We start from the raw sequence: 144,179 nt of genomic DNA, 5'->3' as shown, positions 1-144,179 counted from the left end.
TGAACCACAATGTGTTCACGGATTAGTGGAAATCTAAGTCGTCACTTTAAATAGGTGCATAAATATAACTGAAGGAAGTGTTGAGTCGCTAAGTTGTGTCGGACCCTGGTTCTGTTTTAATTTTGCATTGCCTTGGTACTGTCTTTAAAACATCATTTTCTTTGTAGGTTCAGTTCATTAAATACAATTTTAACTAAATCACATGAGAGGTATCTTATGAAATTTTATTATTAAGTAAAAGAACATATTTAGAAAGATATTGGCATTCTTAATTCTACTGGCCTCTGAGCGAGGCAGGGCCAGAACCAGTCTTTCTAATACTTATGGATCTCCACTGAGGGATTTTCATGTCTTAGCAGGACGTTCCACCTGTGAAACAGGGCAGGCTGAGTTATCAGAGCCATGGGTCAGCCTCAGATCTGAGATGAGACACAGGACATGACAAGGCAGATCAGCTGTTCTCAGGAATCTCAGATGTGACCATAGACATGGTCAGACAGACCAGCAGTAATGCCTCCTGGGTCAGAGCCCCGGGAGAGCGTCTGCTTTTCCAGTGAGGGCCCCAGCAGCTTCTCTGCTCACTGTGCATAAAATCAATCCCACAGCAGCTGAGCACAGACACTCCTCAGCCAGAAATCGTTTCCCTCATCTCAGGACCAGGGTTTCTCCTCCCACCCGATTCTTCACTTGATGTGCACACAGATCGGAGTGTGAGCACTCAGGATAAATCAGCTACTAGAGGGGTTCATGGATCCCCTGGGAAACAAAGGGAACCTGGAGAGGAGCAGAGGGATAACGAACTTGGGTCACACATAGACCCAGAGACCTGAGGCTTCTTGGGAAGGAAGGGGTTAGAGAGGTTCAAGGAGGGGCCAAGGAAGTGAGTGTCCAGTTCAGGAAGATCGGAAACACGTCCATGACCTTCTGACATGGTCATGACCATGCAGGTCAACAGTGCAGGTTTGTAGAGAGAGAGGCTCATGATTGGGGGAGTCATGAATGAGGTGAGCTGGAGCGGAGACTCTGAGCAAAGAGATGAGGAGCAGCGGGAGCAGGCTGAGGAGAGCTGGAGGGGTGCACGGGGTGGGCTCTGGGGGCTCCTCCCCTCCTCTCTTTGTGGGAAGAGGGTGGGGACTGACGACCACCTGACCCCTTCACCCTCCACTTCTGGGTGCTCGGCCCCGGGTGCAGCTTCACTCCCAGCAGGAGGCCTGGGGGCCGCGGCTCTGAGTCTGTCCCCTGAGAGGAAGCACCTGCCGCCACGTCCAACTCAGGCCGCTGAGCCCAGGAGCAGGGCCAGCTCAGGGGACCATGTGGGTGTGGTGAGGCTTTGCCAGTTCTGAGCAGGTGCACAGCGCCCCCTGGTGGCGGATGTGGGGAACGTTCACGGCGGTGAGAGTAGGAGCAAGGTGCTGCTCAGCGGCTTGGTTCTCAATCCTGTCTGACTCTTGTGACCCCGTGGACTGTAGCCCACCAGGCTCCTCTGTCCATGGATTCTCAGGCGTGAACACTGGAGTGGGTAGCCGTTTCTTGCTCCAGAAGGTCTTCCCAACCTGGGGACAGAGCCCACATCTCTTATGTCCCTTGCATGGGCAGGCGGATTCTTTACCACTAATGACACCTGGGAGCCTTATGAAGAAGTAGAGGCTGCCTTTTTTCCTGTCACCAAACACTCTGTCAGTGAACAAATAAATGAATTAAATAATAAGTTTTACATGTCTTTGATAACATACAGAGAATTCTCTTTTATTTCCATGTATTTTATTTTCAAATGATTCTGACTACTTTTTCTCATGATTCTTTTTTTTTTTTCGTTCATTTATCTCCTTTTCCTTAGGACCCAAGAGTGTTTGTATTTGCTCATCAAATAGATTTGAAGACTTATCCCTAAAAATATCTGTCACCTGATTTCCTCATCTGAGGCATCTCAGCATTAATGTCTATGCAATCTCACTTCCCTTCAATAATTAATTTCCTGGTTCTTGATAGAAGTGACGATTTTTACTGGATCCTGGACTGTGTGGAAATTGCTTGTAGAAAGTCTGGGTTCCATTTCCTTTTCCTTTAACAGGAGATGCTTCTGTGGCGGAAGCTCAGGGATGTGCATTCACTGCCCAGTGACCCAGCAAGGGCAGCACTGACCCCCCTGCTCCGTGCTGCCGACTCCGACCTGGGAGCCGGGGGCAACTGCAGTCAGCAGCTCCGTCATCCATGGGTGTATGACCACCCCTTGTGTGCCGCTGCCCTAGCGAGGGGAGTTGAGCTGAGGGGGCAGCGGAGCTGCAGTCAGGGCACACTCAGTCTGCTGGGTTCCGTGGTCTCAGGGACTCCAGGAAGGGAGGGGCAAACACCTTGCCCTGGGAGCCCCATGGCTGTGGGGGAAGCAGGTTTTTGTCTCCTTCTCTCTGGCCTGAAGCACTGTGCAAACTTTCAAGCCGTCAGCCCATGAGAAACAGTAATAATCAGTGTCGTCCTCAGCATGAACTGAGCTGGTCAGAGAGGCTGAGTTGCCAGACTTGGAGCCAGAGACTCGATCTGGGACCCCTGGGGGTCGTTTGCTAATTTCATAGGTCAGGAGTCTGGGGGCCTTTCCTGGGAGCTGTTGGTACCAGCTCACATAATAACCCCCAATGTTGTTGCTGCTTCCAGTACAAGAGATGGTGACCCTCTGACCCAAAGTCCTGAACACGGAGGGCAGCTGAGTCAGCACAGCCTGGGCCCAGGATCCTGGAAGGGGGACAGACAGAGATGGTGACTCTGGGGTCCAGACACGAGAGCAGGGAGCAAGGCCTGTGAGGCTTCCCAGGGCCCTTCCCCTGTCCCTGCATCCAGTCACCTGTGCAGAGAGTGACCAGGGTGAGGAGCAGAGGGGACCAGGCCATGGTGGACACGGTCAGGGCGTCCTGCCGTCTGTGGCCCCACAGCTGAGCAGAGCGTCCCCACACCGCTCCTTCCCCTCTTCATACCCTGAAAGGGGGAGGGCCATTCATTCAAATGACTCCCACCCACTCGTCCCTGGGCCCTGGGTCAGGCCCCTGTGCCTGAGGGTGGCCAGTGGGTTCACTGGGGCGGGGCAATGTGTGGCCCTGGGGTGGAAGGTCACAGCTGGGAGCCGTGAGCAGAGGCCACCAGGCAGCGCCAGGGTCCCAGCTCCCATCCCCCTAACCACCCTCGGAACGGCCCCCGAGCGCCCCCTGCTGTCCAGGCCCAGACACACATCCTGTGACCCGGTGACCAGAGCCCTCAGGGAAGCCCCTGACCTGCTCTGTGCTCTGTCTCCTTCTTGCCTTCAGGCCAGGAGCCCGTTCTGTGTCCCCTGTGACCTCAGGGCCGTCTGTGGGCTCCCCTCCGACCCTCAGGGTCAGTCTGTTCACAGCGCGCTTGGCAGCTCAGGGGTCAGGACTGAGGGGGCGTCTGGGACACATATTCCTTTAATTCAAGCTCAGGTCAGGACAGTGACGATCCCGTGGAAGCAGCCTCCTGACCGTGCAGGACGGGGGTGCTTTCTCCTTCCTTAGAAATGAAGCAGTGCCTTACACACGCACACACACACACAGATTGCTTCGAGGTCCTTTCCCTGTGGATAATAAGCATTTCGTTTTTATACTCCGTGACCCCACTGTACTAGTTCCTGGTCTCCTCTTTCCCAAGTTAAATAAAACATCTGCCACGTGTTCACTCCCCATAGGCTTGGAAAGCAGAAGCCACCTTTCTGAGGGAGGCTAACTCTGCTCCCAACTCCCAGGACACGGAATGAAGGTAACTGTGGTGGCACCACCTGTGTCCAGGTGCCCGGATCAGCATCACCCCTGTCCTCCTCTCTTTCATCCAAGGATAGGAGCCCCCAGTCGTCAAGGAAGCTGAGTGACCGCCTCTGGAGCCAAAGGACCAATCGCGGCTCCTGAGGGCTGGAGACCCGCAGGCATCGTGGTCCGGGGTCTCTGCCTGGGACCTGTTGGTTCCCGGACACCTCACACCGCCAGCTCTGCCACTCTTTCCAGGACTAGAGGACCTGAGCACTGAGCTGGACAATGGGCCCGGCTGAGACACTGCAGACTGCGCTCAGGACTCTGTGCTCAGCGGGGAGGGGGCAGGTGGCACGTCACTGCTACAGAGCCTGACTCTGAGCAGGCAGAGTGACCCTTGTGTGGTGTCAGGAACCACCGTCCTTCCTTCTGACCTCTAAGGGCTCTGCCCCGTCCCAGCTGCTCACACCCCTCCAAGTTCTCAAGGGAAACAGGTATAAGGAAGCAACACTGTAAATAACGCAGGGCCTGCACATCCTGGCTACTCACTGTTTTCCTGGAAGAAAATATTTCACTCTTGCTCAAATTTTCTTTTATCTTTCTTGCTGAATGTTTATTGTTATCATACAAATACAGTCAAATCTTAAGTTTTTTTTTTATTTCTGGGACCAAAGTAACACATTTTTGAACTACTTTTAAATTTACATAATTTTAAAATTATATACTATTTTTAATAATTGTGGACTTGATCATTTCCCTATTCATTCTCATTAATTTTCAGCATAATTTCATATTTATGACTCATTGGAAAACACCTTTTGCTAGGAAAGATTGAGGGCAGGAGGAGAAGGCGATGACAGAGGTTGAGATGGTTGGGTGGCCTCATGGACCCAGTGGACTTGAACTTGGGCAAACTCCAGGATGGTGAGGGACAGGGAAGCCTGGTGTGCTGCAGTCCATGGAGTCAGACACGACTTAGCAACTGAACAACAAATTGCTTTACAATGTGACGTTGTGCTACTTTTAATGACTTATCTCAGTGACACTCAGGGTTTTGAACGACAGATGAGGAGTAACTGTTCACTGTGCCTTTAATTTCTCTTGCATGTTCGTCTTTTCAGGGCACAGCCTTCTGATCTTCCTCAGATTTATCTTTAAGTGTTTTCTATTGATTGTATCATACAAGTTAGTGGTTTTATTTTCAGAAAGTGGAGGGTCATTACCTCCAGTAATGATAATACAATGATAATGAAAATACAATTAATTTCTGCTTATTGGCTTTTATGTCACAAAATCCCAAGTGAAACACTCACAGAAGCCTGTCTTATTGAGCCCTTGACCCTGAGCTGGGCCTGGCCTGAAACCACCTCTTCTGGGCTCAGCCAATGTCTTCATCGAAAAGTTTTTATCTCTGAACAAGCAATGTTTGCCCAAGAAAACCTGCATTGGATAAGAGTACTTAGCAATCTAAAAGCTAAACTGAAGCAAAAGATACATTATTATCAAATCTGCTGGTTTATGGAAAATCGGTTGCTTGTCTAACATCTGACAGTTGGAAGTCACCCCCTGAACTAGACTTCATCCAAGCCACGAGCAGGGGTGAGTGGAGGAGGTTTCTGTCTCACTTCCTCACTGGTCTGGAGCTCCGTGTAAGCGTTAGTGTCGCCATGCCACACAGCACAGTAGTAGTCGGCCTCGTCCTCGGGCTGCAGCCCAGAGATGAGCAGGAGCCCTGCATTGGTCGAGGCATCTTTGGATCCAGAGAAGCGGCTGGGGACCCCGGAGCCCTGGTGTTTATCCGAGTCTGATTTGAACCTCAGGAGGTACCGGAGAGGGTTCCCTGCCTTCTGCTGATACCAGTATATGCTATAGTTGCTAACATTGTAGCCACTGCTCAGGGTGCAGGAGAGTCTGGCTGATGCTCCCAGAGACGCAGAGACGGTGACCGGCTGAGTCAACACAGGCTGGGAGAGGGAACCTGCAGACACAATACAGGGGAGATGGGGCAGGAGCTGCAGGAAAGGTTCCCAGAGTCTGCACCCCAGGGGCTGATGAGGCTGGGACTGAGCCCTGGTGCCTGGGGCCTGTGCCTACCTGTGTAGTGAGAGAGGAACATGAGCAGGAGAGGAGTCCAGGCCATGGTGCTCACAGCTTCCTGATCCCCATAGTGGGGCTGGGCTGCCCCAGGTCTTCTTTTCTCGCCCAGCCTCTGCCAGAGGAGGGGCTGCCATGCAAATAGGGGTCCACCCAGGATCCGCCCAGCCCATCTCTCAGCCCTGATGCTGGAGCTCAGCTCACAGCCCAGACTCAGGGGGTGGAGGGGAGGTCCCTCTTGGGAGACCCTGGAGGAAGCACCTGCTGAGACCACATGACAGGGGACTCTGCAGCCAGAGACGACACACTGCTGAGTGCCCCCAGGAGTGCACGCGCCGCCCCCAGCCCAGCTCCAGGAGTCAGTGATGCTCCCTGAGCAGCTGTGGATGGACCCCAGGGCAGTCCCACAGCGCCGCCTGCTGTGCACATGTGAAAAATAAAAACAAAAAGCAAAAATAACCTCTAGAATTAAGGAGGTAAAATGCAAACTTTTCTAGGAAGGTGCATCGGTGGCTAGTAGAGAAAACAAGCAAGAAGATTAATTTCCTTGGAAAAATATGGAAATCTTACTATTGAATTAGCCCACAAAAAGACATAACATGCATTTCCTCACCTGAAATATGTAACAAACTTGAGCCACTACATTGTTCTAATCGATTTGCATTGTATGCATGTCTTTTTAAAAACATTGAAAAAGGATGCAATATTTCCTAGTTTTTTGAGAATTAGTTAAAACATTTGTACATATACCCGAAAAATTTATGAGGAAATATTACAAGCCACTAACATTAAGTATTGATCAAAATGTTCTAATCAGAAAGTTAACAAAAATTTCAAAATTTAAGAACTTGATACTGATACTGAATGTTATTTTTCCTATCTACAAGTTGTATTTTATATTAAGACATATTAAAAATACATTTAGAACCAAGAATAAAATCCATGTAAAAATAGAAACACCTAGACACAATTGTAGTACTGCTGGTACATACTCATTTACATACGTGTAATTTCGTGCAGGAGGACTTAATGTCTCCATTAATTGGGAAAAATTAAGGGACAAAAATAATGCTAATCAATGTAAAGTAAAATTATGGTTTTGTGTTCAGATTAGATGTTCTTGTAACTTAGCTATTTAATAAAATTCATAAGATTATTTTCTTTTCTCAACATGTGTTTGTGAGAATCATCTCATATCAAACAAAATGTTCATACTAAATCCTTTTCCTATTATTCTAATGCATGGATGATTATGTAGTGGAAAATAGGAAAATAGGTGACGAGAGGAACTGGTAAAGGACAGAACCATCAGCACCACCCTTGAAGGAGGGTGAGAAGCTGACAGGAAGCATGGATGCCCCATGCCTTGTGCCCAGATGCCAAGAGCGCAAGTCAGGGCAAAGGCCTCCAAACCCACATCCCGTCACTTTCCCTAAAGGACAGTCTAGGTTCAGGAGTGAGGACATGAAGGGAGGGGTCCAGGTGGTGGAGGAGGGCCCCCAGGACCCTGCTCTTGAGACGAAGTTGTTGACATGGAGAAAGTCCCTCCCCTGGGTCTCTTATCCTCTGTCCAGGTATCACTGCAGGTCAAGTTTACTGACATTTTTGTTGTGTAATTTCCCATCCATCCTAGCCTGGACCTCAGGTCTAGGCACTGCCCCCCCCGGATAGAGAAGCGGAAGTAAGAGGCAAGACTGTTGCTCACAGCTGAGAGCGCTCATGTCCCCTGGGGCCCAGGTGCAGGAAGGTCACTCTCCAGGGAGCACCCTGCTTCCCATGTGGGCAAAGGCCAGTGGAGGAGGTTCCCAGGCTGCCTGGCCAGGACCCTGGAGCCCTGGGTGAGCCTGAGAGGCTGTCACAGGAAAGGCGGGAGCAGCATCCTGGGCCTCAGCTCAGCCCAGTGATGGCCAAGGAGCCTGAACTCCAGACTTGAAGCCAGGGAACCAAGCAGGGACCCCCCTGCGTCCACTACTAGCCTCAGAGAGAAGGAGAGCTGCTGGGACCAGGACACATAATGGATGCTCTGATGTGTCCAGAGTCAGACAGAACTGTACTGTGTTCCTCTGGTTCTGACCCAACCCATCATGGACTCTGACCCCAGGGCACCTGGCCCTGGCACTGGGGATTTCTGCTCAAGTTGAGAAAATCAGACAATGTATTGCTGCAAAGGAAAGCTGAAGAAGGGGTGAATTAAGAAAGATGTGAACAGATTTTTCTGGACCAAGTTCCATGGTGTGACTGAGCACAGTCTTAGGCCAAACATCAAATGAAGCGGCTGCCTTTGCAGAAGATGTTTCCGCCCCCAGAGCCCCGACTCTGAGAGGACAGAAGGTTTTTGTCTCACTTCTCTCCTGACCTGGAGCACTGTGGGACCAGTAAGACTGAGGTCAGCAGACGCACAGTAATAATCAGCCTCGTCCTCAGCCTGGAGCGAAGCGATGGTCAGGGTGCCTGTGTTGCCAGACTTGGTGCCAGAGAATCGGTCAGGGACCCCCGAGGGTCGTTTGTTACTATTATAGATCAGGGTTTTGGCGGCCAATCCTGGGATCAGTTGGTACCAGCTCACATGATTGCCACGCGAAACGTAGCTGCTGCTTCCGGTGCAGGTGATGGTCACCCTCTGGCCCAGGGACCCGGACACGGAGGGCGGCTGAGTCAGCACAGCCTGGGCCCCGGATCCTGGAAGGGGGAGAGACAGAGATGGTGACTTGGGGGTCCAGACACGAGAGCAGGGAGGAGGGCCTGTGAGTCTTCCCAGGGCCCTTCCCCTGTCCCCCCATCCAGTCACCTGTGCAGAGAGCGACCAGGGTGACGAGCAGAGGGGACCAGGCCATGGTGGACATGGTAAGGGCGTCCTGCTGTCTGTGGCCCCACAGCTGAGCAGAGCGTCCCCACACCGCTCCTTCCCCTCTTCATACCCTGAGAGGGGGCGGGGCCTTTCATGCAAATGACCCCGCAGCTCTCTGACTCCGCCCACCTCTCTGCCCCCACACCTTAGCTCTCTGACCCCCCAGCTCTCTGACCCCTCCCTGGGCCCCGGGTCAGGTCCCTGTGCCTGAGGGGGGCAGGGTGGACTGGGGCGCGGCTCTTGGGGCCCAGGGGTGGGAGGTGCCATCCAGGAGCCCTGAGCCGTGGTTGCCTGGCAGTGTCAGGGCCTGGGCCCAGCTCTCACCACACTAACCACCTCAGGAATGGCCCTCGAGCGTCCCCTGCTGTCCAGGCCCAGACACGCTTCCTGTGACCTGGTGACCAGAGCCCTCAGGGGACAGCTCCTGACCTGCTCTGTGCACTGTCCCCGCCTCAGAGCTCGTTCAGGGGCCTCCTCTGTATCCGCTGTGACCTCAGGGACCCCTGTGTGCTCCCCTCAGGCCCCTAAGACTGAGTCTGTCCATGGCTCCCTGGGCTCCTCAGGGTCAGGACTGAGAGGGCTTCTGGGGCACAAGTTCCTCTCGCATCGGGATCAGGTCAGGGCAGTGCTGGCCCCAGAGAGGCCCATCCCCTTCTGGGCAGGATAGCCGATCCCTCCTCTGTGTGTCCCCTCCCTGGTGGCCAGAGCCCTGCTTCCTCTGTGTGTCTCCTCAGCCGTGAGGAGGAGGGGCCTCTTCTCTGTTGAGGTGGGAAGGTGTAGGGGGAGAGGCCTGGGGTGGGACCCTTGATTCCTAAACGCCTGGATCTTTACTGTGTGCATAACTTCCCACACTCTGGACCCCATGCCCATGTCCTGTCTTATGAAGTGACCCCTCCTGGACGTCTCTCCTGCAGGCACAGGGCACAGGCTGCAGGGAGCAGGCCTGATGGTGCTCCTGGCCATTTTTATTGAGACTCTGAAGGGCTCTGAGCAGTGTGTGTTCCCAGGGAGCCTGATATGTGGTGGCTGTTAGGACGAATTGTTCCAAGCAGTGGGTTCGAGAAGATACAGTTCGGGGAAAGTTTGGTTGGAGAAGAGGCCCTACTGTAGCTTGCCCCACACTGAATGTGTGTGTTACACTGTAGGTGTGTGACTGTGAGATACCTAAAAAAAATTTATGTATTCATTATCTGGGTGCTGTCTTAGTTGTGGCTTGTGGGATGTAGTTCCCCGACCAGGGATGAAACCAGGCTGACTGCACGGGGAACACGGAGTCTTAGCCACTGGACCACCTGGGAATTCCCTGAGACGGTAAATGTATGAAAATATGTTAATGGATTAGGGAAAATTTTAAGGTCATTACTTTAAATACATGCATGAGTTTAATTGAAGGACAATCTATGTTTATTTCAATTTTTCATTGATAAGAGTTACATATCTGAAATATAATTATCTTTGTAAAGTTTTCTATTAAGAGAATATTAAATAAATGACACAAGACAGATCTTTTGAAATTTTTTATTAAGAAGTAAAACTTGAGTTTTACACAGATATTTGTATTATTAATTTTTTGGAGTCTGAGTGAAACAGAGCAGGAACCAGCCTCTTTCTGCCACTTATAGCATATCCACTGGGGGATTTTTATTTCTGATTAGGAAGATGTGAAGACCTATAAGACCTTTTAGAACTAACACCCAAAAAAGATATCCTTTTCATTATAGAGGACTGGAATGCAAAAGTGTGAAGTCAAGAAACACCTGGAGTAACAGGCAAATTTAGCCTTGGAGTACAGAATGAAGCAGGGCAAAGGCTCATAGAGTTTTGCCAAGAGAACACACTGGTCATAGCAAACACCCTCTTCCAACAACACAAGAGAAGACTCTACACATGGACATCACCAGATGGTCAACACCGAAATCAGATTGATTATATTCTTTGAGCCAAAGATGGAGAAGCTCTATACACTCAGCAAAAACAAGACCGGGAGCTGACAGTGGTTCAGACCATGAACTCCTTATTGCCAAATTTAGACTTAAATTGAAGAAAGTAGGGAAAACCACTAGACCATTCAGGTATGACCTAAATCAAATCCCTTATGATTATAGAGTGGAAGTGAGAAATAGATTTAAGGAACTAGATCTGATAGACAGAGTGCCTGATGAACTATGGACAGAGGCTCATGATATTATACAGGAGACAGGGATCAAGACCATCCCCAAGAAAAGGAAATGCAAAAAAGCAAAATGGCTGCCTGAGGAGGCCTTACAAATAACTGTGAAAAGAAGAGAAGCCAAAAGAAAAGGAGAAAAGGAAAGATATCTCCATTTGAATACAGAGTTCCAAAGAATAGCAAGGAGACCTAAGAAAACCTTCCTCAGTGATCAATGCAAAGAAATAGAGGAAAATAATAGAATGGGAAAGACCAGATCTCTTCAAGAAAATTAGAGATACCAAAGGAACATTTCATGCAAAGATGGTTTCAATAAAAGACAGAAATGGTATGGACCTAACAGAAGCAGAAGATATTAAGAAGAGGCAAGAATACACAGAAGAACTATACAAAAAATATCTTCACATCCCAGATAATCACGATGGTGTGATCACTTACCCAGAGCCAGACATCCTTGAATGTGAAGTCAAGTGGGCCTTAGGAAGCATCACTACGAACAAAGCTAGTGGAGGTGATGGAATTCCAGTTGCGCTATTTCAAATCCTAAAAGATGATTCTGTGAAAGTGCTGCACTCGGTATGCCAGCAAATTTGGAAAACTCAGCAGTGGCCACAGGACTGGAAAAGGTCAGTTTTCATTCCAATCCCAAAGAAAGGCAATGCCAAAGAATGCTCAAACTACCACACAATTGCACTCATCTCACACGCCAGTAAAGTAATGCTCAAAATTCTCCAAGCCAGGCTTCAGCAATATGTGAACCATGAACTTCCTGACGTTCAAGCTGGTTTTAGAAAAGGCAGAGGAACCAGAGATCAAATTGCCAACATCCACTGGATCATTGAAAAAGCAAGAGACTTCCAGAAAAACATCTTATTTCTGCTTTATTGACTATGCCAAAGCCTTTGACTGTGTGGCTCACAATAAATTGTGGAAAATTCTGAAAGAGATGGGAATACCAGACCACCTAACCTGCCTCTTGAGAAACCTATATGCAGGTCAGGAAGCAACAGTTAGAACTGGACATGGAACAACAGACTGGTTCCAAATAGGGAAATGAGTACATCAAGGCTGCATATTGTCACCCTGCTTATTTAACTTATATGCAGAATACATCATGAGAAATGCTGGGCTGGAGGAAGCACAAGCTGGAATCAAGATTGCCAGGAGAAATATCAATAACCTGAGATATGCAGATGACACCACCCTTATGGCAGAAAGTGAAGAGGAACTAAAAAGCCTCTGATGAAAGTGAAAGAGGAGAGTGAAAAAGTTGGCTTAAAGTTCAACATTCAGAAAACTAAGCTCATGGCATCTGGTCCCATCACTTCATGGCAAGTAGATGGGGAAACAATGACAGACTTTATGTTTTCGGGTTCCAAAATCACTACAGATGGTGACTGCAGCCATGAAATTAATAGAGGCTTACTCTTTGGAAGGAAAGTTATGACCAACCTAGATAGCATATTCAAAAGCAGAGACATTACTTTGCCAACAAAGGTCCATTTAGTCAAGGCTATAGTTTTTCTGGTAGTCATTTATGAATGTCAGTGTTGGACTATAAAGAAAGCTGAGCACCAAAGAATTGATGCTTTTGAGCTGTGGTGTTGGAGGAGACTTTCGAAAATCCCTTGGACTGTAAGGAGATCCAACCAGTCCATCCTAAAGGAGATCAGTCTTGAGTGTTCATTGGAAGGACTGATGCTGAAGCTGAAACTCCAATCCTCTGGCCACCTGATGCAAAGAACTGACTCATTTGGAAAAGACCCTGATGCTGGGAAAGATTGAAGGTGGGAGGAGAAGGGGAGGATAGAGGATGAGATGGTTGGATGGCATCACCAACTCAATGAACACGAGTTTGAGTAAACTCCAGGAATTGGTGATGGACAGGGAGGCCTGGTGTGCGGCAGTCCATGGGGTCGCAAAGAGTCGGGCACAACTGAGCGACTGGACTGAACTGAACCGAGGACAGTGTGTGTCACAACACGGCAGTCTGAGCGGTCAGAGCCGTGGGTGGGTCTCAGATCTGAGATGAGGGGCAGTACATGACAGGAGACTCAGAAGTGACCACAAGAGGTTAACCAGAGCGAGAGCGGAACAGCAGTGATGGGCATGGCAGGGAGGACACAGGGGCGCAGTGCCTGTTCAGCCTTGTGCAGTGCGAAGCACCTGGTAAATACCAGTGTTTCGGGGACAGTAGCAGTTATAATCAGCCTCATCCTGAGTCTGCAGCCCAGAGATGAGCAGGAGCCCTGTGTTGGCTGAGGCAGCCTTGGATCCAGAGAAGTGACTGGGGACCCCAGAGCCCTGGGGCTTATCCGAGTCTGACTTGAACATCAGGAGGTACCAGGGAGGGCTCCCTGCCTTCTGCTGGAAACAGGACATTTGGTAGCCACCAACACGGTACCCACTGCTCAGGGTGCAGGTGAGTCTGGCTGATGCTCCTGGATATGCAGAGGGGGATGCCGGCTGAGTCAGCACAGGCTGGGAGAGGGAACCCGCAGATACAGACACAGGGGATACGGGGCAAGAGCTGCAGGAAAGGTTCCCAGAGTCTGCGCCCCAGGGGCTGATGAGGCTGGGAACTGAGCCCTGCCCGGGGCCGTCCCTACCTAAGCAGTGAGAGAGAAACACAAGAGGAGAGGAGTGCAGGCCATGGTGCTCACAGGACCCTGGTCCCCACAGTGGGGCTGGGCTGCCCCAGGCCTCCTTTTCTCCCCCTGACTCTGCCAGAGGAGGGGCGCCATGCAAATAGGGGTCCACCCAGGGCCCGCCCAGCCCATCTCTCAGCCCTAATGCTGGAGCTCAGCTCACAGCCCAGACTCAGAGGGTGGAGGGGAGTTCCCTCTTGGGAGCCCCTGGAGGAAGCACCTGCCAAGACCACACAGGTCCCTGCTCACGGGTCTCTGCACTCAGACAGGACACACTGCTGGGTCCCCCCAGGAGCACAGGCTCTGCCCCCAGCCCAGCTCCTGGAGGGAGTAATGCTCCCTGAGCAGCTGTGCAGGGACCCCAGGGCAGTCCCACAGCGCCCCCTGCTGGTAACATGTGGGGAAATTTTGCAGAAAAAGGGAATGAAGTTCAGTTTTCTAAGAAGGTACATTTGTTGCAGTACAGAAAATAAGTAAAGAGTGAAGATGCTTAGAAGAAACAGACTATTTTGTCATGAAATTACTCCACAAAAAGACATAATGTATCCTTATTTAGAATAAATATCTAGCAAACTTTAGGAGTTATAGGCTTCCCATACATTGGATTTGTCTTTGTTTAAGCATTGAAAAATATGTAAAATTTGTGGTTCTCTGAGAAAGCAGTTAAAGTGTTTTACATACAACCTATAAATAAAGTACATAAGAGAGGAATTTATAGGACTTCCCTTGTTTTCCTGTGTTTAAGGATCTGCCTGTCGATGGAGGGGACATGGTTTCAGTGCCAGAAGCAGGAAGCTCCCACATTCTGCAGAGCAACTCAGCAGGAAAGCCGAGCTGCTGAAGCTCCATCCCCCGGAGCTGATGCCCTGCAGCAAGAGAATCCACCCCAGTGAGAAGCCAGTGCACTGCAGTGAAGAGCGGCCGCGCCGCCCACAACCAGAGCCCAGGAGCAGTGAAGACCCCGCACAGCCATCAATCAACCAATCAATAAAGTGTAAAAAACAACCTGACAACCAAACCAGTAGAAGGGGACATTGCAGACCACGGTCGTTAAACATCGATCCAAGTCCTCTCGACAAAATGAAACATTAGAAAAGTAGAAAAATCCTAATATCAGGTTAAGACATTGACAGTGTTACCAAATGTTATTTTTTTGAATATAAGTTATATTTTATATTAAGACTCTCAAACATAGATTTACAGAGCAATCCAGTTCACATGCTCCCAGCCGCCCCCGACCCCTTCGGGCTCTTCTCGTGTCTCTGGGGCCTGGGCGTTGCCAAGACCAACCTGGGGGCATCCTCCTCGTCCAAGGTGACTGAGGCCGCCCCAGGGAGCAACCTGGGGGGAACCTGGTGAGCCTGGTGCTTGGTGGGCAGTGGGACCACGAAGCCAAGGGGAAGGTGCTGGGTCTGCTGGTGAGGACACCAGCACGCTGTGCCACCGCCAGGGAGGAAGTAATGCTGCCTGAACAGCTGCAGATTCTGTGGAGGGTGACTTTCGTCTTTTACCCAGTGGAATCATCACCCAGTGGAACAACTCAGGCTCCCAGTGGAGCCTGAATGTTACTGCATTCATTGGAAATGATGTGGTGATTCATCTAGCTGGATTGTGTGAGAAAGCAGAAAAAAATGTTCAAAAAGGGAAAGGTCTGGAAGGCTGGACAAAGGCTTCTCATACGGGACAGAGCTCATATTGTGCTTGATTTTCATCAAACAGCTGATGGTATCCAGGAACAACAGAGAGGAGAACAAGCAAGAAAAAATTTGGGTACCACAAAAAGGGCATTTGCCCTGTTTGTTCTTCCCCAAAGGACCAGAGTGGACTTTAGGATATGCCATCTTATTTCCGACTTTGATGGCTTTTCTGAGAGGTTCCAAGTTCTGGCTAACCACTACAAATCTATAAACCCCACTTCGGAAATAGACATTGAAGACGAATTCCAAAAATTCAAGGGTTATATACAAAGGATGAAACCAACTGCTAGATATATGGAGTTTATTTCCTCTTTCGAGCTTTCAAAGAAAGACCATCAAAGAAAATCTTGGTAGAAGGTGCAAATGCAGCACTGCTAGATATTCATTTTGAAAGTTATCCTTTCAAACCTCTTTGAACTGTACAGTTGGAGGTGTCTGTACTGGCTTGGGTATGCCCCCTTAAATGTTGGAGAAGTGTATGGAGTTGTGAAAGCTTATACAACTAGAGTTGGGATTGGTCCCTTTCCTACAGAGCAAGACAATGCAATTGGAGAATTATTACAAATAAGGGATAGAGAGTTTGGTGTAATTATAGGAAGGAAAAGAACATGTGTCTGGTTGGACATTGTTTTGATTAAATATGCTCATATGATTAATGGATTTACTGCATTGGTACTTAAAACTTTTGATATTTTGGACAAATTTAAGGAAATCAGAGTTGAAGTTGCATACAAGTTAGATGGTGAGGTTATAACTCATTTCCCAGTAAACCAAGAACTCTTAAATAAATGGACTTAAATGTAAGACAAGGACATTTAAGGAACATTTAAGGACTTTTAAGGAACTACCTATTAATGCCCATAATTGTTTGATTTATTGAAGATGAAGTTCAAATTCCAGTTAAATAGATTTGCTTAGATAAATCCAGAGTCTATGATTCAACTCTTTTAAGGATTTCCAGTGATACAAGAAGCATTCCTGGAGCGGTGGGGAAAGGACTTTCTTAAATATTTCATTTATGATCTACGAATTCTGAGAATAAAGACACTGAAATGAGGTTTAGGCCCAACAGTTGCTTCCAGTCTTTCAAGATGGATGACTGGTATGGAGATAACACTCTGGCAATTTGTCAATTTCCATAGCTGGCATGAATGCCAAATCATTTGTTGCTCCTCCTGCTCATGGTGCCATATTTTCTTTTAATTTTAATAATAATATAATCAATGTTGTTTGAAATCTAAAATAGAATTACTTTCAAAAATGAAGTTTTCCTTCATTATTGTTGTGTGTTCATAGGTTTTATCTCTATTGAAAAGTAAGAATAATTAATGCAGTTTTGCACAAATATTTTTACATTCTGATCATTCAATTCTGTCACTGTAATCTTTGCTGTTCAAAAAATGAGGAGAGGAATCCTGTAAATGTTTGTAGTGATATAAATTCTGTTTAAGTTTTGAACTGTTCATTTTCCTTTGAGACCGCTGCAAATTTGAGCTTTGGTGGTAGGCATGCATTATACTCAAGGGTCCTTTAATTTGTACAAAACACAAAACGTGTTTCTCTCTTTGAATTATTTAACACATTGAACATTTAATTAAATGTTAAAAGGAAAAAACTGTCCCCTAGAATAACTATTGCAATGATAAAAAAAAAAAAAAACTTAGTCATTAAAAGACTTGTTGTGATAAATAAATAAATATAACACCAATAATAGCAAAAACTACATCATATTGAAACACCTAGACATCTTAGTAACATCCTAGTACACGCTGAGCACGCACACCTAACTCCACACAGGTCACCCTACAGAGCCTCTGCCCACAGCTCTGTCTCCTCCTCTGCCCAGATGCTCCCAGGATCCACCCTCTCCTAGAGACACCTTCTGATTCTCAGCTTCCAGCAGCCCCTCCCCGACACAGACTCGGCTAAGACCTCACATGGACCAGGAGGTGGGAACCAAATCTGAACTATTGGGTACAGACCAGGAGTTCTGGGGGATGGGCCTCACGGGGATGAGGGTCCCCATCACGGAGGAAAGTTTCAGAGAGCCCTGAGTGGTTTCCCCACTGGTTGGCCCACCACCCATTCTGAGACTCAGCATTTTGGCCCGTGCTGGCCATGGGCACCTCCTCTAACCTCTGGGATATCCTAGCCCCGATTCAGAACGGCCCACTGTACAGCTGAGGGGCATTTCTAGGTCCACCCTGGGCACAGGGATATGCTTACATTGGGACTCTTGTCTCCTTGGAAACTGACCTTATTCCAAAATGTGCATCTCTGTTAGCTGTGGCCCCACAGTCAGACCTGCCTGCAGTGCAAATCCTACATGTATGTGAAAGGAGAGTGAAAGAGAGCAGAACACTCGAGTGGTGACATGGGGTACTCTGTGAGCCATACGCTCAGGGTGAGGACAGGAGCTCAGGATTCAGGGTCACCTGCCATTGGTCTGAATTCCCCTGTGAGCAGCACGGCTGCCATCCCAGCTGAGCACAAACAGTCAGCCACATCCTCAGGCTGGAGCCCAGGGATGGTCAGGGGTCCTCACGGACCTGGAACCGGAGACCTTCTCTGAGATGATAAAGACTGCTTGTGACTCCTGTGGGTCAGGAATCTGGGGACCTGGCCAGGGTATGGCTGCAGCCAAGATGCAGAAAATAACAGAAACTAGGACATACTGAGGCAAAATCTAAGAGAAAATAAAAAAGAGTTTCTGAAGTAAAAATGTACAGAAAAAATTTAGTTTATGTGATAAAATCGGAGAGAGGTTCAGATGTAAAATCTCGAAGAAACTACAGGGTTCTGAGGAAAAACTCTGAAAGTAAGAGGATATGAGTTAAAATCTGTCAGTAAGAAACAGGGTCTGAGGAAAAATCTAACAGAAACTAGAGGGTACTGAGGTTAAATCTGAAAGAAATTAGGGTGTTCAGAGGTAAAATCTGACAGAAAGTAGGGGGTTAAGAGGAAAAATCTAACCCAAAACTAGGGGCTAGAGATAAAATTTGAGAAACTAGGGGGTTCAGGGGTATAATCTGAGAAACTACATAAAATTGACAGAAACTAGGGCATTCCAAGGTAAAATCTGACAGAAACAAGGGGGTTCTGAGGTAAAAACTCATAGAAACTAGGGGGTTCTGAGGTAAAATTTGACAGAAACGAAGGGATTCTGAGGTAATATCTGACTGAAACTAGGGACTACTGAGGTGAAATGTGACAGAAACTAGGGGCTTCTGAGGTGAAATCTGACAAAACCTAGGGTGTTCAGAGGTAAAATCTGACAGAAACTAGGGGATTCTGAGGAAAACTGATAGAATCTAGGGGGTTCTGAGGTGAAATCTGAGAAACAAGAAGGTTCTGAGGTAAAATCTGACAGATACTAGAGGATTCTGAATTAAAATCTGACAGAAAATCAGGAGATCTGAGGTAAAATCTTACAGAAACTCAGGGGAGTCCGAGGAAAAATTGGACAGAAACTAGAGGATTCTGAGGTAAAAATCTGAGTAACAAGAGGGCTCTCAGGTAAAATCTGACAGAAACTAAAGGGTTCTAAGTGAAATCTAACAGAAACCAGGGAGATCTGAGGTAAGATCTGACAGAAACTAGGGGATTGGAGGTGAAATCTGACAGAAATTAGGGATTACTGAGATCAAATCTGACAGAAACTAGGGGTTTCTGAGGTAGAACCTGAGAGAAACTAGGATTTCCTGAGGTGATAACTGACAGAAGCTATGAGCTTCTGAGGTGAAATCTGACAGAAGCCAGGGGGTTCTAAATTAAAATCTAACAGAAACTAGGGGGTTCTGTGGTAAAATCTGACAGAAACTAGGCAGTTCTGAGGGGAAATTTGACAGAAACTAGGGGATTCTGAGGTAAAATTTAACAGAAACTATAGTCATCTGAGGTTAAAATCTGGCAGAAGCTAGGGGGTTCTGTGATAAAATCTGACATAAACTAGGCGCTTCTGACATAAAATCTGACGTAAACTAGAGGCTTCTGATGTAAAATCTGACATAAACTAGGGCCTTCTGACGTAAAAATCTGACAAAAACTAGGAGGTTCTGACATAAAATCTGACAGAACCTAAGGGTTCTGAATAAAATCTAACAGAAACTAGGGGATTCTGAAGTGAGATTGACAGAAACTATGGTCTTCTGAGGTAAAAGCAGACAGAAAGTGGGATTCTGTTGTAAAGTCTGACAGAAATTAGGGTGTTTATGGTAAAATCTGACAGAAACTAGGGAGTTATGAGGTAAAATCTGACAGAATCTAAGAGGTTCTGTGGTAAAATCTGACAGAAAATAGGCATATCTGAGGTAAAATATGACAGAAACTACAGGGTTCTAGATGATATATGACAGAAGCTATGGAGCTCTGAGGTAAAATCAGACAGATCTAGGGGCTTCTGAGGTGAAATCTGATAGAGACTACAGGCTTCTGCGGTAAAATCTGACAGAAACCAGGGGGTACTGAGGTAAAATGTGACAGAAGCTAGAGGGTTCTGAGGTGAAATCTGACAGAAACTAGGTGGTTCTGACATAAAATCTTAAAGAAACTAGGGGCTTCTGAGGTAAAATCTGATAGAAACTATGATATTCTGAGGTGAAATCTGACAATCTATGGGGCTGTTAGGTAAAGTCTGACAGAAACTAGGGGTTTCTCAGATAAATTGTGACAGAAACTGGCAGGTTGTGAGATAAAATCTGAAAGACTTGGTGGTTCTTAATTAAAGTCCAATCGAAATAAGGAGATGGTCTGATATAAATCTGACAGACAAAAGTGATTCTGAGGTAAAAATTTACGGAAACAAGGAGTTTCTAGGTAAAATCTGACAGAAAGTAGGCAGTTCTGAAGTAAAATCTGACAGAAACGAGGGGGTCTGAGGTAATATCTGACAGAAACTGGGAAGTTCTGATTGAAAAACTAACAGAAAGAAGGAGGTTCTCAGCTAAAATCTTAGAGGACATACAGAGTCTTCCTGTGATCCGAAATGGCACAGGCCTATCAGGAAGCCACACGGCTGAGGACAGAGACTTCATGCCCCTCCCTTTGTGTGTAAAGTAAATTCATCATAGCAAGTGCTCTATCTGAACTATAAATGATCCCAGTGTTATTGAGTTGAAGCCCACTCTGCTCGTCAACTGACGGGCCAATGAATTGGAGGAGATGTTTTATGGCAAGGAATACGACTTGGAATGCTCGCTCATTGAGAAGATGACATGTGAATGTCTCAAAATAACCAACTCCTCAAGGTCAGAATGCCAGGTTCTTTTATATAACAAGAGGACAACATGGTGAGGAACTACAGTCAAAAGGCAGAATAGAGAGGGATAGGCTGTGAGGAAGCAAAGTAAATAGGGCCACCAGTCTTTAAAACATCTCGATGAAGGGCCAACCTTTGGAAGGACTGTGTTAATCTCTTCCTTTCACAGGTGAGCAAGGTCAGATTATCTCTCCGTGACCATAATAAAGGCACTGTAGTTTAACGATCAGTCAAAGGGGTAGGGTCTTCCAACTGTCACTTTTCAGTCAATAAATCATATCTGACTCTTTGTCCCCCAACAACTGCAGCACACCAGGCTTCCCTGTCCATCGCCAACTCACGGAGCTTGCTCAAACTCACGTCCTTCGAGTTGGTGAGGCCAACCAACCATCTCATCCTCTGTCACCCCCTTCTCCTGCCCTCAATCTTTCCCAGCATCAGGGTCTTTTTCAATGAGTTGGCTCTTTGCATCAGGTGGCCAAAGTATTGGAGACTCAGCTTCAGCATCAGTCCTTCCAATGAATATTCAGGATTGATTTTCTTTAGGATTGACTGGTTTGATTTCCCCCAAGGGACTCTCAAGGGTCTTCTCCAACACCACAGTTCAAAAGTATTAATTCTTTGGCCCTCAGCCTTCTTTATGGCCCAAATCTCACATGAGTACATGACTACTGGAAGAAACATAGCTTTGATTATAAGAAACTTTGTCAGCAAAGTGATGTCTCTGCTTTTTAATATGTTGTCTAGGTTGGTTATAGCTTTTCTTCCAAGGAGCAAGCTTCTTTTAATTTCCTGGCTGCAGTCACTGTCCACAGTGATTTTGGAGCTCAAGAAAATAAAATCTGCCACTGTTTTCACCTTTACCCCATCTGATTGCATGAAGTGATGGAACCAGATGCCATGATCTTGGTTTTCTGAATGTTGAGCTTTAAGCCAGGAAAAAGGCTCTTTTCAAATGAGTCAGCTCTTTGCATCACGTGGCCCAAGTATTGGAGTTTCAGCTTCAACATCAGTCCTTCCAATGAACACCCAGGACTGATCTCCTTTAGGATGGACTGGTTGGATCTCCTTGCAGTCCAAGGGACTCTCAAGAGTCTTCTCCAACACCACAGTTCAAAAGCATCAATTCTTCGGCACTCAGCTTTCTTTATAGTCCAACTCTCACATCCATACATGACTACTGGAAAAACCATAGCCTTGACTAGACCGACCTTTGTTGACAAAGTAATATCTCTGCTTTTTAATATGCTGTCTAGGTTGTTATAACTTTACTTCCAAGGAGTAAGCCTCTTTTAATTTCATGGCTGCAGTCACCATCTGCAGTGATTTTGGAGCCCCCCAAAATAAAGTCTGACACTGTTTCCACTGTTTCCCTATCTATTTGCCATGAAGTGATGGGACCGGATGCCATGATCTTAGTTTTCTGAATGTTGAGCTTTAAGCCAACTTTTTCACTCTCCTCTTTCACTTTCATCAAGAGGCTTTTTAGTTCCTCTTCATTTTCTGCAATAAGGGTGGTGTCATCTGCATATCTCAGGTTATTGATATTTCTCCTGGCAATCTTGATTCCAGCTTGTGCTTCCTCCAGCCCAGTGTTTCTCATGAGGTACTCTGCATATAAGTTAAATATGCAGGGTGACAATATGCAGCCTTGACATACTCCTTTTCCTATTTGGAACCAGACTGTTGTTCCATGTCCAGTTCTAACTGTTGCTTCCTGACCTGCATATCGGTTTCTCAAGAGGCAGGTCAGGTGGTCTGGTATTCCCATCTCTTTCAGAATTTTCCACAGTTTATTGTGAGCCACACAGTCAAAGGCTTTGGCATAGTCAATAAAGCAGAAGTAGATGTTTTTCTGGAACTCTCTTGCTTTTTTGATGATCCAGCAAATGTTGGCAATTTGATCTCTGGTTCCTCTGCCTTTTCTAAAACCAGCTTGGGAAAGATTATATAGAAGAGGATCTGACTCAAATCTGAAGCTACAGGACAGCCAGACCAAGGAGCTCATGGTGGTGATAAGGAGGAATCGCAGGTGGAGAAAAGTCACACATCAGTGAGAACACAGTTTGCCCAAATCCCCTGGAGCAAGCTGAGTGGTTTGTCAGCCGTCTGGCACACCTGCAGTCTCAGGAACGGACGTCACACAGCACCCCCTGCTGGCCATCGGGGCTGCCCCCTCTGGCCGCTGTGATAACAGGACACGGAGCAGCGTTCTTTTTGTACTGCCATTTTTTCCTAATGTCACTGTCTCAGATTGCGTGAGTAGAGGCCTCAGAAGATCCACAGCTGGAACGCTGATGCTTTCACATCTGAAGTTTTATTTCGATAGAAGCATATTATTTTTTAACTGTCAATCTCTGTCAACTGTACCCCTACAGCTCCAACCTTGCCTGCTGTCTCCAGACACTGCACACGTATGTGAAAGGTCAGTTAAAGGGTACAACAGAAACACATGGGAAATTACCCTGTATGCATGTTTTTTTAAAAGACTTATATGGACCATTTTTAAAATTTTCATTGAATTTGTTACAACATTGCTCCTTTTATGTTTTTTAGGGGGTGGGTGGTTGGCACGGGGCATGTGGGGGTCCTAGCCTCCTCACCAGGGATCGAACCCATACTCCCTGAATTGGAAGGCAAAGTCCCAACCACTGGACCACAAGGGGAGTCCCCAGCCTGTGTGCATGTTCAGGGGCACAGGGAAGTTGGGCCAAAGAAGCCTCAAGCAATCTGATGCCTAGGTTTGGATCTGTAGGCTGTCAGGTGGTCTTCATGGCAGAGAGAAAGATCCCTGGAGTGAGCTGTCAGGCCAAGGGCAGGAAGAAGGCGACTGATGATCTTGGTGAATGGCCACTCAAGGTTAGAGAGGTGGACCCTCTGAGCACGTGACTCCAGCATCTCCCACTGGAACAGAAAAGAAAAATCTGGAAATAAGTCTATCCCCTTAGTTAAACCTTGTATTCCTTTTTACCAATTTTTACTCTGTGTAGTTGTATATAACTTTAAGTTGCTGCAAATATATTCACAACGATAAGTATACACTTACCAATTGTGTAGGTCCAGTCACTTTTACTCATTATTTTCAATGCTCCTGAATAACACACACTCTTGTCAGTAGGAACTCACCTCTTGTCTTTTCATGGGCCAGTTAAACAGTGCTCTGTGAGTTTCCCCAGGTGACTGGTGAGGCTTGGGGAGCTCAGGGTTTGTGTCTCAATTCCCCCCTGGCCTGAAGCACTGTGTGAGCTCAGACTGCTGTTCCAGGCTTAGCAGGATTAACCAGCCTCCTCCTCCTCAGTTTGGAGCCCAGAGATGGTCAGGGAGGCCACCTGCCTGACCTGGAGCCAGAGAAGCAGGCTGAGACCCCTATTATGTTCTAGTATACTGGACTTCTCTGGTGGTCCAGTGGTTAAGAATCTGCTTGCCAATAGAGGGACATTCAACCCCTGATGCAGGAAGACTCCACATGCCGCAAAGCAATTAACCCCATGAACCACAACTACTGAGCCTGCTCACCGAAGAAACTGTGCTCCCCAACACAGGAAGCCATTGCGATAAGAAGCCCGGGCAGCACAGCTAGAGAGTAGCCCTTGCTCTCCACAACTAGAGAAAACCCAGGCGCAGCCACGAAGATCCAGCACAGCCAGAAATAACTAACTAAATAAATTAAAATTTTTTAATATATGCATAAAAATTATCACTTTCACTTTCATAGCCACTTTCCTAGTGGCTCAGATGGTAAAGAATCCACCTGCAATGTGGAGACCTGGGTTCAATCCCTGGGTTGGGAAGATACCCTGGAGAAAAGAACGGCTACCCACTCCAGTATTTTTGCTTGGAGAATTCCATGGACAGTACTGTCCATGGGGTCACCACAGACTACATATTATAAATTGTATATCATATATAATATGATATGGTATAATGTAAATTATATATTGTATTATATATATAATACTATACAATAATGATGCCCTTGGGGATCCAAAGAAATAAAATTCTGCACCACCGAAGACCACAGAACCAAGCTATTTATTTTAGATCAATACATCTCAAGAAAAATTGAGTATGGCTCCCAGTCTTCTGCTGAATAATTCATAGATCATCACCTATGACTGATGTCCCTCCTCATGGGGACACAGTTGCAAAGTCCCCAGTGGGGAGCAAAAGTCTCCTGCCCTCAGGCTTGGGGTTTGTCCAGCTGGGAGCAGCTAAAAGCAGAGTATACACGATTAGTTCCACAGCACCCCCTGCTGGTTCAAGTTGAACTCCCTCTATCCACAGAGCTGGTAATCCTGGGACCTCTCTTGTTAAGGATGTTACTGATGCTGAAGCTCCAAAACTTTGGCCACCTAATGCTAAGAGCCACCTTCAGACCCTGATGCTGAGAAAGATTGTAGGCCAAAGGAGAAGAGGACAGCATAGGATGAGATGGTTGGGTGGCATCACCAACTTAATGGACATAAATCTGAGCAAACTCCAGGAGATAGTGAAGGACAGGGGAGCCTGCCACGCTGCAGTCCATGGGGTAGCAAACAGTCAGATACGACTTAGCAACTGAACAGCAATAATGAGACATTGCAGCTCACATCATTTTCATGACTCCAACAGATCAAGCAATGTCCTGGCCTTAATGTTACAACAATAAATACATGACTCTTTATATGACTTTACATGACTCTGTTTGGTCTCCCAAAGGAGGAAGAACTTGTTCTAGTTCTAACAAGTTAGCAGAAAGAATGTTTTAAGGAGAGGAAATAGAAAGCATAAAGCCTCTGCTGCAGTTAAGGTCAAGGGACACCCAGGAGGTGGCAGAAGTCTGCGTTGTGTGCCATTTGCTGATGGTGGTAAGGGGGGGAAAGCCTAGGCAGATAAAGAAAGGAACAAGAGAGGCCTGTATGGGGGGAGGGAGGGGTGCTTTATGTGACAGGTAGCAGACAGAGGCATTGTGACTGCGGCAGTGAGGTGAGGACGCAGGGGGTGGAGGGAACCATTCCCAAGGACCAACCTAGACCCCTACATGCAAATGCAGGGCTTTTAATCGTTTGATTTGTTTATTTACTTTTGGCTGTGCTGGTCTTCATCATTGCACGGGCTTTTCTCTAGTTGCAGAGAGAGGGGGCTACTCTCTAGTTGCTGTGCACGGGCTTCCCACTGTGGTGGCTGCTCTTGTGGAGCACGGCCTCTCGGGTGGCCAGGCTTCAGTAGCTGCAGTGAGTGGGCTCAGTAGTTGCAGCTCCCAGGCTTTAGAGCACAGGCTTCGTAGTTGTAGCGCACGGGCTCAGTTGCTCCTCAGCACGTGGGATTTTCCCGGACCAAGGATCGTACCCATGTTTTCTGCACTGGCAGGAGGATTCTTTACCACCAGCCCACCAGGGAAGCCCCAAACAAACACAACTGTCAAGCCAACTCTTCTATATAGATCTCCCAGAGAAGGCAGGAGAACTCGCTTCTCTTCTAGGGTAATAAAGTAACAAAGTTCCTTTATTAATTTTTCAGACTGGTCAATGTTCAGGAACTGTAGACTCACAGGTCTCTGAGGTATCCTGGTTTCCAGACTCCTCCTCCTCCCTCCCCCTGGGCCTGAGATGAGAGAATGTGAGTGCACGGCTGCAGGAACTAGAGAGGCTGAAGCCAAACAGCTTCGAGAAGCAAGGGCTTCAGAAGGCCAGGATGTGGCACCTTGAGCCTCCATCCTGCGCACAGGATGAGGTAGGAGCCCAGAAGGCAAAAACTCCAGGCCTATAGGTGGAAGACAACGTGATGCCCAAGAGAAATTCCTTACTCAGAAAGAAAAATGATCCAAAGGAGACCTGCTGCTTGGTGGGTTTATTTATTTGGTGAAGGAAAGTTATAAACATGAGCTTTCCAAATCCTTTCCCGCATGCTGTATGAAGGTTTTAGACAGGTGCACCGGTCTCTAAAAAGCGACATTTTCTTACCTTACTCTAAGGTCAAAGTTTATTTTTTTCCTAGTGAGATCCATCTTTTATGCTCAAAGTTTAGTTAACTTGCAACTTCTATGGTGGCCCAGTGGTTAAGGGTCCATCCCGCTAGCAGGGGGCATGGGTTTGATTCCTGGTCTGGAAACTAAGATTCCACATGCTTCAAGACAAAAAAAAAAACCCAAAAAACTATTTTTAAATAAATAAATAAAGTGATTTATTAAAGTGTGCAGTTTGATGAGCTTTTTTTTTTTTTTTTTTTTAATATTTAGTTAACTTAGCTGTACTCCTATTTTCCTGTATGGGGGGCCCATTTGATTTCCCTCTTGGTTCCTACTGAGGCTTTTATTTCATCTGTGTTACTTCTTGACCTGCGTTTAAATGGTCAGAAATGCTGACAGATGTTGCAAAGGAAAGGACGGATACTTTACCCAGGATAGGGTTTCTGGGAGGGTGTGGGGGGTGATAGTAATGACCTGATGAGATGCCTCAGTCTACAGAACTCCACTATAATCATGAAATGGCCAGCAAAATGGTGGCCTAAGATATTGCAAGATTTCATTCCCCAACAGAAACATCAAAACAAACAAAGCAGAATGCTGTCTGAGCTCTGGAAAACAGTGAAAAGTTGACGGCAATCAAGCAAATGTTCCATCAAGAAAAAGTCATCTTTAAAATGGTACGGGGTTCATGAGGTGACATCAGCAAGACGATGGAACAGAAGCTCTCCAGCTAGTCTTCCCCCTCAGCAACAGAAATTCGGTATGGCTCCATGGGCAAACGTGCTTTTGGGAATCGTGTGACTCCCTGATGGAGTCCAGGACCAGGGAGGGGCACTTTTAGAAGGTGAGCCCACGCCAAGGTCATTGACTCACTGACTGGGGTCCCAGGTACAGACCTGAAAACAGATGCAGGAAAAGCATTTGACACCTTTTAATGATTAAAAACTCTCAACAAAACAGGTGCTGAAGGAAATTACCTCAACCCAACGAAGGCCATGTCTGACAAGCCCATAGCTAACATACTCAGTGGTGAAAAGCAGAAAGCTTTCCTTCTAAGATCAGGAATCAGACAAGGGTGCCCACTCTCACCACTCCTAGTCAACATAGTACTGGAAGTACTAACCAGAGCAATTAGGCAAGAAATCCTAAGAACTCCACACACACACACACACAAAAGTTATTCAAACTAATAAACAAATTCAGTAAAGTTGTGGGATATAAAATCAACACACAAAAATCAGTTGCATTTTTAAACACCAACAATTAACTACCTGAAAAATAGATAAATGAAATAATCTCATTTACAATAGCAGCAAAAAGAATAAAATAGTAATAAATTTAACCAAGGAAGTGAAAGATCTGTATACTGAAAACTATAAAACCTTGATGAAAATAACTGAAGAAGATATAAATAAATGGGAAGATATCCCACATTCATGGACTGGAAGAATTAATATTGTCAAAATCTCATACTACCAAAGCAATCTAGAGATTCAATGAAATCCCCATTAAAATATCAGTGATATTTGTTCACAGAAATAGGAAAAAATATCCTGCCACAAAAGTTTTCAAATAGATAAAGAAATCTTGAGAAAGAAGAACAAAACTGGAGGCATGACGCTCTGGGATTTCAAACTAAATTACAAATGTATAGTAATCAAAATAGTATAACATTGGGATGAAAAGAGATACATTGGCCAATGGACCAGAATCAACAGCCCATAAATAGACCCCAGAAGATGGTCAATTAGTCTTTGACAAGGATGCCAAGAACACAATGAAAAAGGATAGTCTCTTCAATAAGTGATCCTGGGAAACTGCATACCATATGCCAAAGAATTAAACTGGATCCCTATCTTTCAACACTGAAAATAAATAACTTGAAATGGATTAAAGATTTAAATATAAGACCTGAAACTATAAGTTTCTAGAAGAAAATATAGAGGGAAATCTCCTTGACCTTGGTGTTAGTAATAACTTTCCTGGATATGACATCAAAAACTCAGGCAAGAAAAGAGAAAAATAAATGTAAATGGGACTACATTAAACTAAAAGTTTTCTGCACAGCAAAGAGATCAATCGACAAATGAAAAGGCAACCTACAGAATGGAGAAAATATTTGCAAACCATATATCTGGTAAGGGGTTAATATCTACAGTATGCAAACATTCATCAACTCAAAAGCCAAACTAGGGACTTCCCTGGTGGTTCAGTGGTTAAGAATCTGCCCTGCAATGGAGATGCAGGTTTGATCCCTGGTCAGGGAACTCAGATCCCACGTGCAGTGGAGCGACTGTGCCCTTGCACTCTTGAGCCTGTGTGCCACAGCTAGAGAGCCCATGCACCACACTGAAACATCCAGCATGGCGAAGATCCTGAGTGCTGCAACCAAGATCCAGTGCAGCCAGATAAATATTTGTAAATGCTTTAAAAGAAAAAAAAGCAAAACCAAATAACCTGATTTTCAAATAGCCAAGGACTTGAATAGAATTTTTTCCAGAGAAGACATCAGATCAGATCAGTCGCTCAGTCGTGTCCGACTCTTTGCAACCCCATGAATCGCAGCACGCCAGTCCTCCCTGCCCATCATCAACTCCCGGAGTTCACTCACTCACGTCCATCGAGTCAGTGATGCCATCCAGCCATCTCATCCTCTGTCGTCCCCTTCTCCTCCTGCCCCCAATCCCTCCCAGCATCAGAGTCTTTTCCAATGAGTTAACTCTTTGCATGAGGTGGCCAAAGTGCTGGAGTTTCAGCTTCAGCATCATTCCCTCCAAAGAAATCCCAGGGCTGATCTCCTTCAGAATGGACTGGTTGGACCTCCTTGCAGTCCAAGGGACTCTCAAGAGTCTTCTCCAACACCACAGTTCAAAAGCATCAAATCTTCGGTGCTCAGCCTTCTTCACAGTCCAACTCTCACATCCATACATGACCACAGGAAAAACCATAGCCTTGACTAGACGGACCTTTGTTGGCAAAGTAATGTCTCTGCTTTTGAATATGCTATCTAGGTTGGTCATAACTTTCCTTCCAAGGAGTAAGCATCTTTTAATTTCATGGCTGCAGTCACCATCTGCAGTGATTTTGGAGCCCCCCAAAATAAAGTCTGACACTGTTTCCACTGTTTCCCCAACTATTTCCCATGAAGTGGTGGGACCGGATGCCATGATCTTCGTTTTCTGAATGTTGAGCTTTAAGCCAACTTTTTCACTCTCCACTTTCACTTTCATCAAGAGGCTTTTGAGTTCCTCTTCACTTTCTGCTATAAGGGTGGTGTCATCTGCATATCTGAGGTTATCGATATTTCTCCCGGCAATCTTGATTCGTTTGTGTTTCTTCCAGTCCAGTGTTTCTCATGATGTACTCTGCATATAAGTTAAATAAACAGGGTGACAATATACAGCCTTGACGAACTCCTTTTCCTACTTGGAACCAGTCTGTTGTTCCATGTCCAATTCTAACTGCTGCTTCCTGACCTGCATACAAATTTCTCAAGAGGCAGAAGACATACCAATTACCAAAAAAAGTATATGAAAAGGTGTTCAACATCACTAATTATTTGGTAAATGCAAATAAGCACCAAAATGAGATATCACCTCATTCTTGTTAGTATGACTATTAAATCAAAAAGGCTATCCATTGACAGATGAGTGGATAAGAAGTGGTGGTACATATACACGATGGAATATTACTCAGCCATAAAAAGGAACACATTTGAGTCAGTTCTAAACAGGTGGATGAACCTAGAACCTATTATACAGAGTAAAGTCAGTCAGAAAGAGAAAGATAAATATCATATTCTAATGCCTATATACGGAATCTAGAAAAATGGCACTGAAGAATTTACTTACAGGGAAGCAATGGAGAAACACACATAGAGAATAAACTTGTGGTCATGGGGAGAGAGGAGGAGAGGGTGAGATGTATGGAGAGAGTAACATGGAAACTTACATTACCATATGTAAAATAAATAGCCAATGGGAATTTGCTGTATGGCTCAGGAAACTCAGACAGGGGGCTCTGTGTTAACCTAGAGGGGTGGGATGGGGAGGGGATGGGAGGGAGGTTCAGGAGGGAAGGGATACATGTTTATCTATGGCTGATTCATGTTGAGGTTTGACAGAAAACAACAAAATTCTGTAAAGCAATTATCCTTCAATAAAAAATTAATTAATTTAAAAAATCAAAAAAGATTAGAACTTACAAGTTCTGGCAAATATCTGGAGAAAAGGGAACCCCTGTGTACCATTGCTGGAGAAGGCAATGGCACCCCACTCCAGTACTTTTGCCTGGAAAATCCCATGGATGGAGGAGCCTGGTAGGGCAGTCCCTACAAGTCCATGGGGTCGCTAAGAGTCGGACACGACTGAGCGACTTCACTTTCACTTTTCACTTTCATGCATTGGAGAAGGAAATGGCAACCCACTCCAGTGTTCTTGCCTGGAGAATCCCAGGGACGGGGGAGCCTCATGGGCTGCCGTCTATGGGGTCTCACAGAGTCGGACACGACTGAAGTGACAGCAGATGCACCATTGCTGCTGTTGTTTAGTCGCTAAGTCATGTCCAACTCTCTTGTGACCCCAGACTGTAGCCTGCCAGGTGCCTCTGTCCATGGATTTCCTAGGCAAGAATATTGGAGTGGGTTGCCATTTCCTCCTCCAGAGGATCTTCCTAACCCAGGGATCAAACCCATGTTTCCTGCTTTGACAGGCAGATTCTTTACCACTGAGCCACTAGGGAAGCCCTTGTACACCATTGGTAGGGGATAAACTGATATAGTCATTAGGGCAAACAGTATGGAGGTTCCTCAAAAAGTTAAAAATAGAGCTATCGTATGATCAAGCAATCCCACATCTTTATATGAGTCCTGAGAATCATTATCACATACTTTTAGGTTGATATGCCCATTGTCAAAACCTCTGTCCCAACCCACTCCACACCCCTGCCCCGACCCCTCTGAATGCAGTGCTGGTAGAGCACTTCCCCTTCTTGTATGGGCTGCCTCAGTCCTGATGTGTAATACAAAGCCTAACTCAAATTACCTGTTCCAGAGAAACATAGAGGAAACTAGGAAACACAAAATAACTTCACTTTCAAGGGATAAAATTTCTTGGCTGGGAATCTTATCTGCTCTACAAGGATTCCTCACCCCTTGTCCTCCTGATTCTTTTCTAGACCCTTCCCCTCTTTCTTAGCCCTCTCTTTGTCCCCTTCATCTCTCCCTAATCCTCACCCAGACTATTCAAATCTTTTTTTTTTTTTAAGGATTTTAAATGAGATATTTATTCAGCATACCTCCTAGAGTAGAACCAAAGCTTTAGAATCAAAACACCTTGCCAGATACCATCTTTCCACATAATGAACAACCCTCTCTCCACCTCCAATTTTCACCCCGTTTCTCATCTCTCACCCCTCCTTCCCACACTCCACCCAGTCCAACATGCCTGCTGGAGGGCCAGGGTCTCAGAGCTTCAGAGGAAAGGTCCTCCTGCCCAGGAGATGGCTCTGATAGTGCTCTCCACTTGCCCGAGGCTGATCATTAACCTAGAGCACATATAAGAAAAGGGCTGTCCCTGGGATGGGGAAAGCAGTGCCTGCAACCATGGCCAGCACGCTGAGCCCCAGCGCTGTGACTGAGACCCCCAGCCCTCCTGAGACATCAGAGCGTATACAAAATGCTGCTGACATCTCCGTCATTGTCATCTATTTCGTGTTGGTGATGGCCGTTGGACTGTGGGTATGTAGGAGCTTAGTGGGATGTTCAGAGTGGACTCCAGGCTTGAGGCTGGGGGAAACGACTGAGGGAGGGAGAAGTCTCATGTGACAAAGCAGAGAGGACGTTCAATCAGCTGCCGCAGACTTCATTGTCCCTCCCTAAGCAGTCATTTTCTCACGTGTGAGTCAGCAACGCTTCCACTGATTTACTTTATCCTTCTAACAAGCCCGTCGTGTGAACAGGGCCAAGAGCGGGACTGCAGACCTATCCTATTTGGCATTTCCAGCACCTGACATCATGAATAAAGATGTTGTGTTATTATCTCATTGATTTTATTTTCCTTTGCTCACTTTCTATCAATAACTTAGTTGATTTGGATGCTTAAGTCATTTGCGTTCATTCTCTCTTTTAAGCAATGAGCTGGAGGCTGCAAATTTCCTTCCAAGCACAGCTTTAAGGATAGATACCTCACATTGTATTCATCAATGAAAATAAACAGAGGAATTAGGACAGAAGTTGAGAAATATGACTTCTTAAAGTGCCTTGGTTTCTATGAAAGTGTGGTTTTGAAGTCCTTGAAAAATTGGTGCTGGATCACAGTTTTGAGGATAATGTTTCTTTTTAGGAGTGCTGGAAAAGAAGGTCATGTCTGTCAGCAGCCTAGCCAGAGATTCAGGGGCACCTCAGGGGCTCTTTCTGTGGCTTGACCAACCGGGGTACCGTTGGAGGCTTCTTTCTGGCTGGTCGAGATGTGACCTGGTGGCCGGTGAGTGAGTCAAAGCTTCCTGGCGATAAATTTCCAGTGTGTATGTTTAAGGACAAGCCAAGAAAACATGTAGAGTGCTGATCATGTCTGAGGTGCATTGCCTGCCTGCTTTCTGGTGTCTCTTTTCCTAAACCCTTGGCCTCAGAGCTCAGCCCTGTCGTTCTAATAAATAAGAATACATCACATATTATGAGAGAAGGTATAGTGTGGCATTTGGAAAGAGCTGGTTTAGCTCTGATTCATATTTTTTAAATTTATTTTTAATTGGAGGATAACTGTTTGCAATATTGTATTAGTTTCTCCGTATGGCAATGTGAATCATCCGTAAGTATACATAAGCTCCCTCCCTCTGGAACCCCCCTCCCAGAGCACCAGGCTGAGCTCCCTGTGCGATCCAGCAGGTTCCCACTAGCAATCTATCTTACACATGGGAATGTATGTATGTCAATGCTGCTCTCTCAATTTTTAAAAAACCATTCAGGGACTTTCCTGGTGGCCCAGTGGTTGAGAACCCACCTTCCAATGCAGGGGACGTAGGTTTGATCCTAGTTGGGGAACTAAGATCCCACATGCCAAAGGATAACTAAGCCCGAGTGCCACAACTAGAGAAGCCCACAAGCCACGACTACTGAGCCCACTCTAGAGCCCATGCCCCGAAACAAGGGAAGCCTGTGCACCAAAATTAAAAGACCCAGCACAGCCAAAAAATGATTCAAAAATACAAAAACAATCTTATATACCAACCGTGCAAAAACTGGTGACTGGCTAAATTCAGGCCCCAAGCTATAAGCTTGCTGACTCCTGCCATATGGAAAAGTAATGGAAACACTGCAACATTTACCTGCTTTCAGGAAGTCTAATTTGGGACTTTTAACTCTGACCCTAGTCTCTTCCCTTGGATTCCAGATGGGTGCCTCTCTCTTCGCCAGTAACATCGGCAGTGGCCACTTTGTGGGGCTGGCAGGGACCGGAGCGGCTTCAGGAATTGCCATTGCAGCATTTGAATGGAACGTAAGTGACATCACAGGCTTCTTCCTTTAAATCAAAACTCTAGTGTGTTTGTCTGGGCTACCCACTCCAGTGTTCTTGGGCTTCCCTTGTGGCTCAGCTGGTAAATAATCCATGTGCAATGCAGATCTGGGTTCGATCTCTGGGTTGGGAAGATCCCCTGGAGAAGGGCAAGGCTGCCCACCCCAGTATTCTTGGGCTTCCCTGTGGCTCAGCTGGTAAAGAATCCACCTGCAATGCAGGAGATCTGAGTTCGATCCCTGGGTTGGGAAGATCCCCTGGAGAAGGGAAAGGCTACCCACTCCAGTATTTTGGCCTGGAGAATTCCATGGACTCTACAGTCCATGGTGTTGCAAAGAGTTGGACACGGCTGAGCGACTTTCACTTGCACTTTTCTTTTCTGCATAGGACAAACCCCTCTTTGGTTTGACTTCTATTTCTCCTTCTTCTTGAACCTCAGGGCCTTCCCTGTGGGCCCATTTTGCCTAGGCCATACCCTACCTCTGAGATTTCACTAAAGCCATTATTCCCACCAGGGAAGTCATCTCTATATCATTTAACCCCACTTTTACTTGACCTCCTTGATCATTTTAGCTCTCATTTCTATCTCTCCCCCTGCCCCGAGCTGTATTATACATTCAGTTTGAATTAGAAGCAAGAAATTTTAAAATGTACAGATAATGACCCCTTCTTTGAAAAGCTTACATCCCAGTGGGAGAGACAGATAAACATTCGCTACAGTGTAGAAAGTACAAGGAGAGAAGCATGCATGGAGCGTTGAGAGATCTCAACAGAAGGAAACGGAAAGGACATGGCTGGATGCAGAAGGGGCGTCCATCCTAGATGGTGGTGGAACCAGGCCCATGTCCAGGGAACTTCCTGAGGCTGATGCCAGGCAGAGGAGTAGAAACTGGCCAAGGAAGTGACAACATCGTAAAGAGTAACTGATTTGGAGGAGTAGATAGAATCTCTAAGACTTGGTGACTGAGTTCCTAATTGCTCTACTGCCATCTCACCAGTGCAAGCTGTGTCTTCTAAATTAGACTCTAAGGTCTTTAAGGACAAGCGACCATCTCCTCTCGTGTCCCTCACACCACCCCATCATTCAGCATTTGACTGGGCACATGCTATAAACATTTCTTGAGTTGACTGGGTGTTTTCAGTTCTATTCTCTTATCCTTTCTAGTGTTTGCTTGTGCATGTATATGCCTATCAGTCAGAGGGAGATGCTTATGTGGAAGAAAGTTGGATCATTGTAAGATGATCCTGGATCATTTTACATTGAAACTATTTACATTTAAAACTATCCTGGATAGACTCAGCCAGGGACCTTGCATCGTCACAAGTAACCGTGCCCCGCCCCTATTGAAGATTTTGCCCCTATAATTACTTTAGTAGTGTCAGAGACTCAGAATGGACCCAGCCTCCACGTGTGCCTTATGGTCTGGGTTTTGCTTTGATGGTGCCATGGAGTCGAGAAAGGAGCCAGCCTCCAGAATCGTGGACAAAATGCCCTATGGCCCCAGGGAGTGTGATTATCAGCTTGCTGAGAGCCTGGCTCTTAGCCTGTGACCTTGGATTTCTTTCATCTCTGTGAGGTTCAGTTTACCCCTCCATAAAACAGGAGAATAACTGTGCTTATCGCAGCTGCCTAACCTGGTGCTGTGAGAACAGCGTGAGTGATAGAAGTGAAGACTTTTTCATAAACGTTAATATCATGTAAGATTATACTATTATCATCATTATATTTGGCAAGGCTTGGGGGGCACTGGGAATATTCTTCTGCCTCTAAATTTCTCATTGGTTTGTCACTCTATATGATTCCTGACATTCAAGAATAATTCCTGGGGACTTCCCTGGTGGCTTAGTGGTTAAGAATCCACCTTCCTTTATAGGGGATAAGGGTTCGATCCATGGTGGGGGAACTAAGATCCCACAAGCTGCAGGGCAACAAGCCCATTCGCCACACAGAAAGATTCCATGTGCTGCAAGGAAGACTCGACACAGCTAAATAAATTTTTTCTTAAGAATAATTCCTTTTGGTAAAGATTGTATGACCTTCTAGTTGTCCAGCTGGGCTCAGATCTCTAACTGTCCATTTTTCACCACATATCTTTGCCACATCCTAAGCCCCAGGAAATGGTGATCTCTGGATCATGGAAGCAGAAGAAATGGACCCACAGCTGTCTTGGGATCATAACTGTTTGAGCGGGACAGGATCGAAGCAAACGTTTTATTTTCAGACTTGGAGGTTGTGAAGCGAAAAGGCCCACGAGCCAAACCTCTCTAACTTCCACTCTGTCCTTGGTTTCTTGTAGGCCTTGCTGCTGTTGCTCGTTCTAGGGTGGTTCTTTGTCCCCATTTACATCAAGGCAGGGGTGAGTATCCACAGGTGTTCTCCGGTACACATGTCAGGCATTCATTTATTCCCTCATTTTTTTCTGCTCAGCTATGAAACCTGAGTAACATTATTCATCCCAGAATTTCTGAGTTTATGTTTACATAAGATCACTAACTACTGGACTTCCCTGGCGGTCCAGTGGTAAGGAATCTGCCTGCCAGTGCAGGAAACATGGGTTTGATCCCTGGTCCAGGAAGATCCCACACGTCACTGGACAACTCAGCCCGCGTGTCACACTGCTGAGCCCACGTGCTGCCCACAAAACTACTGAAACCAGCTCCTAGAGCCAGTGCTCTGAGACAGGAAAAAGCCACTGCAATGAGAAGTCCACTCACCGCCAACAAGGAGCAGGCCCCACTCTCTGCAACTAGAGAAAGCCCGCAGGCAGCAACAAATACCTAGCACAGCCAAAAAATAATGCAAATCATAAAAGAATTTTTAAAAATTAAAAAGACCACAAAGTGCTGCAGGATTGCTCTTAAAAATGGCTGCAGTCGGCTATCCTCTTGCTGATCACTGTTGCGGGGATTCCATTTTTCTGACATGCTTGCCAATACATTTTCCTTTATTCTAATTTTTGTTATTCTGATGTTTGGAAGGTAGCTTTTTTTTTTAATGAGGGGTAGGAAGTACCATGCTCTGGTGGCTCCCCTTCAAATTGGGTGTTGCCAACCAACTGGGGCACTGCTGTGCCTCTTGGAGCCTAACTGCCATACTCATTCCTTCTGCAGCTGAGGGGTGCTGTGTCCTGGGCTAATTCCTGGGATGGGGCTCCAGGGGGCCAAGCTTTACTGTCTACTGCCTCTGCACGTCACTGTATAGCCCTTTGCTCATCCTGAGTCCCTTCCCATTCTAGGCTGAGCAAGCTGTGCTCTCTTTGGTGCAAGGATCCACAGCACATAACATGCATGTGTTCTTAGACATGGCTTACCATCCTTGAGGTGGTTCTGCACAGTTTCTGAGCCCCAGGAGTTCCCCTTCTTGCTTTTGCTAATATTATATAAATGTTTAAGATTCTTTTATATTGGAGGAGATGAAACCATGCGCTTGGTCTGCTATGAAGAAACCAGAAAAATGAACCCTTTAAACTGATCACATAGCAGACCTAGTATTTCGATAATGATAACCTCAGCTTTTTCTCTACATAGGATTTAATGTAACTCTTCTTTTCAATAAAGATAATCACGTGACTGTACATACAGAAGTATATTTGCAGTTTACTCAATTATCTATTTATCACGTAACCGTAATTGCAGTCCATCAGTTATGCTGTTTTTGCTAGACTGCAACATTATCAGTGAAAATAATGAATATTACCTCTCGAGCATCACCATTCATTTGGTGTTGTGGTGGGTATTTTACACCTACTTCCATATTAAAGCCCCACATTACAGGTGAGAAAACAGAGGTTCAGAGAGACTGCCATTTGCCAAAGGTCACAATCCGGGAACAGATCTCAGGAATGCTTGAGTCCAAAGCCCATGTTCATTCCGGACTCACAGTTTCCCAAGGGGCTGTGCCTTCTCACTCACGTCTCCCCACTTTGGGGGGTGTTACCCACCCTGAGGGTGACTGCCACACACCGTTACCTGTCCACAGAGGCTTAATCCATGTCAGATCATCTGAGTGTGTGGGACCCTGAGGATGAACCCCTGCTGGTGTCTGTCTCTGCAGGTGACGACCATGCCGGAATACCTGAGGAAGCGGTTCGGTGGGAAGCGGCTCCAGGTCTACCTCTCCATCCTCTCCCTGTTCATCTGTGTGGCTCTGAGAATCTCAGTGAGTTCAGTGCCCTCCTGGCGTTTTAGCTTCATGAGGGACAAGAGTGCCAAGGTCAGAGAACTTCATGGGTCAAGCCATATACGGATGTTTTAAAACTACCTGGGGTCTCTCTGAACATGTTAATCGCTCGGTTGTGTCTGAGTCTTTGTGACCCCATGGACCATAGCCCAGCAGGCTCCTCTGTCCATGGAATTCTCCAGGCAAGAATTCTCGAGTGGGTAGCAATTTCCTTCTCCAGGGGATCTTCCCAACCCAAGGATCAAACCCAGGTCTCCTGCACTGCAAGGCAGATTCTTTACAATCTGAGCCACCAGGGGGTCTCTCTACCAAGAGTTTATGCCAAAAAAGAAAAAGGAGCTTCAGAAACCCTGCATTCATAGAGTGAAAGAATTCTGAGTCACAAGAGCCTCCAGAGTATAAACCCATCCTTTCATTAAGACTATGAAAAAAATAATGGATGTACAGAAAGAGAGAAAGTCTCATTCAAGTAGCACAACAATTCAGTAGCAGAAGCTAAGGACTCTCTAGCTCCCACCTCCCCCTGCACAATAACCTTTTCATTCTCATTGTCAAGGCCACTCCAGGTTTACATTTTCCTTTTCAGCTTGACTATCTAACATGAAGACCAGAAGGGAAAGTGTTTTGTGTTATTATACTGACTTTGCTTAAATGTACCCTATTTTATCTGAGATTGCCTGTACGAAACGAATATCACAAACAAGTGTTAAAAGAATTCTAAAGTTTTTTTTTAAGTTAAGTCTCTTGGAGATAATTATTAAGGAAAGAAGAAATTTGAAGATTCAGCAGTACATGTAGAAACCAAAGAAAAATCTCATGTATCAGTGGCTAGGGACATAATCTCCTGCAAGTTTATAGTCCAGGCAGTTCACTAGAGCAGAAGTTCACTCTGCTTAATGATCCTCTGTTGAGCCAAATCATGATTGGAAGTAAACCAGCTGCTTAGATTAGATGGCCCGAGCCTTCCTAATGCAACGCGAGCATTTCCCAGTACTTATTATAAATTGCTGAGCTCCATGTTAGGGCAACAAGATTCCTGTTCACTAGCAGTTCACCACGTCGTTAAGGGTATAAGAATTTTACATGTGAAATAGCCCTTTATGACATTATATGCAAATATAGTAAACTAAGAGCTGGACTAGAGTGTGTGGATAAGTACAGGAAATATGCTTCAGGCCAGGAAAGAGGATGGCAGTCAATGCTGGGTGGAATTGGAGGTCATCCTCATTGGTGAGGGCTGGGAGCACTTAAGTCCCAGGACAGGAAGGTGAGGAGAGCCCAAGGGAGGTGGAGGAGCCTGCAGGTGTCCGGGGCTTCATGCTTACATGCTCCTCTGGTGGGAGCTGGTGATCTCCATTCTCCTCTGGCTCTGACATCTAGAGCTTTATGATGCTAGAGTATGAACAAGGTGCTGGAGCAGAATGACAAGTACCAAAGGGAGCCCCCAAGGGAGGCAGCCTCCTGAGGTGGTTGGTTCCTGCTGGTGTGGAGTGGGTGGAAGGCTGGGGAGCTGAATGGAGCAGCACAGAGGCCCAGAGCGTGTGTGTGACTGTTCACGGTCTGGCAGGTCAACTGGAAAGATTCTGTAGCAGGAGTCCATTCTTAAGTGGTATCAATAATCCTAGACATGACATTTTGTGTACATTTTATTATCATACAATGATAACAGCTTCTGTCCTGGTTACTTATTAAACAGATCAACAACTTCCACAGCCTTCCCCTGCCCCAAGTATTAAAAAGATCATATGTTCACTGGTTCTCAACCTCCAGTAATGTGTAGGGTCCAAGAGTGCTCAGTCGTGTCCGACTCTTAGCGACCCCACGGACTGTAGCCCACCAGGCCCCTCTGTCCATGGGATTGTCCAGGCAAGAATATTGGAGTGGATGGCGATGCCCTTCCCCAGGGGACCTTCCCAGCCCCGGGACAGAACTGGCATCTCTTAGGTCTCCTGCATTGGCAGGCAGATTCTTTCCTTCTAGCACTACCTGGTAAGCCCCAAAGGATGGTATGGTCTCACTAGGGTTGTTGGTAGGCGGCAAGCAGAGAGAAAAGACAGGCTTTTCCTGACTGGGAATCGAACCTGGGCCGAGGCTGGGAGAGTGCTGAATCCTAACCACTAGGCCACCAGGGAGCGTCAAACATTAGTGGGAAGACATCAGTGAAGAGCTGAGCGACGCACTGCGTGTTTCCATTCCACCCTGACTGTTCTCTCTCTAGTCAGACATATTTTCTGGAGCCATATTCATCACCCTGGCCTTGGGATTGGACCTGTACCTGGCGATCTTCATCCTCTTGGCTCTCACTGCTATTTACACAATCACTGGTGAGCCCACGCTACCTCTTGCTGACCTCACTCCAAGCTGCCGTTAGCATCGTCACTGCCGTGTAAGGATACCCTTTTATTTCCATTGTGAGGTTCACGCACGGGTGGAGAAACATAACTAGAGCAAAGAAAACAGTATGAGGTGTGAGCACCTGGTGACGTGGTAAACGGGATGGGAAAATGGTGACCTGGCTCGGCTACGCGTCTGGTACGCAGATCGGCGTTTGGAATCCAGCGTAACATACACATGGGAAGTCTGGATGAAATAGTGGCAACACCGAGGCAGGGTCCGAGTGCATCCATGCCAGGGCACGGGGTGGGACTATGAGCCGCAGAATCAGGGAAGGAAAACTGGAGCAGTGGGCTGGCGGTGGGAGGAAAGGTGTGGTGAATAGCTCAAGCAGGCCTTCATGAGCCAGATACACCAGTGTTCTCCCTCATGCACACTAACATGAAAATCAAACCACACCAGCTCAATTGGAAAAATAAAGAAAAAGTATAGCTGGGACAATAAAGACAGTCCTGAAGCCATTTTTATACATCAAGTGCATGTCTCAGAATAAGTGACAGATAAGGGCATAAATCTCCTATTTTCAGTATCCATCTTGTTTCCCTCCCATAAAGGGAGTATCTCATTAACTGAGAGTCTGTGAGCCCAGAGCTCAAAGGGAAGTTTTTGTTGTTCGAACAACACTGCAGCGAAACACAGCTCATCAAATGTATCTGGTTCTCCACTAATGAAACAATAATGCATTCCAACAGGAGACTGAAAATGGCCTTGCCCAGTTTTTTGAGAGCGAGTGTAATTGTGCTAAATGGAGCAAACTGAGGGATCAGTGAGGGAAAATCTATGCTATTAAAACTTTGCCTTTATTTCTATTTAATATTCAAAAATTCACACAAAGGTGGAACTCCACTCTAATTCATAGAAACCGAGTCAAGGCAAGGCAAGGCGGACAAGAGGACCAAGGAGAGGCATAACTACCAAGGCGACAAAGATGCCCAGAGGGGCTTGTAGTCCATCCAGGAGCATTTGATATGTTTCTGCTGAGTTATTTCTAGAGTTTGGGTAGAGGAGAACACAGAGGTGACAGCAGATAGATGAGGGCGCATGAGTAAAATGTCCTGATTCCTTTCTTTCTCTTCACAGGGGGCTTGGCCTCAGTTATTTACACAGACACCCTCCAAACGGCCATCATGCTGATAGGTTCTTTTATTCTCATGGGGTTCGGTAAGTGATAAAGATGTGAGCAATGCCCTGCGGTTAGAAATCCTGGGACTTGCGTCTGTTCAGTCTGACTGCTCTTGACCGCTGCCTCCCTTCTATGTGGTCACATTTTCCAATCATGCGTATAATTCTGCGAACTTCTTTCTTTCGCGTATTCCTTACACAGAAAGGAGTGTCTGCGAACTTCTTTCTTACTGTACTATCTCAGCATGAAGAAGTAAGGGAGAACTTTGCCTCCTTTGGGGCTCCCTGCTAGCTCAGACGGTAAAGAGTCTGCCTGCAGTGCGGGAGACCTGGGCTCGATCCCTGGGTGGGGAAGATCCCCTGGAGAAGGAAATGGCAACCCACTCCAATATTCTTACCTGGAGAATCCCATGGACGGAGGAGCCTGGCAGGTTGTGGTCCATGGGGTCGCAAAGAGTCGGACACGACTGAGTGACTTCAATTTCACTTTTCACTTTTACCTCCTTTGAAAAACTATTGCTTAGATAAATTATTTTGTTTAACCTTAATATTCTTGTGTTCAGAATGGACAAAATTAGTACCATTGAGTTGACACTTTATGAAAATATTGGTGCATTGGATCCAATGCACAGTAACCTTTCATTTACATAAAATCCTCATTAAATGAAGGATTAAATATTAGGAAAAATTTAGGTACTGAATATTAACTTCATTATGACTGATGGAAATTATTAAAGTATATTCCTTACTCTATTATTATATAAGTAACAAATATAGTTTGTATTTTCCTTTATGACTCTCACTTATCAGTACCATTAGTTATTCATTCTTTTAAGTCGTGCCAGATCACTATTGATGAATCTGATTTACAGCTTGCTAATTTTTGGCTTCTTTTATTATAGTTTTTGCTTTTGTTTGCCTAGAAAATCCATGCATAAAGTGAAAAAGGATATAGGGTGAAAACAAATCCTTTTCATCCCTCCCTTGTCCGGCAGTCACCCTGCTCCAACACCTACTCAGGCTGCACTGAATGCAACATTCCTGAACACGCAGGCACCTAATCAGAGCCCAAGATACGAGGCAGACACTGATCGAACTACAGAGACAACAAATTCGTAATGATGACTGAGGATTTCGTCAGAACATGGTTGCCATTAACCGCATGCGGCCATTTAAATTTAAGCTAATTAAAAATTCAGTTCCTCACTTGCTTAGCCATATTTCAAGCACTCAATACATGGCAGTGTCCTGCACTTAGCTGCCCAGTCATGTCCAAGTCTCTATGACCCCATGGACTGTAGCCCACCAAGCTCCTCTGTCCGTGGGATTTTTCAGGCAAAAGTACTGGAGTGGGTTGCCATTTTGGTCCTCCAGGGGATCTTCCCGACCCAGGGATGCACCCACATCTCCCGTGTCTCCTGCATTGCAGATTCTTTACCCACTGAGCCATTAGGGAAGCCCCAATATATGGCCAGTAGTGACCCCATTGGACAGCACAGATATGTAACAGTTCCATCATTGTAGGAAGTTCTATTGCACAACGCTACTCCTGAAGCAACTGCTACTACCAACTCCTTGTGAACTTGCTACTTAGCCAGAATTTCTGTTTTTCTCGTTCACGCTCCTTTGGTTTCTGGCCTCAGTGGTGTATGCCCTGGCATCAGCTTCTCTAAGACTCACTTATCCTATCCTATGGGTAGATTCTCACCTCCCTAGGTCCTCCATGTATTTTTGCTACAAACCGTATTTCCCTTATCAGAACAATTTCCTTGTATTGTCTGCATCTTCCCTTAGGTTGAATTCATTTTGCACACAATCCCACCACAGTATTTGGTACACACAAACGTGTTAGTGCTAAATTAAATAATGAATAAAAAAGTAAACTGTCAGACTCAACTGGACAACTGTAATATCTACCACTCTAAAATTTACTCTGATGAATTTTGTGTCATCTGAACCTTTATAAGTTGTCCCAAATGTCTGGGCTCATCCTTCTAAGGTTTCCATCCATTGTGGTTCTTTCCTACACCTGACTAGCTTTTCCAGACCCTCCCAGTGGGGTAAGTTTCCCTATTTCCCCTCACCACACATAATCTGATTGGAGGTGTTTGAGTACCTCCACGACAAAGGAGTGATTATTAACTCTTTCGATGTCTAAGATTTGACAGAAATTTCATTTTATCCAATTCCTTTTCAGCTTTTGCCGAAGTCGGAGGCTACGAGAATTTTACAGAGAAGTACATGAATGCCATCCCAACCATAGTGGAGGGAGACAACCTGACAATCAAATCCAAGTGTTACACCCCTCAGGGAGACTCCTTCCATATTTTTCGAGATGCTGTCACTGGGGATATTCCATGGCCAGGAACAATATTCGGAATGACTGTTGTAGCTGCATGGTATTGGTGTACAGATCAGGTAAAGTGTGTGTGTGTGTGTGTGTGTGTGTGTGTGTGTGTCTGTGTGTGTGTGTGTGTGTGTGAGAGAGAGAGAGATACATGAATATGTTTATGTTGTTCTTTTTCTACTCATAGAAAAACATCTAGTTTCTATTTCATACACACACATCATTTAAAGAGCCAAACACTTCTATTAATACGATGCTTATTATGAAAAATGAAAAGAAAATGGACCCTTTCCCAGTGGCTCAGATGGTAAGGAGTCTGCCTGCAAAGGAGGAGACCTGGGTTCGATCCCTAGGTCAGAAAGAACCCCTGGAGAAGGGCATGACAACCCACTCCAGTATCCTTGCTTGGAGAATTCCATGGACAGAGAAGTCTGGCAGGCTACAGTCCATGGGTTCACAAAGAATCAGACATGACTGAGTGACTAATACTGTTATGAAAAATAGCTCTCTGGTGTCCAACTTTCTACCTATTTCTCATCTCCCAAAGGCAAACAATTTCAGCTTCCTCAGTTAAATATTTTGGTATGTATTTTTATTCTCTAAATCCTGTACTCACTGTATAGTTTGTGAACGACTGGCATGGATATTACCTTAGAGTTTATTAGACATGAATGCTCTTACATGCTACCCACACCCATTGAATCAGAATTTTCTCATAAACCTGATTCCCGGGAGATTCAAATAAATCCTTGTATTGCGCCCTCTTAGTTTTCCAGTTTTAGAGTTTTCTATTGGCTTCCCATAAAGAGAGATGAGAGTTTAGCTTTTTCAGTTTTCCACTCTCAATCCCCTACAGGCACACCTCCTGTTCATTCATCTTCCTAATAGATCCAGTTCACAGTTTTGGCGAGATGTGCATTCAATGCAGCAACTTTTGTGACTACATAAATGTAACTCACAACCAAGCTACATAATATTCTCTGATTGACTTTTCTTTAGCTTTTTCTTTTCCCTAAAATGAATAACTCTAAATACTTTTGTTTTTAATTTTCTTGGTGATTATTACTCATTCAATAACAAACCCTCAGCAAATTGCCTGAATCTCCTCTCATTTCTTGCAAGCACATCAAGTATTCTATGAGCTCCTTCTTTTCTCTTAGAGCCTTTCATCTCTCACCAACTCTTGGGTTGTCCACTGTACCTGGAGCTCATCCTAACTCGGAACTCCCTTCACTACTATATTTGACATCCCCTTTGCTTCATTCTTGGCTTGTATTTCCTATCTCCAATATTCTACATCATCATCTTTGTTTAATCCTGCTTTTTGAGGCAATGAATTATCCAGTTAGTTGCTGATAAAGAAGGGAGATACATTTGCTGTGAATTTGCATGTTTCAAAATGTCTTCACTCCAACTCTTAGTAAATTGATCTCTGGCTCTGTGCACATTTGTAGGTTGGAAATAATCTTCCCAGAGTCATAGATTCATTGTATTTTGACTTCCACCATCACAGGTGAGAAGCCTGAAGTTATTCTTGATCTTTTGGGTGAGACTCTGCTGGGAAAAAATTGAAGGCAGAAGTAGAAGAGGGTGATAGAGTATGAGATGGTTGGATGGCATCACTGATTCAAGGGACATGAACTTGGGCAAACTCCTGGAGTTAGTGAGGGACAGGGAGGCCTGGTGTGCTGCAGTCCACGGGGTCACAAAGAGTCAGACATGACTGAGTGACTGAACAACTGCTTTTTCTCTCTGGAAACTTGCCTTTCCTTTGGCCTCAACATTTTGAAATTTCACCACAATGTACTATTGTGTGTGGGTCTATTTTTATCCATTATGACAGGCCGCTGTGAACTTCTGTGATCAGGTAACTGATGTCTTGACTGATTTGGGGAGATTCTTTCTTTGCTGCCTTCCATTTTGTTTCCTCGTATCTGGAACTCTACTTTTGGGTGTTGGTCTTCCTCAGCTGGTTCGCTAATGTTTTTACTTCTCTCCGTCATCCGTCCCTTGGTCTTTTGCTCTACTTAATACGAGACTTTCTTAATTTTATCCTCCAGTTTTTCTGCCTTTGTATTTAAAGCTTCTAAGATCTTATTTTTTTGTTTTCTGGGTGCTCCTTTTTATAGCAAATGAGTTTGTTTTTATTTTGGTGGGGTTTTTTTTTTTTTTTTGAAGTTTTCTTCTTCCTAAATAGTCTCTGTCAACTTAAACCTACAATTTCACAATTTTAACTCACTTTAAATCAATGGCCATACATAATGTCAGTGTCAGTTCTCTTTTTCTCTATATAGTAAACTGATTTCCTCAACATATCTATCAAAGAATGCATCCTTACACCACTGATTTGTGGGACCATCTTTATTACTTATATTTGGCTCTGACTGACTTACTTCCTATAAGTGACCTCACATCCTTCTTAGATGTAGGGGCTGAACCTGCTTGTCTGCTGACAGGGCTCTCTCCTCACCTTTAATTTGTGTTGCCCCTCCAACCATCAGCTTCCAGGCCTTTGTCCAAAAATATCGCCTGCTCCCTCAGCACTAAATAACACTGTCCCTAACAGATCTGTCTCCCCAAAGACAGTTAAGCAGAAAAAGACATCTTTGTTTCACAACATTCCTTGAGAAGAAAAAGTGACATCAAAATGTTATTATGGTTAGAAGTTATGCTTTGCTACGAAATTTATTAGTCAAGAAATTGCACAACTTAAGTAGGAATTACGAAATTATATACATTCGTTTTCCCAGGACCATCATATTTGATTCATAACTCAGTGTGGTCTGAAGAAATCTAGAGATGAATATCTCAGAATTCTATTCTGATGGCTGCCTGACTCTGAGGTTTCCAGTTCAGTGAGCTCGCTTTCCCTTCGGGATAATTGCCTAACAATAGTTGAGAGAAACCAATGAGTATGAGACTTATTTAGTCACATACTTAGTAGAATATCAAAGACTTCCCAGGTGACACAGTGGTAAACAGTCTGCCTTTCAATGCAGGAGACAGGTTCCATCCCTAGGTCAGGAAGATCCCCTGGAGTAGGAAATGGCAAGCTGCTCCAGGATTCTTGCCTGGAAAATTCCACCTGGTGGGCTACGGTCCATGAGGTCACGAAGAGTCAGACATGACTGAGGGGCTGAGAGCGTGCACACACACACACATCAAAGGCACAACTTGTGGCAAAAGTCAATAGTGACAGCTTTGTACCTGGAAAAGCACATGGCCCTTGTTGCAGTTTAGCCTGGGAGTTGTAAACATGTTTAATAGTAGTGATAGGTACTGATTTAAATGTAACGAGTCTTACAAACATACCAAGTATTCAGGATGCCCTACAAGAGATAACCCTATTTAGAGATGAAAAAACTGAGACTCACAGAAGTCAAATATTCATGTAAGAGGAGCAAGGATTCAAGTTCCAATTTTACTCTGAAGCCCATTATTTTGCACTACCATGACTCTCTTTTTCACTATAACATTAATTCTGAAGAGAGGCACTCCCCTTCATTGAAGTCACCCTCCGGTTTTCTCGTGACTACGTCATGTTTCCCTGGCAGGTCATTGTGCAGCGCTGCCTGTCAGGCAAGGACATGTCCCACGTGAAGGCCGCCTGCATCATGTGTGGGTACCTGAAGCTGCTGCCCATGTTCCTCATGGTGATGCCAGGGATGATCAGCCGCATCCTGTTCACAGGTGAGTCTTGAATCCATAGATCCTTTTTTTTTTTTTTTATTACACGTGAATTCTGAGTAGTGGTTTCAAGATAGATAAAAACTTCGATAAACTAGAAAACCCATTACATACGTCAGTAAAAGCAGAATCCCAAGTGGCGAGAACAGCCTGTGCAGAGGCTTAGAAGCAGGAAATGTTGGCACACTTGACATTCTGTTCTCTTATTTCTTTTGTACTGTACGCCTGTCTCCTTGCAGACATTTGAGCTTGCGAGCCTGTTTTCATGAGTGGCTTGGATTTAAGCTAGTCTAGAAGATAATGCAGGAGGATGAGATAAACTGGAAAATGTGAGCTGAGTGAGCTGTGATGGTTGAGTCCAAGACATCTTTGACTGAGAAAGTCTTCAAGATTCACTGTCACTTCTTGGTCCTTCCAAGATGGTTGGAGACTGGACTGGGCTTTGGAATTGGGTTGTATGGGTACTTTAACTTTTGAGCCAGCTGAAAGTAGATGCTAATGTTAAAAATCTTCCTTAAAAAGTCAACTCTTCCTTTATTACGAAGGGTACAGGAAATACATTCAGCTAAGCAAGGCGTCTGGTTCTAGTGGGGCAATCCATCAGATAACACTGAATCCACATCGTATTTTCTCAACTGGGCATCAGTTTATTTAGCTAAAATCTTGTTACAAAGAAAATCAACTTTTTCCCCCCAAAATGATCCATTTTATTGTAAATATCTCCTTATAGGTATTGCTTGTGCTTCAATTCCCACTCTCCTTTATTTTTTTGTCTTAAATTTTTTTTTAATGATGTTTATTTCAAGACTACTGTTTCCTTGGGGGTGTGGTGTCATGTTAAAATGATTCCCCTACACAGCAAGTTAGAATGTTTCTTTGTTCTTCTTGCTGCAACATTATAGTGCTGTTGAAAATATCCAACAAGTAAAGAATGGTCGAAGAAATTACTATATCCCTCTTCATAGAAAATTGCACACAAGGGGCTGAAGACTATCTCAAAAGTCAGGAAAACGCTGAAGTTATTATGTTAAATGTAAAAAGCAGATTACAAAATATTACCTCAACAATTACCATAGCAATGCAAATATATGTGTATATATATATATATACATATATATATGTATATATATCTCTAATCCTTTCCTTGGTGGAAAAGGATTAGAGAAGACTATTGAAAAAAACGAAAGAAGTTAAAGTGCTAAGGTATTAGCATTCAGGGTGGGTTTTGTTCTGTTTTGTTTTACTTTACAATATTGTATTGGTTTTGCCATACATCAACATGCATCCACCACAGGTGTACACGTGTTCCCCATCCTGAACCCCCCTCCCACCTCCCTCCCCATACCATCCCTCTGGGTCATCCCAGTGCACCAGCCCCAGGCTTCCTGTATCCTGCATCGAACCTGGACTGGCGATTCGTTTCTTATATGATATTATACATGTTTTAATGCCATTCTCCCAAATCATCCCCCCCCTCTCCCACAGAGTCCAAAAGACTGTTCTATACATCTGGATCTCTTTTGCTGTCTCACATACAGAGTTGTCATTACCATCTTTCTAAATTCCATATATATGCGTTAGTATACTGTATTGGTGTTTTTCTTTCTGGCTTACTTCACTCTGTATAACAGGCTCCAGTTTCACCCACCTCATTAGAACTGATTCAAATGTATTCTTTTCAATGGCTGAGTAATACTCCATTGTGTATATGTACCACAGCTTTCTTATCCATTTGTCTGCTGATGGACATCTAAGTTGCTTCCATGTCCTGGCTATTATAAACAGTGCTGCGATGAATATTGGAGTACACGTGTCTCTTTCAATTCTGGTTTCCTCGGCATGTATGGCCAGCAGTGGGATTGCTGGGTTGTATGGCAGTTATATTTCCAGTTTTTTAAGGAATCTCCACACTGTTCTCCATAGTGGCTGTACTAGTTTGCATTCCCACCAACAGTGTAAGAGGGTTCCCTTTTCTCCACACCCTCTCCAGCATTTATTGCTTGTAGACTTTTGGATCGCAGCCATCCTGACTGGCGTGAAATGATACCTCATAGTGGCTTTGATTTGCATTTCTCTGATAATGAGTGATGTTGAGCATCTTTTCATGTGTTTGTTAGCCATCTGTATGTCTTCTTTGGAGAAATGTCTATTTAGTTCTTTGGCCCACTTTTTGATTGGGTCGTTTATTTTTCTGGAATTGAGCTGCAGGAGTTGCTTGTATATTTTTGAGATTAGTTGTTTGTCAGTTGCTTCCTTTGCTATTATTTTCTCCCATTCTGAAGGCTGTCTTTTCACCTTGCTTATAGTTTCTTTTGTTGTGCAGAAGCTTTTAATTTTAATTAGATCCCATTTTTTAATTTTTGCTTTTATTTCCAATATTCTGGGAGGTGGGTCATAGAGGATCCTGCTGTGATGTATGTCGGAGAGTGTTTTGTCTATGTTCTCCTCAAGGAGTTTTATAGTTTCTGGTCTTATGTTTAGATCTTTAATCCATTTTGAGTTTATTTTTGTGTATGGTGTTAGAAAGTGTTCTAGTTTCATTCTTTTACAAGTGGTTGACCAGATTTCCCAGCACCACTTGTTAAAGAGATTGTCTTTTCTCCATTGTATATTCTTACCTCCTTTGTCAAAGAAAAGGTGTCCATAGGTGCATGGGTTTATCTCTGGGCTTTCTGTTTTGTTCCATTGATCTATGGGTGGGTTTTTTTTTAATCAAGTTTTGCTGTCTGTTGTCATTGTTTAAGGGAAAAAAAAAGATATTGTGCAAATGCCACGGTGAAGTAAGATATCATCCCACACGGGGCAGGCACTCCAACAACCAGCACAGGTGATGCTTCTTCTTAGACACAGGTGGTAAAAGACCGGGCTAAGTGGTCAGACAAGGCTAACTTCCCGGGTGATGTGGTGGGGGTGGGGTGCTGGGGTGGGAGTAGGGGTGAGGTTGGCTTTCTCTCTGGAGTTCTGTGCTCCTCAGAGCAGTTGCACTCTCGCAGCTTTGTTGGAGGATGGAGCAGCTCCCTCTGTTTGCTGTACTGCTCGCACCCAGCCACATCCCCAAGAAGAGCCCTGCCCCTTAGGTCAGTGCACAGGGAAGCTATAGGCATGAGACACTTAGGAGGTCATATTCTGGGCAAAAAGGGAGCAGGTTCAGAGTGTGGAGTTCAAAGTTGAATCTCTAATTTCCATGCATGGAAATTCGTCTCTATGTCCAATGGTTGTAGATCTTACCTGTTTGACCCCACTCACTGAACCCACTTTTCTGAATCCGCCCCCCGCTCAGAGAAGGTGGCCTGTGTTGTACCTTCGGAATGTGTGAAGCACTGTGGAGTTAAAGTTGGCTGCTCCAACTATGCTTACCCAATGCTGGTGATGGAACTGATGCCCAATGGTAAGAAAACATCCATGCTCAGATGACTGGATGGAGAAAATGTGACGCTCAGTAGAGATAGATGGATGGATGAATGAGAGAGAGAGAGAGAGAGAGAGAGAGAGAGAGAGCTGTTGATAAGTGAACAGTATTCAGCTGTAGGGCTTCCCCAACAGATCAATGGTAAAGAATCTGCCTGCAGTGCGGACGCCACAAGTTTCCCTGGGTTGGGAAGATCCCATGAAGGAGGAAATGGCAACCCACTCCAGTTCTTTCCTGGAGAATCCCGTAGACAGAGGAGCCTGGCAGACTACAGTCCATAGGGTCACAAAGACTCAGACACCTCTGAGCAATTGAGCATGCATACATGCTGCTGCTGCTGCTGCTAAGTCGTTTCAGTCGTGTCCGACTCCGTGCGACCCCACAGACGGCAGCCCACCAGGCTCCCCCATCCCTGGGATTCTCCAGGCGAGAACACTGGAGTGGGTTGCCATTTCCTTCTGCATTCAGCCTTAAAAAAAAGAAGGAAATCCTGCCACTTGCAACAACATAGATGAAGCTGGAGGACATTATGCTGAGTGAAACAAGTCAAGCACCTGAAGACAAATACTGCATGACATCACTTATATGTGGAATCTAAAGAAATCAAACTCCAAGAAGCAGAGAGTAGAGGGTGATCATCAGCGGCTAGGGTGGAGAGGGGCAGTCATGGGAAGATGTTGATCACAAAGGGTATAAACTTTCTGTTATAAGATGAATAAGTTCTAGAGACCTAATGTATATATATTAACTATATATATATACACACACATATATGTATATATATTAACTATAGTTAATAATAATATATTACTAATACTTAAAACTAAGAGAATAGATCTCAAGTATAATCATCACAAAACCAGAATATGGTAACCATGTGACTGATGGATATGTTAATTAGCCTGACTGTGGTAACCATGTCACATCAAGTTGTACACCTTAATACTACAATTGATATCTATCAATCATACCTTGATAAATCTTTGTGCTGGGACTGCCTCAGAGGCCAGGTCTGTAGATGGGCCATAAGAAAGGGTTATGGCATAATCCTTAATCATTCTTACTTCCATTAATTCCGTTGTTTTCATCGAACCTCTCTTGAACACCTTCCATAGGCTACCAGCCCTGTTCTTGGCCTGGGGAATACAGAAATTAACCAGATATAATTCTTATTAGAAGAATTCTTACTCCTCTGAATTCAAAACTATCAAGGCAATCAGGGGCATTTAAAAGATTGATTTATCAATAAAAGAGTTTCATAGCAATAAACTTAGAAGTTCAGAGGACTAGAGGTTAAATATTCATTCTGCTTTCTTTACAGCAGTGGTACCCAAATAATATACCTCAATCTATTTAATTTGCAACTGTTTATTGAGTGCCTACTATGTGCCAGACACTGCCTGGTGCTCAGAAAACATCAGTGAAGTAGGCACAAAATCCCCTATTAAAATTCACATTCCAGTTTGGTGAGATAAAAAACAAACCACACATTATGTGAAATAAGAAAGTTATTAGGATACTGGATGGTGAGCAGGGTAAGGGGCTCAGTAGTGAGCAGGCGATCCTGTGCCTTAGGTTCATTGAAGGTTGGCTGACACTTTTGCGACCTTTCTCCTCCCCGACCCACATGAGCATTGTCAAGAGGAAGGGAGCAGGACCCGCAGGTGACCCCATCCACCCTCTTTCACACTTTGGGAAGCCTACATGGCATTACTAATAAGCAGAGGGAACTGAAGGGTAAAGTTGCCACAATTTTTCAAAACTCTGCTTTGCCCACCAAAGATGTCTTCAAGAGAACCTCCCACCAGGCTTTTCCCTCTCCGGTTCCCTAACCTTCAGGAAGCCAAGAATTCCTCCCCAAAGAAAGGTGGCAGAACCCGGTTTCCTGCCTTTCAAATGGTCTCTAAGTTTATATATACAACCAAAATTATATGCTGGACTATTATCAAGGCACCAGGAAACGTGCAGGAAGTGCCATATGATAATCCATGTCGACAGGCACACCAGTCAGTGACTATTCCAGGTTTGGCAAGGTCCTCGTAGACCATGGTGTCCAGCTCCTAACCAGTGGCTGCGCCCTCTCCCGGCCCCAGGACTGCGAGGCCTGATGATGTCGGTCATGCTGGCCTCTCTCATGAGCTCCCTGACGTCCATCTTCAACAGCGCCAGTGCCCTCTTCACCATCGATCTGTACACCAAGATCCGGAAGAGAGCATCTGAGAAAGAGCTCCTCATAGCTGGACGGTGAGACACTCCTGGTTTCTGTCTAAAATTTCTCTGCCAAAAAAGCAGACATAGGGACTTCCCTGGTGGTCTAGTGGCTAAGACTTTGCACTCCCGATGCAGGGGGCCTGGGTTCGATCCCTGGTTGGGAAACTAAGACTGGGTACAACCAAATAAATAAGTATTTTTAAAAAGAAAGAAAGAAAAAGGCAGATAAATGAGCTAGAACCTCCTCAACTTTGGGTTCAGGAAACTAACCATAGCATTCTAGAGTAGGAGGAAGAGACCTTTATGCTTAGTCGCTAAGCTGTGTCCGACTCCTTTGAAACCCCATGGACTGTAGCCCTCCAGGCTCCTCCATCCATGGGATTTCCCTGGCAAGAATACTGGAGTGGGTTGCCATTTCCTACTCCAGATGATCTTCTGACCCAGGGATCTAACCCTTGTCTGCTGTGTCTCCTGCATTGGCAGACAGATTTGGAAGAGACGTTAGAGGACATTTAATTCAACTTCATCTTTCTAGCTACAAAACTGGGGGCCACATTTTAAGTGAAATAGTTGCTTTGTCCAGACTTTCAAATGCCTCTGTTTCTTATTTCTTCCTCTCCTCACACCATCTCCCAACCACATCATCATGATACTCCTTCCATGCTTTCCTGGGGGTGCACATGTCCCACTTACTCTGATAGACTAAATGCACTGTCTCTAGAAGCTTCCATGTGTATTAAACCATCCACACACTGCTACAGAGGAGTTTATCAACTACATTATTAAGAAATGAGGTGTTAAGAGAAACTGCCCACCTGTCTAAACAGTCATGCGTTATTGAATACAGTTACAGTTGCTTTAGTAAATTAAGCGCCTAGAGGCGAAAATTCCAAGGGCTCACTTGTCCAGATCTTGACTCTGGACAAAGGACAGGAAGAAAAATAAGACACCTGTGCTTTTGTGGTGGGGACAGTGTCGGACTAGAATTCAGCAGGTCCCGAGAGGCAGCGATCACACTAAGAGGTATGTAGTCTTAGGCATCATTCTACATTAAGTCCCAATGATCAATTAATGAGCTTTTCTTTTTATCTCTCTTATTAAATGTCTACTACATCTCAGAATACAAATATGAAAAAAGGATATATATATGACAAGCAGTTTCCTGCTTTGTGGGATTTATGCCCTTGTGAGAAAGGCAAACAATAAATGTACTTTATACCTGGCTTCCCAGGTGGCTCAGTGGTAAAGAATCCACCTGCCAATGAAGGAGACACAAGGGACACGAGTTCGACCCCTGGGTCGGGAAGATCCTCTGGAGGAGGAAATGGAAACCACTCCAGTATTCTTGCCTGGGAAGCCTCATGGACAGAGGAGCCTGATGGGCTACAGTTCTTGAGGATGCAAAGAGTCAGACATGACTGAGCGTGTGTGTGCACACACACACACACTCACACACATTGTATACCTGATAACAAAAAATGTTAGATAGACAAGCAAAACAGGATTAAAGACTGGTGGCTACTGAAGACGGGTGCTCAGGGAGTCCTCCCTTGAGGGCGTAACGTTTGAGCACAACCCTGAAGGAAGTAGAGGAGTGAGTCCCATGGCTCAGTGTGGACAGAACAGTCAGTGCTGCGTGCTTTCAAGAGTCATGTGTCATGCGTGTGAGGACCACAGGGGTGAGGCTGGCACATGAGGAGCAGCTGGGAGGGAGATAGGAAGCACAGTCAGAGAGGTAAAGGGAGGTAAGGGCACACAGGGCCGTTTAAGCCGTAACAAGACTTTGGATTTCATTCCACGTATGTTAGAAATCAGTCAAAGATAAGAGCAAGGGAGGTGTGTGGTTTGCTTTCCAATGAAGATGACAACTAGGATAGCGGGTGTTATCTGCTGAATTTATACTGTGTTCTAGGCGCCGTGCTCAGACTTGCCATGGTTTATCACATTTACTTATTGCAAAGTTGCAGAGGTTTTGTAAAGATTAAATGAGACGCTTGTGCCTCAGTCTCCTGCCCAGACGCTTGCCCCTCTCGTCTCTCAATCTTCAGGTCTCTATTCCAGGTGAGCACAGAGCAGTGATAACCTTTTACAGAAAGTCCAGTAAACTTCTCAATCTTCAGGTCTCTATTCCAGGTGAGCACAGGGCGGTGATAACCTTTTACAGAAAGTCCAGTAAACTGCTCTTATTTGTTTACTTATACAACAAGCATAACTGGAGTTTAGAAGAGTGAATCACCCATGATCCCCGGACCCCAGGAGCCTCTAGTAGGTTTTTACTGTTTATCAATATTTTAGCCGACTTTTTCTACCTGTCAAAGTACTCAAGTAGCAAAACGCACAAATCAGCATTTCCGGCCACTTCAGTCCGCATATCTGTTTTAATTCCCACCTATACAAACCGACTTAGTTTCTCTCAAGCTAGGATAAAAGACCACCATGGGAGTCTGCTTTCTTTATCTGCAAATAATTGCTTCTTAATAGAAATAGTGTGCTGTCGTTTCAACTGACATATCGCATAAACTGCAGTACAGATTAATCAATTGCTGACATTTGAGTATTTAATCTCATTGTTGAAGATATTATGACTAATTATAGATAAGCAATTGCTTTATTAGAATTTTACTAACAGACAATCACTAGGCACAGTGTGGCTCCATGTGAGGTCAAGGAGCTTGATTTTATTTGGAAAATCAATGAATGGCCTCAGAATGAATTAAAACATAATGCAAGCACCAATAAGGCTTTTGTTTAATATTGAAATCATCCTATTTTCTTCCCAGGTTATTTATCATTCTCTTAATTGCCATCAGCATTGTGTGGGTCCCTCTAGTACAGGTTGCTCAAAATGGACAACTGTTCCATTACATAGAATCTATTTCTAGCTACCTCGGGCCTCCAATTGCAGCTGTCTTCCTGCTTGCCATCTTCTGTAAAAGAGTCAACGAACAGGTAAGTGAAGATCGGGAAACTTCTCCCCTGCTGGAGTGAGAAAAAGGTATTTCATTCACTGGTAGAAAAATGCGTTCTTCCCACCCTATTTATACAATTCAAGGCCCCTCTCAATTTCAACTGTGGTCAGCTACAATTCCTAATTCTAACTAGAGTGTATAGAAGCATGGTGCACACTCAGAGTACAGTCTTTATATTTCTTACAAAATAGTATCTACATCCTCGTCACAGAGCTGAGGAACACAAGGTCTGGAGTAAGACCACCAGGGTCCAGTCCTGGCTCTACCACTGAGTATCACTGTGATCTTAATCAGACCATTTGACTCTGTAAAATTAAGACAATCACAGTGCCTACCTTAAAAGACTGATGTAAGAAAATTTAAAAGATGTTTAAAACATGAAGTACTTGGAAAAAAATCTACTACATTCATAAATATTTTTAAAATGTTTATGTTATGATGTATGTAATTGATTATTAGGGGCCTTGAACATTTAATTGCTTTTTTGTTCCCAGGTATTAGCCTTATTATAATAATTTTCAGATGAGGAACAGATGCAGAGAGATTAATATGTAGGTTCTTTCCATATGTTACTTAATGTTAGTAAGTGGGATCTTGAGATACAGACTAAGGTCTTCCTCCATCTTAAGCTCACAGTCTTAATCCGTATGTAATACTGTTTTTCCTGAATATAACATCTTGATCGGGCTTCTCTAGTGGCTCAGTGGAAAAGAATCCACCTGCAATGCAGGAGATGTGGGTTCGATCTCTGGATTGGAAAGATCCCCTGGAGAAGAAAATGGCAATCCACCCCAGTATTCTTGCTTGAGAAATCCCATGCACAGAGGAGCCTGGCGAGCTATAGTCCATGGGGTTGCAAAAGGGTCAGACACAACTTAGCAACTAAACAACAAATTGTTGATCAGGGGAACAGGGATACATGTTTCTACTCCCACCAACTTCACAGATAAAATAAATGCTTTTAATTGTCAAAAGTTTAATAAAGTTGTCAAACTATCTAATATCAATTCTTTAAATTGTATAACCTAAGGCATGAAAGAGATGGGAATACCAGACCACCTGACCTGCCTCTTGAGAAACCTCTATGCAGGTCAGGAAGCAACAGTTAGAACTGGACATGGAACAACAGACTGGTTCCAAATAGGAAAAGGAGTACATCAAGGCTGCATATTGTCACCCTGCTTATTTAACTTCTATGCAGAGTACATCATGAGCAACACTGGACTGGAAGAAACACAAACTGGAATCAAGATTGCCTGGAGAAATATCAATAACCTCAGATATGCAGATGACACCACCCTTATTGCAGAAAGTGAAGAGGAATTCAAAAGCCTCTTGATGAAAGTGAAAGTGGAGAGTGAAAAAGTTGGCTTAAAGCTCAACATTCAGAAAATGAAGATCATGGCATCCAGTCCCATCACTTCATGGGAAATAGATGGGGAAACAGTGGAAACAGGGTCAGACTTTATTTTGGGGGGCTCCAAAATCACTGCAGATGGTGGCTGCAGCCATGAAATTAAAAGACACTTACTCCTTGGAAGGAAAGTTATGACCAACCTAGATAGCATATTCAAAAGCAGAGACAGTACTTTGCCAACAAAGGTCCATCTAGTCAAGGCTATGGTTTTTCCAGTGGTCATGTATGGATGTGAGAGTTGGACTGTGAAGAAGGCTGATCGCCAAAGAATTGATGCTTTTGAACTGTGGTGTTGGAGAAGACTCTTGTGAGTCCCTTGGACTGCAAGGAGATCCAACCAGTCCATTCTGAAGGAGATCAGCCCTGGGATTTCTTTGGAGGGAATGATGCTGAAGCTGAAACTCCAGTACTTTGGCCACCTCATGCGAAGAGTTGACTCATTGGAAAAGACTCTGATGCTGGGAGGGATTGGGGGCAGGAGGAGAAGGGGACGACAGAGGACGAGATGGCTGGATGGCATCACTGACTCGATGGACGTGGGTCTGGGTGAACTCCGGGAGTTGATGATGGACAGGGAGGCCTGGTGTGCTGCGATTCACGGGGTCGAAAAGAGTCGGACACGACTGAGCGACTGAACTGAACTGAAGGCATAGTTATGTTTATTCACCAAAATGTCACAAGTTTTAACATATATATATATTTATAAAGTCAAACACAAAGAAAACTTGAGTTTTTGTCAGGGTAGGCAGTAGTGTCCTGGAATTGGAGAACCAACAGTGGAATGATCTTTCAGAACCACAGAGAGCAACAGCCCACTGGGAATGCAGGTATTTTCATTTTCCCCCTTCTTTGACGACCTTGTGGTCAAGGTGAGCCATTTGTTGGTCCTTAGTGGAGAAAACAGGATGATAATTATGACTTTCTTGAATGAGTGTGTTGTCTTTTCTAAATACACAGATTTTACTCTTGTTTCTTTCTCAGGGAGCCTTCTGGGGTCTGATTGTTGGATTTGTGATTGGCCTCATCCGTATGATCGCAGAGTTTGTCTATGGAACGGGGAGTTGTTTGGCCGCCAGTAACTGCCCCCAAGTCATCTGTGGCGTGCACTATCTGTACTTTGCCCTCATTCTCTTTTTTGTTTCCATACTGATCACCCTGGGAATTTCCCTGTTAACAAAACCCATTCCTGATGTACATGTGAGTAATGAGTAATAGATATGCTCATTTTCAAAGGATTCTTTGCCTTTTAAAGCTTCAACTCGTGTGTGAGTCCCATACAGTGGGACCTGGAAATAAGGGTTTTAAACATATTACTGATGATTTTTTAATAACTACCAGAAAACAGAAATATTATTAAAACCATAAATAACTTTTTTTTCTTTTTTTTAATTTTATTTTTAAACTTTACATAATTGTATTAGTTTTGCCAAATATCAAAATGAATCCGCCACAGGTATACATGTGTTCCCCATCCTGAACCCTCCTCCCTCCTCCCTCCCCATACCATCCCTCTGGGTCGTCCCAGTGCACTAGCCCCAAGCATCCAGTATCGTGCATCGAACCTGGACTGGCATCTCATTTCATACATGATATTATACATGTTTCAATGCCATTCTCCCAAATCTTCCCACCCTCTCCCTCTCCCTCTCCCATAGAGTCCGTAAGACTGTTATATACATCAGTGTCTCTTTTGCTGTCTTGTACACAGGGTTATTGTTACCATCTTTCTAAATTCCATATATATGCGTTAGTATACTGTATTGGTGTTTTTCCTTCTGGCTTACTTCACTCTGTATAATGCAGAAATAATTTTAAATGATAAATGTTTTTGTGGGTGAGAGTGGTGGAAGATCTCTTCTTTGTGGTCTGTAGTTTCCCAGGCTGTTTGATTTTTTTGCGCTGTACAATAAACCAATGTATCATTGCATTATTGTAAACACTTGCTATCACTAATATGTTTGTCTCTGGTCTCTGGTTAGCTGTATCGCCTGTGCTGGGCTCTTCGAAATAGTACAGAGGAACGAATTGATTTAGACACAGAAGAGGAAAGGCACGAAGAAGCCCATGATGGTGTTGACAGTGGTAATACCTGGTTTACATTTGGTTTTCGTATATAAACTCTATGTAACTGTCTTTGTTTCTTCTTTTTTTTTTTTAATGCCATGAAATTCAGCTTTGGAAAAAGCTCTTAAGTTTATGGCAAACTTAGACTTTAAAATCTTACCTTCCCAACAACCAAGACAGTTTGCTACATGTGAAGTCCATCCCTACATCCACTTGTCCGTCAGCCTGTCTGTCCATCCATCCACCATCTATCCTTGTGTGCCAGGGATTTCTGTAACACTCAGCAGCTATAATCTCCCTTTACAATCACCTGTACTCCATTGACAGGACTTGTATTTCCCGTGTTCTGTGATCATTTATTTCTTCATTTCAGATAATCCTGAGGAAACTCGTGGATGTCTCAGGAAGGCTTACGACTTGTTCTGCGGTTTGCAGAGGAAAGGCCCCAAACTGAGCGAAGAGGAGGAAGAAGCCCGGAAGAAGAAGCTGACAGACACGTCTGAGAAGCCCTTATGGAGGACAGTAGTGAACATCAATGCCATCATCCTCCTGGCAGTGGCAGTCTTTGTCCATGGCTACTTTGCCTGAACTCTGAGCTACTAGAGTATTTATTGAGCAAAGGATAAGTTTATTGATTTTTCACTTGTGTAACTTTTTTGTGTTGCAAAGGCAGATAAGCATTTTATCGCATGAGATGACCATACACCTGGATTTTAGCTTCTGTTGTTCCTTTGTGTCAATAAAGAGAAAGAAAGAGTTGATAAGTTGAAAGTCAGTGAGTTGACTCAAGGTGTACATAAACTGGAAGCGCTGGGTCTCAATTTTTTTATAGCTCAACAGCAGATTGCCTAACTTACATTCACTTTCTGCAATTTCCAGAGGTTTCCACATAGAAGGAATGCCTCTCCCAAGTCTGCCTCACGTAATAACCTCTTCATCTGTCAAAGTGAACTTCTCTTGTCTTCCCTGCATTGCTCTCAAGGATTTCAAAAATAGAAATATTTCCTAATAGTTAAGAGGAGATGAGTTGAAAATACCAGTTGTAAATATATTTGTGAATTTATTATTAGCTTATATCTCAAATAAAGCCACCCCCTACTAAATGTTAGCATATCAAGCCATTGATTTTTAGACTTCTTTTTTATTTTAATTTGGCCATGCCCTGTGGCTATAGGATCTTAGTTCCTCAACCAGGGATTAAACTTGAGCCCTGGCTGTGAAAGCGCTGAGTCCCAGCCACTGAACCGCCAGAGAATTTGCATGATTTTTAGACTACTTTTTAAAATAGTTTGACTCTATTTTTATCGATTTTTAGGCTACTTTTTAAAAATAGTTCACATAATTCATCTATTTAAAGTGTACAATTAAGTTTATTTTAGAATAGTCAGAGTTGTGCAATAATTACCAAATCTAATTTTCTATATTAACATTAATTCTTTATTTGCTTTGTTACCGGACTATGTCTTTCTCTGTATTTGTTTTATTTTGACATTGTGTGTTGTTCTGTGACTGACTTTTCTTTTTTTTTTTTTTTTTTTTTTTTTTTTTTTTTTTTCTTCCAATTTTATTTTATTTTTAAACTTTACATAATTGTATTAGTTTTGCCAAATATCAAAATGAATCCTCCACAGGTATACATGCGCTCCCCATCCCGAACCCTCCTCCCTCCTCCCTCCCCATACCATCCCTCTGGGCCGTCCCAGTGCACCAGCCCCAAGCATCCAGCATCATGCATCGAACCTGGACTGGCAACTCGTTTCCTACATGATATTTTATATGTTTCATTGCCATTCTCCCAAATCTTCCCACCCTCTCCCTCTCCCACAGAGTCCATAAGACTGTTCTATACATCAGTGTCTCTTTAGCTGTGTGACTGACTTTTCAATATAAAATTTATCTTGGAGCCCTTCACCTATTAGTACATATAGGTACCCCTCATTCTTTTTAGTAGCACATTATTCCATAAAATCATTTGCCATAATCTGACCATTTTTGTACTGAGAAACATTCACATTTGTTTCAATTACTTGGTATTATCTACAGTCTTTGACTAATATGTGCATGCTAAGTCACTTCAGTTGTGTTCAACTCTTTGTGACTGTAGCCTCCCAGGCTCCTTTGTCCATGGGAATTTTCAGGCAGGAATATTGCAGCGGGTTGGCATTTCCTCCTCCGACGGTCTTCCCCCTGGTAACCATAGGATTGTATCTACATCTGTTTCTGTTTTGTAAATAAGTTCGTTTGTACCATTGTTTAAGATTCCACGTATGAGCAACATCACATGGTATTTGTTTCTTTCTGGCTTACTTCACTCAATTCGACAATCTCTAGGTCCATCCAAGTCAGTGCAAATGGCATTATTTTGTTTTTATTGGTGAGTAATATTCCACTGTATACATGCACCACACCTTCTTTATCCTTTCATCCATTATGGATATTTAGGTTGTCTCTTGTCCTGGCTACTGTAAATAGTGCTGCAATGAGCAGTGGGTTGCGTGTATCTTTTCAAATTATGGTTTTCTCTGGAGTGGGATGCCCTGGAGTGGGATTGCTGGATCATATGGTAGCTCTAGTTTTGGATTTTTGAGGAACCTTCATACTGTTCTCCATACACGCTATACCAGTTGACATTTCCATCAACAGTGTAGATAGTTTCCTTTTTCTCCACACCCTCTCCAGTATTTATTGTTTGCAGATTTTTGATGATGGCCATTCTGACTGGTGTGAGGTGATACCTTCACTGTAGTTTTGATTTGCATTTCCCTAATAATTAGTGATGTTGAGCTACTTTTCCTGTACTTTTGGCCACCTGAATGCCTCCTTTGGAGAAATATCTATTTAGATCTTCCACCCATTTTTTGATCAGCTTGTTTGATATTGAGCTGCATGAGCTGTTTGTATATTTTATTCGTTGTTAAATGGTGCACAAGTCCGTTTGTTTAGTGACTTTCCCAGACTATTGTAGCAATGCCCATATTCTTTATTGATGTGGCCACGGAAGTCTTGGTTCCTTAGCTTCTGTTCAGTTGTTTTGATAGATATTTCCTTGAATTCCAGGAGTTCTCCCAATTTTCCAGACTGACTGTTCTGAGGTCCTTCTTCAGCTCCTAACTAGGCTCGTACTGGATCTGACCAAGATGAAAGCTGAGGGTCTTCTCAGGCCTTTTCTAAGCATGTGTCTTACCCTGGTCTTTCTAAATATGGCTTTCTAAATTCCCCAGTATGTATAGTTGCTTTTGGATGTCTTAATTTCCCAATGACATTTCCCCAAGATTTTGCGTTAAGCAGTCTATGCTATACTTTCTATTTTTAGGCCATGCTGCATGGCACGTGTGATCTTAGTTCCCAGACCAGGGATGGAACCCACGGCCCTTGCCTTGGAAGCACGGAGTCTTAACCACTGGACCACCAGGGAACTCCCTGTTGTATGTTTTGAAATAACAGGCCTCTGCGGCTGTTTCGGAGAAGGCAATGGCACCCCACTCCAGTATTCTTGCCTGGAGAATGCCAGGGACGGGGGAGCCTGGTGGGCTGCCGTCTATTGGGTCGCACAGAGTCAGACACGATTGAAGCGACTTAGCAGCAGCAGCAGCGGCTGGTTCGTTTGGCTTGCAGAGTTTTCAAGCCTTCTCTCTCTTGAGTCCAGTTAGGTGAAACAGAGCGCCACCTAGTGTCAGTCCGTCAGGTAGCCACCCAGGGAGGAAAGAACAGGCTTACACAGAAATGTGTGAACATGGTCTGCTCTGCCCTCTCTGGACCTAGGCAAGTGGTTCCACACTGGGAGCATGGGCTGCCCCTCTTCTGAGACTGGTGCCGCTTAATGACAGGTGCTGCTCTAAGACTGCCACCACAGAGAGAGAGGGTGAGGGAAAGGAGTAAGAGTACCACAGAGCCTTCCAACCATTCTGTAGTGACTTTTTCTTGCTTCCATGTTTGTTTGCTATCAACTTTTATAAACCACTTTCCAGAATTCTCACAAAACTGGTTCTGACGGTTTCTGTTCAATTTTCAATGTTTTTATTGGAGGATGAGAGCATGGAGTGGCCTCCTCCACCATACTGCAGATATCACCATTTTTTTTTTTTTAATGTTTATTTATTTATTTTTGGCTGTGCTGAGTCTTCGTTGTTGTGGGGGCTTTTCTCTAGTTGCACCAAGCGGGTGCTACTCTCTAATGGGCTTCTCATTGCGGTGGCTTCTCTTGTCATGGCGCACAAGTTCTGGGACGCCCGCGATTCAGAAATTGCGGCCTGTGGGCTCAATTGTTTCAGCTCCCCGGCCCTGGAGCCCGGGCTCAGTAGTTGTGGCTTAGTTGATCTGCGGCTTGTGCTTGTGGGATCTTCCCAGATCAGGGATCGAACCCATTTTTCCTGCTTTGGCAGGCAGATTCTTTACCACTGAGCCACCAGGGAAGCCCTAGACATCACCATTTTTAAAGCATTTATTTTCTAAACTTTATTACCTGGGGGTGGGGGGGACAGGGTGCCACACCAAATAGCACATGGGATCTTAGTTCCCACAACCCCTGCAGTCATAGTCTGAGGCACTGGGGAATTAGACTTAACCAAATGAATGAGTGGGAGAAGAGAACACAATTAAGCCTACAGCACAGGTAAAGTCAGTTCTGCATCTTATGGATTTCCAAGTCATAGTTTCCTGTGGAAACAATAATCTGAAGTGGATGTCATGCAGCAAAAGGAACTAGAATTACAAACTGAACACACAGAGCCTGAGGGTGAGAAAGGCAGGTGGGGCAGGGCCTTTGGATGGCAGAGTCACAGAGGTTTTCAACAAAGAGCGAAAGAAAAAGCATCGGGGGCTCCCAGGACACCAGCACCTTGACTCCTGGACTATCAGAAGATACAAGCCAAGCATCAGAATTCTAATTTGAATTTTTCCAATCTGAAATATCTAATGTTTAGTTTGGCCTTTGAGTGTGATTTGGGAATGCAGGTCCACACAAGGACCAGCTTCTCTCAAGCTGGGTGTGCCCTAGAACCAGACCGCATCACTACCTGTGTCCTAGGAGTCTTGGAAGAGCCCTCATAGAAGAGCAGAAGCTAATGTGACAGAAAAAAACTGGCTGAGGTACGGATGCAACGTGAAGCTCAGGGACTGAATAACACTCACCAGAACCCTCCAGAGCCAGTCAGACAATCCTGCCCCGTTAACCTCACGCACATCACCTTAATTCCATCCCCACCAAACCGTCAAGGCAATAGCATCTCATTCAAAACCTTGGTTCACCGAAATCCAATTTGGAGGTTAGAAGGAGTATTCTTGGGACTGGGTTGGGGGTGATGTTAAAAAACAATCTCTCTCCTCCAGCTAAGCACACGTGTGTTTTTCTTCCAAGGTTTGCTTTTGTGAAGCACAACACGCTGTAGCAGATACTTCAGGAAATGGTGATTTCAGTTCTAGTGAAAAGTGAGAGCTCTAATGAGTTTCAAAGGTAGAATTTGATTAACAGTAGCACTGACATATACACACAGCCACGTGTAACATAGCTAGCTGGCGGAAAGCTGCCGTATGGCTCAGGGAGCTCAGTTCAGCTCCCTGTGAAGACCTAGCAGGTGGGATGGGTAGAGTGGGAGAGAAGCTCAAGAGGGAGGGGATATATGTATGCCCATGGCTGAGTCACACTGTTGTACAGCAGAAACTAACACAGCATTGTAAAGCAATTATACTCTGATTTTTTAAATAATTTTTTTAAGGTAGAAATTTTTCCATGTAAACACCAATGCCTGACTCAGTTGTACAGAAGTAAGAAATGCCACCAGGTCTGTCAAAGGCCCCAGGAGCAACATCATTCTGCACAGAAGGAGCTTTGTCTTCTCATTTTGACAGATTCCTTTTAAAATGGTCCTCCATATGTTCAGTTCAGTTCAGCCACTCAGTCGTGTCTGACTCTTTGCACCTCCATGGACTGCAGCATGCCAGGCCTCCCTGTCCATCACCAACTCCTGGAGCTTACTCAAACTGATGTCCATTGAGTTGGTGATGCCATCCAACCATCTCATCCTCTGTTGTCCCCTTCTCCTCCCACCTTCAATCTTTCCCAGCATCAGGGTCTTTTCAAATGAGTCAGGTCTTTGCATCAGGTGGCCAAAGTAACGGAGTTTCAGCTTCAGCATCAGTCCTTATGTAAAGAAGCTCCATACGTAAAGAAGCCTTTTTCCTGACAGGGCATGGTTTTTCAGTTCTATAAACTAACATTAATGAGCAATCACTCTGCCCCACAGCACGTGCCTTCCATCTGAGGAAAGAAACATCTCTTTCCTGCATCCCTGCCATCATTCTAGTACAATTTATCACTTACTGGGCCCTGGTTACCCAAGTGGTTCTCATGGAACACTGTGCGTTGAAAGTAGAGTTACTCACCTCGTCTTTACTAGAGGTTTTGAAGTTGAAATCCTCTCCAAACTTTGCTACATGTAGTTAACTTGTTCAAGTTGCTAGGTTCTATTCTCAACTTTCCTGGCTTCTGCTTCCCAATCCATATCTTGTGCCAACTAATTCTCACCACAGACATGGTCAGTATTTGTCTAGAATGGCTAGAAAACAGGAACTCAAGATGTTATGGCTTTTCAATGTTTTTATTTTTTTTACCAAAGTAATAAACTTTAATGAAAAGGACTACATGCAGTTTAATATAACATCTGTTGGCATTCTTCATGTGTGTAAGAAAGATGCCAGCCTCTTTTCACTCATCCACTTTTCAAAGTGACCTCGTCACACCTAGAGGAGGTAGGTATATGCTGTAAGCACCAAGGTCTTCATTTTTTCAAAGAGAAAAATACACAGTTGAGAAAAAAATAATTTACCACAATATACACAGTGAATCATTGGCAAGGCCAGAAACAGAATCTAGGACCATCTAGATACTTAATGCCTGCTCCACCCACCAGCTTTCAGTCATCATTCTTTATCCTCTCTGAGCTCAAAAATATCACAAACTCCCCACAAAGCTGAGTACTCTGAGTAATACTAGCCATGCGAAATTCTCCGCTTTTCCCTCTTCTCTGCCTGGCTTAAGGGGAATATGAGGGCACATCAAATATTTTCTTTTCCTTTCATAAGAACAAGCCATTCTTTACCTGTTGAACCATTTTTACACCCCAGGAACTACTCTCAGCTGCTCCACAGAACCTCAGATCCCACCTATTTGCTAAGCTAGCCTCAAATCAGTCAGTAAAAACATCATGACTTCCACAGGATTATATTACAAAATGATTCAGATTTCACAGGTGGAACCAAAAGGATTAATCAAATTTAAATTTAATTTTTAAAATTTCTCCTTAGGAAAGAGATACAAAGAAAATAAAAATGTTGAACACTTCCACCTGGAACAGAGACTGCCCGCTCTAACCTCATTCAATGGATGATCACCAATCAAGACACGTAAGGAAAAAGAGCTGTGGCCACCTGAACTCATAGGGAGGAGGACTTGGGCTAAAAGCATCAGTGTTTCAGGACAGTGCGGCTGCTCTGAGATGACAAGTGCCCCCAGAGGCATGTTTGCTCATTATGTGACACAGAATCAGTGACTAAGCCCCCACAGAATCAGTTACATCAGCACCACGAGGAAGTGGAGCCTCTGGAAAATGCACCCCGATTCATTATAGTCACCAGAGAGAGTACTCTGTGCAGCCATAAGGTTAACCAAAAAGAAAAATGAAGTCATTCAGTTGTGTCCAACTCTGCGACCTCATGGACTGTAGCCCGCCAGGCTCCTCCGTCCACGGGATTCTCCAGGCAAGAATACTGGAGTGGGTTGCCATTTCCTTCTCCAGGGGATCTTCCCGACCCAGGGATCAAACCTAGGTGTCCTTCATTGCAGGCAGACTCTTTATCATCTAAGCCACCAGGGACGCCCAAAAAGAAAACAAGCATTTATTAACAAATACACATGTCATCCATTCAGCCCACAAACATTACTGAGTGGCTAAGATAGTCCAGGCACAGGAAATGCCAAAATAAATGGAATCTCAAACACAAGGAACTGACAATGAACACTTTCAAGAAAGCCAGAAAATCCTCTTGACTCAAGATTATCTGCTTTCCACCCTGGCTTGAGGCTGGTGCCTGGATCCCTCTCATTGGCACTGGTTCTACCATGTCCAGGCCTCTCCTTCAAAGAGCAAACACCCAGGACACAGACGTCATCAAGCTCCCATCCTCAGCTTCAATATGTCCATCAATTTATCAGGTTGATTTTTCTTGTGCCAGGAAAACTTGACAAGGATTTCATGAGGTAGGGTGATGCTTTCTTTCAAAAAAAATGAGGGGGGAGGTTAGATAGAGAAAGTGGTAGTAACCAGGGGGCCACAACTCTTTAAGCAGTGTTTAAGGATCACAGACAATGTTAGCATGCTGAATCTACCTGAGAAAAATTTGCATCAGACACCACGGGGCTTCTGTATCTTAGTCTGCCTTTTCCTAGACACTGGACTGAGTGGGATTTCCTTCTGCAGCTCAGATATGTACAGGTGACTGTACCACACTGGCCTTGAATATATAAGTTAACAGTGAATCAGTGATTTTTCTTCAGCTAGCCTGTAATTACAAATGTACACATTTATCGACAGGGCAGAGTTTACAACTGGCTGGTATCCCTTCAACACCACTGAATGGGGCCAAAGAGGGACACAGTGAAGACTCCAGCCTCCACAAGCGCAGCCTCAGCAGAGAGCAGGACTCAGGCAAAGTAGGCGTGGCAGAAGACAGCCACGGCCAGCAGAATGATGCCATTGATGTTCACTACCATCCGCCACAAACGATTCTCCGAGGTGTCTGTCATCTTCAGCTTCATGGCTGCCTCCTCTTCCTTCGTCATTTTGGGGGCTTTCTGCTGGTCCAGGCCACAGAACAGGTCATAGGCCCGCCTGAAGCATCCTTTTTTCTCCTCAGAAGCTTCTGTGTCTGGGGAAAGGAATAAAAGGACTATTGGATACAGAGGCAGGAGGCACTAGAAAAGATTTCCAGAGGAGCTATCAGGCCATGACACACCTGCCACTTTGCACACAACTCCCAGTTTTCTTGTTTGCAGGAATAAAAATGGTACAGATTAAGGTTTGAATAAATGTAATTAATTATAAGATGATGTTAATAGTTGGATTCTACATAATGTACTCTGGTGGTATATTTTACCTCTGTTGGGCCCAAAGGAAATACATTTTGATTTCAGACACTCAGAATCAAACAAGAAATAATAGCTTATGAGAGAGAAATGTTAACCATTGACTGGGGGACTGTGACATGTGAAGAATGTGGAAAACCCACCTCTCAACCAGAGAAACCCGTATCTGTTTGCTACATCACTGAAAGCAATGAGTTTGGCATGACTTAAGGGTGTACTGACTGCACCTGGAAATCCCAAGGCTTCACAACAGATCCGGTCATGTGGCAAGGATTGGTCTGTTCAGTCCCTGATCCAGGGCAGCAAGTGAGCAACACTTCCAGGGCTTAAGATCTGATGCTGCTGAGTCAAACCACTCAACTGACCTTGCCACTAAAAGTGGATGCCCACCAAGGGAACTAATTCTGTCTTCTGAGCCCAGGTGTGGCATTAAAGGTGAGCAGACCTGGGTTAGAATCCCAGGTTTGTGACTCAATAGATATGAAATCAAGCCCACTGTGTTTTCAGCACCATGGTCAGAGACCACTGCCCTCCCTTCTCCAGCCCAGTACCAGTAAGCCACACATGACCTTGTGTTCCCACACCTCTGCACAGCACGCATCACCACGACCATCCTCCCATGTAGGGAGGAAAAGCTCCAACACAGAAACTGAGGAAAACATTGCTCCATGATCAGGATAAGTCTCTAAGCATTGACTAAGCATTATCTTAGAGCTCTGAAGAACTGATGCTTTCAATGGTGGTGCCAGAGATGACTCTTAGAGTTCCTTGGACAGCAAGGAGATCAAACCAGTCAACCCTAAACAAAATCAACCCTGAATATTCATTGGAAGGACTGGTGCTGAAGCTGAAACTCCAATACTTTGGTCACCTGGTATGAAGAGTTGATTTATTGGAAAGACCCTGCTGCTGGAGGAGATTGAAGGCAAAAAGAGAAGAGGGTGGCAGACGATGAAATGATTGGATGGCATCACCAACTCAATGGACAGGAGTTTGAGCAAAATCCAGGAGAGAGTGAGGGCAGGGAAGCCTTGTGGGCTGCAGTCCACAGGGTCGCAAAGAATCAGAAACAACTTAGTGACTGAACAACAAACAACAAGCATTATCTTGGTGGACTTGCAGGGAAATCTGATATTTTAAACACGGTATGGTAAGCCAGCAAGACACAAGACCCTAAGAGCCTCTATCTCATCCCCCTGATATCACTAGAACTGACCATAGCTGGTTCCAACTGCTTTCAGTTTATAGGCTAGTGTCTTCCCTTATCCCTAGACAAGCCCCAAACCAAGTCAGAGTGGTGAATAGCTCACCTGTGCTTACTCACTGAGCACTGTAAACCAAAAAGGGAGGAGCTAGGACGACTGTGCATCCCCCTCCTCCCCTTGACAAGGCCTTGAGTAAACTGCCCAAAACCCATTTATCCGTCTCACCCCATACCCCACTCCTCACTCCCCTCCAGAAGAGAGATCTGAGCTTTGAAGGCACTTGGTGAAGGCTTCAGTAAGGTGGTCTTGTGGTTAGAGGAGTAGCTTGGGAATGGGCTCTGAGCCGCAAATCACCTATTTCTAAGGCATCCTCCCGGGCATCTTGAACGTCCTCGTCTTCTGCATCCAGGTCAATACGCTCCTCTTTGCTGTTACGCAGGCTCCAGCACAGACGGTAGAGCTGTGGAGAAAGCAGAACAGGTTACCAGGAAGATCCAAGCAGTGTCCTGGGCCAAGAAGTTGGGAGAACAAAGAGATGTGTGTCGAGAAAGGAAAAGGAATGTGGCTCTCAACTCTATCAACACAGATAACAGTTCCCATCCACAGCACTATCTCTGAATATGTTGGGAACATGGATATAAATCATACACATGCACATACCATCCCCTAGGATATGGGCATATTCAGAGGCTAAGAGACTGTCATGAGCATAGAAATGTTTTGAATGAATGATCTCTTGTTACATATGATAAATGAATTTGTTCCCTTTAGCACTCATGCTAGGAAACAAGGCCAGGCACCCATTTATCCAGACCAGCAGTGTAAGTAAGATCAGATTTTTATACCATATTAATTGTAGACTCATGAGCCAGTTAGAATAGGAAGAGCTGGAGGTATACTTTCTATTGACATGAAACCAGAAACTACTTTATTTCAAGAAGCATGGAACTAAATGTATTTGAGGCTACAATACTTTCAAAAACTGAGGCATCAACAAGCAATTAATACAACATAAAGAGGGTCTGTGACAGATTTGGCCAATAACTGTGACAGCAGTTCTGCTGCTATAAAAGCAATCTTTGTTTGACATTAAGGTTGGTCACAGTTTTGAAAATTTGGCCATGAGGTTAAAGGTCTGTTAGGGATTCCTGTTTTTGTGTATGCATGAGAAAGGGCCTAGCAAAACCCTTTCTCTTTCTCTTCAGACAAATGTGATCTCGGGTTAACTCTCTAGCTCTGTTCCCTGGAAACCTGAAAAGGGTGGAATGCTAGCTGTGCTGGGTTACCAGACTTCACTGCTTATGGTAAAAAGTGCCCCATAATTGGTCATCTTCATCTGCATTGGGAGGGCTGCAAACATTCCCTAAACCAAGGGCGACATCTAGAGCCAAAGAAGAGAACTTGTCATCTGTGAAGTTGTGAATCAATTAGACTTTGATACTGTTTGAAATTTCTTAAATTCCATGGGCAACTGTTTGGAGGCTTCATTGGGGGAAAAAAAAATAAAGGGTATATCATGCTTCAGATTTCCCTCAGCGTGGTGATTTTTACACCTAGGTATGTCCCTTGCCGGGACCTTTGGAAGCTATGACCTAGAGACTATTATAAGAAATATGCATTCCTATCTGGGACAGAAGCATCCAAGCTGGGGTAACCTTGGGTCAGCCCATGTGATTTCATTGCCGTGCACCTGAGCCGTCACTCGGGCAGCAGGATCCAGAGGCCAGTCCCTTGGGCTGAAACACGGCCTGCTGAAGACACCCTTGACACTGCTCTGCTGGCAAACCGTGTTTCCTGTCCTGTCCTTCTGTGCACGCTCAGTTGCTAAGTCATGTCTGACTCTCTGCAACACCATGGGCTGTAGCCCATCAAATTCCTCTGTCCATAAAATCTCCCAGGCAAGAATACTGGAGTGGGTTGCTATTTCCTCCTCTGGGGCATCTTCCCGACACAGGGGTCGAACCCAGGTCTCCTGCATTGCAGGTGGATTCTTTACCACTGAGCCACCTGGGAAGCCCTTGTGTCCTTTTGCATGACACCAAAGACAAGGACAGCCTATTTTAGTCATGAGAGTAAGAGACCTCTAACTGAGCCAAAGCAATCAAGTTGAGTGCTGCAGCATGAACATGAAACCAGGGCAGGACAGCCTCCTACACGGATACTCACATGCACATCTGCAATGGGCTTGGTGAAGAGGGAGACAGCCAGGATGACGATGATAGTAATGACAAAGAGGATGATGGCAAAGTACAAGTAGTGCACACCACAGATAATCGTGGGACAGTTGCTGGGCTCCATGCAGCTCCCGGTTCCATAGGCAAACTCGGTAATCATACGGGACACCCCGATCAAAAATCCTATGATCAATCCCCAAAAGGCTCCCTGTGAAAGAAAAGCCTGGTTAATGAACACTGTATTTGGGAAACAGCTGTGCATTCACTGGGGGACAGAGACAAAAGAATAACAGTGAGAGAAATACAAGCTCCAGGCCATCTGAGACAGGAACACTGTGGTTCAGAACATGCCTAGGAATGTTACATCAGGCCTTCAGTGGCTCTGTTCACCACCTTTTAGTAACTCGACTTGGTATTTACATGTGCTTAGTTGCTCAGTCATGTCCAACCAACTCTTTTGCGACCCCATGGACCTGCCAGGCTCCTCTGTCCATGGGCTTTTCCAGGAAAGAGTACTGGATTGGGTTGCCATTTCCTCCTCCAGGAGAACTTCCCAATGGAGGGATTGGACCCATGTCTCCTACACCTTCTGCACTGGCAGGTGTATTCTTTACCACTGATCTACCTGGGAAGCCCTTGGTTAGAACACCACCCAAGTTCTCAGTGCCAAAAAAATCCCTTTAACTTTAAAAATGCTTTGAATTTCTCTACCTGCAGCTACCATTACCATCAGATTCCAGATTTAGGTACATTCAGTTATAACACAATTACTTGAGAGCTAATCTGTATTCCTTGAAGACTTGGGAAAGAAATTGGGTCTCTTAGAGGAAGAGGAGAAAGGAACTTTTCCATCAGCCCCTTTCATAGATCCAAAGTCCCCTCACCCTTATCCCTATCTGGCTGGAGTATCACTTCTTGGTCCTTCACTGGGCCCTGAGAAGTGCTGGCTGGAAAACCTAGCCCCCTGCAGAACCCAGGAGGTAGCCTGTGCTAGCACTTCCTATGGAGCTGTTTGCCCAGAAGCTACAAGCTTCCCAGAAAGTGCCACACAGTCAGAATCACCCAGAGTAGATGGAAAACACACAGCATTACTTGGGACTTAATTTAGAACCTGCAGCAAGGAGGAGGAAAGTCCCAAGGTCCCTGGAGGATTTTCCATATAAACCTTCTCCAGCGCCTTCATTCCTGCTCAAGATCTCTGGGAGTAGAATTCCTCCCAGAGAATATACAAATCCAGATGGGAATCTCTGTTCCCGAATGACTTTTCTAGACATTTGTGATACCTACCGGCTCATTGACTCTCTTGCAGAAAATAGCAAGCAGGAAGACTGCTGCGATGGGTGGTCCCAAGTAACTGGTGATGGACTGGATGTAGTCGAAGAGCTGTCCACTCTGTGCTGACTGCACGATGGGCACCCAGGCGATGCTGACACCAATCAGCACCAGCATGAACAACCTGAAATCAAGCCCCACAGCAGGGTGTCAACAAGTGGCTCCACTGGAATAGTTACAGATGGATAGAGAAACTACCTGCAATACAGCAGACTCAGGCTCAATCCCTAGATCAGGAAGATCCCCTGGAGAATGAAATGGCAAATACACTCCAGTATTCTTGCCTGGGAAATCCCACGTACAGAGGAACCTGGAGGGCTACATGCCATGGGGTCACAAAGAGTCAGATGTGACTGAGCGACTGAACAACAGCACCAGTAAAGATAGATAGAAAGGTTTATATGACCAGAGCAGAGAAAAGTAATTAGCAAATTCATTGAGACTCTCTTCTTCTGTATTCTGCTCCTTCAGGAGCTTCCCTTGTGCCTCAGACAGTAAAGAATCCACCTGCACTGTGGGAAACATGGGTTTGATCCCTGGGTGGGGAAGATCCCCTGGAGGAGGGCATGGCAACTCACTCCAGTATTCTTGCTTGGAGAATCCCCATGGACAGAGGAGCCTGGTGGGCTACAGTCCATGGGGTCGCAAAGAGTCAGACAAGCACATAGCACTGCTCCTTCAGTGCCTATAAGTAAAATGCACTTGATTTTCGATAGTAAAGTAGACCCACTAACCACCAGGAAAGAATCCATTTTGAGAGGCAGTGGAGTTTAGGAACAAAGGTGTGGACTTTGGAGGCAGTCTCCTTTTTTTTTTTTTTAGCCATGCCTCATGACTTATGGGATCTCAGTTTCCCAACCAGGGATTGAACTTGCACCCTTGGCAGTGAGAACACGGAATCCTAACCACAGGACCACCTGGGAATTCTCTGGAAGTTAAAGTGAAGTCAATCAGTTGTGTCCGACTCTTTGCAACCCTATGAACTGTAGCCCACCATGCTCCTCCATCCATGGGATTTTCCAGGCAAGAATACTGGAGTGGATTGCCATTTTCTTCTCCAGGGGATCTTCCCAACCCAGGGATTGAACTCAGGTCTCCCACACTGCAGGAAGGCTCTTTACTATCTTAACCACCAGGGAATCCCTAGCTTTCCTCCTTTTGAGTTTTACTTCAAGTCCTGAAAAGATGGGATGCGTGCTCAGTTTTATATGACTCTTCGCAACCCCATAGACTGTAGCCTTCCAGGTTCCTCTGCCCTTGAGATTTCCCAGGGAAGAATACTAGAGTGGGTTGCCATTTCCTCCTTCAGTGGATCTTCCTGACCCGGAGATCAGACCTGAGTGTCCTGGAATTTCTGCATTGGTAGAGAGATTCTTTACCACTGAATCACCTGGGAAAGATGGAAGGGTTCCTTTTAATCTCGATTTAATTAGAAAGAAGGCAGTGGTTCTCTTATCTCTTGAATTTAAGGCAGAAGAGTCTTAAGCTAACCTTCACAAAGTAGTGTTCTTGCTCACATATTTCTCCCTCTAAAGTACCCCTCCCGTTGCCTCCCATTTACTCAGATCCTATCCACCATTTAGACATAGATTGTGGTCTCCCTCCCCCAGGAGTCTTGCTCAGCTACTGACTAGTACAGTCATCTCTCCCTTCTCTGAGCCTGAGATTGCTCTTACAGGCACCACAGCACAGTATAGAATTGTTTCTTGTAACTGTAAGCTTATTGAAGACAGGGACAAACCCCAGAGCAGCAACCATTGGATGCACAAAAAGTGTGAGCCCCAGCACAATCTCAGGGCCAAGAGATCCAGCCCTGAGTAAAGCAATAAAACGATTTTCTTTCTGTGTTGCATCTTGAGTCTTATACGTAGCAGAGAATGCCAGTAAACATCTTTCAGAGGAAAACCCTGTCAGGGAGCCATGCTGCTTCCTGTGAAGCAGAGGGCAGACTCTGGCCCAGTCTGGCCTCCCCTGGGTGCCAGGTGTCTCATCGCCTGCAAGGGGCCCGTCATGTTCCTTTCCTTCCTTTGCCCCAATCTTGCTCATGAGATTTAGGAGGCGGCAGCACTCCCTGGGAAACTTTCCCTGGACAGACATCCCAGGGACTTCTTCACCTGCCCTGAGGAGGTTGGCCTGCCTTTGCCCCCCAGAGAGACACAGCAGAGCTTCTGCTGGTCCTCTATCAGAGCCTCTGCTCCATGGATAATCGAGATAACGGGCACATCTGGCCCACAGATCCATACTTACTGTGTCCATTAGCCCACTTAACAATAACAAGTGTGCACAGAGTACGGTGTTTTAGACTGTGCAAAGCATATTCACAAGCATAGCATCACCTGACCCTCACAACAGTCCTGTAAAATGCTACAGCAAAGGGTCAAGGCATTGGAGGCACCTGGGCCTAAAAGACGTCCAGAGAGGAGAGTTGCAGTGTGCAGGCCTGAGGAAGACAGTGTGGGATGGTATACAGTGCCTAGACAAGGACTCGGTTGGCCGTGGGTTCCAGTCCTAGCTCTGCTGCTGTCCAAACTTCCTTATTTAGGCATGACAAGCCTCATTTTGTTCACCGATGAACTGAGGTTAGATTAATGATCCCCGATGTTGTTTCGTGCTCCAGATTAAATGATCTCTGATGTCATTTCACGTTCCAGAGGGACACTGTTTCAGTGATCTTGGATTTAAAGTTAAATGCCACTGAGAGCAATATAACTTGCCACAGTGGTTACTCTCATTCTACCCAGCATCTCCCAGTCTTCCCCATCTTGAGGGAACCTCTCTGGTCATTCAAGTGTTCGTGGGGCTTGACAGGGGCAGCTGTACTCACCGTCCTGCGATCATGAGCTCTTTCTCAGAGGCTTTCTTCCGGATCTTGGTGTAGATGTCCATGGTGAAGAGGGTGCTGGCACTGTTGAAGATGGAGGTCAGCGAGCTCATGAGCGAGGCCAGCATGACCGACAGCATCAGGCCTCGCAGTCCTGGGAGAAAAGGAGGCTCTAAGTGGTACATGCAGCATTTCAGCTCTTCTGTGCTTGAAAGGTGTGACAACTCAAGGTTCTTTGCCTTCTGACACCATGCCATATTATTTGATTTATCTCTCCAGAGAGATCAGATGTTTTAAGGAATGGACTGTGTCTTTAAATTATATTGGAAGTCCACAGCAGTCAACAGAGCTAGGGACAAAGTATACATGCAGTAAATGCTTTCCAGCTGGATTGCCGGTGGTAGTGGGAGTGATGGTAGCGTGTGTGTGTGTGTGTGTGTGTGTGTGTGTGTGTTTCCATCTGAGCTTTTATAAGGTCTCTCATCTGAGAGATTAATGATAATGGGGAAATATTTAAACTAGGATTCAAAAGATGAGGTTTCAAAAAAGTGAAAAGACAGCCATAGAATGGGAGAAAATATTTTCATATATCTGATAACCGTTTTGGAAAACTATTCTATCATCCTCTAGGTATTGTATGTGTAGATAATTTTATAGTTTTGTTTTAATCTACAGCCTAACAAGAAGAAAAATAAAGGTTGCCTATCCTGATCACTTTGTCATTTGTTGGGAGGGTTTTTTAATGGTTCCTCTTGAGAGTCTATCATGTAGACTACAGACTACAGGAGCTATGAAGATCATCCAACTCTCTTATTTTTCAGTCATAGAATAAAATGTTAATAAATAACAATTTATTTAATTAATAACAAAATAAAATTGTTAACATTTCAAGGAATTAGTCTGTAGGGCTTCAAGCCTTAGTTCTGCCCTTTGCTCAGAGTAATTCACCAGTTAATTGCTAAGCTGGGATATAGCTCTCTCCTTGCTGTATCACCTCTTATCAAGCTCACATTCATTTATTCACTCAACAAATATTTGTCGAACGTAATTTTACAGCAGTCCAGGAAACAGATAATGGCATATCAGAGTAGCATGATGGAGACAACAAGAGGAGGTAGATGAATATAAGGAGATAACATAGGAGATAACATTGACACACTTTGGTGAGGGATTGGTGGGGTAATATTTACCAGCTAAGTGAAGAAGACTGAATCCGCAAATGAGATTTAAAAGGAGTAGCTGGAAAGGATGAGGAGAAAACAGGAGAGGATAGTATTATAGAATCCAAGAGGAGGGGATAACTCAAGAAAGAGGAGTGATCAATAATGCTGAATGCTACTGAGGAACATATGGAAAATATCTATTTGATCTAGCATAGGGAGGTCACTGGGGAATCTGGTGTTTACAGAAGCCAGATTCCAGCCAAAAAGACTGGCAATAGTTTGTGCAGACACAATATTTTGTCTTGCATGCCACGCAGCTTTCTATCATGCACAATTCACTCCGGTGTAGTGTTCAGAGCTACCTCACTCAGGATCTGCAGGTCTAAGAAAACAGCATAAACACCCCAACAGAGGCAAGAATCCCAGCCAGAACTCTAAAAGAGCCATGATTCTTGCTAACTGCAACCTTAATTAATAAGCAGCCCAGCTCAGTGGAATTGTTAACTATTACTCCTATTTTTATAGAAGTTGAATACAAACGATTTGCCCAAGGTCATATATCAACTCTGTGGTTAAAAAAAAAAATTCCTCAGTTCTCACCTTCAGCAGAGTTAACCATGCCAGACACTGAGTTACTGCATGACCTTAGAAAATCACTTTCTCTAGGCCTCAATTTTCCCAACTGTAAAATGAACAGGTTTGACTAGATGATCTTCATGTTTCCTTTCAGTAAAAAAAAATGTTGTTTATTCTAAATTTTCCTGATAAATACCTTTGAATTTTTGGTCTCCAGGGGCCCCTAACCTAAAGAGATTTCCATGCCTTGAGCCAGCATTAGATTTTCAATCAACATTAAGATGAACAGTAAACACACAGGCCTACCCCGAAACTAACTATTCTGGACTGTAAGTGCTCACCCTCCTGGATTCCACATTCTCTATAGTGAGATGCCCCCTTGTATCTGATCTACCTACTGCCTTGGACTTCCTCATTCTAGAGCTAAAATCGCTCTTTGCCCTTCTCTCCATGTTTTTCCCTGGAAAAACCTAGGTGTCAATTCATTCTCCAGGTAGAATTCCATTTAGTTCAAGCCTCATGTTAATGTCTGTTGGAGAGCGTCAAAAGACCTTAGAGCATGAAAAAGTTGTGTTTTTTCCCTAACACATTTTCAGATGGGCTCCTTCCCATGCCTCACTGATGGATGAGTGCCAGGACTCACAGAGCCCAACCAAGCCAGAGGTCTGCTTCCCACTGAAGCAAAGACAAATTCAAATACTGAGGACCCCAGAGTGAGACTCTCTCCCCTAGACCCCCAGGCTCAGAAACAGCTTTGCTCCAGAAGGCCCACAGACAGTTACATAGATAGAGCCCAGGTCCAATCAGCCTCCCAAGAGAGACCCTGCCAGCCAAGACAGCTCTCACCATTGGGCATGAGCTCCACCACCAAGGTCGGGTAGGCGATGTTGGTACAGCCAACCTTGGTGCCGCAGTATTTCTCACACTCTGAGGGGACGGTGCAGGCAACTTTCTCTGAGGAGAGATGAAGAGTCATGTCAGCAAGCAGACATCAGAAATGTTTCCAAGATTCAATTCACCTTGTTAAGCAGGCGTGAGTGCTAGGTGCTCACTCATGTCTGACTCTTCGGGACCCCATGGACTGTAGACCACCAGGTTCCTCTGTCCATGGGATTTTCCAGGCAAGAAAATCAGTGGTAGCCATTTCCTTATATAGGGGATCTTCCCAGCCCAGGGATCTAATGTGCATCTCCTGTGTCCACCCATTGCGCAGGTGAATTCTTTACCACTAGCGCCACCTAGGACAGCGCTTCAAACAGGACATTCCTGCCCACAGCCCTGAAGTGGTTTCACAAAGAATGCAGCCCCCAAGAAGCCCTTCTATGCCATCCCCCTACCCTGCTGGTCCTGACCATCCCAAGCTCTGCCTGGGGAGGAAAGACAGCTGCTAGGCAGAGGACGGAAAAGCGAAGAAATGCTTAGGGAGGAAAGCAGAGGGAATAGTCCCCAGACTTTAGCTAGCTACAGATGTGAAAATCAGACCGTAAAGAAGGCTGAGCACCTTCGAATTGTGGTGCTGGAGAAGAGCCTTGACAGTCCCTTGGACTTCAAGGAGATCAAACCAGTGAATCCTAAAGGAAATCAACCCTGAATATTCATTGGAAGGACTGATGCTGAAGCTGAAGCTCCAGTACTTTGGTCACTTGATGGGAAGAGTCAACTCATTGGAAAAGACCCTGATGCTGGGTCAGATTGAAGGCAAAAGGAGAAGGGGGCGACAAAGGATGAGATGGTTGGATGGCATCACCAACTCAATGGACATGAGTTTGAACAGACTCTGGGAGATGGTGAAGGACAGGGAAGCCTGGCATGTTGCAGTCCATGGGGTCGCAAAGACTCAGACAGGATTTAGCAACTGAACAGCAGCACACCACCATAACCTGGCAGTGTGGGGGACACTGAGCAAAAGATGAGTAAATGTTAGCTAGAAGAAGCCTTAGCTAAGGCATGCCATGACTTCAGAGAATCTGCAAAACGGGAAACCGTAATTGTCCGTGTAAAGAACCAGGGAACACAATTACACAAGTTCTGTGACCTCAAGTCACTCAATGTCTGGGGCAGGGGGGACAATAATGCTTCGTAATCACGGCAAGAAAAGAAGAGGGCAGAAAAAAGGAAGAGGGAGCCATGGGGGTTTTCAAAGTGGGAAAGAGAGGTTGGCGAGTCCAGCAGAAGATGTCACCTGTGAACAGGATGCGGCTGATCATCCCTGGCATCACCATGAGGAACATGGGCAGCAGCTTCATGTACCCACACATGATGCAGCCGGCCTTCACGTGTGACATGTTTTTGGCGGAGAGGCAGCGCTGCACAATGACCTGCCAGGGAAAGCCCAGTGAGGGGGTGTAAGCAAGAGGCCCCGCAACATGGTCTGACCACCCCAGCTCCCACCACCACCCCGGGTCGTCAGCCTGGCACTCCCACATCACCAAGACTCAGCGGTCCTCAGACCACAGGAGCCTGGCACTCCCACATCACCAAGACTCAGCGGTCCTCAGACCACAGGAGCCTGCCCTGCCTTCCCAACCCACAAGCTGCACAAAAGGCAGGAGGCTCTGCAGCACTCTGGGCAAGACCCTCTCTCCTCCCAGGCCCAACAGCAGGGGTACCTGGTCTGTGCACCAGTACCACAGGGAGATGATGGTCAGCCCAAAGATGAGCCCAGGCCAGGGCAGGTCTCCCTTGAGAGGATCGCGGAAGATGTGGAAGGAGTCAGCCCTCGGGGTGTAGCACTCTGCCTTGACGGTGGTGTTTCCATAAGAGGTCACAGTTGGAATGGCATTCATGTATTTTGTCACGAAGGCACCATACCCTCCCACTTCGTGGAAAGCTGGAAAACATTGGTGACGAAAGTCAACTCCCTGAAACTCTCAGCTCTTCACAGCAGCTTCTCCTGTGGATGCCTGAGAAGCCCACAGCCAGAACTTGCACTGTGCAATCTTGGGCAAGTCATCGTCCCATTCTGGGCCTCGGCTTTCTCATCCATAGAATGGGATTATTAACCCTGCCCAGCCCCATCAGGGACTGCTGTGTGGGTCCAGAGCAATAACCTGTGAGAGTACTGCAACCATGAGCTTCTTTACAAAGGGCAAGTATTTGAACTATTAAAAGATAGACCTTGCTTTTGAACCAGATTCAGAGATTCTGCTTTCCCCCTCACCACCTGCTATTTGCAGTGGCCTTTGGGATCCTGGACACAGACTAGGCAGCCCCCCATCCCAGCAGTGTGGTGGGATGGAAGAGGATGGGTGAGGAAGTCGGGGGCTCTGCCGCACCTTGGCTGTGGGAATAAGGTATTCCAGCCCCTGCCCTGCAGAATGAGGCATTCCTTTCTCCTCCCCCAGTCTCCTGAGGACACCAAGGAAAACCAAATGGAAGCTCTTGGAAAATACAGCATAGAGAATAAGAGGCTTCACAGGACACCCAGAAAGCATGGGCTCCCTTAAAAATAAAATGGTATTTTATATCCTCACATAACAAGTACCTCTATTTGCATGGTTTTCAGTCTTGTCCTTAGGATTTTAAGACAAATAAAATTTCAAAACTAGGGGGACAGGGACTACAGAGTTGCTGAATTCTTTTTGTGTGTGTGTCAAATAGGGAAGTAAGTAAGAAAATGGTCAATTCACAAAAGAAAGGACATTTAACCTTAAAATGTAGATGACACAATCCAAGATTTAAGATGTGACATTTAAATATATTTAGTCTGATAGATATTTAGCCTTATCTTTTTTTTTTTTTTTGGTCCAGTTTCTCTGTGGAGAGAAGACCATGACATCAGAGGCCCACGCTGGGGCCCACTAGCCCAGATTGTACAGAGAGGGCAGCAAGGAATCCAGATGTTGCCTGGGCCAGACCCAACCTGAGACCTCCAGGGCTGGGGGAGGTGTCCCCCACACACCACGGTGATGGCCAATCCAGGCCAGTCCACTCCCCCAGGGAGCACAGAGTGTGCCCAGTTCACTGCCCAGGCCAGTGGCCTCTAACTCTGCCTCCCCACCTCCTCAGCCTGCCCCTGCCCCACTTACCAAACCCAGTCAGGATGAAAGACCCCAGGAGCATAATCACCGTCTGCAAGGTGTCTGTGTAAATCACAGCCGCCAGGCCCCCTAAGAGCAAAGGATGCGATGTGTCTGACCTTAGCTGGGAGGGCACCCCGTCGGCCCACCTCCTTTCCCCACCCTCTCCCCCACTCCCACTCCTCTCCCTCTGCACGTCTTCTGCACCCCTCAGTCACCCTTCTGTCCTCCCTCCTGCCCTCCTTTGTCCTGTGACAGCTGTCTGCCACGCACATGTCCCAGTAGCTCCACTTTTCACAGAAAGGCTGGGAAGGCCTTGGAAAGAAAGTTGTCCCTATTTGAGGATGGAGAGTTTGATGTGATGGTTTAAGCCAGGAGAAGCATCTGTCACAGACAAAGCAGGGAAGAGCAAAGAGCTGACAGCTCACAAGATGGCTGGGGACAGGAGCAAATCAGCACATTTCAAAGGCGACTTGCATGTCCACTCTTTGTTTTCTCAGACCATCTGAGCACTTGTCCCCGGCACTATGGGGCTCCAGCTCGGCAGCAAGTTCCATCTCCGACCCTGCCTGCCCCTAATCAGAGTAGAGCAACACCTCTGCAAATGTGCCCCCAATGGCTACTAATGTCTCCAGCTTCTCCAGTCACATCTTGAGTCTTCCTCTAAAATCTGTGTGTGTCACTACCCTCCTTCCTCCCTATAGTGCCCCTCACCCCCTGTCGTGTCAAACCCAAGGTCCCTGTCAAATGACTTTCAAGACCCCCACACTGTGACCCCACTGCAGCCATCAGGTCTTACCACCTACACCCCCACCCTCAACTACTTCCCACTGAGCACCCTCCTCCCGCAGGACGCAGCCACTTGCTCACCCTGCCCAGCCCCGCCACTCCCGCTCCTGACTCCCTTGTTCCCGCCTCTCCCTGCACCTGGCCCTCCCGCTCTGCTTCTCCCGACTAGGCCAAGCTCTCTCCTGTTCCCACCAACACTGGGTTTTTCTGGGGCACCTACAACTGTTTGCTCAAACTGTCTCCCGGGTGGATCTCTTCCTCGGGAGGAGAACCCACATCTCCTCCGGCCTTTCACCCTTCACAAGTGCCTAACCCTGAGCTGGGCTGGGGCTGAGCCATTCGAGGGGACTCACCTGTGATTGTGTAAAGGGCGGTGATTGCCAATAAGATAAAGATGGCCAGGTAGAGATCCAGGCCCAAGGCCAAGTTGATGAATATGGCCCCAGAAAAGATGTCTGCCTGGAAGGAGAGGAGAGGTGGGTTTGGGGTGAGAGACACCAGCTGAGGCACGTCTGTCAGCTGCAGGGACAGGTAGGAGGGCTTGGAGAGGTTAGCAGAAACCGACTCCTAAGTCATGTTAAAGCCTGTGATTTCTGGGGCCCCACGCTGGCCCACAACCCCTTAACCTTTGGCTGAAATTTCACAATTAGTGGTTCATATCCTTATCCCCAGTTGAGAATATGAAAGACAAACAGCACACAATTCCATGTATATGAGGTTTCTAAAATAGTCAAACTCATAAAATCTGGGGCTGGAATGGCTGTTACTAGGGGCTGGGGGAAGGTGGAGTTATTAATCAACAGGCATAATCTCTCAGTTAAGTAAGCGGAATAAGCTCTAAAGATCTGCCCCAATTTGCACCGGGTCAACAATATGTGTTGTACACTCAGAATCTGTCAAGAGGTTGGATGGCAAGCTAAGTGTTCTGACCACAATAAAAGTAAAAACGAAAAACGAAAGGAGGACTTCCCTGGTGGTACGGTGGATAAGACCCCACCTGCCAATGCAGGGGACACTGGTTCAATCCCTGTCTGAGAGGACCCCACAAGCCACAGAGCGACTACTGAGCCTGTGTGCTGCAGCTACTGAAGCCCACGTGCCTAGAATCTGTGCTCTGCAATGAGAGAAGCCGCCGCAATGAGAAGCCTGCGAGCTGCAGCAAGGAGTGGCCCCCGCTCACTGCAACTAGGGAAAGCCCAAACGCAGCAACGAACACCCAGCACAACCAAAAAATAACAATTAATTAATTAAAAATAAACAAAACTAACAGAAATAATAGAAAAATAAGAATATGTATGAAAGAACAAAAGGATATGAACACCTGAAAGACAGTCCTGCTCTATTCCTGAATTTCCCAAAAAGCTTCACTCAAGATGATAATAAATATTCCATGATTAAAAAAAAAAAGAATTCTGTAAAAGAGGCCTGTGAAATGCTGAATTAAAGAAAGTTAAGGCCGTTTCTTTACCACACAACTTCTCTGAGCCTTCAGTACACTGTGAATCCCCAGGAGAGAAATGTAGTAAATGACCCTTAACAAACTCACTCAACTGTGGAACTCTGTGTGCCAAGGAACAACTATTAACACCTTGAGGTGCCTCACAACCCACTTTGTGGGCTGCTGCTGTGAACTGTTACCCTTCATTTACACCTCAATGTAAAATGTTTATTAGATCTACTCCCAAATACAAGTGTGAGTGCTGGAGTCTGTGAGAGAGAAAAATACCCTCACCCTGGAATGGAGAGAGATGTAAACACCACCATAATTTTATCTACTCTGTCTAGATGGGATCCATCTGGATTCAAACACAGCCAGAGCATCACCAAGAAGCTCCTGTGTGACAGGCTTGGTGATAGATGGCTTTATCTAGATTGGAGGTGCCCAACCTCTGGGCCAGTACCTCCGGTCAGATCGATGATGGCATTGGATTAGAAATAAAGTGCACAATAAATGTAATGCACTTGAATCAACTTGAGACCATCCCCTGTCCCCCAGTCCATGGAAAAATTGTCTTCCGTAAAACCAGTCCCTGGTGCCAAAAAGGCTGGAGACTGTGGATGTAGATTATCTCACGTAAGTTTAGGGGGAATCACTCCCTCTTCACTCCTGAATTCACTAGTGCCTGATGCAGTTATTTTTCCCCCTGCCTCCTTTAGCCCCATAAAGAACTTTCTACCCGGCTGGTTGGTGCAGTTAAACCAACAGAGAGCCCTGGAGTCACCCAAAATGAATGTTCGTGTGTTCTCCAAAATACTTCCAGAAGGACAGTATTAAGGGATGATGGTGGTGAACCTTTTGTTTTCAAATCTCTAGATGCAAAAAAACTAGGCTTTCCCTAGATGCAGTGCAAGGACTGTTTTATTGAATAAAACTGAACACATTTCAGAGCATGTAAGGGGCCACCCAGTCAGGCCCTGGGGAAGGGGGTCCTTGCATCTTCTCTTGATTCTTATCGTCACTTCTACTCCTCCTCACAGCTCTTTGGGGCCTCCAGTGGCTCAGGTCCCACCGACCAAATCTCCTATTCCCTGCCTCTTGGTTGGCAGAGAGCTCATCTCACACCAGCTCCGAGCTTCCAGGCTAATTCCTGGCCTCCTCCCCCAAGTCAGGCCTCCTAAGGACCTAGTGCCTTAGCTCCTGGCAGATTCTCTGGTCCCAAGGGACCTACTGTCCCTGTCTTCCCTGGAAGAGGAAGAGAGGCTGATCCAGGACGTGGGGAGAGAGATGGTGATTTAGAAAGAGACCCTGGCCCTTATGGTTGGTGGTGAGAGGACCTGGGTTTTATCACCAGTGCTGCTAGGATAGGTCTGAGTGACCCTGGATAAGACATTTCACCTCTCCCTGTCTCAGTGTTCTTCTCTTTAAAGTGGGAAGTTCTGACTCCCGGGGCTTGTGATTCTCAGTGGCTGGACCTGGAGAAGATCTGCAGCTGAGGAAAGCATTCCCCTCCCAGGTCTGAGACCTCTTCTACCTTGCCTTCTGGAACAGCTAAGGCTGAAGAGGAAGAAAGAGCCCCTGCTGCAAAAAGCCTCGCTACGAGTTAAATGGCCACTCCTGCTAGACTCTGCACTCTGGGCCACGTGGAACTGTGATGAGTGTTCACAAAGTCAGTCTCTCCCCTCTGAGGCCTCTCTACTATCACTAAAGTTATTTCAGTTTGAGGAGTTCCATTCATTGGAATGCTGTTAAATGTGCACACTGTAGATTCAGTGAATTAGCTAATAAGCATAAGTGAGCTATAAAAAGATTACACGCCTGTTTCTCCTGCCTTTAAAATGCCCTTGTTTTATTTTCCAGAGAAGTTAATTTGTAATGCTTTATGACAACAAGCCATAGCAGACTATGATACCCTCATTAATATTTGCCTTGCCATCATTAGTCACAAATAAGTAATGCAATTCCTAAAATAACACTATAAAACAAAGTCTATAGAGACTTTGTTTATGGGAACTGTTGGGCTAATCGAAATCTTGCTCTTATAATATGCACTGTTTCCAGTTAACAGGAAAGATAAAGAATTTCAAGAAAAACTCCCTCATGAATTGGAAAAACTCTTCCTTGGAAAGTTCTTCCTCCTATGAGTCATTCTTAACTTTAAGAATGAATTCTCTCTGCCCTTGGAACCCTGAAAGTCATCAGGTGTGACAAAAGATGTGATAGCTAAGCTTATTCTTAACCCCAGGCACTCTGACATGTCTTGGGGTCTCTTAGGTGCCCACACATTTCTCCACTTCATAAGAACAGTTTTTCCTCCATATCTAGGGGATTTTACAGTTGACCAAGGACTTTTAGATACATACATTGTTCTGATTCTCAAAACAGGGTAACCGGACAAGTAAACTTACTCTACTTTATAAATGAGAGAGAAAAACTCAATGACTTGCTCAAGGGCTAAAATCCAGGTTTTCCATCTCCAAATCCAATGACTTCCCACAACATTCAAAGGTAAATGTCTTCCTTTCTGGAATATTTTCTGCAGAGAGCAAGGTCTTTTTTTAATCGAAAAAAAATGTGTTTACTTCTTTTTAAAATAAAATAATTATGTTGTATGATTTCAAAACAATAGCACAGAAAGGTATACACTGAAAGTTAATACAGTCTTGCTTCTATCACTAAACCCAAAGATGACCACTGTTGAGAGCCTTTCATCCACCAGAGGATTTTTAGGTGGCTGGCTGAAATCTGTGTATCAACTGTTATGCTCCATGGCCCCTAAAAAATAATTGTGAAGATGGAAATATGGGGAAATGTTTACGGTTTGATACTAAGAAGGGGGAGAATGACCACAAAATGGCTTGTGTATTCTGAATGCAGCTCTCTAAAGGAAAACCCACTATAGGCCAAGTCAAACTGTGAAAATGTCTGTGCCATAATTATAGGGTTATGGGTGCTTTTCCCCTCCAGATTTTCTTAAATGCCATCATTATATTTTTCTTACAGTTCCAAAGGTGAGGAAACAGAAATTTAACAACACAATATATTCCCTATGGATATATGAATAATACACATTTTATAGTAAAAATATTCTTAAAATAGACTAGAAGAACACATACCAAGTTCAAGATAATGTTTACCTTTTAAGAAGAAGGAAATGGGGTCCAAAGGTTATAGATGAGCTTTATCTATTATATTTTATTTCTTTTTTTTTTTTAATGATAAGCTATTTAGATCTATAGAATCTTGGTGGTAGTACTAGCTATATTATTTTTGTACTTTACTGTATGTTCAAAGCATTTCACTACTTTTTGATTCATAAAATTTGAGGACTGGATGTGGAATATACCACCAGCTTTGATATAAAAGAACTTGCCTCTAATCCTGTGAGATCAATTATCTCATAGCTCATCCCAAATTGCTCCTTCTCTAAACCCCTCTTAGCCCTTACTAAAGAAGGAAGGAAGGAAATGAGGGGGTGGGGGACACAGAAATTTTTCCCAATGCTGCTAAGCAAAACCAACTTGAAGTGAACTAGACATTTATGGTCCTCTAGACCAGGGGCCAGCAAACTTCTTCTGTAAAGGCTCACATCATACATGTTTTAAGCTTTGCAGGACATACAGTTTCTGTCCAACCTGAGCAAAGCCATCTACTGTTGAAGCATGAAAACAGCCAAAGATGATACATCAATTAACGGGCATGACTGTGTTCCAATAAAACTTTATTTACAAAAACAGGAAGATGGATTTAGCCTTTGAAAGCTTGACTGAACAAGCTCTATGGAACTCACAAGGAACAATAAAATACAAATCCAGTTGGAAACCCTCTTAGAGTAACTAATCTCATTAGCCTTGGGCAGGTTATTTAGTCTTAGTTTTGATGCTTTGAAATTCTGTGGTTTTACATGTATGCATTTGCTGCCCATTCTAGTCTGAGTTGTATCAGAGTATCCAGTAAATTTTGCCTGGCAATGAGGTTTGAGATAGAGAACCCAGTTATTCAAATTTCTCTATTTGTGAGTGAATGCACAAGGTAATAAGCATTCAAAACTTAAGCAAAAGCCAAAGGTCTTATTTTCAACCAAAGATACAGAATAGATAGTAAAGTTGCTATAGAAGTTTATTACAGTTGTGATTTGTGATAAGAGTCCCAGGAAACATACACAGGGATGTTTGGTCATCACAAGTAATTCAAAAAATCTGAGGCTTTATCTCAAGTGATCCTACACATTGAATAAGAGACATGATGCCAGGAAATTTTACAGCACAGAACGCTTCTCTGAACTTGATAAGGCAGGGTGCTAGGGTGGAGTGGGTGGATGGGAAGGAGCCTATAAAATTCTGAGGAATACCTGCTTGTACTGAGTCACTCAGTCACGTCCAACTCTTTGTGACCCCATGGACTATAGTCCACCAGGCTCCTCTGTGCGTGGGATTTTCCGGGCAAGAATACTGGAATGGGTTGCCATTTCCTTCTCCACGGATTGAACCCAAGTCTCCTATATTGGCAGGCAGATTCTTTACCACTGTGCCATCAGAGGAGCGCATGGAGGAATAATCAAGTCTGGGTCTCAGAAACTCAGAGTCCAAAAGGACATGGCCACAAGATGGCAGCCAGAGTCAAGGCTCCACGCCACCTGTGGTCAGTGGCCTGGGCCACGTCTGGGACACTGCACCTGAAATGCATTTCACTTTTTCTCTCCTATCAATTACACGCCTACTGGACCCCAACATCCTCCCAAAGCCTTCCTGTCAGGTCCCTGGTTGTTCCCTGTCTGGACGTGGATCTCAAAAGGCCACTCTTCTTTTCTTATCCATCATAAGCTACCCATGCCTCCACACACACAACAATAGTGATTAATCTCTGTTTGTGTGCAATGACCACCTTATTTTAATTAACGATTCCTTTTGTCCACAAGCCCTGAACTCATGTGCACCTTAATGTGAGTTCCCAGTGAGTACAGTCACTATCGATGTAATTCTTTTAAGGATTTCATGCTCTGTGACCCATGGTGAATCTGAAGTCAGACAAAGCCTAGCCTGTCTGGCCCTCCCTGTCCCTCCCCACTGCCTAAATGGCCCACCTTCAGATCCTTCATGCACCCAGTGTGACCTGACTTCTCCCTTCACAGTCCTCTCAAATCCCACTCTCAGAGACATGGCTATATTGGAAGGTCACTTAACTGGCTATTTTACTTTTCCCCAAGGTCTTGAATTTTGATCCGTTCATACTGGACTTAGAAGACCCAGGGGACATATTGTCAAAAGTATCAGAGACTCTGCTTCTCAACCTAGCTCTGCTATTGTTTAACCCCACAAAGCCCCTTCTCTTCTCTGGTCCTCAGTTTCACCACTGAAAAATGGGAGCGTCAATCATAGAACTAGATAACCCATCCCACTCTGTTATCCTATGTCTTCATCCCATCCAAGCACAGTGCAGAATTGTGAGAATACAGACAATGGGACTAGAGAAACCCAGACTCCAGTCTTGTCTTTGCCTACACTAGCCACATGACTATTCTCTGAGACTCAGTTTCCTCTTCCATGAAGTGGAAAATAAGTAAAAATCCCCACCCATGCCATACTCTTATGAGGACTGGAGATGGAAGAAGTCAAGGCCCTATTGGAGACTAAATAAAAAGACTGGCACAAAACAAAATGCAGAGGTCATCCTTCATATGCATTTTTCAAGGGATCACTGGCTCTGGGCATTGGGTGGACATTGGACAAGGCCTCCAGTAAGCAGCCCCAGAAATCACGCAGAAAGGGTGCAAGTTTCTTCAGTCACGTCTGACTCTTTGTGACCTTCTGGACTGTAGCTCACTCAGCTCCTCTGTCCATGGGATTCTCTAGGAAAGAGTACTGGAGTGGGTTGCCATATTCTCCTCCAGGGAATCTTCCCAATCCATATCTCTTACGTCTCCTGCATTGGCAGGCAGGCTCTTTACCACTAGTACCACCTAGGAAGCCCACAGTCCATACTAAGTACTATTCAAAAGTAAAATTCAGAAGAAGCCAAGTGCTGAGGAGAGGATGGACTCCATCAGGATCTGAGCTGAGGGAGGCTGCCCCTCAGGTACCTGTGGGCTCCCACATCCAGAGGGTTTAATCAGTAACCTGAACTATAGGTGAGGCGACTGGGAAGGCAGACAGAGAGGCTGAGCCCTGAGCTTATTTATATGACCGCTGCTACATTGCTCCAAGGGCGAAGCTCAGCCAGCAGACTTTCCCCCACCTGAACTGTGGACTTGGAGAAGGTTGGCTTCCAAGAAAGGGAATGCCGGTGCCCCCCTCTACATGCTCACTAGACAGGTGCCACCTCACAAGCTGAATCAGGGAGCAAGGAGCGGTCCCCATCAGCTTCTACAGGTGCCAGGGTCACCTCTGCAGCCTTCTGCTTACATTCCTTTCCTCCTCTCGCCCTGCCCTCCCCTCCCTCAGGAAGCCTGATTTCTCCACCCCTCCCAGCAACTCCCAGTCCAGTCTATACACACCAGTCTCTAAGGAAATGAGACTGAAATGCCCGGGGTTTTCATCTTGTAACTAAAAACTACCCTGAAGGAAGGGAGGAAAAAGTGAAGGAGTGGAATCATCACACAGGCACCAGTCAAGGGTAGCAGCCCCTGACGTCAGGAAGCTGGGGAGGGAGAGAACAGTGAGGCTGGGTGTCAGTCCCAACTCCAATCAAAGCCCTATGGGCCCAATTCCTGAGCCCATGTTCCCACTGAGACCATTTCAGTCAGGACATTTGCTTCAATGGTTCTGGGAGAACCGATGTCCAAAGAATGCAAAAGAATGAACTTGGACTCTACTTCACATCATGGATCAAATGATGTGGATCAAATACCTCAATGTAAGAGCTAAGACTATAAAACTCTTAGGAACAAACATAGCATTCAACCTTCATGATCTTGGATTTGGCAATGGATTCTTAGAAATGACACCAAAAGCATGAGCAAAAAAAGAAAAAACATAAATTGGACTTCATCAAGATTTAAAACTTTTATGCATCAGAGGACACTAAAGTGAAAAGACAACCCACAGAATGGGAGAAAATATTTGCAAATCATATATCAGATAAGGGTAAGTTATTCAGAATATATAAAGAACAATTTCAATGCAACAACAATAAGACAACCCAATCAAAAAAAAGCATAAGAATGTAAGAGGTAATAATATAAAACAGAAAAATAATTGTGGTAGTCTGAAAATATATATATACATATATATGTATTTCCTCTAGAGAAAGAAAACAGTCAAATGCCAAGTGTAAATTTCATGTGAACCCTAATTCAAGCAAATTAACTGAAAGAAGACATTTTTCAGATAATCAGGAAAATCTGAATATGGACCAGGTGTTAAACTACCTAAAATAAGAAATTACTATAAATTTTGTTAAGCATGATAACAGCGTAATGGTTACGTGTTTTCAAAAGTTAAAGGTGCATTCCAAAGAATCTACAGTGAAATGACGTGATGTCTGGCATTTGACTTAAAATTCTACTGGAGAAAAAAGGGTGGAAAGGAAGAGATGAACCAAGAATGGCAAAATGTTGTTCACTGTGAAAGCCAAGTGACAAGACTAGGTCCAGATTCTGACCCTGACAGGGTATAGAGGCTTACAGCTTTATGTCAGGGCCAGCCCTCAGGTATCCATTACTTCCTTTTAATCTTCTACTAAGAACAGCTTTCACTGAACCTTCTCTAACCACTTATGTCTTCAACCTTCCCCACAGTAAGGAGGTCTGTGTGTTCACCCCTTGATGTGTGAAATAGGACTTTACCCTCAGAAGCAAGAAGGCCTAAGGGACCAAGTTAATAGCAACAGAGCACTACCCTTTGTGCGCCAGCATCTGCTGAGGAGCAAGAGTGGGCAGGTTCTGAGCCAGCCAGCGCCCAGCACCCGGGGCGGGGGACTCACCGAGATCTTGGTGAAAATGTACAGCACCAGGGACAGGACAGACAGGTAGACCTGGATCCGCTGGCCTCCAAATCGCTTCCGCAGGTACTCTGGCATCGTCACCACCTGTACGGACGGAAGGGCGGTCACTGCCAGCCTAGGTGATCAGAAGGCCCAGAGCAAGCAGAGCAGGGCATCCACTCTGGCGTCAGAGGTGTGACCCTGCTGGTCAGAGAAGTCTGAGAGGTGTCCAGGTGTCCCTGTCCTCCAGCCATTTGCTCATCTCAATTCCACACGCCCGACCACTGCAGAGGCAACTTGGTATCATCCCAGGACATAGTAGGTGCCCAATAAACAATGTTTTAATGAACGCATGACTGCATATAACCAAGAAGACAGATCCTTGCCTTGAAGGAGGGAGGGATAGATAAATAGATAGGTGTGCATCTGTGCTCGGTCATGTCCAACTATTTTTGGACCCCATGGACTATAGCCCCCTAAGGCTCCTCCGTCCGTGGGATTTTCCAGGCAAGAATACTGGAGCAGGTTGCCATTTCCTCCTCCAAGGGCTCTTCCTGACCCAGGAATTAAACCCGCATGTCCTGCATCGCAGGTGGGTTCTTTACCACAGTGCCACTGGGAAGCCCCTAAATAGATAGTCTTATACAGAGCACCTACTGTAAACAAGACGCCATAACCACGGCGGGACCTTTTCAGTCACTGAAACGAGGTGGCCAGGCCGGGTGCACGCTTCGCCCTGCTCTGCGCAGAAGCCTTGCCAAGGGCCGTGGCTGCAGACCAGCTCAGCTGCTCTCCCAGCTCCTGTCTGCAAACTCCAACCACACTCTGTCTCGTGTCCTCAACCCTGAGCCTGCCGTCTCCTGGAATCAGACGTGTGTCACCAACAGTCCGTGAGCCTCCAGGAGAGAGACGCATGGTCTACCTGTGCTTCCTCTTTACTGCTTTCAGCTTCCAAGGCACAGATATCAGGTAGTAGATGCTCATTACATCTCACTGGATGGATGAGGCTAAAGCTGTCTCATGTAAAATGCCAGAGGTTTAGTCAAGAGACTGAACACGCTATTTGGTAGATAAGCGCCAGGTGCATGCTCAGCAAACAAGGACTGCCGATGTTTGTAAACGAAGAGAAACTATGGTTCTTTTTCTCATGCTGCTTCCCTTCCGGGGGCAGAGGCAGATGGTTATGTATCGTGAGCAATGCACGGCAGTACCTTGCAAGTATTCATTCACCCAGTGTGAGGGAATGTGACAATTTAGGTGCTGAATAGACTGAGACTGCTTAGGCCGGCTTCCTAGAGGGGCGAGTCGTGGCCAAGTGGATCTATTTAATGCCTCTGAGAGCAGTTGGGAACCTTATAGCCCAGGAAAGAGCCAAGTCATAGGCTCTTGTCCCGAAGTCTCCTCTGCTTTCCAGGAGGACCAGTTCACACAAATGCTGGCCAGCAGGAAAATACATCTTACCGAATCACAGAGCAGATACTTACCCCCGCCTTAATGTAAATGGGGACAAACACCCAGCCCAGCACAACCACCAAAATCAGGGCCTAAAACCGAAAAGGAGGAGGAGTCAGACCAGGAGGAGACTTAGCAACGCTGCTGCCTGCAGGGCCTACGGCTGCTCCAGAACAACCACCTGGCATTTTCTCTTTGAGCTCTAGGGACATCTTCCCAAGGGACATCAGTGACTGACGGAGGCCTGCGATGCCTGATGAGCCCATGGGAACAATAGTTGGGCAACCATGGACAGGGACCTGGGCAGCTACCCACTGGTATCACAGTCCCTTCAGCCTTCTCCCTGGTTCACAGGAGTAAGATACCATTTACAAAGCTTTTAAAAATAATAATAATAATATTGGGAACCTGGTGGTAAGTATTTCCAAACCGCTAATGTGGTTAAAAGGGTACGAGAGGGCTTGACTTTTTTTAATTTAGTTTTAATTGGAGGATAATCGCTTTACAATGTTGTGTTGGTTTCTGCCGTACAACAACGTGAATCAGCCATAAGTATACATATATCCTCTCCCTCTTGAACCGCTCCCACCACATCCCATCGCTCAAGGCCATCGCAGAGCACCAGGCTGAGCTCCCTATGCTTTATAGCAGCTTCCCCCTAGCTATCTATTTTACACATGGTAACGTATATATGTCAGTGCTACGCTCTCAATTTGCCCCACCCTTTTAAAAGGAGAAAGAAACACTAACGCCATCACTTCAGTGATCTCTCATGGTGGAAGAGGAGCAGGACTCTGGGAGCCTGAAACTGAGCCCCTCCTCCACTGCACTGCAATGTGGCCCCGGGAGGTTCTCTAACATCTAGAGCGTCTCTGAGTGTAAACTGAGCTGGCCGACTACTGAAGCTGCTTCCAGCACCAGGACACAGTGTCTCTAGAGTTACTCACATTCCATTCAAAGCCCCCAGTGGCAATTCCTGCAGCTGCTCCGGTCCCCGCCAGTCCCACAAAGTGGCCGCTTCCAATGTTACTGGCAAACAGAGAGGCTCCAATCTGGAAACACAAAAAGTTCAGGTGAGGACTCTGTGCTTCACCAGGACACTCAAGGCCAGACCAAAGATAGAAGAGACATGGCAACCAAGAGAAGGATAAGAAAGAGCAGAAGCCGGCCAGGAACCTGACTGCTAGAGTCTGCTGGGACCACTGGTTCAGAAGGTGAATGTGGGGACTTGGGGAATGGTGAAGATAAAAAGGGGAGGACTGGAGGAGCCGTGGGATGTATCCCCAGATGAGATCTCTGTGAGGCCTTTGTGAGCCCAATGCTCAACAGTTAAGGAGGTCTGGTATGCCCCACAGCCTGTCAGGCCTCCTCTGGGTCTCCTCAGAGGCTGGGCATGCAGGTGCAGGGCCTCCGCCATTCATCTCAGTGGTCTCCAGCACTGCTGACTGGGGACCTTGACCAATTCAGGCTCTCAGGAAATGGGGACAGTTTCGTTGAAAGAAATCATTTAAAAGGAAGCCTCTGGACCTCAGATCACTAGCTACTTGTCAAAGAAGGCAAGGGGTAGGGCCAATAATTTCCAAGTGACTCCTAGCTGTTACATTCTGTAATCCCGTTAGTCCCAAGTTATAAGGAACGCTGCTAGTAATAATACTGTCTAAGGTGCTCAGTTGCTCAGTCGTGTCCGACTCTTTGTGACCCCATGGACTGTAGCTCACTAGGCTCCTCTGTCCATGAAATTTTCCAGGCAAAAATACTGGAGTGGGTTGCCATTTCCTCCTCCAGGGGATCTTCTCAACCCAGGGATTGAATTCATATGTCCTGTGTCTCCTGCACTGCAGGCGAATTTCTTTACCACTGAGTCACCAGGGAAACCCAATATCTCTCTAAATTGATATATATATATTTGGCCTTATTGCAAGGCTTGTGGGATCTTAGTTCCCCCACCAGGGATCGAACCTGAGCCCCCGGCAGTGAAAGCATGGAGTTGTCACCACTGGGTGGCCAGGGAATTCCTTCAATATAGTATTTTTACTTTTTACAAAGATCTCAAAGACCCCATAAATATATGTACAAAACACTGCATTTTTCAAAGATATACATATATCTAATAACATAGGCTAGAAGGCAAATTGGAAGGGTGTGTATTAAATACCCAAGAGTGGAAGCCTGGGAGAGGAAAGGAGAATGGGACTGTGACTAGGAGATGAAGGAGGAAGTATCAGGGGAAACGAGAGAGGGATTTTGCACTGACTGATCATGATACTGTACCATCGACTCAACTGCATCTGAGATCCAAGAGAACTCCAAAAAGTTCTAGAGTTTTTCTATATCCAGGAGGAGAAGGCAGAGCAACATTTGAAAAGCACCACACTAGTATTAATATAATTATCTCCAATCTTGCTGAGCAATGCAGGGAGGCTCTATTTGTCTAAAAATCCCTAAGATGGTTTAAGTCTGGAACAAAACACATTTCCCAAAAGGCAGATTATTGTTCCAAGGAACTGTCCTAACTCTCCCTCAATATATGATTTATAGCTGATATGCTTAGTGTCATATGCCAAGTCAGAGGAGAGGGTCTGGAGGTCTCCAGAATGATGAGAAGATGATGGTGTAAGTGGCTTCATTCATTCATTCCACAAATATTAATTAGCACCTATTCAGTATGTCAAGCTCTATTCTAGACACTGGGGATTCCTCTATGAAAAGCACTGACAAAAAAAAAAAAAGAAAAAGAGAGATCAGTGCTGTGAAGAGAATAGAAAAGTGTGATAGAGTGATCCTCTGTGGGGTGTCTAAGCTGAGATCAAAATGATAAAAGAAGTGACCACGCTGAGATCAGACGGAAAACATCCCAGCAAAGATCACCCCTCTGGCCAAGTAGGAAGGTCATCGTGGTTGGAAAGCAGAAAGAAGGCCAGAGTGGCTGGGTGGAGTGAGATGAGGTTGGAAAGCTGGGAGGGGTCCATCACATAGGTCCAAGTGGGCCGCAGTAGGAGTGTGGATTTTGCTCTGTGATGGGAAGCCACTGCAGGGTTTCAAGCAGGGGAGGGACAGGATCTAACCTGTTTTCAAGGCTTTCTGTCAAGCATGTGGACAGTGTAGTGCTGGGAGCAAAAGAGAAAATAGAAATGTGCAAGAGGCAATTGCTGCTTGTAGATGAGAAAGGACAGTGGCTAGGTCTCCGCTGGTGGCAGATGAGACAAAGACAAGCATAGACATTGGAGTACATTTCGGAAACAAAGTTGATGAGCCTTGTTGATGGATCAGATGTAGGAGACTGGAGAGAGGGGTCATCAAAGATAATGCCTAGAATCAGGACTTCAGTGACTGGGTGTGTATCATTCACTGAGAAAGGAAACTGTGTACTTTAATTATTGCAGCTTAAGAACTTTAATCTTTTGTTGCCCATACTTTAAAGTGTGTTGAACAACATATGCTTACTTGCCTTAGTTAAAAAGATATGACCCAGTAAACTCTGCATAAAGAAGTTAATTACCGGGGACTTCCCTGGTGGTCCAGCAGTTAAGGATCCGCCTTCCAGTGCAGGGGACACAGGTTCTGTCCTTGGCCAGAGAACTAAAGCCCTCACATGCCACTACTCCTGAGCCCACACGCAATGAGAAGATCCCAAATGCCACAACGAAGACCCAACAGCCAAAAATAAAAATCATAAATTAAGTAATTAATAAAAAAGAAGTAAATTACCATTGCCTCTGATCATAAATTGAATTCTCATGATGTGAAAATTCTATTGCTTCACATTACATTTTGTCCTCATTAAACAAACATTAAAATACTTTGTGAGGCGAAAAAGAAAAGGAAAGAGGAGGAGGGGAAGGAGAAACTGAGAGGAAAGCTGGCTGTTTAAGCACATCCACCTCCTCCTCAAAGCTTGGTGGGAATAACAGTCCACCTTTAATCAGAATTCCCTTCTGCGTGTAGCCTGCCTGTCATGATCCATCATCTTTTTTTTTTCATTTATCATTTCTCAATAAATGATTAAGCCTAATGTTGTATGATTAAGGGCATAATTATCAGTAATGATTAACTGCATTAGATTAACCTTAAGTTTAAGAAGTCCTCTCCAAGATCTTCCCAAAAGGAGACAGTGGACTTCAAGCAGTTGTAGGCTTTCCTGGGGCAGTCTGCACCGTTTGATGGAGTGGCGGCCAGGGGAGCTCTGGGGATGTTGGTCCAGGTTCAGTTCATTTCTATCATGGTCATCACTGTTCTCCAGTCGTTCACCTTGGCCTCATCTGAACTCCCACCCATCACCACAGGACCTGCACTGAATCATTTACACCTGACTCTGCCTTCACAATGGCACTGGCACCCAGCACCTTTCACATAGTCCTTGTACAGGCTGTCATTATCTCCCAGTTTTTCTTTAAAAAAAAATTTTTTTTTAATGTATTGGCTGTGCCAGGTGTCAACACTCAGGCTCCTCGATCTTCGTTATGGCATGCTAAATCTTTAGTTTCGGCATGAGAACTCTTAGTTGCGGCACATGGGATCTAGTTCCCTGAACAGGGGTTGTTGTTGTTCAGTTGCTAAGTCATGTCTGACTCTTAGCAATCCCGTGGGCTGAAGGATGCCAGGCTTCCTTGTCCTTCACCATCTCCCAGAGTTTGCTCAGACTCATGTCCATTGAGTCAGTGATGCTATCTAATCATCTCATCCTCTGCCACCCTCTTCTCCTTTTGCCTTCTATCTTTCCCGGCATCAGGGTCTTTTCCAATGAGTTCTTTGCATCAGGTGGCCAAGTATTGGAGCCTCAGCTTCAGTATCAGTCCTTCCAATGAATATTCAGGGTCAGTTTCCTTTAGGATTAATTGGCTTGATCTCCTTGCAGGGGACAGGAGTTGTGCCTACCCTCAAATCTTCTCCAGGCTAAGCTTTGTCTTCTCATGTGTCTGCTCCTCAAGAGCCACCTTTGTCGCCCTCTCTGCCGCCCGCAGCCCCAGTTGTGACCCCAGAAGGGCTTCAGACCTGAATAGACCGGTCCAGACATGACTGGACTGAATAGCCAGCCTAAGCAGGCTACCCTTAGTGACTTCACATCTGTTTTTGACATCATGTGGTCTCAGGTACTCTTTCAAACCTGCCGCTCAGCACTGGGTTCTTGGCAGCACTGAGGACAAAGCCAGTGCCTCTGATTCCCATCACTGTCAGAGACTCTGCCTCTAAATTATCTGGACCATTTAACAGAAAAGGATTTCTTCTCAGTGCAATTTAGATTCCTGATAATGTGCAATTATCAATACAGTGGCTCTATCACTTAAAATTCGTTCCTTCAATCCCTCCAGGATTTGGCACAAATTTGATGTCTTCCCATGAGCCTTCTCTAAAAGGACAACTACCGAAACCGCAAGGAAAACATCTGGCCAAATTCATTTCTCCATACCAGCGACAGTCAGTCCCCTACATACGAACCTTCAAGTTGGGAACTTTCAAAGATGCCAACGTGTGTACCAGCCCCTGCACGCCAGCTGTTGTACTACTGTACTTTTCAAGGTGTGTGTGTGCTTAGTCACACAGTCATGTCTGACTCTGTGCAACCCCAAGGACCGTAGCCTGCCAGGCTCCTCTGTCCAGGGATTTCCCAGGCAAGAATACCAGAGGGGGTTGCCCTTTCCTTCTCCAAGGGATCTTCCTGACCCAGGAACTGAACCCACGTCTCCTACATTGGCATGCAGATTTTTTACCACTGAGCCACCTGGGAAGCCCTTTCAAGGTTCTGTACTGTAAGATTAGAAGTGTTTTCTTTATTTTTTGCATTCGTTTTTTATGTATATATTATTTCTGTGAAAAGTATTATAAACCTATTAAAATACAGTACTATACAGTTGAGTGTGTTAGTTGAGTACCTAGGCTCACTTACTTACTGCATTAATGTCAGGAGTTGGAAGCTAGCAGGACTACATCTATCTCTCAAACCAAAGGAAAACATCAATCCATCTAACGATCATTCCTTCAGTGTTCAGCCCTAGGGCTCCCTGAACCAATGCTACTCACAGAGTGCCCTTTGGGCCTGGAGCATTGGCTTCACCCAGGTGCTCAGGAGAACTACAAAAGTTCAGTCCGCACCCCAGACCCACTGGGAATCAGAGGAGTAAGGGTGGTTCTTATACACAGTAAAGCTAGAGAAGCCTGCCCTAGACCGTACTGAAAGTCGCTATTCCTTCTTAAACTTGTTTTGACCTCTTTTTTGGGGAGTGGAAGTGCAATGACTAACTACAAACTTGGGATGCTGAGATGTGGAGGACAAAAAATTGGGGGTGAAAGAATCTCCTACTTACCTCTAGAGTTGTTTTGGGGTTTTTTTAGTAGTATTTTTATTTTAACACTTTCAGAGTTTTAATGGCCTATTACCATGGCACTCAGGCTACAAAGCGGGAGACACTGTCACTTCCCCGTAGGCCAAGATAACAGCACGTGAACTGGAACAAGCTTTGGCCAATCTCACTGGTGAAACCCTAGAACCGGCAGGCTCAGTTGAATAAAGACTTCCAGAGGACCCTCACACCACAGGAAAGTTATTGAGACATTTCAATGGAAATCTACACAAGCCACTCAAAGGCTCTTTGGGAAATTCTTCCACAAACACTTTGTCACCTCAAGAGATGGAGTCATAAGAGTTCCCAGAGGGTGATCTCAACCACCAGAGTCAATCAATAGTGCCAAATGGAGGGCTCTTCTTTCCTGCCATGGCAAGAAACTGGGAAGAAGACTTCCAGGCTCTCAGTGGCCTTTGTAAACTAGCCCCGTCCTTCTTCTCCAGTCCCAGTACCTCCCCCCTGCCCCACCCACCTCCACCCCTAATGCCTTCCAAGTCCTCTGCACTCCAGTTAAATCACACAGACCCAGCCTCCTAGACATACTCGGGAGGCTTTCCTGCCTCCTGCTTCTGTTTGCACCATTTCCTTCTGTTTGGAATTCCCTCTCCATCAAGTTTTACCTGCAAAAACACAACCCCCGTGTTCAAAGAGAATCCCAGTCCTATCTCCCTGCTGACACCATCCAGAGCCAGGCTCTTCCTCCCCTGACATTGCCCCGCGTGTTGCCTGTTGCACTTTCCCGATGCCTATTAGGCCCCATTTTGGTAACTGCTTCTGTATAAGTGCTGTTCCCCAAACATCCTCTATTTCTTGAAGAGCATTCTTAGCACAGGACCTTCCTTGCACATGGCAAGCACTCTGTAAAAGCCTGCTGAGTGAGCATGTGGGTGGGTGAGTGACAGCAAACCCTTGGAGCCTCCTCTTGGGGAAACAGCAGGAACCAAGTGACCAAATGCCCCCGTGTTGCGTTGATTCTCACTGGCTGCATGACATCAGGATTCTTAATGGGGACATGCCAAGGATGGCTCTCTTCTGAGGAAGAGACAATAAACCTGTCCTGCCAGGCCCACAAAGAGCCCATAAAAACAGTGGGGCTCACTAGAGACTCTGAACTGCTCTGAGATGTCAATAGGGTGACCTGTAAGCTTAGTGTTGGTAAAAACAAGACCTCAAGGAGGGGTCCAACCTTGTGTGCATCTGCATCACACTTGTGTTTCCGATTCCTCCCTCATCCTTTGGGGAACTGGTCTAATCTAAATTAACATCTCGATTCCCTAGTAAAGAGTCTTTCAACAGGGGAGGTTTGAGAAGGTTTAATCTTTGACCCTCACCATCTCTTAGGGATGACATTTCCTGGTTGGGGACAGAAGAGAAGGTGGGGTTCCTACATTCAGGCTATTTCATTTCTTAGGGCTCTGGTAAATATTTAGACACAGGCCTTCTCAAGAGTCATCATAATCTCTGTTTACTCTACATCAACTCACATTCCCCATAGACAAAGGTGGCCTTTCATTTCTTATCTTCATGAACTCTCTCTTTGTCCCAGGAACCAAACAAGTGTGAAATCAGGAAACCACTGCCAAAGCTGTCATATTCCCAGAGGCTGTAGGTGGGTGAGGTCTTCTGCTGGCACTTACAGGTCAAGGAGGCTGGACCTATAAGAGGTCAATAAGTCCTCTCCCAAACTCAGACAAACTCATCCTTGGGATCATGGACAACCCAGGGCCCCTCACCTGAAGGGCCTGATCAGGATGCATGATCTCTCCCCTACGCTGGTCCCCCTTCAGTTCCCAAGTACCCCAAGTTCCTCCCCACCTCAGGCCTTTGACCATTCTGTTCCTTCTGCTTGGATTGCTCTTTCCCCAATCTTCACATGGCTGTCTCCTTCTCATCCGTCAGAGCTCAATGTAAAAACGGCCTTCCCTGATCCTCTTGTGTAGGTTAAGACTCAAAACACTGCCTTATTACCACTCACCACTATTTGTAATTTTAGATGCATTTTGTAAGAAGTTGTGTCACACACACACATAAATATATACCAGGACCTAACACAGATGTGACACATAGAAGCTAATCAACATGCAAATGTAGGATGAAATCACAGCAATGCAAATATAAGTAAATGGTTGAATTCATACTTTAACAAGGAGGATTTGGAGATGAGACACAAGGATAAGGGGGATGATAAGGGATAATGATGATGATGATAAGAATGGCCAACCTGGGTCGCACTAACAGTATACTATTCTAAGAGATTTACATGTATTAACTAACTCAGTCCTCAAAACAACTCTGTGATGTAGGCGCTATGATCTCTATTTTGAAGTTGAGAAAACTGAAGCAGGAGAGGGTAAGTAACTCACCCTAGGCCACAGAGATAGGAATGGATGGAGCTGGGGTTCAAACCAAGGCAGCCTGGTTCTTAATCCCAACTCCAAATCACCCCCCTAACATAAAGCTTACCCAAAAAGAAACAGCCTCAAAACGAGCCATGTCACTGGCAGACAGGGAAAGCCCAGATACATTCCTAACTTGACTGATCCAAAGACTCCATGTTGGCTGATAGCTTCAGCACTCTTCTGACTTCCACCAACAAGCGACATCGATCATAGGTTACTTTTCCCTTTCTCTGTCGGCGAAAGTACTAAGGTGTTAAAGAATGCTGGGAAGGCAGCCAGAGGCAGAGGAGAAGCCAAGAGCTTAGGTACAAACTAGAGGACAGGAACTTGGCTACCCTCCAGGCAGCCGAGGCCTTGGAACACAAAGAATACGTTGGGGGTGTGACCACCTGCATGGGAATCAGAGAAACTCCTCTGAGGAGACCAACAAGCCTTGAAGAATGGGAGGGAAATGGGTCCAGAAAAGAGAGAGGGAGAGAGAAGGATGAGGGGGAGAGCGAGAGAAAGGAGGAGGAGGAGGTGAGCAGAGGGGAGGAAGAGGAGGAGGAGGAGGTGAGCAGAGGGGAGGAAGAGGAGGAGAAGGAAGAGAAGAAAGAGGAGGAGGAAGAGAGAGAACAGGTTCTTCAAGAGCTAAGCAGACACTGACAGGGCAGGCAAAAAACTCTTACCAGGAAGGCAACACAGATATGAAGGAACTGACAAGTTCTGCAAAATCTTGACTCGAACTGAGAGAAACTACATGTCTGAAATAACAAGGAAGCATGGTCACACCATATTTTACCACAGGGTCCTGTATGGGCTAAAATCGGGCACTCTGATTAGGGCCAGGCTCGGTTTTCCAGTTTTACCACTAAAACTGAGCCTAAAAAAAAATATCCTAAAGGAAAAAAATGAGGTGTACATAGGAACAGAAATGTGGAGCACTGCTGGAGGCAGGTTTTCACTTGGACCTCCTGAATTCTTAACACTGCCTACATGAGCAATCACTGTGCCAGAGGAGAATGTAGGCTGAGGGCTCAGGTGACGTCAGCAAAGGGATCCGGCCTGAGGGCCTGGGGACACAGCTCTCTTCCCCCTCTCATTCTTTCAATTCAGTACATACTGGACACAAGGCCCTGGACTAGGTGTTGGAACAGATTTTTTTTTTTAATGATTAAGAAAAATACAGGCTCAGCTCTGAGATAAATGAAAGCACACACAGCTTTATGCAATCAGCAGGAAGAGAGGGCTGCCTGGAGACTCGGCAGTCACCTCCACCCAGGCTTATGAAGGTCAAGTGCCTGTCTGTCTCCCATCTCCCATTTTCCCGACCTTGCTCCCCACGCGAGCTCTCTGCTTCTCCTGTGTCCATTCACTTCACTCCTGCTTTTCCTCTCACTCCTGAGTTCCCACCTAGGTCTCAGGCCTACCAGTCTCTTCCCAGCGGCCACTCCTAAGTGGCTGACCTTTGATTTGATCCCTAGGTTTTAGACTTAGCAACAAAATCAGATACATTTCACTCAAAAGAGTTTAAGAAGAGGAGAAGGCAATAGCAACCCACTCCAGTACTCTTGCATGGACAATCCCATGGACGGAGGAGCCTGGTAGGCTGCAGTCCATGGGGTTGCACAGAGTCGGACACAACTAAAGCGACTTAGTAGCAGCAGCAGCAGCAGCAGCATGTAGTTACAAGCATAATGTAGATGGATCCTAAACTATATATCATGTGTAATTTATAAATGAGATTATCCTTACATAAAGAAATGATCCTCTTAAGTGTAGAATTAATGGACTTTTAGATATGCAGATGACACCACCCTTATGGCAGAAAGTGAAGAGGAACTAAAAAGCCTCTTGATCAAAGTGAAAAAGTTAGCTTAAAGCTCAACATTCAGAAAATGAAGATCATGGCATCTGGTCCCATCACTTCATGGGAAATAGATGGGGAAACAGTGGAAACAGTGTCAGACTTTATTTTTGGGGGCTCCAAAATCACTGTAGATGGTGATTGCAGCCATGAAATTAAAAGATACTTACTCCTTGGAAGGAAAGATATGAGCAACCTAGACAGCATATTCAAAAGTAGAGACATTACTTTGCCAACAAAGGTCCGTCTAGTCAAGGCTATGGATTTTCCAGTGGTCATGTATGGATGTGAGAGTTGGACTGTGAAGAAAGCTGAGAGCCAAAGAATTGATGCTTTTGAACTGTGGCGTTGGAGAAGTCTCTTGAGAGTCCCTTGGACTGCAAGGAGATCCAACCAGTCCATTCTAAAGAAGATCAGTCCTGGGTGTTCATTGGAAGGACTGATGCTAAAGCTGAAACTCCAATACTTTGGCCACCTCATGCGAAGAGTTGACTCATTGGAAAAGACTCTGATGCTGGGAGGGATTGGGGGCAGGAGGAGAAGGGAACGACAGAGGATGAGATGGCTGGATGGCATCACCGAGTCGATGGACATGAGTTTGGGTGAACTCTGGGAGCTGGTGATGGACAGGGAGGCCTGGCGTGCTGCAGTTCATGGGGTCACAAAGAGTCGGACATGACTGAGCGACTGAACTGAACTGACACAATATCCTTTCTGTGTTGGTGCTTGTATTTAAGACTGTAAATCTTACCAGCTTTTGCACAGTTAATGTCTCTATTAGACTCTTAAAAAGTATCTTCTATGGTTAATAAAATGTAAAGACTGCAACTGCTATTATGCTAGCTTTCATTCTTACATATTTTCACAGGGAACCTGCTTTAATGAATTTATTTTGAGAAGTTTTAAATCAAATTCTATGTCAGAATTTTACATTAATGTCCAATAGGTGGTTAGATTTGTTCAATGTTAAAATAGGTATTATGGTAACTTCTTCATCTGTTAAATTACTAATTTAAAGTATAACATGTTTTTTTATTAAGAGAAACTAACTTATAGAGAAGTTTGGCTGAGAATAGACAACTGTTAAGGCCTTTTGTTGTACAGAATGCTGTGCTTTAATAAATCATGATATTGTAATAGGAAAAAAAAAGAGTTTAAGAAGTATGAGAAGCTGTCCTCTTCTCTCAGAAAATTTCCATCAGGGTCTCTGGTCAAACATAAATGAAAGAATGTCTTGGTTTTCAGATAAACCTGTAGACCATGCCTATGCTGCTGCTGCTGCTGCTGCTAAGTCGCTTCAGTCGTGTCTGACTCTGTGCGACCCCAGAGACAGCAGCCCACCAGGCTCCCCTGTCCCTGGGATTCTCCAGGCAAGAACACTGGAGTGGGTTGCCATTTCCTTCTCCAATGCATGAAAGTGAAAAGTGAAAGTGAAGTCGCTCAGTCGTGTCCGACTCCTAGCGACCCCATGGACTGCAGCCTACCAGGCTCCTCCATCCATGGGATTTTCCAGGCAAGAGTACTAGAGTGGGGTGCCATCGCCTTCTCCAGACCATGCCTATAGATCTCATAAATTTCCATCTCAAAGAATAAGGAGAAAGAGACCTGAGCAACCAGAAGAACATGGAGAACCCTAGCTCTATTCTTATCTTGTGGGAATGTGGGCAACTCATGGGGTTAATCGTCATTCTTGCTGGATGGCTGAGGATTCAATCAGATAAGTAACTGAAGAAAGAACAAGAGCTAAACCTGAGAGTTTATCATACGCCAGATTCTATTCTGAGACTGAATGTACATCTTCACAACAACCTCAAGTAAGTACTGTTTCTCTGTTATAAGAAAACAAATGTAAGTCACCAAGGTATTCAGTAACTCAAACAGGGTCACACAGCTAGTGAGGGGCAGAGGCTGAATTTGAACCCAAGCAGCCTGACTTCAGAGCCCAGGCCTGAATAAGAGGTCAACAAACTAGAGCCTGTGGGCCAAATCTGGCCCTCTGCCTGTTTTATAAATAAAGCTTTATTGGAACACAGCCATGCTCATCCATCTTATTGTCCATGGCTGCTTTCATGCTACAACAGCAAGGTTAAGTAGTTGTGACAGAGATTGTATAGCCTCCAGAAATATTTACTCTCTGGGCCTCTGCAAAGAAAGTTTGTCAACTTGTGACCTAAACCACTGTGATATACTCCTCTCTGATGATTCTCAAATAGTAAAGGAAGGAAAGAAACTATGGCTATTGAGAGACACACAGCCACCCTATCTCCACTGGTGATGGACTGGCTAGGATGATGGTTCCTTCCTCTGTGGTGTGGAATCTCAGCATTTCAGTACTGTCAAGGCTTTGAGATCTTGATCTTACTATCTCCCACATAGAGGAGACTCTCTGAGACTCAGAGAAGCTAATGATTGGCCTGATAATAAATCTACACTACGCTAAGTCACTTCAGTCGTGTCCAACTCTGTGTGACCCCATAGACGGTAGCCTACCAGGCTCCCCCGTCCCTGGGATTCTCCAGGCAAGAACACTGGAGTGCGTTGCCATTTCCCTCTCCAATGCATGAAAGTGAAAAGTGAAAGTGAAGTCGCTCAGTCGTGTCCGACTCTCAGCGACCCCATGGACTGTAGCCTACCAGGCTCCTCCGTCCATGGGATTTTCCAGGCAAGAGTACTGGAATGGGGTGCCATTGCCTTCTCCGGATAATAAATCTAGGACAAGGCAAATCCTCCAGCTCCTTGTGAGATCGCCACTCCCTTTGGATACTAACTTCTGAAGTATTTGAAAATGCCTTGAGGGTTGTTAAAGGGTTGGCTCAGCCCTGTTGTGCCTGCTGCTCCATGGAGCTGGCTCTGCCAGTGGTTCTGGCTGGTTTAACCAAACTCTCCTCCAAAACAAAAGTTCTCTGTGGGGTTGTGTACATGGGGCTCTACCTCTCTGAGTAATTTCTGCTGCCACTAGCCAAGGCATGGGGAATTTCCCCTTCAAAGCTCACCTTCCTGGTTTCACATCTCCTACACCCTCAAAAAATCATTACAACACATCACCCAGTCAGTTGTTCATCAACACACCAAACCATGGTGCTATAGAAAAGGGGACTCCTGGCCCACAGTTACATAAGGTTTCATTTTACTCACGAGGTTTCGTGTTTCTCAGTGGGCTTGGCTTGCCTCAAGTGACTCACACTTCTGAGTCAAAGACCCTTGCCTGGCTATCTTTGTGAGCTAATTCCTCCTATAACGCAGCCCTGGAGTCCTTGCTCCTCCTCCAGGTGGTCCCTCACTTCTATCCCCTGGCTGAGCACAAACTCTCTCTCTCTCCGCCTCATTAACTTTTTAGGAATGGAATCTTTTTCCAGAGTGCCTGGACCTCCACCTGTTACAGATCACAACTGTACCATTCAAAGTCACCGAAACCCCCAGGTATACCCCCAAAAAACTGGTCTCTCCTCTGTCCAGTCTTCTTTCAGACTTTATGAGCTGATTTCCACTTGCTTTCCTTGTGGACGACTATCCAAGCCCTTGGGGTTTCAGGTATATCAGTCCAAGGTCAGTGCAAGTCCTGGCCTCCTAAACCCCCTGGGACTATCGTTCTGAAGCTTCTCTGCTTGCTCACCCTTGTTGCTGTTGTTTAGACACTAAGTTGTGTCCAACTTTTTTGCAACACCATGAACTGTAGCCTGCCAGCTCCTCTGTCCATGGGATTTCCCAGGCGAGAATATTGGAGTGGGCTGCCATTCCCCTCTCCAGGGGATCTTCCCAGCCCAAGGATTGAACCCAGGTCTCATGAACTGCAAGTGGATCCTTTACCATCTGAACCACCAAAGAAGCTCAAAACATAGGTTGGGGGGGTTGCTCACCCTACTACAGCACAAAGCAACAGAGCTAAAGGCAGATGAAGGGGACATAGGGGCCACGAGAGGCTGAGAGAGACATCAGCTCTGAGAGCCTGTGGTCCCTGCGATGTCCTCCTTGAGCCAGTACACTCGAGAACTGATATTCTGACAATACACTTACAGACTGATGACAGGTTTAAACCGACTTTGTATTTTAGTCCAAAGGGAAATTTAGAAGTACAGAAGTATAGTTTTGATGCAATTTAAACTATTTTTCAAGTTTGAAAAGTACTTTGATTTGCATTTTCTTGCATGCTGTATTGTCCTTTCAAATGTGTACTGCAATAGTTTTAAATTCATTTTAAATTTTAGAATGGAAATCATCATTATTATTTTTCTTCTAAATTAGAGGTTTTTAAATTTCATAAGTTAGCAGAACATTGACCTCAAACAAAATCTTAGTAGAGTCCCCTCATATAAAGTATGAAAAAACCGGGTTGCTGGGAAGGAGAGCAAAAGCAGTCCCTGAAGCATCTCTGCAGCTTCCAAAGGTGTTAGTCGCTCAGTCGCGTCCAACTCTTTGTAGGCGGATTCTTTACCACCTGAGCCACCAGGGAAGCCCAAGGGTTGTAGTGAACATTCTTTTAAGGACTACTATCTTAGAATATAACCACACTTTGAAAGTGAAAAGTGAAAGTGTTTGTTGCTCAGTCATGTCCGACTCTTTGGGACCCCATGGGCTATAGCCCGCCAGGCTCCTCTGTCCACGGAATTCTCCAGGCAAGAATACTGGAGTTGGGTAGCCATTCCCTTCTCCAGGGGATGCTCCTGACCCAGGGATGAAATCTGGGTCTCCTACATTGCAGGTGGATTCTGTACCGTCTGAGCCATCAGGGAAGCCTATAACCACACTTGACTAAAACACCAACTATTGTAAGACATACCGTGTGGCACAAAGCTTGATGACATGCCACTGACTGTCAGACAGAGTCAGTCTCAGAGCTGTAAAAATGTGGTCAATGTGTAGCTGGAATTATGATTTACAGTAGGTATAAATAAATTACATATAAATCGTGTTCATTTACTCATACAGTCAATGTGAAAGTTAAATTTAAGTGATGTGGCAGCAATGGCTTTATATAAATGCCAGTTTCCAGGTACTGGGCAGCTGACAAGTGCCAACTGAGGGGTCTGTCCTGAGTCTCCTAACCTTCCTTCCACATGTTAACATTTGCATTTACTGAGCCCCTGCCAAGCACAGTGCTGAGTGCTGTACATGCATACTCTCATTTAATCCTGACAAGAGTCCTCCACAGCAGGTATTATTCTCCTGCTCTATAGGAGAAACTGAAGCTCAGGGAAGTTCAGTGACTTGCCCAAAGTCATACAGCTAATACATGAAGCTGGTCAGATGGGCTGACTTCAAAGCCCGTGCTCATTCTACTCTAGAATTTTTTGGAATTAGAGCATTTTCAGAATCGAGAGGGACTTAGAGGTCACTGCATCCCCATTCAAGAATCCCCTTGGGGTTTCCCTGGTGGCTCAGTGGTAAAGAATCTACCTACCAATGTAGGAGACACGGGTTCAATCCCTGATCATGGAGGATTCCACGTGCGTTGGAGCAGCTAAGCCCCTGTGCCACAACTACTGAGCCTGTGCTCTTGAGCCCAGGAACCACAACTCCTGAGCCCATATGCCCTAGAGCCCATGCTCTGCAACAAGAGAAGCGACTGCAACAAGAAGCCTGCAAATGCAACCAGAGAGTAGCCCCTGCTCGCCCCAACTAGAGAAAGCCTGCGCACAGCAGCAAAGACCAACACCACCAAAAATCAATAATTTTTTTAAAAATAGAGCTATTCAGACAGGTTAGATTTTTAATTTGTTGCCCATGGTTAATTTCCACAAAGAACCTTCTCCTAGAGCTCTGGGCTTCTTGCTGTTCTCTACGTTTAGGACTTTGAAGGAATCAAAAGGATTCCCCTATTTTAGCACTGGGAAGTGTAGAGTCTTAACCACTGGACCACCAGGGAAGCCCTTGAGAAGCTTTTTGTTAAAAATGCAGATTCTTGGAGCCTTCTTTCAAGGTGTTTTAATCTAGTGGATCTGGAATGAGGCCCGGGAATCTGTATTTTTTTAAGTACACCAGGTGACCCGGATACATGGGAAGTTCACAAACCTTTCATATAATCTCAGGAAACCTTAGATACAATTGTTGAAAGAAGAAGAGTAAAATTTCAGCCTCATCAAGGAAGCAGGGAATTCTCCACAAAAGAGGAATGATGTCACATTGGTCAGAATAATCCAACACTGAGACAGGAATAAGGAAAACAACACCCACAGGAAACCCACATAAACCTCTGAACCTGACCTGTTTGGTCAGGGTGGGGCGGAGCCAATTCCTCTTATCAACCAACTCTCAACCCAGATCCAAACCCAAGTGTCATCAGAAGGAAGACATCAGTGGTTAAGATGTGATGTGTTCCCACGCCTAACCTAAAATGTCTATCTCCTAGGGTGGTTCTGCCCCATGCCTCTGCCTTCTCATCAGCTTCTCCAAGACCCAGGGAGTGGAAGCTAAGGCCTTATCCTAATGAATCAGCCCTAGAAAGTTTACATGAAGAGATACGAGTTTCCTGTTAAGGTGGGGGGAAGGAAGAAAAAAGAGGTCTGGATGCAAACCGAGGCTGTATGAACACATGGCAGGCTTACTGTTGAGGGTGCTGAAGCATTCAGCGGTGTGGGGTGCCAGTTTCCAAACAACTAGAGTAAACTTGAAAGTCCTACTCAGTTTTCTAATTCAGCAAATCTCAAGTCCACATCTCATGCCAGCCTCTGCTCTGAAGCCTGTAGAGCAGCAGTGTCCGACAGAACTCTCTAAAATGATGGAAATGTTCTAGATCCACAGCATCCAGTATGGTGGCCACCGTCCACATGTACCTATTAAGCACCTGAAGCATGGCTAGTGTGACTGAGGAAATAAATCTTCGATCTTATTTTAATTTCAATTTAAAAAGCCAATGTGGTTAGTGGCTACCATATTGGACACTGCAGTTCAACCTTGTCTTGAACTTGGTGGTCACAGCTTTTAGAAAAGCATCAAAGGCCAAAGCATGAGAAAATAAAATGTGTCATGAGAGACCACCACAAGGGGCCCCTACAGAAGTCAGCAGCTGCCCAGTGTTCTTGGCCACCTTAAAGATAAAGAGAAATGACTTCAGGGATAAAGCTAGCAACTGTGAAGATACTAATTTACTTAGTTGCTTGTTTTGCATTTTGCTGGTGCAGTGTAGTGTATGGCTCTTAACTCCCCAACCAGAGATCGAACCTGTACCCTCTGTTGTAGAAGCGTGGAGTCTTGACCACTAGACCGCCAGGCAAGTCCCAAGGTGCTAATTATTAACTCCCATTTCCAAATAACTGATCAGAGGGCAGCTGCAGGAAGCGTCACGGTTTCCTCCTCCCTTCCCTCTGTGCCGTGTGTTATGACGGTGACAGCCTCTACTTTCTCACTTCTCTTCCTCCATAGCTGTCACTCTCTTCTCATTGTATGTACGCTTCATCAACCCCCCCTTTCACCAGCCAGTCCTGCTTCTATCTTAGGCCCAAGGAATCGCACGATTTGGTCAATCTGGTCAACAGTAGTTTCGATGAGAACTCTGGATAGAACCGGTCATTGGGCTGACCTGATAACCCAGCAGAGCCCTGAGGTGACAGGATGGAAGGGCCCTCCCACTTTCTCTTCCACCTATGCATATGTCCTATGATTGGGATTCTTCTGCCCGTGTGCACGTGTCAGGGAAAACACCACACATACATACAAAATACAAAATCCACCAAGAGATGAGGAGAACTGTGACTGGGGACAGTAGGGGCCCCTCCTCCAGCTACTCTTCAAGTATTTATTGAGAGCCTCCTGGGTATCAGGCCCTGTGTTAGGCTCCTGATGTAGACAGAGAAGTTCTCTCCTCTGTAGAACTTGAAGCAAAAAGAACTACTATTTACTGAGTTTTTACCCTATAAGAGGGTCTCCACTTCTCATAATCCCCCTAGAAGGTAAATATCATCACACCATCTTATAGAAACTGACATGGAAGCTCAGACGTGCCCAAGGTCACCCTGGGCTAGCTGCTCTTATTGCTCTTCCACACTGTCCTCCTTGTGAAGTCTTTCCTCTATTTATCCCTTGAAAAAAATGTCAAGCATTATTTCTTTAAAGCTTGTTCCCTTACCACTGCAGATTAAAGTGAATTGGTGACCTGGTGAGAAGGTGATCCATTTTTCAGGATCAAAGGCAAGAAGAAAGAATCACCACCACCCAGAGCCAACAAGAAAGTGGGGAATATCATAGTTCAGGGAAATATGTATTTCAGAGAAAACTTACCGGCCACCACACCATACTTCGACCTGCCAGGAAGAAGCCTCCAACGGTCCCACGGTTAGTGGAAAACATGGCCTAGGGAGGAAGTGTCAAAAACTTAATAGAATTACCAGAACAGAATACCCTTGCCAGCCAAGAGGACACTCCCCGTCTCCCCATTTACTCGCACTTTCTTCAACCTGCTTTACTTTCTGAAACAATTCCACACTCTAGGACATCAGGTCTTAGCTGGGTACCAGGAAGAATTTCCTTGCCACCAGAGTCATCCAGGGATGGAAATAGCGCCCCTGGGGGAAGTTTCTGCTGGAAGTTTTGGAATCAAGCGCTGACAATTTGGAGGCTTCTCGGGTGGCTCAGTGGTAAAGAATTCGTCTGCCAATGCAGGAGATGCAGGTTTGATCCCTGGGTTGGGAAGATCCCCTGGAGTAGGAAATGGCAACCCACTCCAGTATTCTTGCCTGGAAAATCCCACGGACAGAGAAGCCTGGTGGGCTAGAGTCCAAAGGGTCGCAAGGAGTCGGATGCAACTGAGCACACACACATGCTGACAATTTGTCAAGGTGATTTTGTCAAGTGGTTTAAACAAGAGATTTGAGAATAGGATGAAGAGGGTTGAACATGATCAAGTTAGGCCCTCACTTTATGAGAATATGTGAGGGACGCTGTAACAGCAGTGCAAGTTGTGGTAAGGACCATGGAGAGGGTATTCCCAGAAAGGACAGAGTCTTAGGGAGGGGGAAGGGTGAGATATTGGAAAGAGCATTGCCTTTGGCATAGAAAGTTCTGGGCTCTGGTCCCAGCCCTGGGGCTGATTCCTCTGAGTGGCTTCTAGTCACCCTCTCTGATCCTTGTCTGTTAAATAGAAAGGTTGGGCTCCCCCATTACAACTCAGGCATCCAATGATGCTATTAATGCAAATGCTACATAAAGTACATTTTTTTCCATTAAGAAAAAGGACATGTGACGTGAGTTAGTACTCAGGTGTGTCCAACTCTTTGCAACCCCATGGACTGTAGCCCACCAGGCTCCTCTGTCCATGGGATTGTCCGACCCAGGGGTCAAACCCTCATCTCCTGCATCTCCTGCATCAGCAGGCAGATTCTTTACCACTGAGCTGCCTTGGACACTCTAAGAAAAAGGGCCAGGTAGTAAATAGTTTAGGCCTTATGGGATATATATGATCTCCACTACACATTCTTTTTGTTTAGTTTGGCTTTTTACAACCTCTGAAAAACATTTTTTAAAAAAAAATCTTAACTTGTAAGCCATGCAAAAATAGGCTGTGGGCCAGATTTGGTCCATGGGCTGTAGTTTAGCAACACCAGCACAAAGGGTTTCAGGATATCTTAAGTCTTCCTGAAGGAATAGTCAGCCGAAAAGGATACAAAATTCCCCACAGGAGGTGGTGAAAGACACATGGAACTATACCCTAAAGAAATAAGAAATGAGGCAGCATTTTCCAATGATTAAAAGGATTAAAAAAAGAAAAATATTGGAAGCGACAGGGATGGACAAAGGGATGTTGGCCTGGGTGCCTTTTCTAAGTTGGGGAAGCACAGTGGGCCTGGATCGCTGTTTCTGCAGCCTGGAGATCACACAGGAGTCAGGATATCCGTCCCTGAGCCAAACCACTCTTGACACTCCATTGGAAAAAAGAAACTTAAATTAGAAGCAAGCCAGCGTGTTAAATGATCAGGGGGTCGGAGGCACTGATGCATAGGGAAAGATTAACTGTAGACAAACACTAACAGGCTCATTAGGCAGCATTTAACAAGACAAGGAATACGAATTCACAGATATTTGAGAAGTGTAAACACCATTACCATCGGCACTGGCAGGGCTAAAATGAGATTGGTTAGGGGACTTGAGCTTGTCGCCAATTGTCAGGGAAACAGGAGGTGTAGCTAGCAAACGATGGATTCCCATCTCACGTGCAGCACTTGTTAATACAAGCTGGGGTGAGGGATGAAGGCATGCAGGGTGACAGAGCAGACGGTGCCATGGAAGACTGAGAGTCCGTGACCCGAGTTGCGTAGACCACAACCGTAGGCAAATCACAATCACACAGAGCTTCGATTTCTTATTCTGGAAAATGCGGATTAGCATTCCCGCCCTCCTCGTGGCTTTTTGTGAGATGTCCTACCCATCTGACCACTTTTGCCCATTTTACTTAAAAGAACAAAAATCATTCGGGGCCCGACTCATAGCCTGGAGAGCAAATGATAGTATTGGGTTAGCCAAAGAGTTTGTTTGGGTTTTTCTGTAAGATTTTGGACAAACACAAATGAACTTCTCAGTCAACCCAATTATATTTTTAAAAGATTCCTAGAGTCCATAATGAGCTTTCAGATGCATCTCCCAGACCCTCACAGCCATTTATGAGGAGTCATAAGAACAGGTACGATTGTACCCATTACACAGCTGAATAAACTGAGACTGGGCAGAGTTACCAACATTGAAAGAACACTGGAAGGTGTAGAAGCCAGTGCTAAACCTGAGAACCTTGGCCCCTGGCCAGACTTTCCACAGAGTCTAGTAAGCTGAGGCTACTGAGCAAGAATCAGTCACATAGACCCCTTGTGACCCTTAAGGCCTTCACTCACATCTGGTTTCTTTTTAAATTACACTTTTCTTTTTAAAAATCAATACTTCCCTTTTTCTATTAAAAAAAAAAAAAAAACTCTATGACCATGAAGGGGTTAATGTCCACTCTCCTCTCCTCTAAGTTAAAAGACTTCAATCAGCTGCTAGCCCCTCAGCTTCCTGGCCTGTCCACCCCCACCTTGAAGGTCTTTGAGAGCGACTGGAAGATGTTCGCACTTAAAACACCTGTCTTTCAGTTGCTGGGTGTGCCAGAGTCTGTCCCAAGTGAAATTTCCAAGTTCAGGACTGCTAAGAACAAGTTTCTCTGGTTTGGTATGTCCCCAGAGTCCCAAGAGGGAGCCCAGTCATTTCCCTCTCCCCAGCCCAGCCCAGGCCACACTCTGGTCTTCCTTCCTCTTCCTCCTCTCCCTGGGCCCGGCTTTCCCAGCTCCCTCTCACTCCAGCCCCTGCACGGGGCACGGGGCCTCTCCCAGGAGGGGCCGCCCCAGAGCATCTGCAGCTGGCAGGTGCTGTGTCCTCCCTGACCCACCTGTTTCTCTTCCATCTGACTAAAGGCAGGAGGTAGTCACCTCCCTGGGGCTCACTGCTCAGCCCTGGGACCCTCCCTGCAGCTTCAAGCTGGTCCTCTGCTGCCTCTCAAGCCCCCAGCCTCTCCAATCTCTCACTCTCCTTCTCTGCCCACTGGCCTGGGATGCAGGAGCCTCCCTGGACACTGACCAGCATCCCCTCACTTCTGCTTACCCTTGCTTGCCCCCTCACCTCACATGGTGCCCCCTGAACTCCTCTCAGACGTTTCCAAATCACTTCCACCCGGCTCCACACACCCTTCAGCCCACACTCCCCTCCTTGGGCTTTACCAAGACCGTGGCTTCTCCATGGGCCCCCTTCCCCCTCCCTCCCCTTGGCCCTTGCACCCTCAAACCCTGTGTTTCAGGACCCCCCACCTACCCACAGCCCGACAGCCATCACCACCACAAAGTAGATGACAATGACAGAGATGTCAGCTGCATTGCGGATGCGCTCGTAGGGCGGGAGGGGCTCGGCGGTGGCCGTGGCCGGGGGGCTCCAGGTGCTACTGTCCATAGTGGCAGCTGCAACGCGTCCCTTCTGCCCGGGCTGTTGGTTCCTTATATGGCCTCCAGGTTAATGATCAGCCCGGAGGAGGGGACCCGGGAGTCTGGCAGCAGGACTGTCGTGCAGGGGCCCCAGCGCTGGTCAGGGAGCAACTCTGAGTGCAGAATGAGGAGGAGCTGGCAGAGCTGTTGGCAGGAGGTAGGCGGGTAGGTAAAGGCTCTCCAGAGAGCTGGGTGGGGCCAGCCAGGCGGTGCTGCCCACAGAGCACAAAAGGCCGCTGTGCTCCCATCGCTGGGCACCGGGCAGCCTCGCCTGGCCTGCTGTGGGGCCACACCCAGGCCAGGGCTCCAGCAGCTCTATTGAGGAGCCAGGCTGCCTGGTGCTGGGAACCTAGAAGCTTCAGATCACCTGCCCATGGACCAGTCTCCTGTTCTCTGCAGACCTGGCTTCTCCATATGTAAAAGGCATGCAGGACTGTCCCAGAAATCAGCCAAGTTCTTGGTCTCCATGGAAAACATTCTGGGGAAAATCAGAAGTTGCTGGATGTTGCCAAAGAAAAGTCAGCATGGTGACAGTATCTTAGCCAAAGGGATGACAGCTCACCCATCCACCTTTCTGCCCCTCCCTCTACAGCCTGCAGCCCCCCACGCATGGTCATCCCAACTTAAGGACAGAGACACCGAGACTGGGAAAGGGGATCCCCTGGGAGCTATTTCCTCGCCCTGTACCTCACCCAGTGATGTTATCTGGGACCTTTCTAAGGCAAGGAGGGAAGATGCTAGAGAATCCCCCCCAAGGAGCTCACCAAACCCTGGCCCTCTCTGGGACTCAGCCTGTCCACCTGGAAGCACAGGTCTAATCTGGAAGTCAGAAGAGAGAGAGTGGTGAGGAGAGGCATGGCTCACCCAAGGGCTCACGGTGATCCAGTGACGGAGGTGACCATGCAGCCCAGGCCAAGGCAGGCCTGGTTCAGAGGAGGGCTGGGATGCTTTCAGGGGCTGGTGCTGGAAACCCCCAAGCAGGCACTCTAGAGAGGGGAGCCTTGCTGGGTGATGAGATGCTTAGAGTGGGGAAGGCCCACCCAAACCCTGCCAGGGTGCTATGATGCCTTGGGTCCTCCCTGCCCACCAGACATCCAACCACTGCTTAAAGTCAAGCAGCCCATTCCTTTGCACCTCACTGCCTCCGAGGGCCACTCCCCTCCTGTCCCTCCAGTGCCTGTTCGTCCCCACTTCCCTGTCCATTCCCCAGGACAATAAACTCTATGAGGCTATGTCCAAGGCCCATCATAATACCCGTCCACCACGTGTGTACATATGGCTGATTTTTGTTGGTGTTGATGTATGGCAGAAACCAACACAACATTGTAAAGCAATTATCCCCCAACTAAAGAAACAAACAGTGAAAAAAATAATACCTGTCCACAGGAAAAAGAAGTTCCCCATCTGGGGATCTTGAGAGCAGGGGCTCTTCACCATGGATGCCTCCTGTGACTTAGAGCTCAGCCATCAGCCACAGCGTGGAGCCACTTACCTTCAATCCATGTCTATCCGCTCCCGCATTGAGCAAAGCTTTTTTTTCACCTGGCTCTGTGCCAAGCAGAGTTCTTGTCCTCAGGGAACTTCCAGTCTAATCTGGAAGTGAACCCACCCCCAGGAAAAGTCCAGCATTGAACCCCCAGCTGCAGGCAGCCAGCCCATGCCCAGTTCTAAAAGTGAAGTCTGTGGAAATGAGAAAACTTAAAACATGAGTGGGAGGAAGGCTCAGAAGTGCTAATGCACCACGGGGGGAGAGGGGGACATAGCTGTTCTTTGACCCTTTGTAGGGCAGCAGAATATAGGTGGCCAGAGCAGGTAAGGCATGGGTAGCAGCCAGGGAGAGACACAGAGAATGCACTCATTCATTTATTCATTCATTCATTCTTGCAACAAAAGAGCAGCTTCTGTGTGCCTGGTCATGTGTGATGACACTGGGGTTACAGCTATGAATGAGACCCACAGGGTTCCTGCCCTTCTCACAGGGCTTCCCGCCCAGGAGCGGAAACAGACTGTCAGCAAAGATGAGACATAGACTTCTAAAATTAGCACAGTGATGGGTGCTTTGCAAGAGAAGCACTAATGCTCCAAATATCTAGCAAGGATTTTGACCCGGGAATGAGTTGAGATTGTGGGAAGGTCTGGTTTGGGCAGGGTCCTGAAACAGAAGGAATGAGTCAGGTAAGAGGGGAGTGAGGGATGTACCAGGAGAGGGAAGCATGGTGGGGGAGGGAGAAGATTTGTCTACAGTGTATAAGAAGTCACCAGCTGGGACTGAAAATAAAAAATAAATTAAAAACATGTCATCAGCAAGCAATCCCCACCATGGCTATCCCCAGGCTTACCGAGGTCCTTTTGCAATTTCTCTTCCTCGTTGGTCTCGAAAAGAACAAATTAAGCCCAAGAAAACAGTATGGAGGTTTCTCAAAAAATTAAAACTAGAACTACCATATAAACCAGTAATCCCATTTCTGGGAATATATCCAAAGGAAATAAAAACACTGTGTCAAAGAGATATCTGTACTCCTGTGTTCATGGCAGCATTATTTGCAACAGCCAAGACATGGAAACAACCTAAGCATCCCTGATGGACGAATAAAGAAGGTACAACACAAAGACAGAAACAGATCAATGGAACAAAACGGAAAGCCCAGAGACGAATCCACGCACCTGCAGACACCTTATCTTCGACAAAGAAGGCAAGAATAGACAGTGGAGAAAAGACAATCTCTTTAACAAGTGGTGCTGGGAAAACTGGTCAACCACTTGTAAAAGAATGAAACTAGAACACTTTCTAACACCATACACAAAAATAAACTCAAAATGGATGAAAATCTAAACGTAAAACCAGAAACTATAAAACTCCTAGAGGAAAACATAGGCAAAACACTCTCCGACATAAATTGCAGCAGGATTCTCTATGACCCACCTCCCAGAGTATTAGAAATAAACGCAAAAATAAACAAACTGAACCTAATTAAACTTAAATGCTTTTGCACAACGAAGGAAACTATAAGCAAGGTGAAAAGACAGCCTTCAGAATGGGAGACAATAATAGCAAACAAAGCAACTGACAAAGAACTAATCTCAGAAATATACAAGCAACTCCTGCAGCTTAATTCCAGAAAAATAAATGACCCAATCAAAAAACGGGCCAAAGAACTAAATAGACATTTCTCCAAAGAAGACATACAGATGGCTAACAAACACATGAAAAGATGCTCAACATCACTCATTATCAGAGAAATGCAAATCAAAACCACAATGAGGTACCATTTCATGCCAGTCAGAATGGCTGCTATCCAAAAGTCTACAAGCAATAAATGCTGAAGAGGGTGTGGAGAAAAGGGAACCCTCTTACACTGTTGGTGGGAATGCAAACTAGTACAGCCACTATGGAGAACAGTGTGGAGACTCCTTAAAAAACTGGAAATAGAACTGCCATACGACCCAGCAATCCCACTGCTGGCCATACACACGGAGGAAACTAGAATTGAAAGAGACATGTGTATGCCAATATTCATCGCAACACTGTTTTTAACAGCCAGGACATGGAAGTAACCTAGATGTCCATAAGCAGATGAATGGATAAGAAAGCTGTGGTACATATACACAATGGAGTATTACTCAGCCATTAAAAAGAATACATTTGAATCAGTTCTAATGAGGTGGATGAAACTGGAGCCTATTATACAGAGTGAAGTAAGCCAGGAAGAAAACCCCAATACAGTATACTGATACATATGTATGGAATTTAGAAAGATGGTAATGATAACCCTATGTGCGAGAGAGCAAAAGAGACACAGATGTATAGAACAGTCTTTTGGACTCTGTGGGAGAGGGAGAGGGTGGGATGATTTGGGAGAATGTCATTGAAACATGTATAATATCATATGTGAAATGAATTGCCAGTCCAGGTTCAATGCATGAGATGGGGTGCTTGGGGCTGGTGCACTGGGATGACCCAGAGGGATGGGATGGGAAGGGAGGTGGGAGGGGGGTTCAGGATGGGGAACACATGTACACCCATGGCAGATTCATGTCAATGTATGGCAAAACCACTACAATATTGTAAAGTAATTAGCCTCCAATTAAAATAAATAAAATAATAAATAAAAAGAAGAAGGCGTGATATATGTTACACGATGGAATGTTATTCAGCCAATCAAAAAGAAGGAAATCTTGCCATTTGCGACACCATGAATGAACCTTAAAGGCATTGTGGTAAATGAAATGTCAGGCATGGAAAAACAATTGCTGCGTGACCTTACCTACACTCTAAAAAAAGGAAACTCATAGAACCAAAAAGTAGAATGGTAGTTTGCCAGGGGCCGGGGGTGGAGGAAATGGTGGAGACATTGGTTAAAGGATGTAAGTTCTAAGATGAATAAATTCTGGAAATTGAAAGCACAGTATGGTGATTACAGTTAACAGTATTTTACTGGAAGTTGCTAAGAGACCTTAAGTGTTCTCATCACAAAAAAAAGAAAAAAAAAGTAACTACGTGAGGTTAGTTAACTTGATGGTGGTAATCATTTCACAGTGTATACACATATTAAATCATCACATAGTACACCTTTTAAAAAGTCTTGTGGTACAACCTGTTTTTTTTTTATTTCCCCTGAACAGATGCTTCCAGAGGACGAAAGTATGATGCACCGTCTGCCGTCACAGCTGGCCAGAGCTGCTGAGTCACTGCTCATTGGTGAGGATCCTATTCACCTCTCTCCTGCCCTCCCTGTTGCCAACAAAAACCAGGGTCTGGTCTTTTAAAAGGACCTTGTTACCAGAACCTCAGAGAAAAAAAGCAGGCCAATCAACCTGACGTGGGGAGGATGAGGCTGATGAAGAAAGACAGATGTGACAGCATGAAGCAGAACCACCTGAATCCACACAGGTTCACGACCTCTGGTCAGACTGGGGTCTTAAGTTTGAAAAGCCAGGTGCTCGCAGGTTCACAGCTAAACCTGACTGTTGGAGAAAAATACTCAAATGACTCAGATTGCTAAGCTAGTATCTACAGATGGCCAAGGAGAGACCCAAGATTTGGAGGGTTGTTGTTTTCGTTATTTCATCACTAAGTCAGGTCTGACTCTTTTTGTGAACCCATGGACTGTAACCCACCAGGTTTCTCTGTCCATGGGATTTCCCAAGCAAGAATACTGGAGTGGGTTGCCATTTCTTTCTCCAGGAGATCTTCCCAACCCAGGGATCGAACCAGAGTCTCCTGAGAACCCTGCAAAAAAGGCGGGTTCTTTACCACTGAGCCACCTGGGAAGCCCTCATTATTAAATGGGAATTGTCCCATCTCCTCTTCCTGCCTCCCTCCTCACTGCTCATCTATGCAGGTCTCACAAGAGTCCAACCTGCTCCTGCCAGCCAGGAAGGTCCTCCCCAGCAGGCCCCTCTGTCTCTCATGGGCCAAACTGTGCTACTCAGTGAGGACCACATGGTGGGATGGTTGGCTCCCAATCTCTTGTCCCACAGTAAAGTCGACAGCCTAGGTGGGGAGGCCGTGAGTTTGGGAGATTGTCTGGGGAGGGGACCCATGTGTCTACCCTGAATCTCAGCTCAGCCATCACCAGCAGCGGACCATGGACAGCTCACAGGCATCTGTGACTCCCATTTGAAGAGAGACAAAGGACGGTCAGACAAAGACTGTCTTACGTACCTATGAGGTGCAAATGAGATGTGAAGAGGCCTGTTGACAAGGAAAGGGTGAAAGTGAGGGGCTGAGGGGGCTTCCATGATTTTTCTCTCCTTTACCTTTTCCTGGTTATAAGCACAGGTGTGAGAACCAGGTTGTTGATTAGTGTAAGTATTAGATTCCTCCGTCTGAATTTACCACAAACTCAGTGGTAAATTACCAGAAAACAGAAATTGGACTTCCCTGGTGGCCCAGTGCTTGAGAGTCCACCTACCAATGCAGGGGACACAGGTTCGATGCCTGGTCTGGGAAGACTGCACACGCCGCAGGGCGACTAAGCCTGTGCACCACGACTACAGAGACTGTGCCCTAGAGCCCGTGAGCCACAACAAGAGAAACAACCGAAGAGCGGTCCCCACTCAACGAATGCAGCTAGAGAGGCCACGTGCAGCAGTCAAGACCCAGCTCAGCCAAATAAAATTAAATTAAATTGTTTAAAAAAACAAACCTATTCTCTCACTGTTCTGGAAGGCAGAAGTTCAAAATCAGTTTTACTGGCCTGAAGTCAATAATAGTGTGGGCCACTATTGAGGTTTGAGGGGCGCGTCCTTCCTTGCCTCTTCCGGCTCCCCGTGGCTGCCAGCATTCCTTGATTGTGGCAGCGTCACTCTAATCTCTACCCCTGTCTCTTTGGGTGTGTGAGTGGTTAAATACACATAGCATAAAATTTACCATTTTAACTATTTTAAAGTGTATAGTTAAAGTGGCATTCAGTACATTCACTTTGTTGTTCAACCATCACCACCATCTATCTTCAGAACCTTTTCATTTTCTCAGAATGAAACACTTACCCACTAAACAGTAACTCCCCATTCCCTCTTCCCCAGCCCCTGGAGACCACCACTGTAGTTTCTATCTCTACGAACTTGATTGCTCTGGGGGCCTCCTGTAAGTGGAATGATACTGTCTGCCTCCAACTTTATATTGCCTTCTGCTCTGTGCTTGTCTGCCAAATCTCCCTCTCCCTCTCCTTTACAAAAACATTTGTGATGGCATTTAGGGCCCACCAGAATTATCTAAGATGATGTATCTTTATCTCAAGCTCCTTAACTTAATCACAACTGCTAAGACCCTTCTTCCAAATAAGGTAGCATTGACAGGTTCCAAGGTGAAGACCTGTTACCTCTGGGTGGCCATTATTTGAACCACTGCAATCAGTGATGATAAAGAAATCTGAATGTTGAAAGTGTTGATGGACCAAGACTAAATCCCCCTAAAACTTATGTTCCCTGCTGAATTTATGATTCACTTTTCTATCCAAAACTTTGTTCTCTTTCTTGTCCAGTCCCTGCTCCCTTAAGGATTGAGGAATATTGAAGAAAAGCTAGCTTAAAACTCAGTATTAAAAAATCTAAGATCATGGCATCTGGTCCTATCACTTCGTGGCAAACATTAATAGAAAGGGTAAAAAAATGGAAGCAGTGACAGATTTTATTTTCTTGGGCTCCAAAATCACTGTGACAGAGACTGCAGCCATGAAATTAAAAGATGTTTGTTCATTGGAAAGAAATCTCTGACAAACCTAGACAACATATTAAAAATCAGAGACATCACTTTACTGACAAAGGTCCATATAATCAAAGCTACGTTTTTCCAGCAGTCATGTATGGATGGGAGAGCTGGATCATAAGGAAGGCTGGGTGCTGAAGAATTGATACTTTCAAATTGTGGTGCTAGTGAAGACTCTTGAGAGTCCCTTGGATAGCAAGGAGATCAAACCAGTCAATCCTAAAGGAAATCAACCCTGAATATTCATTGGAAGGACTGATGCTGAAGCTGAAGCTCCAACACTTTGGCCACCTGATGTGGAGAGCCAACTCATTGGAAAAGACCCTGATGCTGGGCAAGACTGAGGTCAAAAGGAGAAGTGGGTGACAGAGGATGAGATGGTTAGATAGCATCCCTGACTCAATGAACATGAATCTAAGCAAACTTTGGGAGATAGTGAGGGACGGGGAGCCTGGCGTGCTGCAGTCCATGGGGCCACAAAGAGTTATATACAACTTAGCAACTGAACAACAACAACAAAGGAAAGAGGGGACTGAAACCAAGGAAGACCCTGCAGGGCCTTCCTGAGTACAAGTCCCACCATGTCCCCTGCTTCTTGTTTGGTCTTCCTCAAGTTCCAGTGGACTTCCCCTAGTAGCCCAGACAGTAAGGAATCTGCCTGCAATGCAGGAAACCCAGGTTTGATCCCTGATTTGGGAAGATCCCTTGGAGAAGGGAATGACAACCCACTCCAGTATTCTTGCCTGGAAAATTCCATGGACAGAGGAGCGACGGTCCATGGGGTCACAAAGAGGCAGACACGACTGAGTAACTAACGCTTTCATTTTCACTTCAAGTTCCAAAGAGCAGACGTAAGCATTTAACAAATAGAACAATGGTCGAAGGATCCCTAGTTCCTCCTGAAGAGAGATAGATAACAACCTGATTCATATCTTTGAGTTGTTCTGCAGAAACTAAGACACCGCCCCCCATTGGTGATTACATGCTGACCACAAGCACATAGATCCCAGACTGGCTGGAACCAGAAGGTTGATAATGAAGATTCCCGAAACATCACCCTGTTACCTCACCACCAACCAATCAGACTAATGTCCATGAGCTGATCCCTCATGGGAGCATCCTACAAACCTCCCCTCAATGTTGTCTCCCCTCAATGCTCCCTTGCCTGAAAGGCGCTGAGCAGTCCAAGTCTCCCAGCAATAGGCCCCATTCTCCTTGCCTGGTGCCCTGCAAATTGCTGCTGCACTTTGCTTCATCACAACCTGATGAATAGGTTGCTGAGCTGGGCAAGCAGACCCAAGTTCAGTTTGGTAACAGGAGGAAGGGCAGAGAGGGGAGGAGGGAGCTGCTGGAGGCGGTAAGTCCAGACCCAGGGGTAAATGTCAAAAAGCTGCCAAGAGAAGAGGTGAAGATGAATAGAAGAGTTAGGAGAGGGAACCAGTGAGTTGGCCTCAGCTGTCCACCCCTCTCTCCTGAACTACTGTCTGGGCCCAGGGGGAGTAGGGGCAGAATGGAAAGCTGAAAAGGACAAAGTGCTCCTGACTCTCACTCTACAGCTAAAGTCAACAGGGTGTTGACCCCTTGTGGTGTCCATCCCAGCATCAGAGCCCTGGCTAGGCCTCTGTCATGCTGGGTGACCTTGGGCAAGCATCCTATGTCATCTGAGAATCACCTCTACAGTGGGAGGTGGCAGCTGCATGCACTCAATGCCACTGAAGTTTTCACTGTAAAATGGTTACTTTTATATTATGTAAATTTCGCTCCAATCTTTTAAAAACCCATGCATAAGGTACCAGTTCTGGCGATCATAAAAATTTAATTCCCCATGCAGATTATTTCTCCCCAACCTGTTGGCTGATCCTAAAATTTCAAGAGTTTCATTCATTTGTCCAACAAGTCATTTGAGCAAAATGAAAAGGTGAATTTGTTTCTCCACCAAAAGAAATCTCCTTGCCGTCTAATGGCTGGTCCTGATCATCATACACTGAGAAGCTTCATTCATGGATTCATTCATTCAGACGATCCATTGTACGGCAGGTACTGGGGGTTACAAACTTGAATAGGATACAATCTTTGCAGTGAACACAAGAGTGTAGATATCTCTTTGAGGTATGGATTTCATGTCCTTAAAATTAATACCCAGAAGTGGGATTGCTGAATCATATAGTATTCTATTTTTAAGTTTTTGAATATCTTCCATATTGTTTTTCCATGATGGTTGCACCAATTTACATTCCTACCAACTCCACATCCTTGCCTGTTGTTGTTATCTCTTGTCTTTTTGATGATAGTCAGTCATTCTAAGATGTATGAGATGTGGTTTTCATTTGCATTTTCCTGATGATTAGTGATCTTGAGCACCTTTTCATGTACCGATTGACTCCTCAAATATTGTTTGCATTTCTTCCATTTGAGGAGTATTAAATGATAACTGTGTGAAATGATGAATATGTTAATTAATTTGATCGTGGTAATCATTTATAATGTATCCATATATCAAATCATCACATTATACACCTTAAACATATACAGTTTTGTCAGTTACATCTCAACAAAGTGAGTGGGGAAGAAAATACTAGCCAAAAAAGAAAAAAAGACACAGATTCTGCCTTGGGGCCCTCCCAGTCCATCAAGGAAAGTTTACATCTGATATGCATGTGCTGTTCCCTATGCAAGGACACCTTCTCCCCTGCTCTTCACCTGGCTAACTCTCAATTCTTTATCTCAGCTTAAATTTCTTCCAAGAATCTTCTTGACCTGCACCCTACCCCTAGCCTAAAAGCTCTCTGAGAACCCTGTTCTCGGTTCCTATTCTTGCCCTTCCTGTCATTGTCTCAATTTTCAATTGACTTTTAGTTGTATAACTATATATCTAGGGTTCCCTCTAGACTATGAGTTTCATGTGGGTAGCCCCAGTATTTCCTGGCCATTCCTGTGCCTAGGACTGGGGCTGAGATATAGTAAATGCTCAATAAATATTAGCTGGACAAATGAATGAATTAAAATAATGAACACAAAAATTTATAACATGATAAATGATGAGGTAAGGTGAGGTAGATCAGGCTTAATTTTGTTCCACTAAAGGATACATTTATTGACTATGCCAAAGCCTTTGACTGTGTGGATCACAATAAACTGTGGAAAATTCTGAAAGAGATGGGAATACCAGACCACCTGACCTGTCTCTTGAGAAACCTGTATGCAGGTCAGGAAGCAACAGTTAGAACTGGACATGGAACAACAGACTGGTTCCAAATAGGAAAAGGAGTACGTCAAGGCTGTATATTGTCACCCTGCTTATTTAACTTCTATGCAGAGTACATCATGAGAAACGCTGGACTGGAAGAAACACAAGCTGGAATCAAGATTGCCAGGAGAAATATCAATAACCTCAGATATGCAGATGACACCACCCTTATTGCAGAAAGTGAGGAGGAACTAAAAAGCCTCTTGATGAAGGTGAAAGAGGAGAGTGAAAAAGTTGGCTTAAAGCTCAACATTCAGAAAACAAAGATCATGGCATCTGGTCCCATCACTTCATGGGAAATAGTTGGGGAAACAGTGGAAACAGTGTCAGACTTTATTTTTCTGGGCTCCAAAATCACTGCAGATGGTGACTGCAGCCATGAAATTAAAAGACGCTTACTCCTTGGAAGGAAAGTTATGACCAACCTAGATAGCATATTCAAAAGCAGAGACATTACTTTGCCAACAAAGGTCTGTCTAGTCAAGGCTATGGTTTTTCCAGTGGTCATGTATGGATGTGAGAGTTGGACTGTGAAGAAGGCTGAGCGCCAAAGAATTGATGCTTTTGAACTGTGGTGTTGGAGAAGACTCTTGAGAGTCCCTTGGACTGCAAGGAGATCCAACCAGTCCATGCTAAAGTAGGTCAGCCCTGGGTATTCTTTGGAAGAAATGATGCTAAAGCTGAAACTCCAGTACTTTGGCCACCTCATGTGAAGAATTGACTCATTGGAAAAGACTCTGATGCTGGGAGGGATTGGGGGCAGGAGAAGAAGGGGACAACAGAGGATGAGATGGCCCATGGCATCACTGACTTGATGGACCTGAGTTTGAGTGAACTCTGGGAGTTGGTGATGGACAGGGAGGCCTGGTGTGCTGCGATTCATGGGGTCGCAAAGAGTCGGACACGACTGAGCAACTGAACTGAACTAAACTGAAAGGATACAGAGGGGACAAAAGAAATCATCGATAAGAGGGGATATTTACACTGAGTGTTCAGGGAAGAGTTCCTATGGTGCCACAGCTGGGGAAAGATTTTGAGATGTGAGAGAACACAGTGTGCATATTCAGGGAACGGTAAGTGCTTGTGGTCTACTTATCTGGCCAGAGAGAAGGCCAGAGACGTGGGCAGGAACTGGACCACAAGGGACCTTGTGTGGCATACTAAGCATCCTGGAATTTATAATTTATCCCATAGAACACTGGGGAACCAGAGAAGCAGGTGTTTTTGATCTTGGACCCCTCAGAGGTGGGTTTTGAACATCTATGGACTTGCTAAAATTGTACACACAATTGTGATCACAGTAATGTTTTCTTGGAGAGAGGGCCCATAGCTTTCATCAGATTCTCAGCAAGATCAGTGACTCAAAAAAAGAACAAGAGCTACCATCTTCTCTGACTGCCTTAACTAAAACAGCCCCACTCCCACCCAGTTCGAGAATTTCATAGTACTCATAACAAAATATAAATATCTTGTTGATTTCCTTGCTCACTTTTTGTGTGTGTGTGTGTGTCTCTCTTCCCCTCTGTGAGAGCAGAGACCACATTTCTTACTCAGGGTTTATCTCCTCTGCCTAGCGCACATGGCCTGGAAGGTACAGAATACAGTAAATATCTGTTGACTAAACAAATCTTACTATAGATGTGTGTTTTTTTTCAATTGTGGCAAAATACAGAGAACATAAAAGCTAGCATCTTAACCATTTTTAAGTTCAGTTGTATTAAATACTTCCACAGTGTTGTGCAACCATCACCACTATCCCCCACAGAACTCCTTTCATCTTGAAAACTAAAGCTCTGTACCTATTACATACTAACTGCCCATCCCCCTACCCCCACCCAGCCCCTGGCAACCAGCACTCTACTTTCCGTCTCTAAGACCTTGACTACTCTAGGTATCTCATATAAGGGATCATCATAGTATTGGGCCTTCTGCGACTAGCTTATTTCACTTAGCCTCCAGGTTGCAGCATGTGTCAGAATCTCCTTCCTTTCTAAAGCTGAATAATTTAATTGTTTAAATATAGTACATTTTGCTTATCCACTTATTAATGGACATTTGGGTTGCTTTCACCTTTTAGCCATTGTGACTAATGCTGCTATGGACATGAATGTGTAGATATTTTTAGATCCTTTCTGAAATAAGAGTAATCACTTATTACTCTTGGATGGATGGCGGATGGATGAAGAGTGGATGGGTAGGTGGATTAGTGAGTGATAGGGGGACTGATAGATAAGCTAAAGAGCCCTAAATGGAGTTAGATCTGTTTCCTGTCCTGGCTGTCACACTTTCTGCCTGCATGATACACCTGACATCAGAGATACTGTGACGTAACAGTGACCCCATTGTAACAATGGCAGTACACGCATGTGTCCTGTCTGACTGCAGTCACTTAAGTCCTGTCTGACTCTTTGCAGCCCCGTGGACTGTAGCCTGACAGGCTCGTCTGTCCATGGCATTTTCCCAGCAAAAATATTGGAGTGGGTTGCCATGCCCTCCTCCAGGGGATCTTCCCAACCCAGGAATTGAACCGGTGTCTCCTGCGTCTCCTGCATGGCTGAGCCACCAGGGAAGCCCAGCAATAGCAGTAGTATTGCGTTAAAGGGAATTTCGAAATACTTATAAGGATGAATAACTCTCTGTGCTATTTCATTATCACAGTTGACATATAAAAAGATTATGTACGAAACCTGAAGGTATTTCTGACTAAGAAGAATGGGATTTCCCAGAGTGATAATCCTGGGAAGGAAGAGAGTATCCGAGTTGGGTAAAAATCATACTCAGTATCAAATATTGAACAAACCATAACATCAGTCAAAACAAAAAGCAAAGTCACTGAAAATTCAGCACCTTGAGCTACAGATGATGCTGGCAGTGAATGGATCCAAGTGTCAAAGTAGTATGTGAAAATGAGGAGTGTAGAGAGGACATTTTTGAGGATATTGAGCTCTGCTCTAGTCCACAGAATTTGCTTATTCATAGTCTCACCAGCCACAGCAATTGTAAGAGCCAATCCTAACTGAAAAATGAACAAAAAATACAAATAATTCATATAAAATAAAATACAAATGACACATAAACATACTAAAAGATAACCAGTCTCTCATTAATAAAGTACATGGAAATCAAGACTACAGTAAGTACTATTTTTTACTTATCATACTGGAAAAAATCACAAATTGATAATACACTGTGTCATGAGAGAAAACGTTTACTCTCACACATTACAGGCAAAAGTACAAATAGATGCCAATTTTAACAAAGTAATTTGAGAATGTCTATCAAAATTATATCAAGAGAATGAGAAGACAAGCCACAGACTGGGAAAGAATATTTGTAAAAGACACATCAGATAAAGGACTATTAACCTATACAAAGAACTCAAAACAATAAGAAAATGAAGAACTTGATTTGAAAATGGGCAAAAGATCTCAATAGGCATCTGTTCAAATACACAGATATCTTCTGACATGCAAATAAGCATGAAGGATGCTCAATGTCACATGTCATTAGAGAGTTGCAAATTACAACAATGAGATGCCACTACACACTCATAGATATGGCCAAAATCCAAAACTCCGACAACACCAAATGCTGACAAGAATGTGGAACAACAAAAGCTCTCATTCATTGCTGATGAGAATGTAAAACGGTGCAGCCACTTTGGAAGGCAGTTTGGCAGTCTCTTGCAAAACCAAACAGTCCTACCATACAATCCAGCGATAGTGCTCCCAGATATTTACTCAATGGAGCTGAAACAGGTCTGCATAAAAACCGTTTTACACAGATGTTTACAGCATAACTGCCAACACTTGGCAAAAACCAAGATGTACTTTAGTAAGTGAACGGACAAACTGGCCTACACCCAAACAATGGAATATCATTCAATGATAAAATAAACATTCTATCAAACCAAGAAAAGAAGAGGGATGTTAAATGTGTACTAATGAGTGAAAGAAGTTGGTCTGAGGACTTTCCTGGGGACACAGAGGATAGGAATCCACCTGACAATGCAGGTGACATGGGTTCAATCCCTGGTCTGGGAAGACCCCACATGCCTCGGAGCAACTAAGCCCATGTGCCACAAGCCCCGAGTTCACACTCTAGAGCCCGTGAGCCACAACTACTAGGCCCGTGTACTACAGCTACTGAAGCCTGTGCTCTGCAACAAGAGCAGCGCCACAGTGAGAAGCTTGCAAACCCCAACAAAAGTAGCCCTGGCTTGCCCAACTAGAGACAGCCCACAAGCAGCAACAAAGACCTAGTGAAAACAAAATAAATACATAAATAAATAAAACTTATAAAAAGAAGTCAGTCTGAAGAGGCTATATACTGTGTAATTCCACCTTTATGACATCCTGGAAAAAGCAAAACAATGAAAACAGTAAAAAGATCAGTGATTGCCTGAGGTTAGAGAGGAAAAGGAGATAAACAGAAGGACATAGATAATTTTCAAGGCAGTGAAATTATTATGTATGATAGTCTGGTTATAGATACATGTCATTGCTATATATTTGTCAAAACTCATAGAATGTGCAATGCCAAGAGAGAGCCCTAATGTGAACTACAGACTGTGGATGATAATGAGATATCAACGTAGGTTCGTTGATTCTAACAAACGTACCATTCTGGTGCAGCATGTTGACAGTGACAGAGGCTGTGCATGGAGGAGGAAGCTATATGGCAACTCTGCACTTTCAGCTCAATTTTGCTGTGAACCCAAAACTGCTCTTAAAATCTATTTAAAATTATATTGCGCATACCCTTTGACCCAATCATTTTTTTCCTAAGAATTTATGCTACAGATAGACTTACATGGGGGCAAATGACCTATGTTCAGAGTTATTTATTGCAGCACTATTTGTAATGGGTAAAGATTAGAAGCAACCTAAATCCCTATCCATAAAGTATTGGTTAAATATATTAGTTTATCTACTTAATGGAATAATAGTACACAGCCACTAAAAATAAAAAAGAAAGCTCTTGTATACTGATAGGTATTGATCTCAAAGATAATTTTGTTAGGTTAAAAAAGCAAAGTATACAAAACAATGTATAGTATGCTAAAATTAGTGTAAAATATCAGGGGGTAAGAGAAGCATATAGGTACATATTTGCTTGGATGTACAATTTTAAAATCTCTTGGAAACACAAGAAACTGGCAAAATTGATTGCCTTCAAGGAGAATATCTGGATGACTGGGAGACTTTATATATGCTTACATTGGAAACATGAGAATGTCAAATTAATTAGTTCAATAGATAGTAAGAAGGAGGGAGGGTATGAGAGAAAGAGGAAGAACACTACACTAGGATCACTGAGTATTCAAGTATTTGGGGACCTCAGAGATCTTCCAACTTGACTTCATAATATATTCACCGGCTCAAGAAATATATTTTGAGGAACTTCCCTGGGGGTCCAGTGTCTAAGACTCCACACTCCCAGTGCAGGGGGCCCGGGTTCAATCCTTGGTCGGGAAACTATTAACAGATCCCACATGCCACAACTAAGAGCCGGCACAGCCAAACAAACAAATATTTTTTAAAAATAAAGAAAGAAAAGAAATATATTTGGAGTGTCCTATATATGCCTGGCACCGCTCTGGGTGCTGCAGATAGCAAGATGCAAAGATGTCAGAGCACAGAAGCTAATAGGGAAAAGACCTTATAGTGAGAAACTGAGGCAAAGATGTCAGAGCACAGAAGCTAATAGGGAAAAGACCTTATAGTGAGAAAGCGAGGCCCAGAGGAGGCACGACCTCGTCAAGGTCGCCCAGATTGTTGGTGGAAGAGCTGGGTCCGAAACCCAGGCCTGCAGGTTCCTGCTGGGTTTTATTTTCTACCCTGGGATTAAAGTACAGTGAAGCAAATGGACTTGATTACCCAGGCAATGCTTACAAGTGTAAAAATAAGTGAACCACAAAACTGGCTTCCCAGAAAGAGTTTTCTTCTTCTACACACGCTTTCTAGTGGTCATAGTCACCGCCAACCCATGAAAGATCTCCCAATACGATCTTCAGCCTTCATTCACATGAATAGTATTTGTTGTTTACTCACTCAGTCGTGTCTGACTCTTTTGTGACCCCATGGACTGTAGCCTGCCAAATTCCTCTGTCTTTGGGATTTCCCAGGCAAGAATACTGGAGTGGGTTGCCATTTCCTAGGAGTCATTATAAATAAATACTAACACACACACACACACACACACACACACACACACACACACACACCTTTCCAAATGATGATTCGTTTGTCCTTGTTGAGACACCAAAAATGCTAAGACAAAGTAATAAAGCATAGACTCAGCTAAAGAAAGATCTTCTGTCTGACCAAAACGAAATACCTAACCCACAGTCAAGTATAACTGATCCTTGGGATTTTTTTAAGGGTCCTCACCAAACTCTTCAATAGGTTTTTTCCAAGTTTGGAAAATCCTACCAGGAGGCAAGAAAAGAAGAGCATCACTCTCATTACATTGAATAACAAAGAGGTAATCATCAGTGGCCTGGGGTTTAGCCTAATGTTTTACGCTAACTTAAAGTATTATATATACATAAACATATAGCTGATTGACTTTGTTGTACAGCAGAAACTAACACAACATTGTAAAACAACTGTACTCCAATTTAAAAAGTATTATAGACCAGGTATAAAAATGAAATCATATATACACAAACACATATGAACATCCCCATAAATATAAACCCACATAGACATACACAAAAATATCAACTCCAAAGCACAGAATAAAATTCTTAGTTGAAGAACCATCAATTCTAAATTGGCTACCTTTAAAAAAAGAACTTCTTAGGTTGTTTAAGTTCAGGCTTCCCTGGTGGCTCAGTCGGTAAAGAATCTGCCTCCAATGCAGGAGACCTGGGTTCAATCCCCAGGTCAGGAAGATTCCCTGGAGAAGGGAATGGCAACCCACTCCTGTATCCTTGCCTGGAGAATTCCGTGGACAGAGGAACCTGGTGGACTACAATCCATGGGGTTTCGAAGAGTTGGACACAACTGAGCAACTTTCACTCACTCAAAGAAAGAATCACTGTGATGTTACAGAATGCAAAATCCTGAAATCTCTGGCTTCCAAGTGATTCTATGATTGAAGGAGGACCTTCTGGTTGACCTTCCAGCTTTAATTTGGCTCTGACAGGTAGGTCGAATAAGGAATTGACCTTTGCTGAGACTGTAATTGCTGATGGGTGAGAGGAGGTGGTTCAGGGTTGTGTTTGAAAAAAGTGGAGAAGGAAACTGAGATTTTTTTTGATTACAGACTTAGGACATGGATCTGCAGGGAGCGAGCTCTGCCCATGACAAAGGTCATGAGGAAGGAGGCTTGGCATACGCAAAGGCGGGATCAAACCTCAGGAGTCCCCCTGGAAATTCTCAAGCATCTACCCCCAAAACCAGAGTCTGCCTACTTTCTGCTTTGTGCTTTCACCTACACCTCTGACTTTACGGCGGGCTGTCCCCCACTACCTCTCTCTGAAAAAAGAGTTAACTTACAGCTCCAGTTAATAATTCCTGGGTGTGACAGTGTTTCAACCTACAAACTCCTTTGGAAATCCTCTAGCCTGCCTGAATAGGTTTTTCCGGCCACATGTGATTGTTCAGAGCCTCCCAACTGTGAGAGGGAGGAGATGTTCTAAACTGTCTAAACACAGATTCTTTTGAGTAGTTAAAAGATTGATTAGAAATTGTATTGGTGAAGGGTTTTTCACTTATTGGGCCAATGTTTGTTGTTAAGTCTCCATACCCCTTACCTACTGTGTCCTTGGCAGTGTATTGATTGATATAATGGGTGTATAGAAATGTAAGTAGTAGCCTCAGTGTTTGTAACCTTGGACCCTTGAGTTAATTCTTTTCTTGATTGAGCCCACCTCACCTTTGCCCTATAGGAATGCAGCTTTGTCCAGTGCTTTTTTGGAGGCTGGTGCCTGACTTTGGAATAATCACCTTTAGAGAAAAATAAGTTCCTTAAAATGTTAACAGGCCTCCTGGCCAGAAGATGATGTAAATCACCTGAACTTCTGCATAGGATAAGTTTGAAAGCCTGGCTTCGATTAGGACCAGGAACTGCTGTCCTTGCATGACTCCACCCCTTCCCCCATTATCCTCTATGCACAACTTAAGGTATAAAAACTACTTTGGAAAATAAAGTGCGGGCCTTGTTCACCGAAACTTGGTCTCCCCATGTCGTTCTTTCTTTCACCTTCTAGCTGAATTTTTCCTCTGAGGCGGGGAAGCTCATCAAGCCTACTAATTTTGCCTGGGCTTCTAAGATCTGACCGGGGAGGCCTTAGTGTCTCCTCTCCTTCGGGAGAACAGGAGGACGCCTGCGGCCTTCATAGGTGACGTAAATTCCCTGCTTTGGAATTTTATTCAGCCTCTTTTCTTCACTGAATTTTCCTACTGAGCTATCCTTGTTTCAGCCACTTTTCTCCACTGAATTTCCTCACTGAGCTATCCTCATTCTATTACTCTTTACATCTCTAGTTAATATCTAATTGAAGCTATTGTATCCTGACCCTCGCCGATGACACCGTCCCCGCTTCGAATACCCTGGATCAGCTGGGGCTGGACCCCGGCATGGATCCAACCATAAGGCCTTATGTTTAATGGAAGGCGACCACAAAGCCCATTTGCTCTTCTGGCTAGCCAGCAATCATCACAAATATTAGTTTAATCTCTTGTTTTCATTCATCCTGAGTCAATACCCACTTGTTCCCATTTCCACTCCTTGTGAGAGCTTCTTCTGATATTCTCCAAAGTCAAGTCAAAGTCATTGTTTCATGTGAAAGAACTGTGAGCTTTTGGGGGCAAAGCCCTCTTCAAATCACCACTGTCATTAACACTGTATTGCACTCACATAGCCCTGATATGGGAGGGCTGCTTGTACCTTCTTGGGCACCAGAAGTTGCTGGTGAATGGCCTTGAGGGTCAGTGCTTTTAATACCTGAATCAGACATGTGTCAGGCTTTCAATTTCCACAATCTCTAAGATATAAAGACTCTTCAGGCTGAAAGAGGTTTAAGAGCACTTAATCCACCCTGTCACTTCTGAGGTAGCATAGTGGTAAAGAATCCACCTGCCAATGGAGGAGACACAGGAGACGCAGGTTCAATCCCTGAGTTGGGAATATCCACTGGAGTAGGAAATGGCAACCCACTCCAGTATTCTTGCCTAGAAAACCCCATGGATGGAGGAACCTGGTGGGCTACAGTCCATGGGGTCACAAAGAGTTGGACACTGCTGGGCGACTGAATATGCACACATGCCCATTTTATAGTGGAAATTGAGATCCAAAGAGGAAGGGTGATTTGTCCAAGGTCACTGCCTGATCTCTGAGCTCCCAATCCAATGTTCTGACTTATTCTCAGATCAAAAACATTGTTCAAACAAACTCTTACAATTTCTTATCAAGTTAAACCTACATGTAGCCTATGACACTGCAATTCCACTTGTAAGTATTTACTCAAGAGAAATGAAAACATGTGGTATGGTCTAAATGTGCCCCCTAAAATTCACATGTTGAGTCCTAACCCCAAAAGGTAATGGTATTAGGAGGCAGGGTCTTCGGGAGACGATTAGGCCATGAAGGTGAAGCACTCATGAATGGGATTAGTGCCCTTATAAAAGAAGTCTCAGAGAGATGCTTAGCTCCTTCCTCCAGGTGAGGACACAGTGAGAAGGCCCCAGCTCTGAACCAAGAAGAGGGCCCTTACCAAAACTCAACCCTGCTGGCACCTTGATCTTGAACTTGCCAGATTCTGGAACTGAGAAATAAATTTCTGTTGTTTACAAACTACCTAGTCTGTGGTATTTTGTTATAGCTCTCCAGAACAGACAAAGACAACATACATCCACAAAAGGACTTCAACACAAGTGCTTACAATAGTTTTATCCATAGCAAGAAATTAGATGCAACCCAAATGTCCACTAACAGGTAAATCAATAAACAGACATTGGTATATTCATTCAGTATAATACTACTCATCAATAAAAAACGAACAAACTGCACAGTGCAACATGGAGGACTCTCACAGACACTGAACTAGGAAAAGAGGGCAAACGTGAAAGAATACAAACTGTATTATTTCCTTTGTACATAGTTCTTGAAGAGGCAAAATTAACTACAAGCCTACAGTTTTCTGGAACCAGAGAGGGGTGATTAACTACAAAAGGGCATGAGAAAACTTTCTGGAGCACTGGCAATGTTATATTTACTCACCAAGATGGTGTTACATGGATGTAAACATTTTTCAAGACTCACCAAACTAATAAACCTACTGAAAGAGACAAAAAAACCTGTACTCTGAAAACTGTAAGAAATCAAAGACACAAACAGATAAGAAGATATACCATGCTTGTGGATTGGAAGAATCAATATTGTCAAAAATGTTTATACTACCCGAGGCAATCTACAGATTCAATGCAATTTCTATCCAATTACCAATGGCATTTTTTCACAGAACTAGAACAAAATATCTTACAATTTATATGGAGACACAAAAGACCCCAAGTAGCCAAAACAGTCTTGAGGAAGAAAAATGGCTCTGGAGGAAGCAGGCTCCCTGACTTCAAATTACACTACAGAGCTATCATCATCAAAACAGTGTGGTAATGGCACAAAACCAGAAATATATATCAATATTTAGATCAATATAGATCAATATTTAGACTCTAAATAGAAATATAGATCAATTAAAATATAGAACAGGATGGAAAGTCCAGAAATAAATCCATGCACCTATGGTCAATTAATCTATGACAAAGGAGGAAAGATTACAGAACAGCAGAAAGGCAGTCTCTTCAACAAATGGCACTGGGCTAACTGGACAGCTGCAAAAAAAAAAAAGACATTAGATCACTTTTTAACACCATACATACAAATAAGCTCAAAATGGATTGAAGACCTGAATAGAAGGCTGGAAATCATAGAATTCCTAGAGGAACACTCTGACATAAATCATAGCAATATTTTTTTTCAGATCTGTCTCCTAAGCAAAGGAAATCAAACTTTGAGAAAAAAGGAGAAAATAAACAAATAGGACCTAATTAAACTTAAAAGCTTTTGCACTGCAAAGGAAATCTACTGAAAGGGAGAAAATAGTTGCAAATGATATGACTAATAAAGGGTTCAAATTGCCAACATCCGCCGGACAGAGTCAGACACGACCAAAGCGACTTAGCAGCAGCAGCAGCAGCCGGATCATGGAAAAAGCAAGAGAGTTCCAGAAAAATATCTATTTCTGCTTTATTGACTATGCCAAAGCCTTTGACTGTGTGGATCACAATAAACTGTGGAAAATTCTGAAAGAGATGAGAATACCAGACCACCTGACCTGCCTCTTGAGAAACCTATATTCAGGTCAGGAAGCAACAGTTAGAACTGGAGATGGAACAACAGACTGGTTCCAAATAGGAAAAGGAGTACGTCAAGGCTGTATCTTGTCATCCTGCTTATTTAACTTCTATGCAGAGTACATCATAAGAAACGCTGGGATGGAAGAAGTATAAGCTGGAATCAAGATTGCCGGGAGAAATATCAACCTCAGATATGCAGATGACACCACCCTTATGGCAGAAAGTGAAGAGAAACTAAAAAGCCTCTGGATGAAAGTGAAAGAGAAGAGTGAAAAAGTTGGCTTAAAGCTCAACATTCAGAAAACGAAGATCATGGCATCTGGTCCCATCACTTCATGGGAAATACATGGGGAGACAGTGGAAACAGTGTCAGACTTTATTTTGGGGGGCTCCAAAATCACTGCAGATGGTGATTGCAGCCATGAAATGAAAAGACACTTACTCCTTGGAAGGAAAGTTATGACCAACCTAGATAGCATATTCAAAAGTAGAGACATTACTTTGCCAACAAAGGTCTGTCTAAAAAAAAAAAAAAAAAAAAAGGTCTTTCTAGTCAAGGCTATGGTTTTTCCAGTGGTCATGTATGGATGTGAGAGTTGAACAGTGAAGAAAGCTGAGCACCTAAGAATTGATGTTTTTGCACTGTGGTGTTGGGGAAGACTCTTGAGAGTCCCTTGGACTGCAAGGAGATCCAACCAGTCCATCCTAAAGGAGATCAGTCCTGGGTGTTCATTGGAAGGACTGATGCTAAAGCTGAAACTCCAATACTTTGGCCACCTCATGCAAAGAGTTGACTCATTGGAAAAGACCCTGATGCTGGGAGAGGTTGGGGCAGGAGGAGAAGGGGACAACAGAGGATGAGATGGCTGGATGGCATCACCGACTCAATGGACATGAGTTTGAGTGAACTCCGGGAGTTGGTGATGGACAGGGCGGCCTGGCGTGCTGTGATTCATGGGGTCTCGAAGAGTTGGACACGACTGAGCAACTGAACTGAACTGAACTGAATAAAGGGTTAATATCCAAAATATGTAAACAGCTCATACAACTCAACATCAATAAAACAAACATCCCAATTTAAAAATGGCCAGGAGACCTGAATAAACATTTTCTTCAGTCCATGGGCTCCCTTCATCCCCTCTGGCATCTTGCTACTGACCCCCTCTTCTCATATTTCCAGTTGAGCCAGACTTAGGTTCTGACTGGGTCCCAAAGTCTTGATAGCCTGTGGGTAGAGGGACAGACAGGAGATTCCCGGAAGCTCTGCTCAGCTCAGGACCCTTGGCTCTTTCTCTGTGACCTTTAGCAGGGCCCATATCTTGAGCCTTACCACATAATGAGTTTGGTACATTCATAGGCCGGTAAATTAGAAGGTACTCCTCTCTCAGAAGGTACATAATTTAGGTGATAACCTCAGTCATGCCAACATGCTGCTGCTTAGTCGCTTCAGGCCTGTCCAACTCTGTGTGACCCTATAGATTGCAGTCTGCCACACTCCTCTATCCATGGGATTCTCTAGGCAAGAGTACTAGAGTGGGTTGCCATGCCTTCTTCCAGGGGATCTTCCCAACCTAGGGATCAAACCCAGGTTTCCTGCATAGCAGGCAGATTCTTTACCACTGAGCCACCAGGGAAGCCTCATGCCAACATACCCCCACTGCAAAAATGTATAAGGGAGCAGTTTCTAATTCTGTTGACCATGTGAAGTCTCTCAGTCGTGCCCGACTCTTTGTGACCCCATGGATAGTAGCCTGCACCAAGCTCCTCCGTCCATGGGATTTTCAAGGCAAGAAGTACTGGAGTGGGTTGCCATTTCCTTCTCCAGGGAATCTTCCCAACCCAGGGATCGAACCCAGGTCTCTCACATTGTGGACAGACACTTTACCGTCTGAGCCACCAGGGAGTTCCCTCATGGCTCAGACAGTAAAGCGTCTGTCTACAATGCAGGAGACCTGGGTTTGATCCCTGGGTTGGGAAGATCCCCTGGAGAAGGAAATGGCAATCCACTCTAGGACTATTGCCTGGAAAATCCCATGGACAGAGGAGCCTGGTAGGCTACAGCCCATGGGGTCACAAAGAGTTGGACACGACTGAGCGACTTCACTTTCTTTTCTTTCTAATTCTGTTATCACAGATCCCTGATCACACATGTGTCAAAGGCATCCACAGCTTCCACACCTAGGAGCCCAGAGCCAAAGTCTTGCCAAAGCTGGCTCACCACCCAGAGGAAGACAACTGGTCTACATTTCCAAATCTGCTCACCTAGATTGCAACTTGCTCAGCTTCTTTCAAAGATCTGGAAATTCCATGGCTTGACTGTGAGCCCTGGAAAGTTCACTAGAGACGGCATGACTCATCCTCCATCTTTCACAAATGGGACACTGAGGCTTAGTGAGGCCATGTGGCTCAGCCAGAACTCAGGCCTGCTGCCGCCTTAACGCTTGCCACATTTCACCCCTCAGGTTTCTGGGCCCATGGAGTCAGCCTTTTAATGCCTCTTCCAGTGCTTTCCTCGCCCCTTCCCCCAGCAGCCTCCCCAGACCATCATCTCTCCCCAAATTGTTGCTGCAGACTCTTGTGGTTTCCCTCCTCCAAGCCTCCGCTTCTACCAGTCCATCCTGGGTGACGTGCTGAGTCACACTCTGACCTGAAAATTGTCAAGGGCTCCCCTTTCCTGCCAAAGAAAACCCAAAAGCGTTGACCTGGTGTTCAAGGCCCATCACCATCTGACACCAACTTGCTAATAGCTTCTCATTCCCCTGACCTCCCCTCCCCACAGACCCCAGGCCTAGCCTAAATCAGCTGGTTGCTGTTCCTAGTATCTCCCTTCTGCTTCTGCATTTGGTCATGCTACTTCTTCTACTGAGTTTGCAAAACTGGACTACCCACTGCTCACCTGTCACCTCCACCTGTCCAACCCACCTTCCTATAAGGCTTGACTCAAATGCCCTCTGACCCCAAGAAGCTTCCCCATACTTCATTCCCAATGTACATTATTGCTCCGGCTCAGACAGTAAAGCGTCTGTCTACAATGCGGGAGACCTGGGTTCCATCCCTGAGTCAGGAAGATCCGCTGGAGAAGGAAATGGCAATCCACTCCAGTACTATTGCCTGGAAAATCCCATGGACAGAGGAGCCTGGTAGGCTACAGTCCATGGGGTCGCAAAGAGTCAGACACAAATGAGTGACTTCACTTTTCTTTCAAGACCCTTAGGCTCAAGACCTTGGTGTTCCCAGGTGGCACTAAAAAAAAAAAAAAAAATATGCCTGTGAATGCAGGAGACATAAAGAGACACAGGTTCAATCCCAGGGTCAGGAAGATCCCCTGGAGGAGGGCTTGGTAACCCACTCCAGTATTCTTGCCTAGAGAATCCCTTGGACAGAGGAGCCTAGCAGGCTATGGCAGGCTACAGTCCACAGAGTCGAACAGAATTGGACAGGACTGAAGTGACTTAGCACCACATACAAGACCCTATGATGGATAAACCTTAAGCCTTAGGTATTTATGTACCTGTTTTCTCTCCTAATAGAATACAAACTTTCTCAAAAACAGAGTACATATTGATTTGTCTGTATGTTTCCCACAGGCCCAGCATGGTATCTTTTATTCATTGATTAATTCTTTCATTAATAATTTACTGAATAGAATTTTGGAGTCCAAGAGACCTGAGCATGAGTCCATAGCTCTATTTATCTACTACTAGATAGATCATTGGAGAAGGAAATGGCAACCCACTCCGTGTTCCTGGAGAATCCCAGGGACCGGGGAGCCTGGTGGCTGCCGTCTATGGGGTCGCACAGAGTCGGACATGACTGAAGCGACTTAGCAGCAGCAGATAGATCATGCTAGTAATATAATCTTGAGCAAAGCACTTAGCCATTCTGAGTCTCAGGTTTTCTCCTCTGAGAAATGAGGATAAGACCTAAGTCACAGTGTTACTGTAATGATTAATGAGGTGACATATAGGATATGCTAGGCACAATGCCTTACACATATTAATAGTAATTATTCAATTAATAAGGCAATACTAATAATAAAAATAAACATAGCTCCTGCTATGTGCCTGGCATTTCGGAGAATGCTAGGTATACAGAGGTAAATAAAACAAGGCCCATGCCTTTGAAGACACTTAGAGACCAGTGGGGAAGCAGACAAGAAGGGACATCTAGGCTCCACATTGTACAGGGTGAGAAGAGCTATGACAAAGACACCCACAGGGTGCTCTAGAACTTCTGGAAGGGGCCCTGAATCAGGGCTGTGCCCCAGGAGGCAGGGGCTCAAGGAAAGCTCCCAGAAGAGTGATGTCAGCAGTTTTGGAAAAACTAGTGATAACGATCAGGGGAAAGAGGCAAAATAGGCAAGTGGGGCACAAGGCATAGCACGAGACAAAGGAGCACAGCGCAAGTCAGAGCACCACTGTACCCTGCACACAGCCGGTGCTTAGCAAGTATCTGCCTAATAAGAGGCAGCCTGGGGTGCGGGGCGGAGCCAGGGGATGGTCTGCCACAGGCATGGCGGGTGACCCTGGGTAAGCCCCGGCCCTGTCCTGAGCTCACTACCCTCCGGTGACCCGATCCCTGATTCTGAGGTCCGGGAAGGATGCTGAGCCTCTGCTTGGTGTTCCCCCACTCCTCCAGCTGAGTCAGGTTAGGGCATGTTTCCACCTGCTCCATTCAGGAGTCTGGCCTAGGAGTTTGGCTCCACCCTCTTTAGGCCACACCTGTGTCTGAAGCAAGAAACACTAATCACCTTACGAGCATTGTCACACCCTCTTCCTGGGAAACTCCTTTTCACAGCTGGGGTGGGGAACCCAGAGACTCCAGAGAGCTACCTGGCATCAGGTTCTATCCACAGGACACCTGTTGCAGACTAGGGGCAGTCACAGAATTCAAGGCAAAAATAAGCATCCTCAGTGAGTGTAATTTTCGTTTATCTGGTAAGAAACAAATAAACTACACTTTAAACATTTTAAAACAATCTTTTTGAATGGAAAATGACTGATTTTTATAAAACTGGTCAATTTTTTCAATGCAATATTTTCTCCCGATTTTATTAAGATACAACTGGTATGCGTGAATATGTGCTCAGTCACTGAGTCATGTCCTGCTCTTTTGCAACCCCATGGACTGTGTAGCCTGCCAGGCTCCTCTGTCCATGGGATTTCCCAGGTAACAACACTGGACAAAAGCAAGAGCAGCAACCTGAACATCCAGCCCCTCCAAGAAGGGAAGGTAGGGTAGATGGGGAGAGGGCAGGTGTGTGAGTTACCTATGGCTTCTCTAACAAATTACCACAAACCTGGTGCCTTACAACAACACACAACTTTAATTCAAGTGATGGAAACCTAGTTTAAGCTTGTTGTTGTTGCTTAGTTGCTAAGTCGTGTCCAACCCTTTCACAACAGTAACCCGCCAGGCTCCTCTGTCCATGGGATTTCTCAGGCAAGAATACTGGATTAGGTCGTCATTTTCTTCTCCAGGGGATCTTACCAACCCAGGGATCAAGTCCACGTCTCCTGCATTGGCAAGCAGATTCTTTACCACTGAGCCACCTGGGAAGCCCAGTTTAACCTTACGTAAGAGGAAACAGAACAAGGAAAAACCAAAGTGTAAGTAATGTATTTGCATATTCAACAAAATTGTGAGAAGGACGGGGAGCTGATTTATCCATGACTGGATCCAGAAACCCAAATGATGTCAAGACTTCCTTGTTCTAACTTTGTGCTTCATCTCTGCTTTTTCTATGTTGACTGTCAGACTGTAGCTGAGCATTCCCATCTGGCGTAGAACATGTTCATAATTGAAAAGTATTTTTAAGTCATCCAGGATCCAAAAAAAAGCACTACTAACAATTTGCCTTCCCAGGTTTTATGTATGTTGTTGTACACACATCTGACACACCCTAATATGTGTGCTCGCATACATACGAACATGCATACATAATTATTGTTGTTTAGTTGCAAAGTTGTGTCTGACTTTTCTGCGACCCCATGGACTGTAGCCCCCAGGGTCCATGGGATTTCCCAGACAAGAAGACAGGAGTCGGTTGCTATTTCCTTCTCCAGGGGATCTTCCCAACCTGGGGATCAAACTC

The 144,179-nt window shown here is 45.1% G+C and overlaps 2 protein-coding genes, 1 non-coding gene, 1 pseudogene and 2 gene segments (V, D, J or C); 3 read left to right on the top strand and 3 right to left on the bottom strand.

Annotated features, from left to right (window-relative positions):
• Positions 1–4,332: 4,332 nt before the first annotated feature.
• LOC109571159 (immunoglobulin lambda variable 5-39-like) lies at positions 4,333–6,665 on the bottom strand. The segment is given in 2 exon segments: positions 4,333–5,724; positions 5,841–6,665. Coding segments are annotated over 2 exon segments (453 nt in total).
• Positions 6,666–13,000: 6,335 nt separating this feature from the next.
• Positions 13,001–13,602, bottom strand: LOC109570961 (immunoglobulin lambda variable 5-45-like). The segment is given in 2 exon segments: positions 13,001–13,339; positions 13,522–13,602. Coding segments are annotated over 2 exon segments (420 nt in total).
• Positions 13,603–14,264: 662 nt separating this feature from the next.
• LOC139176665 (adenylosuccinate synthetase isozyme 2-like) lies at positions 14,265–16,001 on the top strand (annotated as a pseudogene).
• Positions 16,002–32,009: 16,008 nt separating this feature from the next.
• On the top strand, positions 32,010–60,412 carry LOC109571151 (solute carrier family 5 member 4). Of its 2 annotated transcripts, none has more exons than XM_070770194.1 (15): positions 32,010–32,144; positions 32,800–32,889; positions 33,796–33,900; positions 36,216–36,275; positions 37,973–38,077; positions 40,317–40,422; positions 41,573–41,653; positions 43,812–44,032; positions 47,516–47,651; positions 50,929–51,036; positions 53,151–53,301; positions 56,049–56,217; positions 58,636–58,851; positions 59,634–59,736; positions 60,092–60,412. In XM_070770194.1, exons 1-15 carry the CDS (start codon positions 32,010–32,012, stop codon positions 60,304–60,306), a joined length of 2,001 nt encoding a protein of 666 aa, XP_070626295.1. In that variant the 3' UTR covers positions 60,307–60,412. The 2 variants fall into 2 exon arrangements, with proteins under 2 accessions (XP_070626295.1, XP_070626296.1); XM_070770195.1 differs by having other exon boundaries at positions 32,112–32,140; positions 32,811–32,889.
• A 5,883-nt stretch (positions 60,413–66,295) lies between these two features.
• On the bottom strand, positions 66,296–116,411 carry SLC5A1 (solute carrier family 5 member 1). Its single transcript, XM_019977410.2, has 15 exons — positions 116,096–116,411; positions 112,547–112,618; positions 94,694–94,798; positions 93,779–93,838; positions 92,295–92,399; positions 83,290–83,395; positions 82,157–82,237; positions 80,738–80,958; positions 80,311–80,446; positions 78,975–79,082; positions 76,393–76,543; positions 73,524–73,692; positions 72,229–72,444; positions 70,417–70,522; positions 66,296–68,640 (listed from the first exon to the last, which is right to left on the bottom strand). The coding sequence occupies exons 1-15, from the start codon at positions 116,228–116,230 to the stop codon at positions 68,417–68,419; spliced, it is 1,995 nt and encodes a 664-aa protein (XP_019832969.2). The 5' UTR covers positions 116,231–116,411; the 3' UTR covers positions 66,296–68,416.
• Positions 116,412–133,544: 17,133 nt separating this feature from the next.
• On the top strand, positions 133,545–133,617 carry TRNAW-CCA (transfer RNA tryptophan (anticodon CCA)). The gene has a single exon. It is a non-coding gene; the product is annotated as a tRNA-Trp (tRNA).
• Positions 133,618–144,179: the final 10,562 nt, after the last annotated feature.

This window comes from Bos indicus, chromosome 17, assembly GCF_029378745.1.
Source record: "Bos indicus isolate NIAB-ARS_2022 breed Sahiwal x Tharparkar chromosome 17, NIAB-ARS_B.indTharparkar_mat_pri_1.0, whole genome shotgun sequence".
Classification (NCBI taxonomy): Eukaryota; Metazoa; Chordata; class Mammalia; order Artiodactyla; family Bovidae; genus Bos; species Bos indicus.
This window is presented reverse-complemented; position numbering and strand designations above follow the sequence as displayed.

What these genes read in the sequence shown, in the direction of transcription:
- LOC109571151 (XM_070770194.1), top strand. Translation starts at nt 32,010, where the DNA reads ATGGCCAGCACGCTGAGCCCCAGCGCTGTGACTGAGACCCCCAGCCCT. An exon ending in TTGCAGCATTTGAATGGAAC is followed by an intron (nt 33,901 to 36,215) that starts GTAAGTGACATC and finishes GGTTTCTTGTAG; the next exon opens with GCCTTGCTGCTGTTGCTCGT. An exon ending in GGTATTGGTGTACAGATCAG is followed by an intron (nt 44,033 to 47,515) that starts GTAAAGTGTGTG and finishes TTTCCCTGGCAG; the next exon opens with GTCATTGTGCAGCGCTGCCT.
- SLC5A1 (XM_019977410.2), bottom strand. Translation starts at nt 116,230, where the DNA reads ATGGACAGTAGCACCTGGAGCCCCCCGGCCACGGCCACCGCCGAGCCC. An exon ending in ACATTTTCACCAAGATCTCG is followed by an intron (nt 83,396 to 92,294) that starts GTGAGTCCCCCG and finishes CTCTCCTTCCAG; the next exon opens with GCAGACATCTTTTCTGGGGC. An exon ending in GAGCTCATGATCGCAGGACG is followed by an intron (nt 73,693 to 76,392) that starts GTGAGTACAGCT and finishes GCTTGATTTCAG; the next exon opens with GTTGTTCATGCTGGTGCTGA.